This window comes from Scatophagus argus, chromosome 13, assembly GCF_020382885.2.
Source record: "Scatophagus argus isolate fScaArg1 chromosome 13, fScaArg1.pri, whole genome shotgun sequence".
In the NCBI taxonomy this organism is placed as follows: Eukaryota; Metazoa; Chordata; class Actinopteri; family Scatophagidae; genus Scatophagus; species Scatophagus argus.
Genome location: NC_058505.1, coordinates 10,100,637 through 10,206,114, shown reverse-complemented (window position 1 = coordinate 10,206,114; position 105,478 = coordinate 10,100,637). Strand labels below are relative to the sequence as shown.

Genomic DNA, 105,478 nt, shown 5'->3' with positions numbered 1-105,478 from the left:
GACATGGTCCCAGATGTTGTAGACGAAAGATAAGTGAGTGAGTGATATATATATATATATACATACATAAATAACCTATATGAATACAAAGATTTTGAAACTCACAGTTTGATGAATGGGAGGAGGAGGAAGTAGCTCAGTCCCCGCCCATTACTTTAGCAAACCTTATAAAAAAGCACAGTTCTGCTTTAGATGTCAGCAAAGGTGAAAAGGAAAAAAAAAAAGTTTTTTATATAATTTATTAAAAAAAAGTACAAAATTTCCGATGTGAGCTAAAGTCTGTAACACAGGAGAATTGCTTTGCACTGTGGAGGCAGCATTCAGACAGTGTAGATTTTGACAGGTTAGCCATAGTTTCAGTCTGATTGATTAGAAGAGAGAAAAGTAAATCAGGAGTTTATTTCTTCGTAGTAGCTTTATGTTCTACTCTTTTGGTAGCCATAGGTTCTCTGTTTGGTTGGCTCAAATCCACCATGGAGTGTGGACTGGTAGCTGGAAAGATTCCAGTTCACTTCCTGGGCACTGCAGAGACGTGCGAAAAATAACTACACAGGGAAAATAGTGAGGGATGCCCCTAGAGGGATTGATAAAATATCTTATGAATCTCATTGGGGTTTCGGTCCCGTAAAAATTTTGTTAATAATTTCTAATACAACACACATCGTTGTTAATATCATAACACACTTAATGTGTTTATGTTTTAGTCTTGGTAAAAAAAAGAAATATATCAAATGAGGTTCTTTTATAACAACTGATCAAGTCTGGATCTGTAAATGTTAAGTAGTTGCTGATAAATTGATTTTGTGCCAGATGATCTTCATGATGATTCTTTTCTGTCTCTGGTTTCACTAAACACTGAGTGGTCGCTAATGACCCGGAAACCACAATCCTTTCCCTATTAATGGGTCGTTGCTCATTGCATATATAAAGCACTAATAAATTGTTTCTCACTTATCAATAAAGCCACAACTTAAAAACCTTTTTCTACAGCAGCTCCTGTTAGAACGTGGGTCTGTTCTTGTACGTGTCCATCACATGATGTGTCACACATTTTAATCAATCAAGTCAATTTGTTGAGTATCACATAATATTGATTGAATATTTTACAAACTTTAGCTTACAGATGACTGAAATTGCACAACCTGCTTTTAAGACAAACAATTATCATTAATGTATTTTTGTGAATATCACGAAAGGCATAAGGTCCCAAAGGTTTTTACTCATAAGGATAGTCAAGCATGATTTTTGTTTTGAAAAATGATCACTCACACGTCTTGAATTATAACCATGATTATTTTGTGTTGTAATACACAGTGTCAAGGATTTAAGCGAGAACTGGATGAACCAAGCAATATTTATGGCAACAAAGATTATTGGTCAGGTTTGATTTACCCTCATGGCTTGACAGCCTGTATTTATCTGACCATGTGATTGTAGACTCCCACTTCATCTCCAGCAACATTTTGTTTAGCAATGCTTCACCCTCCTGGACACGATGTGCTAGTGCATGCAATTTAAAGGCGTTGAACAATGCATCATTTAATTGCAAAGACATGTGACTTTCGTTTCTTGTTTTTTTTTTTTTTTTTTTAAATAATTACACCCACAGCTCCCAGGGACTAATGCATGTATAGCAAGCGTGACGGACCCCAAGAAGCACCAGGATTGATGACTGAGGGCCCCTGAATGCTCGCTGCAGCGGTTTGTTGTGTGTTCTTGCACACTGATGACCCCTGCAGGCAGACTGGGGTAACAGCACTGCTTTCTTGTCATTACATTATGAGTTGCCTTTCTTTTCATCTGGTAATGGATGTTGGTGAGATATTAGATGCAGTGGTGTAGTGGTTTTCTTTGACTGTTTAAAGCAGGTTTAAAAATCACACAGAATGAATGACAGGAAATGTATAAAATGATGTCGTAAAATGTAAATAATTTACCATCGAGAGCCCTGTGCAATGTTTAATGAATGGATTATGAATGCCTTTTGTGAAATGAAAAGATCTTCATCATCTGAAAGGTAACAGTAAAAAAGCCAGACATATTTTTTTCTATATCCTTTACAAATCACCAGACACCCAGACAATAAGTTTTGTTGCTGTGTGTGCAGAATTTATCTCATGGCTAAGTGCCAACAGAAACCAGCCAACCGTTGTACCATCATACTATCTCACCGTGCTATTTGTTAGTACAAAAAAAAATGCTTATTACCCTCCCTAGCAACTAATTCAGGTGTGTCAAGGAACCGCCCCAAGCATTGGTGTGAGTCAGAGTGTGTGTTCAAGTTGTCTGTGTGAGTATCATGAACTAGCTGGTTACACATGAGGTGTAAAACAGAATTAAAATCCAGAGGTGTGTCTGAGCTTTCACTCTGCAGTGAGTAATTCAAGACTGTTGTGCTGTGAGAACACATACACTTTTCCTTTTCACAGTCAGATAATAGTGTATGTGTGTCTGTTTTAACAATACCAGTCATTATTCAGCAGGTTAACATCTTTAGACTGGAACATAAAGTATTGTGATAAATGAAAACAATGATACATCTTTCTAAGAAACCTCAATGTTAACATGTAACGGTTGTAAATGTAGTTTTAGGGCACTTTGGTTTCAAAGTCCAAGAAATATAGTGCAGTGTTATGTAATGTATTGTTCTGCAGATAATGTCACCTTAGATAGACCGAGAAAACAGTAAATTCATGAGCAGTGTACATAGTGCATTGACTGTGCAAGACCGTCAAAGAGACAAACACTCACACACAGGCAGTATAAAAAGCCATGATTTAATCTTCTGGCAGATAAGAAAATACTGAGGAAAGGCAGACAAAACAAAAGTTTTTCTTTTAAATAGCTCATATTCACTGTAAAACCGCCTCTGATTTTTTTTCCCAGTTGAGAAAGATCATGTTTTCCGTAACTTCTTGTAATCTCTGTTTATTCTGTGGAACTTTGGAGGGTTCACTGACTTAAGGAGTTTAGTCTTGGCATGAAAATATCAGGCCGAGTTAACGGACATAAAATAAAGGCATTTCTGGGGGGTGATTTCAGTATTTCTAAAATCCTAGCTACTTGCATCCTCTTTTTATTTTTTTAAATCAAACTTATTTTTACTTAATTGATGACAACACCTTTGTTTGACGTGTGCTTAAGTGAATATACGAATCATCGGTGGTCCTGTAAAGTAGCACTGAAGAAACGTCTTGTTTTTAGTTCTACAAAGCAGTGGAAACTATGAGGAACCACCTGTGTGTTTGCATGCTGCTGGGGAAACTCAGATCAGGACGTTACGTTAATAAGTGCGACAATGTTAATTGTGTCAGACGCTCTGCTATTCCATAAACCAGCTGCCGCTCACCGCTTACTCGGTGAATGATGTCAGCGCCAGTGTCTGGAAACGACATCATAAGTGTGTCTACAAGTGTCAGCAGGTCTTTCTGTTACTGTGAATCACCAGACATGATCGGAGAGAGTTAACCTGGTGCTGCCCTTGCATTGTTTTTGATTAATCACATAGGCGTCTTAGTGTGTGTCATTCTAAGCTTTAGATTTATATGCCAGATGTCACGTTGAGGTGGGTAACATATTCACCTTTCAGACTTGCTAAAAAATAAATAAATAAATCCCCTGTTTGCAACCAGAAGATGCAGCAGTGACCCACACTGGATTACAGAATAGAAAGCAAACATGAAGTTAAACATTTACTCCCCAGCTGAAGAGACAGTCAGCAAAGCTTTCACTTTTCTCAACAAGGTGGCCTGTGTACATCTGAATGAACAATGCAGACAGAAGAGAGACATAAACTCGTGAGACTTTCGGATAAAGGAGGATAAGCCAGAGGGTGGCTCCAGTGAATGACAGATCACTAAATCTAAAGATCACTAAATCAGTATTTGCCACACCTTACAGTGACTGCCCTGAAACTTAAATCTTCCAAAAAGGTGCATATCTTGCCAAAAACCAAAAAAAAAAGTACACATGAAAATGCCAGTGGACCGTAGAGAAGAACACACTGTACAATCCCCAAAAATAACTTCTAAGTCTTCTAATACAGCAAAACCCTCTCTGTTAGAAAGCTTATAATTAATGTCCTGGTTCCAATTCATCCTCACTATCTCACTGCACAAGACAGCGAGGTTCGCTGTCCTGCTGTTCAGTCTGTCTCTCTTGGCATGTGAGCTGTTATTAGACTGATGTTTGGAAATATTTACATGCTCGGTCTTGCAGTGTCTTTTGTATGAAAACAAAGTAAATACAGAAAAGAAAACCCACCTGAGCCTAGTGGGAAAGAAATGCAAGGCGTTGTCTTTTGGGTGGGTGTGTTTAGCATGTGGCTGGTCTTTCAAGAAATCATCATTATAATAGATGAGACTGCCATCATACATTTGAAAGTTTCTGTATTAGGCTCTCTGCAATATTTAGCACGGGCAAGTCATGTCAAGTTTTTCGAAACACCTGCATTCAAAAAGTTTCAATTTAAAAAAAAAGAGAAGGATAACACTTAAATGGTTGGAAGATTCCAGTTTAGGGCGTTGGTCCATGAAGTCGTCAGTTCAGTTCAGCCTCCCTCGACTCTGCTGTCTCTCTTTTTGTCCTGTCCTCATGCTAATATGTGATGTAGTGTAGTAGTTATGTGTGTGTGGCTGTAGCACATTGTGAAAAACCCTGTCAGAAAAGTCATAAAGGCTGCACAACTTTTAAAAAATTATTATTATGAGCTAATTCATAAATAGAAAGCATTTCTGTGGCCATATCTTTTCCATTGACCCTCTAGCAATGTGTGACCCTCCCTACTCCTGTCTCCCTGTCAATCTCAGACACGCCTGCCTGTGGAGTGCTGTGTGTGTGTGTGTGTGTGTGTGTGTGTGTGTGTGTGTGTGTGTGTGACAGAAGTGTAAAGACAGAGCGAGGGAAAGAAAATAGAAGCAATCAGTGTGAAAAGAAAACTTGGTGAACTTGCTTCAAGCAGCTACGCATAACACTAAACTAAGTCTCAAATGGGCTCCTTCTGACCTCAAGTATGTTGAACCAGGGACGACAAATTCTTTGCGCAACCACTATCTCTGCTCATTCCACAGGGGATGAAATGTGTTGGCTGCCGTGTTCCTCAACTCTTGTCAGCTGGATATATGGCAGACTTTAAATGACACCACATTATGACAGAGTTGCAAAATGAGCGAGCAAATGTGCCAGCAACACAAATCTAAATTAACTAGAGAATAAATAAATCACATCATGTATCACTACCATGTAAATGTGATTCGGTGGGCCATACAGATCCATATAACTAAAGCAACATTAGTATTTACTGTGCCATGTGTTAAATTAGCTATTAAAATCACAGTAAATCAAAATAATGTAAACTCATCAGTTTACCCCAATTGCAGATTTACAAGTTATGAGGTAGACCTTACAGTATAACCAAACCAATAACACAGCCGGTGTCCAATTTACCACCACATAGATTATTTAATCTCTCTGACAATCTAAACTATCTGTCTAAACCTCTAGGACATGTTTTGAAGATTTGTAACAAGACTGGCTACTTGTTTATAGACAACAATATAAAATCTAAACAAGTTGTAAGCCTCCTCCTCCCAACTTCATGTCTATCTCACATGTAGCCTCGATGATCATTCAGCTGAGTCTCGAAGTTGTTATTGCAACACAAGTTCTTCATGGTTTCTGCAGGATGAAATGACAACCCCTGTGACTGACCTTCCCACACAGCACAGGCAAGTGAGTGCAGGAGTGTTTCATAAACACACTAAGGTGTGGTCTCTCTCCAAAAGCGTCCGGCTTCCGTCTATTCACAGCAGACCATTATCTGCGCAACAGGAGACGGGGAGGGGAGAGGTCTGCCCTCGGTGCGGACAGCAGAGAGGACGATCGGCTTAAAAAATTTAACACAACTCCGCAAAGATGAGCTTGTACGGCTCCAACCCCAGACTGGCCTCCATGGGCCCGAGAAGTAATTCGCGACCGGATTTGTCGAGTTTTAGAAACGACGTGTTCGTCGGTGGAAACGGCTTCCAGGGGGATTACCAGCTAGGGGACGGCGGAGGATACACCTACAGCTCCAGCTTCTCCAGGACCTCCGTGCACGGCGGGGGCCTCGGAGGACAGAAAGTTCAAGTTAGCACGGTTGGAGGCGGAGGCGGTGGAATGAGGTAAAAACTTTGAGGATACCTGTCGCTTTTGCGCGAGCGTAAATTAGCCGTTAAATGTACCTGTGCGGTGTGTCACGTAGAAAACTTAGGAAGTCAAGTCGGAAAACATTATGACTTCACTAAAATTCTGTCAAAAAACACAGATGTGTTAAGATATTTGAGGAATATATTGTATTATTGTATCCAAGCAATGTCATAGGAATCCATTTGTTGATGTTTAAGATTGTTAAGTTGTTCTTATTTACACCATAAACGAGAAAAATGTCATCAAGCAGGATCCAGGGAGGCTAAGTTAGCTCACCGTTGCACCGCAGCACAGGCAGGTAAAGTGTTTCGGTTTTGTAGGTACGAAACTGTACCTGTAGCTGGACAACATAAAGCTGTTATTTCATCACCCCAACACACCGAAGCCCTTCGCCCGTTTGTTAAAAACGTCATGGTCTCATGAGTTTGAATAACTTGTGTGTTTTTTTTAAGAAATCCACAGTTGTTTCATCTGTTGCCTCATCGCGTGAACTACAATGGAGATATTCGCACACACCTCTTGAATGTCCTCCCACTTGTATCGTTCATCATGATGTCAGTGTCCAATGTTGCAATAGTGATGTCGGTGTCTGTGCCAGAGCTTTTCAAACTATTTACTCATTTCATTTTTTCTTTATAAATGCTTAACTCACGGTGTACAAAGGTTAAAGTACAGACGCGGGATGTTATTTAAGTAAACCTGTTTGGAGTTGTAGCTAGCCCTTTGAAGAGAAAGTTAGGATTTTTGTATTGTTGACCCCTTTTTTATTATGCCTTTCACATTGATAGTATTTAAAGCTGCATTAAAAGAATATCAAAAACTCTTTCTCGTTTTCTTTATTCGTAGTGCACAGGCTGTTCAGCAGAAAGCTGCGTTCCTGTCAAGTCAGTGTCAAGAATACCTGCAGCGTGTTAAGATGATTCTCCAAACTGTAAGTGAAGCGAGTGTCACTGATCTCAAGTTTTGGTTTTCACTTCTAGTGATAAACAATAAGTAGACCAAAAGTAAAATTGGCTGACAAATTTGGCCTTGAAGAGGTTTTATTATAAATACATTAGTTCAAGGTTGCCGTTTGGTTGACTTTATCACCAAGTTTCCTGTTTGCAGGCTTTAACATGATTATGATGCTCTATCATATATGTGGCCGAATACGACTCAGAGAACAGATATCATTAGTGAAGTATAGTTTGTCAGGAGACAAGAGTTCAGTGTTTGTATTGTATGATTTTTGTAGGGGGGTCCATCCATGGATGCAGAAAAGCTGTTGATCATGGCTGGAGAAACCATGGAGCAGTTGAGGCTTTGTGGCAGAGACCTGCAGCAAATGCGTATACCTAATGATGTCATCAGAAAGTAAGCCATTGTGCTTGTGTGCTTGTGTGTGTGTGCCTTTGCACAGTGCATTCATGTGGACTTGTGTGCTGTGTTTGCATGTTGCCTTTTGCATGTGTTCACTCATGACTGTGTGTACACTACAGCTGAACATAGAAAGATGGCGTTAAATGGGTAAAATATGCTATCATTTGAACACCATCTGAAATTCATTTTATAGCTTAACCAAGCCTCCTACAGAGAAACAGTTAAATGTCTTCTGAACATTCTCCTTATTCAGCTGTATTTGCCAAGCTGAGCTCTTTGAAGATGAGGGATAAGTGTGCCCCTGGAAGAGTTACAAAGTATTTTCCTTTTTTCGTGCAACTCTACAGTATTGAGCAGTTCCAGCACATGCATGCCGCCCTGCAGCAGCAGTTAGTTGGTGGTATGACCACAAGAAGGAACAGAGGCAGCGCAGGCTCCATTGACGGGGGAAGGCTGTTTAATGATGCCATAGCTTGGATTTCCCAACAGAAGGTGAGCTCTTCATAAAGATTCATTTATTCTACATGTTTATACAAAATCAATCTCCCTCATTCATCACCTAAGGCCCCTTACAAGTCTGTAGTGTGTCTGTATGTGCTGAGAACCTATATGTTTTTTTTATTTTATTATTATTTTGCATTTGGACTGTATCTTGGCATCAGGAACTGTGGTGAAAGACAGTTGATTGTTGAGCCTCATTCCCAGGTTGTCATCAAATACGAATACTTTGATTTGGTGACTTGCCAAACCAAATTGTCGTTATTTGACGACTTGGAAACGACACTCAGATCTTTTTTCAGAGTTGCTGGCGGCACTTTTGAGTGGTGAGTTTACTAAGAGCAACCAACAACTCCTGCATGGTATATCTGTAAGGATGGAATACAAAAAACACAAAAATATGGTTATATGGTTCAAACCAATATTAGAATCTTTTTCTTCAATGAGACACATTAAAATATGCTAAATATGTTTAGAGACAGATAAAACAGTCAAATCTATGTTTAATTCTGTGACCTGTGTTCTGTTGTCGTAGGCTCTTTACACCCGTAAAAACAAAACATTTAATTATGAATTTTGCAATTTATTTGTAGTTACTGATTTTCATGCAATTTTAACATTCACATCCGCAAATATCTTGGTAAAACTCTGCGCTCAATAGTTGGTTTTTTGTTTTGTTTTGTTTGACTTACTTGAGGAATGTCAGTAGTCGAATCTGCATGTCTTTGCATGCTTCTAATGGTGCATTACTGTGCACCATTTTTTATAAGGGGGGTGGGGGGGCAGGCACTTACCCTATCACTTATTCTGACCTCCTGTAACTGAAACCATCTGGACATGCTGCCAAAACTTGATCTGTGAGTGAATGAGGCCAAGAGAGGTGCAGAATGATTGGAACAAAGAAGAGGAAAGAGCTCTGCCATTTGAGAAGGAAGACAGTTAGTGAGAAAGGTAGAACGATAGAGATAGATGGAGCAGCAGAGAGAGAGAGGGAGATAAAGATGTGGAAGCAGAAAAAAAAGTAAAGGAGTGTGAAATCTGACACTCTCCACTTAGTCAGTGGTTGCGGGACATGGCAGCTCAGCAGATCGCTGACATGCTCATGGGAAAACAGCCTTCTTCTCTCAACCTTCCACCCAACCTTAAACCACACCCTGTCATTCAGTCACCACCTCAAGCCTCACCCTTTATATAACATCATTCATGTTCCCCTTGTCATCAGACACAGATATACTTCTTCATATATTTTTATGTTTCAACCTTTGTTCTTTAAGTATTGGCTCATAAAATGTCTGATAGCACCTAGTGACCTACTGTTTCCATTTTTACCAATCTCAATGCGCTGCTGGTTGTGCTTTCAGCCATTGTACCTAAAGTCCAACAGAGCGCAACATTCTTGTGCTCTTGACGCTAGCTGCCCCGTGGACAGTTTCTCAAAAGCCATTTTTGTGTGTAGCTTCAGCCCAGTAACCATGAAGGAAAAGGGAGTGGTGAGAGAACAAAAGCCTTGAGAGGGGAAAAAAAATGCGAGCAAAGAGCAGGGACTGGCTGAAGTCGGTTTACTGCAGAGCTCTTATCAAAGCGAACAAGGGGGGGAGATAGTTGGGATAGTTTCCTGCTTAACCGTGCACTCAGTGATTATATGCTGACATCTAGAGGACAAACAGGGGAAGGACATAGATTTAAGGAAATAATAACAATTAGAGAAAATTGTATCTGTGAGATTTATCAATTTGTGGCCTTAAAGAATAAGGATGCTCATTGTTGTTCTTATTGTCAAAAAACCCATGAAAAATCAAAAAAATCAAAACAATGAGTTCTCACTAAGGGGTTTTGTCTTTGTATATAAAGCTTATTCCTCTCTTCCTCTAAGCTTTCACTGTTGTCCCAGAACTTAAAACCTAATTAAAAACATATCACTCTTTACAATGAACAGAATGAATTAAACAGTTTATTTTATGTTGTCCTGTTGTTGTAAATACTCACTAGAGCCACCAAATGTATATTTGAATTTTATTTTCATCATTTGCAACTCAAAATAGTCTCCACAAAATGCACAGCGGACTCCAGTTTCAGCATTTGCTGAAAACTATAGTGCCTTAATGTTTCAGTAAATTATTGAGCTTTTTTTAGAAAAAAGAAAAAGAAAAAAAAACAATTATATATTCTTGACCTGTTTTTAAAAAATAATGTCTCCAGTGAGAATGGGCCCAGCCCAAAGTGCCAGAAAGAGGGTATGGAGGTCAGAAAACACTGAGAGACAGGTTATGTCATATTTCCTTGTAGGCCAGATTTCTTTGTTAGGATTAGTTTTTCTTTTTCCTTCATAAACCTACATACACAATGTCCACAATCAATGTGTAATAAAATAAAATGTTATTTTCTCTTTGATCGAGGTTGATTTTGAAATTCTGATTGTGTGTAGAAGATAATAAACTGTGATTCTGCATCTTGTAGCGTATGATTGAGACAGCTCCATTTGGAGATGACGTCACCACCATTGAAAAGCAAATCATGAGCCACAGCAAACACCACAGCTCTCTCCAGAGGAGCCAGGAAGTAGACCGTGCCAGAGATGATCTGGTAAGTGGTCTAGGAGCTCCTCTTAGTTACTTAGTTACTGTATTTTGAAATCTTTTTGCTTTATTTTTTATTCTTTGTTAGTGTATTTGTGTTTGTAGTTTTTGATTAAAAACACAATCTCTTTTTTAGAACTCAAAGGGTGACAGGTACAACCTCCTCATCCTGGAGCAAGAATGGGACAGTCTGCAGGTAAGAAGTCTTTCACAAAAAATGTTCACGAGTTTGTAAAAATCATGCAGCGTCATGTATTTTCACTTGTTAACCTTGTATCAAATTTGTAAATTTACCTTGTCTCTGTCTCAGAAAATGTCCCACAACCGTGTGAGTCAGCTGCGTGAGCTTCAGAGCATCATTGAGGAGATCTCCCGAGGCATCATGTGGGTGAATGAGAGAGAGGAGGAGGAGCTTGTGTTTGACTGGGGAGACAAGAACATCGATCAGTATATCCCCAAGAAGCAAGAGAGCTACTCTGTCAGTAAACTTTTGTCTTCTTCTGGTTGAATGTTTCTGTCTCAGTTTATGTATTTTTTTATTTCTTTTCCTATAAGAATTCTTAGTTGCATATTTTGCCTCTCAGAGTCCAGAGTCTAAACTTTTTGGGTCCTTTACATTCTGTTCTGCCTCCAGGGGTTGATGAGAGACCTGGAGGAGAAAGAGAAGGAGCTGAACAAGCTGAAGGTGAAAGCAGATGGACTCATGAACAACAACCACCCTGCTTCAGATAAGATTCAAGTAAGGTGTTTTTCTGGGTGTTAACCTGTTCTAAATAACAAACTATGCTGTGATTTTGTACTAATGACTTAATGTGCTTCCACAGGCCTACATGGACACCTTGCAGACACAATGGAGTTGGCTCCTCCAGATCACCAAGTGTATCCATGTTCATCTGAAGGAGAATGCTGCCTACAGCCAGGTAAGTCCTGCTCCTGCTCTCATGGAAACAGAGCCTTGTATGTTTTCACTTGAGCATTGTTCATAATTTTTGTCTGCCATTTTTAGTTTTTCAAGGAGGCCAATGAGACATATGCAAAGCTGCAGAGGGAGCATGAGACTATCCGAAGCAAGTTCACCTGTGACAAGAACACCTCACTGGAAAACCTCACTGAACTCCTGAGAAACCTAGAGGTATCATTATACATTGTTAAGTCCATGACATAAGTATTCCCCTGCAGGTGTGAAACACAAAACAAAGAATTTGCTTCGTTGAGTGACACATATGTACACTTAACATGTCTGGTGAACTGACCAGGGAAGTTTTAAAGAGGCTAAATGGAATGATTGTGGTGCTTTTTTCTGCATGTTCACAGAGAGAGAAGGAGCGAATCCTGGAGAATAAGAGGCAGGTTCAAAGTCTGGTCAGCAAATCTAAGACCATCGTCAGGCTGAAACCTCGTAACCCTGAGGAGAAGAGCAGCAGCCCCATCATGGTCCAGGCCTTATGTGACTTTAAACAAGACCAGGTTGGGTCTACGCTTTCTTTTTGTCAAACAGGCACACACATAGAAACACCCACAGAGAGTTTGAAGTGAAATATTACAGTTATTAAATTAGTGTCTCCTCTGTTGGTATGTTATATTATGTGCTTCAGAAAGGAATTTTAAAAGGGAACGAGGGAATCCTGAAGGATAACTCGCAGCGCAGCAATTGGCTCGTGACGGGACCTGGAGGTCTGGACATGTTGATTCCCTCTGTGTGTCTGTTGATTCCCCCACCAAACCCACACAGCATCGGCCTCGCCAGCAAGTAAGAAACACTGATTAACAGCCTTCCTCTTGTCTAGTTAGCATAGTTTTTTAAAGCCTCAGAGGTAAGATAAACATTGCCACAGAATATGTAACATACAGACAAAGAGAAATGTAGTTACACCTGGAGTGATAAATTGCTTATGCTGTTCCCTAGGAATGAGCAGTATTATGAAGCGATCATGAGCATCTGGAACCAGCTCTACATCAACATCAAGAGTCTCATCTCATGGCAGTATTGCCTGAAAGACATCAATTACATCAATTCCCTCACTTTGAGCATGGTAACATATCACAGAGAATACAGTTAACTTCTTTGTTTTACTGTTTTCACATCAAGCAAAGCTGAGTAGCAGTTGGTGTCTGATCCTAAACACTGCCTGCATGAGTCTGTGTCTTTTGGCTTAACTTGACCCTTCTCCACTGTCTTGTAGCTGTCTAACATGCGTCCTGAGGAGTACCGCAGTATCATCAAGAGGCTGGAAACTCACTACCAAGAGTTTATGCGTAACAGCCAAGGTTCTGAGCTGTTTGGGGAAGAGGATAAGAAAACCATCCAGGGTCACTACGACCAAGCTCAGAATCACTATGACACACTGATTATCCAACTGCCTGCTTACCGTGAGTGTTAAATCCCTATATTTTCAATCCAATTGCAAAAGACTTCTGTTTTCCCACCATAAATTGATGTTCTTGAAATTTCCCGCCAACCATTAAAGGGCATGAAGGGGTGAAGACTGAACCCATAAAAAAGGAGCCTGTCAAGCCTGCGCCTAGCAAGACCAGTTCTACCCTCAGCCTTACACTGCTCAGTAGTCTGCGAGAACTTCGACACAGGCTGGAGGTCGCCGAGTCTGGTCTCACCAATCATCTCCACGTTCCCTTGGGTGACAACAGTGTGCATGAGTGCTCAGTGCATATCCAGAAACTGCAGGTTTATACCTTTTAATTAAATGTTCCATGTAATTAAAAGTGAGGTTCTTTGCTATGAAGGCAATTCAAAATTGAGACACAATACATTTACTAAAGGTAACTTTTCTTTGCATATTTATATCTAGACATTGCACCAAGATTTGGACTCCATTTATGATGAGTACCTGCAAATAAGAGAAAAGATAATAAAACAGCTGGAAGAGATGCCTCCAGGCTCTGAGGAAGCCAAGTTCCTCCAGTCTGAACTGGAAATCATCAACCAAAAACTGGGAGGATTGCAGGGTCTCTACTCAGCCTACCATCAAAGGTATGTTCATTTTTTTCCTGTCACATCACCCTTTTTTTTATTCCACAACAGATGAGTAAATACTGCACATCAGAAACAAAGTATTGGCACGGGAACCTATGGCAACATATACTTTTACAGATTATAAAGAAAAATCAATTTCTTCTTACTGAATGTATCGAAAGTCATTTGCAGGTGCATTTAACATAATGCCTGTTTGTCTTTAACAGACTGTCAGCTCTTAAGGCCTTGCTCCAGAGCCTTCTCCAGGCTGAAGATATCATTAAAGTCCACGAGGCCCGACTGACAGAGAAGGAGACCAGCTCTCTTGATGTTCGAGAGGTGGAAAACTATCGGAACACACTCAAGGTTTGGTACATTTTCCATTCTTAGTTTGAACGGCAGTCTCTTGTTTTCCATTTTCAAGGAAACTGGGACTCACTGGGCTTTACAGAATACAACTGAATGCATTTACACGAGTACTGTACTAGAGTACAACTTTAAGATACTTTCGTTCTTCTAGTTCACTACGATGCAGAAGAAAATATTGTCCTTTTTGCTTCACTAATCCAGTATGTAGTAGCAAAACCCTCAAATGGGGCAATTTTTTCTGCATTGTGACTACTTCTATTAATAATACTAGTTAGACTTACTAATAATTACTTGCTAGTGCGTAACATTTTCAATGGAGCATTTTAATATTGCAGTATTGCTATTTTTACTTAAGCAAAGGATTTGCAAAAGTACTGTTTTTGGATTACCTGCTTGATAAGTTAGGGTGTGTTTTTGTACAATGATGCTGGAAATCACTATCACCTCTACATGTAAATACAGTAAGTCTTAAACAGGAAGTATGGTTATAATGACTTTTCTATTTTGTTACTGTCAATTACAGCAAATGAAGAGTGACCTTGACCTAAAAAGAGACCTGCTGACAGCTTTGGAGTCTAACTTGGCTAAAGCGTTGCATTGGAACAGTCAAATCTTTGAGCCCTTCCACAAGTGCGACACTGACTTGGCCAAGTACTCAGAGCTGGTGAGCCAGATGTCTGACCGCTGGCGCCGTATCCAAACCCAGATTGATAGCAGGTAGGATTGTCTGTACATGTACACACGTGTCTTCAGTACCTGTTAATATTTCCCCATATCGTCCATTCGTCATTGCTGGTAACAAGACTAAAAATAATCCTTTCATCCCTTCCTCTTTCTCCCACTCTTTCCTCTTCAGAGTGTGGGACTTGGAGAAGCAGGAGAAACAGCTGAAACATTATCAGCAGATCAGCACTTCGCTGCAACAGTGGATAGACAATGCCAGGAAGCGTCAGGACACCCTTCAGACGGCTAAGCTCAGTGACATCCAGACTCTAATGGATCACCTCAACCAACAGAAGGCACGTCTTATTGCATTTATATATACAATTTAACAGATTTTATACATTTAACAGTATTGATAATTAAGATTTTTGTTTAATGAAATGATATATATCTTAGAAGAAGCACAGCCCTGGCAATCTGATGCCATACTCAGTTGCTGAATTTAATTCCCCCCCCCGTTTTGGTTACTGCACAGGCACTTCACACTGAAATTAAAGGAAAGAAGGAGAAAGTTGAGGATGTGCAGAAAAATGCAGACACCTGTGCTGCCTCCATAAAGGTAGGTAGCCAGTTAATGTGCACTGTTTTCTTTCATTTTAGAATATTTTTGCACAAGTTGATGAGCTTGAGCAAGCAATGATGTGACATATTGGTATGTGTGTTTTCAGGACTATGAGCTGCAGCTGGCTTCCTACAGTTCAGGCCTGGAAACTCTGCTTAACATTCCTTTAAAGAGAACAATGCTTCAGTCCCCTGCTTCTGAGATCAGACAAGAGGTAGGACTACTGTTTCTCTATTAAGTAACACTAAACCAATTTCAACAGTACATTATTAATACACATTAGTTATTATGTAGTCAAGTCATAATTATCTCCTGTTTGATCACTATTAATTTAAGTAAGTTCATTTTCTGTTCCTGTTTCATATTATGAGCTCATGTAATACAGCTAATTTGAAGGTTAATGTCTTAATTTCTTTTGTTATTTAAATACCTCATTAACATATGAACATTTGACATTAGTCTTTATCTGATCATTTCTACTCCCTCAGGCGGCTAACCTCCAGTCTCAGTACATAGAACTGCTTACCCGCTCTAGTGACTACTACAAGTTCTTAGGGGAGCTTCTGAAGAACATGGAAGAGGTGAAGGTAGGTATTGGATTTGTGTGATGCCATCATTGTTGTTAACAATATTGTGTTATTAAAGGACTGTATGACAGATGAAAAGATAAATCAACAAATAGGTTTGTTTAATGATATGAGATAACTGAGGCTTTTTCTGTTTTGTCATTGCAATCCTCAGATCAGGAACACCAAGATTGAGATGTTGGAGGAGGAAATGAGGCTTCTGAAGGAGAACATCCAGGATCGTAACCAGAAAATCAAGTCCCTGGAAGATGCTTTGTCTCGCTACAAACTGGAGCTCTCTCAATCAAAAGAGCAGCTAATTTCTCTGGAGGAAGTGAAAAGAACCTCAGTAATGCAAGTTAATGCTACCAAGGAAAGCCTGGACTCCACACACAACCAGCTTCAAGATCTTAATGACCAGCTGACCCGCCTTAAATACCAGCTGGATGAGGAAAAGAGGAAAAGAAGGTTGGCAGAGGAACGTTACAGTAGCCAGCAAGAAGAGTATGAGGGGGCTGTTCGCCGCAGACAGAAAGAACTGGAAGAACTCAACTGGACCAAGATTGACTTGGAAAAGGCTGTAAAGGACAAGGAACGTGAACTGGAGAGGATGAAGATACTACTGGAGGAGGAAGCGACACGTCGACGAAACGCTGAGTCAGATATCTCAAAGGTAAGAACACAGTGCACCCAGGAGATTAATCAACTTAAACAGACTTATGAAACAGAGATCCACGTTACCAAGACCACAATCCTGAAAGCCTCACAACAGAAAGAAGAAGACACGGCAGAACTGAGACTGCAAATTGACAGACTCACTGCAGAAAAGAGAGATCAAGAGGAGGAGCTGAGGAGACTGAGGCAGTCCATTGTTCAAACAGAAGATCGGAGAAGCAGAGCAGAGCAGGAGGCCAGCCAGCAGAGGGCCTCAGTGACACAAGAGACAAGGATCCGCAGTGAGTTGGAGGTTCAGCTGAGAGCACTTGTGCAGCAGAAAGGAGATGATGAGCTCAAACTAAAGGAGGCTACCAGAAAGAATCAGGAAATGTCGAGGCAGATCAGCATGTTAACACTTAACCTGGAGGAGGAAGGGAAAAAGAGGGGAGCTCTGGAATTGGAAATCAGCCACCTGAAGCAGGTTGAGGCAGAGCTGAAGTCAAAGAACACTTCCTATCTGGAGACAATTAACAAGCTTAAATTATCCGAGCAGGAAATCCGCATCACCCGAGTAGAGCTGGAGAAACAGACCTGTGAGAAAACCAAGGCTGAGCAGAGTTCTGCCAGACTGCAGAGCCGCATCCGCGAACTCCAGTCCTTACTGGATGGGATGGAAGCTGAGTTAGAGAAGCAAAAGAAAGCAACCCAGGAGGAGTTCACACGTAGAAAGAGAATAGAGGCAGAGTTGGAGAGGATGACTCATACTTGCAGAGAGCACACCACTACAATTAACACTCTGAAATCTATCCAGGTAGAGGTTTCCAGCACTGAAAGGAAGTATGAGCAGGACCTCAGTGCCCTCCAAGAGGCTCTGGAGAAGAGCCTTAGGGAACATAAAGTCACCAAGCAGGAACTGGCAGCTGTCACAGCAGAGCTGAGGACACTTAAACAGAAGATCCAGCAGGAACAGGCTCGAATTTTTGAGCTCAATCAACGCAATGAGAGCCTGTATAGAACCATTGAGGAGAAGAGCCGCCAACTTAATGAATACACCACAGAAATTGAAAAACTGAAGACTCTGACACAAAACCTGACCAAGGAGAGACTGAGGTTGGAGGAGGAGCTGAGGGCACTCAGACAGGAGAAAGATAATCTGAAGCTTAGCAAAGACACAATTAATGAAGAAAGTGCCACTCAGATCTCAGCCTTGCATGTCCAGCTTCAGAATAGTACCAAGAGGACAACGGAGCTCCAGGCTCTCATCAATGACCTGACCAAGGAAAGAGAAAAGCTTAAACTGGAAGTAGAAAAAATCCAAAAGCAATCCATTGAGGTATTTTTGATTGCACTGAAGGATCATCTCCAAATAATTAAACTAATTTTTTTATCCTTTTGCATGAATGGTTATCAGTGCCTTGACTGATTTCTAACTAGCCCTGTTATATTAGTGTCCAATGAGCTGTTTTAGTAGTTTTGCATGAAATTTATCGACTTCTAAAAACCTTTTCTTAGATATGCATGTTGTTAACCCTTTTACTTTGCACACTTTGTGACTGAACTTAAATCATATGATAATAACAATCACTATATACTAACTGATTTAATAATATAATGTACTCTTAACATATGTGCCTTGTCAATTGTTTCGAGTATTGGGTACTAATTGACATTTCTGAAGGACGCTCAATTGATCTACAACCTCACAAATTAAATAGATACTGAAGGAACATTTTATATGTTGATAAGCTCTTGCAACATGCTGCTAAGGAAAGCCACAAGCGGTTCTTTGTTCTGTGCATCAATTAATGACATAGACATCAATTAATAGACATAGTAATGTGTTTTTTATCTCTCCCCAGACATCCATGATGGCGCATGAGTCCCAAAGCCAGTACAGTGAGCTGCGGCTGGAGAGGGACACTTTGCTTTCTAAGCTTAAATTGCTGGAGCAGGACAAGACCCGTTATCAGCGCCTAGAGGAGGAGCTTACTCGCATCAAGCTCACACTAGAGACTGAGCTCCGCCACAAACAACGGCTGCAGGATGAAAAGGATGCCATCCACAAGGATTTCAACTACATGAAGAGCCAGTATGAGCAGCGAGAAGGCCAGATTAGACAGTGTGAAACAGACAGAGACAAGGTTGATCGAGAGAGGCTGTCCCTAAAGAATGAGATTGAGAGGCTCATGAGGGAGCTAAAGAGTGTAGAGGAGAGGTACAAGAGCCGTTTGTTGATCTCCGAAAAGGAGGCATCAGACTTGGCAATCAAGAAAGATGCCCTTGAGAGAGAGATACAGAGGCTGCAGCGGAGACCCTGCTCTCTGAGCAAGCAGACCCAGACAGATGAGAAGATCCCAACAATTGATCCATCCAAGCTGATATTTGATGGGGTGCGCCGCAAAGTCACAGCCCACCAGCTTTGTGACTGTGGAATAATCAGTAAAGCTACTCTGGACCTGCTTCTTAAGGGGAAAAAAACGGTGGATGAAGTAGCTGTGGACATCCAGCTTAGTCTAAAGGGTACTGGCATCATTGCTGGCATGATGACAGGTTCTCAAGGGAAAATGTCATTCACTGAAGCAAAAAACAAGAAGCTCCTCAGCGGAGAGAGCGCCCTCATGCTCCTCGAAGCTCAAGCAGCAACAGGGTACGTAGTGGACCCCACTTTTAATGAGAAAATGCCTGTGGATACTGCCTGTTCAAGAGGGATTGTAGACACAGAAGATCGAGACATCTTGGTGACAGCTGAAGCAGCTAGCATAGGCTTCAAAGATCCATACACTGGCAAAGTGTTATCTGTGGGTCAGGCTTGCAAACAGGGCCACTTAGACAAAGACACAGCTATCCGCTTGCTCCAGGCTCAGGAGTCTGTTGGAGGCATACTGGATCCTGTTCTGAGTGTCTTCCTTCCAAAAGATCTGGCCTTGGATCGCAATCTCATTGATGAGGAGCTCTACAGGGCTTTGAACAAAAAACCTACCTGTTACCTGGATCCATTGACAAATGAGAAGATAAGCTATACTGACCTGAGGAAGAAGTGTACAGTGGATCCAATTGCTGGCTTTCTTCTGCTCCACGGTCCAGAAGGGACCGAGACAGTGAAGGGTCTCCGTAAAGAAGTCTCTATTACAGAGCTCGTCAAGGCTGGACTGCTGAATGAAAATGATGCAAAGAAGCTCAGAGAGGGCAAGCTCACCAAAAAGGAAATTGAAGACAAGCTTAAGTCCTATCTCTATGGCTCTACCTGCATTGCAGGGATCTATGATGAGGCCAATGATCGAATACTGCCTTTCTATCAGGCAATGAAGGAAGGTCTAATCATGAGAGGAACCACCCTGGAGCTTCTTGAGGCCCAAGCTGCTTCTGGCTTCATTGTTGATCCAGTCAACAATGTCTTCTTGACAGTAGAAGAGGCCACAAAGAGAGGCCTGGTAGGAAAAGAGTTTAAGAATAAGCTGTTGTCTGCAGAGAAGGCAGTAACTGGATACACAGACCCAGCCACCGGAAAGACAGTCTCCCTCTTCCAGGCTATTGAGAAAGAGCTTATTGAGAAAGGTCATGGAATCCGTCTTCTTGAGGCCCAAATTGCCAGCGGTGGGATTATTGACCCGAAAGAGAGCCACCGCATTGATGTTGCAGTTGCCTATAGGAGGGGATATTTTGATGAGGAGATGAATGAGATCCTAACTTATGAAGGAGATGACACAAAAGGATTCTTTGACCCAAATACCAAGGATAACCTGACATATATTCAGCTGAAGGAGAGGTGCATCACAGATGGCAAAACAGGCCTCATACTCCTGCCCCTCAAAGACAAGAGCAAGCCCCAAAAGTCACAGGAAAGCCGTACCAATGTCCTTCGCAAGAGGCGAGTTGTGATTGTTGATCCTGACACTGGGCTGGAGATGTCAGTAAGGGAGGCCTATCACCGGGAGCTAATTGACTATGACACTTTCCTGGACTTGTCAGAGCAAGAGTGTGAGTGGGAGGAAATAACCATAAAGGGTTCTGATGGCTCTGCACGTTTGGTGATAGTGGATAGGAAAACAGGAACCCAGTATGACATCAAGGACTGCCTGGAACGTGGTATCATTAACCAAAAGTCTTTGGATCAGTATCGTGCTGGAACGCTAACCCTGACCCAGTTTGCTGATGAAATTACCAACAGAACCAGCAGTACTGAGATGACCATTGCAGCCAGTAATGTTGAAGACATGGTCACTTGCAGCAGTCCCACCCAGGTCTCACCGTCTTCTCCTACTGTCCGTAAACGTTTCAGCAGTATTTCTATTACTGTTTCTCCTCCTGAGATGTTTGACGATCATAGCCCTGTGGCAGCTATATTTGACACAGAGACCTTGGAGAAAATAACTATTCCTGAAGCACTCCGAAGGGGCATAGTTGACACCCTTACGGCACAAAGGCTACTAGAGGCCCAGGCATGCACAGGTGGTATCATCAACCCTGCCACTGGTGAGAGATTGTCATTGCAGGATGCTGTCCATCAGAGCCTCATTGATGACAGCATGGCCAGTAAGCTGAAACCTGCCCAGAAAGCCTTTACTGGTTTTGAGGATGTGAAGACTAAAAGAAAAATGTCTGCAGCAGAGGCGGTGAAGGAGACATGGCTGCCCTATGAAGCTGGCCATAGATTTTTGGAGTTTCAGTACCTAACAGGAGGCCTGATAGAGCCTGGCACTGGACGTCGCATCACCATTGAAGAGGCTATCCGCAGGAGTTGGCTAGATGGTCAGGGGGCTCAGAAGCTCCAGGATACTCGGAACTACCAGAAGAATCTGACCTGTCCCAAGACAAAATTGAAGATATCCTACAAGGAAGCCATGGACAGCTGCATGGTGGAGGAAAGCAATGGCATGAAGATGCTGCAGGCTTCTTCGATATCCTCCAAGGGGATCAGCAGCCCTTACAATGTCTCTAACCCCGGATCTCGCTCTGGGTCCAGGGCAGGTTCCCTCGCTGGATCCAGGAGTGGATCTCGTAGAGGCAGTGTGGATTACTCCTCTTCCTACAGCTACAGCTTCTCCTCAAGCAATACCACCTATAGCTCCAACATTCACTCTTAATACACAGCATAGAAAAATAATGAAACTAGGGTAGTTATTACCAGCAGTTGCTAAGCAGTTTGCTTTTCTAAATGTGTGGGTTTTATGTTTTTTGTTTTTTTTTTTTTTTTTGCTACCTATGAGATTTTGGGAGGTTTGTTTAAATACTAAATCAGAATTTTAATGATTTGTTTTTGGTGATTTTGTGCTTCATTATTCAACTTCATGCAGAGTATATATAATACTCTTATTCTAATGCATAAAAGTTAAACATTTTTTGCAGCTCATTTTAATGTAAGGCTTTTTTAGAATTTCACAGATATGCTCATTGACCTCAGCATGCAGTCAAAATTAATTTTGCTATTTTTTTACTCTTAGTTTTTTGCAGCTTGACTTGTCTCCTATTTTTTAGAAAAAAACATATATTTGCAAGTGTTGAGGTTTTGCTGGAAATATTGAGTTGACAAAGTAATGATTAGTTATGAAAATCACTGCAGTGTTATTTTCAAATGATTAAAAATAAAGTTGTCACAACAGTTTTGATTAATTAATTCGCTCATTCTTTCATGTATTACCTGGTTATAATTGGTTGTGCACTAAAAAACAGAAATGTTCATTGTGTTAGAAGATGCCGATGAAGATTCTTGTATTAAAAGCATCGAGTGTTACCTACAGATGGCGCTAATCGTCGTGTTTAAACTGTTGCATGCCCGCAGGCCTGTTTTCCTGCTTTTCAATGGCACTATATTTTACAAGAAAGGTGGGGAATAAAATTGTACTCTGAAGTTATTATATTAGTAGGCATGATGTGTTAGAGAATAAAAAATATTCATGGACTGAGAATTTATCCAGCAATTCATGAGCTGGTATATTTGAAATTTTATTATCCCGAACCTCATAAACCTGCAAATGTATATATCACGATACATAACTTATTAATTAATAAAGCAAAGTTATTTTGTGACTTAAGATAAAAAAGATTTGACTGTCCACACTACAGGGACTGGGACATTTTAGGCGGCTACAATAGATCAGTTTTATGATAATGAAATGAGTAAATTATTTGAACAGAAAAAGGAACTTAGGGCATATTTTTGGATAGTTCATTTGGTTGAATTTGTATTTGCATTGTACCACAGAAGACAGAAGAAATAATTTTATATTTAAAGACAGTTTTGAACTTAAATATAAATACCAGGACATAAAGAGCATCAAAGCACTTAAAGAGAAATGCATAATATCACAGTTAAATTAATTATTTCGTTTGAGGTGACAGGACAGGTGCAACCACAAATAACTGCGCCTGCGTAATAATCATGCTACCGGCATGTTCAAGTCGAAGAATCATACTTTGTTGTTAAATGTCTTACAGTAGTGTAGTCTAAAGTGGGACCATACGTGCAGAAAAAAGCTACTGCTACCTATTTCATTGCCCCACATGTGAAGGTTTTTGTTGAGGGTGGGGCTCCACTGGGGGTGGCTGGAAGATGTCTGCGAGGGGTAAGGGTAAGAACAAATGGAGAGAGGCAGAGGGAGGAGGCCACAGAATGGGGAGGTAGAGTGGAAGGGGGAGGGAACATGGGAGACAGCCCTAGCGGCGCAGTGGGAGGACTAACCCATGCCAGGACTTGTGGCGGCTGCAGGGGCAGCCTGGACTAGAGGAAGTGTGCTGAGGGGACTGAACAGTTACAGCAGAAGCAGCAGCAGTTTCTAGATCCGAGCAAAGGCTTCCATTTTTATCACCGACAGCCAGAGAAAAGGCCGAGGGGACGACACTGGGTCCAGTTGGGACAACGTGAGCTCGGCTGCGATCGACCTGAGAGCAGATTCCAGCAGAGGAAAATGAGCCTCTCGGTTGCATTAAGCCTGTATGACGGGCTGAGGGCTCTTTGATCAGGACATCTTTTCTTTTTTCTCTTTCAGCGGCTTTGACCGAAAGGAAACAGAAGAGGCAAAAAAGAAAAAAGAAGAATCAAAGTACTCGCTTTCAGTTTAAAAAAGGTAAGGCACGGTGTCTGAACTTTTCCACGGTCAATCATTAGTAGGGATGGTCAGTTCTTTGAACGCAGGATTAGACTTCCACACGTTGCAGAACCTCTCAACTTTCTTTTTTTCATTCTCTTTGGCCCTTTGCTCAGTCACATTTCATTGAGTGTGCTCATTTATTCACAGGGCAAAACAGGGCCCTGCTCTCTGTGTTTGCTTTGGCTCTGAGTTCTTCTAAAACCAGGGCTGTGTGTGTGTGTGTGTGTGTGTGTGTGTGTGTGCTCCAGCTCTTCCAGCAGGACTGTGAAGACAGAGAAAGGAGCCATTCAAACCCTGAAAGTTTAAAAGCGCTGATCTTACACACACGTGTGTGTAAGATCAGTGCTTTTAAATATATATATAGATATATATATATGTAGAGAGAGGGAGAACTGAAATTCCTCAAGCTTGACTTGACCTTTTTTGAATTTTCTAGCTTTTGAGTTTTCCTCAATGAATTCTGTTGTGCTGTGAGTATAGTTTACTTTATGTTGTGGACCATGGTGTACTAGAGGCCTTTTTATAATGTGAAGCATATGTGGCCAGACGTGTACCTGGTAGTCCTTTGTTGCCTGTTTGGACTCCTCTCCTGGTGGATAAACGATGGACAAAATCAGAACTGGAGTTTGTCTTTTTCTTTTCTTTGAGCTACAGCTGCTGCATGGTATTTGCGGCCTCGGGGCTGTGTTTCTCTGGCAGCCATTGTTGATGACATGTACAGGCGTCCTTACATCACAGCACCTCTTCACCTGAATATCAGTCCCTCCCTTTCCCTGCTTGGAAATCAGACACACACCTGCATTTACTCCCTGCACACCTCTTTTTTTTTTCCCCCGAGCAACATAAACCATGCAGGTTGTTCTGAACATTTTGCTGCCTAAACTCTTTCAAGATTAGCTTTAATTACAGACCCCGTGAGACAGGAGAAATATTTTTGAACTTGCAATTACAGCTTTTGTTGGTAGTTCTATTTTAAGGTCAGAGACATATGAACAATAACGGCCCCTCACAGCTAGAAAAATGTGCATCAGAAACCATAAGTGTCAGTTTTTTTTCCTACTGATAAAAGGCGGCAATTACAAAGGGCTGGCAGAGCGACTGATGAATGGGGATCATCGTATTGTGGCTTGGACAGGTGGGTTGGGATTGTGTACTGTAAGCAGAACACTGATCTAACCCTGAGAGGAACAGCATGGGACCGGGGCATTTCACTTTGTCACAGCAGTACCATGGCCACTTCGCTCACATGTGTAAGCCATTAAACAGGGAAGGAGACCTGGGGATGGAAGGAAAATGAAGGCAATAAAGGGAAAGAAAGAGGCGAAAGAAAAAGATTGGAGTTGGAGGGAACGAGAGAGTGAGAGCAGGAACGTAATCTATTTTGGAACGCATTCCACTATGACCTTGGCATAGAAAAACTGTAATTAGGGAGTACTTTTAGGAGCCTTAAGGGCTTTTTAAGATTTGCTCAGAGCTAGGGCTGTCATTTTTATTCCCTTCAAAATATCTCATGAAAAACGTGGGACAAATACACGTTAGAATTTCAGGGTTACTAAATAAACTTCCTAAAAATACCCCCCTTCAGTGGCTTTTTTTTCCCAATAGTTCTCATGCTTTTGTTTATTTCAGTTCTTCGGCAGTGAAAGGGTGTCAAAGCCACAGCACAAACATATAGAGCCCCTGACAGGAAAAGGCCAGAACAAACTGTGGCCTTGTCCCTCTCTCCGGGCCAGCCTGTTAGGTCACCATGGACATGTTATCCCTCATGAGAACCACGTTTGTGCCAAATATGAATAAAAAGCGGTTTGGAGCAGAGAAGCTGATGGTATCAGAGTTATTAGGTGGCTATTAGATGTGAATGCTAAATACCAACTGGCAGTTACAGCCAGAGGACAAGGGCATAAAAACAAGAAACAAATCTGTTCTGGTTGTACAACTCCTGTCATCTGATGGAGCTGTAAACAGGCATGAATTGATCTTTTCATGAGCTGGAGAACAGCACGAAAAAAAATAAAGTTAATAGGAGAAAATAAAGCTAAATGCTGTAAAACTGTGTTAAAAATAAACAAACAAAACTTTTCACTCCAGCAGCCAGACTTCCTGAAGGGTTTATGGCACTTTAGGTTTTACTACGGATTGCAGACGAACAGCTTAGAAGATCATCAATCTGTCCAGAGTCTCCCAAAGATATAATGTATGTAGCTGCTTTTTCCATAAGTACAAAACAGACCCAGCTCTTTATCACCCCACTTTGAATTTGAGCTCTACCCAAAGCTGAAGCAGCACTGCGGTCTGTGCCAGGTAAAGTCTGAGTTGATGTGTAACAAGGGTTTGGTGCTTCGTTGCAGAAGTGTTTTATTTCCTCTCATTAGTGAGGAATATCATTGCACCCATGTTTCATTTCATTTCGTCTCATCATTTCAGTTGAAAGGACCTATAATAATATTTAAGCTGTTACAAAATGGAGGTTGTTGCCACAACACGTCAATCATAAACTAGAAGCTGGAGCCAACAGAAGCAATTCAGCTTGCTTTCAGAGCATGGATGGGGGGAAGGGGCAACTTGATTGCTTTCATGTGTGCAGCCATAATGTTTGTGAATGTTTTAGTTTTTCTTTGATTTCAGAACACTTTGCATCTCTTATCTAACCTATGCATTTAAATATCGATTAGGTAGATTTCAGTCTATTTTGGTAAAGCTAAAGTTTGAAGGGACTTTGATGTTACTTATGGTACATTTTACAGACTTAACACTAAAAAAAAAAGAATTGATGCACTGATTGATAACAGAATTAAAAGCTGCAGCCCAAAGTGTAATGAAAGTTTACCTTTTCTTTGATGGTCATTGCCACAGCGCTCATATCCCCATATGACTGACTCTGTCTTGTACCTTCTAAACTTCTTCTTCTGGTGTTCTGTACATGTTACCACAATCACTAATGCAAAATGCAGTCAGGGAGTTTGACGCGTAGCAACAAACTCGCATAAATAGATCCGGTTGCTGTGGCTCAGCCCCAGGATCACCAGACAACCATGCAACATTTTTGCCAACCATTCAACACAACCGTCACCACAGTGGATTCAAAAATGAAACCAGTTATGAGGTAACTGTTCAAGTGATTATGCCATGATTCACCTTTAGGGTCTGACTAACTGATGTCTGGATTTAGAGACGGTTCACTTAGCAGTTTATGTCCTAACACACGATGCCGTCTTCTTTCATCTCGTGGTTCACCTGCTCGTACAAAATGGAAGATTCCATAGTACGGGCCAGGTGGAGGGTGTGGCATCCCAGTGCTTTAATATGCCTTCCCACTTTGTCTTGCCTGCGTTTCTTTTTCTCATAAATGGAATGTTTTGGTTTTTTTCTCTTCTAAATTTATTTTCAGCCTTATTCCGGGTAATTGAAAGAAAAGCATTTGGATTTTATCCCAAGTGATGTCCATGCATGTGTGAACGTGGCTGACAGCACCCACGCAGCCTAATCAAGCTCTTACCTGCAGGGGCTGGAGCTGGGGAGTCAGACACACCCTAATCCCCCAACATCCTGACCTTCAGAAACCTGTTGCAGCTTGCCCACAGTAGACCTGGCCACCTGTTTTCTCCAATCTCTCCTCGTCTACCCACTCCTCTACCAGCCTTGCTCTCACAGTGCCATGGGTGGGCTCAGGATTTGAGTTCCTTGGCATTGCTTATTCTGCCTTTGTGAGCTAATGCTGCGTCTCAAACCAGGAACAAAAGCAGTCAGTGCAAATTAAAGACCAATTATCTTTTTAGTGCATGCTGGGGCAAGTTGCTCATGTTAGCTTGAATGATGAGTGGGAGAAGCGAGAGGTCTAGCAGAAAAGGATGTTGGTTGCTATTGCATTGGACATGCATGATCCATATGAAATCAAGTTGATATTTCGAAGTTTTCTGATTTAGTTATTAATGTGATATATACGTTAACAACCTTTATGCATATTTATTTCTCTTTGTTTTTTTACGATGAAATTATTTATTTAATTAGTTAATTCGTCGACTTTTCAGTACATACGTGCCCATTAAATCTGCTGGTTAGCTTAATTTAGCTTAGCATAAAGACAGAACAGCTGCCCTTGCTTCAACTGAAGGTAACAAATTCAGCCTACCAGCACGACAACACCTCCAAATACTATAAATGTTGTGTGCTGGGTTTGTATGTGTAAATGTAATGAGCTTTAGATGTGCTTGTATGGAAATTTTGATTGTCCTTTGAAACAGCTTCTTAAACTTGCAGCACCAAATTAATTAGGCTAAGTAATATGTTTTCATACTTTAAGGTCACATGGAGGTTAAGTTTTGGTGAGATACCCTTCCCATCTCCAGTTAGCGTAGTACTTTGACACTTCCAAAACATTACTAAGCCTTCCTCTCATGCCCCTGCCCTGGAGATACACAGAGCCTAAGTACTGGTTGACCTGTTCATTAATTTCCCATTAGTAAACAGTTTTCCTTCAGAGTCTCAAGGGAAATAGACTAACCCTGCCATTATTTCCAACTATCCCTGAGGACCTCCACCCCTCTGCTCCCACCTTCTCCACTAACACACACACACACACACACTCACAAAACACCCAGCCCCATTTCCCCGAGGGATGACCTCTTCATACACACATGGCCTCTTTCATTCCGCTCTGAGGGTTGGTTTAAGCTGTGGCTACACTGTCGCTGGTTTATTGCTGTCTCTCTGACCCCCTTCAAAGTGCTGTAGCCTGCAGTCATTGCAAACTTAATTGATGGACACATTCTTTGCTATGGATCATTTTAATCACAACAAACAATAGGAGTCATTCAAGAAGGGCGATGATATCTTTGGCAGCTTTTAGGAATGCGTCTCTGTTTGTGAGTGTGTGTGTGTGCTTGTGTTTGTGTGAAATCTGAAACATTTATCAGGCTCAATGGATTATCTCTCACAGATGCATTAATCAGTTATTTTTTGAATCATTGACCTACAGTCTAAATTAGCCGTAGTTAAAATGTGGGATTTGGTTTGGTAAACTAATGAATAATACTAACTAATACATTTCTGACCATTGTTCAGACGGCAAAGCAATCTGTAGACCTGACTTTGGGCTTTGTAATGGACATTTTTCATTATTTCCTAATCTTTTTACCAATCAAAGAATCCATTGTTAAATCGAGAAAAATAATCAGCATATTATTCACTAATGAAGATAATAATTGTTGAACAAGATGGAGACAAACATTCATTGTCTGACAAGAAATATGAGAAAATAAGAACTGAAAACTAGAAAGCTGACAAACAAACAAAACAGTGAGGCAAAGTGTCATAGCCACCCAAAAACTAAATAAAATCACAAAAGACAACAGTTGTATTTTATTCCGTTCTACCGCCATAGACAAACAAGTCTTTCAAATTCAATCAATTTAGACTTGAGTCTAAGAAAATTCAAATTTGCCATACTGGCTCTGGTGTTAAGACCGTCAGCCATCCCCACTGACATTGACATGGCCATGATAGTAAGCAATAAGAATGAAGTACAGATAAACAACACCGGAACATAAAACATAACCCAAGATGATGATTTTAAATTGTTTGTTGATTTTAAACTGTCAAAAAACATATTTTTTCTTTTTCTCTAATCTGGAAACAGCAAATGTTACCATTCAAAGCAATTAGTTGTCAGTTGTCTAATAGTGACAGCACGGGTGATAACAGGCGACACGTTGCTATTCTCTGGCTGACCGCCAGCAGAGCATACAGAGATGACGAGATAAGAGAATAAGGGATGTGTCTGTGGATGTGGTGGTGTGAGACAGGCTCTCTCCAGAGCACCACTGCAGAAAGCGCTTGGCCATGAGGTCACAGGAACACGCCATCATTCAGGGATTTACAGCAACTGGTTTCAACCAGAGTTCTTTGAATGTTTTGTTGTTTTTTGGGGGTTTTTTTTGTCTTTTCACTGTTGCTCCGGCTGACTGACTGACAGTGGACACTTGATTGCTGGTGTACAATCTTATGATACCACACTGAACCATATCTCTTTTTACAGCAGAGATAAGTTACAATCATCTCTCACATGTTCAAAGGCCTTTGATGCATTGTTTCTTCTCAACCAGTACAGTATTTGTGACGCACACTGTTGACCGTTTCTGTGCAAACAAGACGCCCTCTGTCATGCAATCTGGAATTGAGGTCATTCCCTAAAGATATCTGCGGGAAACTTTGACACAATGACTAAAGCCGAGGACTTTGACTGTCAAATATTGACTCGAGCAAAGTCAACTGCTTAAAATGGGAAATGGTGTGAGGTAACTGAAGGGTCTGATCCACCTGTGTCTTTGCTTTGTCGTTTATAACAGGAAGTCCCAAGATTCAGGATGGAGGAGGGATATGAACTCGACCTCACATATATCACAGAACGTATCATCGCTGTGTCCTTCCCCCGGGGCTCCTCAGAGGAGAACTACTCTCACAATCTGAAGGATGTCACACGAATGCTCAAGTCCAAGCATGCGGATAATTACCTGGTCAGTGCTGTGTGTGCATGTGTGTGTGTGTGCGCTCACACATGCTGCTCGCTGTCTCACCTTGAAGTCAAGTGTCAAAGTGCAAACAGTATTGATGTCAGGACTGATGGGCTTTCATGGGATATTGACATGAGAGTATTGATCTCAGAGTGCACAGTTCATCTTTCTCTCATGCTGATGTGAGAAGTGGTGTTAAAGCAGAAATGAATAATTTCTTGTATGTTCTCTTTAGATTATCAACCTGTCAGAGAAAAGACATGATCTCTCTAAAATGAACCCCAAGGTAGGTTTGACAATAAATGTTTCAATGGCAAAATAGATCTCTGTTCAGCCTCTTTGTCTAAAGTTTAGTTCAGCTGTGTCTAACCAGCTGCAGAAGACAGTATGATATTGATTGGTAATGCATAGGGAGTTGCTGACAGCGAGTGATGTGTTTTCAGACCCTGGATACAGGCTGGCCTGACATGCATGCTCCACCTCTGGATAAGATCTGCACCATCTGTAAGGCCATGGAGAGCTGGCTCAATGCTGACCCTCTTCACGTAGTGGTGATACACTGCAGGGTGAGCATCTATGGGCTGTGCTGTAGGAGCTGTTAGGGATTGATAATTTGGCAATAAATCCAGTTTAACATTTCTTGTCCTTTGTTGTTTAAAGCTCTGACAACTTGGCTTCTTAAAGTTATTTCCACAATCTTCAGTATTCATGAGCAGCCATGTAAAGTTAAAGAAAATAGAGAGCAAACAACCCACAGTATTGAGATTCAAAAGTTTCTAAATCCTTATATGTGACACCACCTTTTTCTAAATTAGCTATGGCCACTTAAAACCTGTGAGAAGAGTATCGAGAAAAAGAAATAAATAACGTGTCTTGGGAAATAAGCAATGTTGTTTTAAATTTGGCAAAAAACATAATTAATTTTCACTTATAGTGGGAAGGTGATTGAGAAGAAAAGTATTTGTGGCCTTCAAACAGAGTAAAACAACAAGTGCTAGTGAATCCCCTCCTGTCCTCTCTTGTTTCTTCAGGGTGGCAAAGGTCGAATTGGGGTCGTCATTTCATCATTTGTGCATTTCACCGACATATCAGCCAGGTAACCACTATTAATGTGTCACATTGTGTTTTCAAGTTGTCCTTCCGTCTGTCTATACTTCTATTCAGTATTTCTGGAAACCTTTGAGGGAATTTCTTCATATTTGGCACAAGGACGAACTGCTTTTATTTTGGTGGTCAAGCACCAGCAGCACATCTTTTTGTGGCAACAACATGTGCATTGATAGGCATTGATGTAAACTGCGATTTGACTGGTTCACAGAGGCACTAGTTCCTGTAATGATACTTAAATGCTTCCTCTGAAGTCATGATTCATCATGATACAAGTGCACCCACTCTTTGCTGGCAGTGAACAGTGTCAACAAGAACCCACAACAGTTGATGAAGAATCATTCCGTATACCACATGCAGTGTCATTACCTAACCGTGGCAGATTTATTTACCTCCTTTATTGTAGGGTCAAGGTGATTCAGATAGTGACTCAAAGAAAAAGTCACATCTTTCAAATTCAAAGGAAAACCGCACAATTTAAGCGATGAATCACCCTGTATTGAATTGCATGAATCAACTGTGAAAGATGTAAGTTACTGTAATAGCTCCTGGCCACAGTGTCAGTTTCATGAAATCTGTTCATCATGAAGCTAACCGAATTTTCCAACCATTGTTCGATAGCCATACAAATTCAGAGTGGCTGGTGCCCTGAAGCCCTAAAGTAAAGAAACACGCAGCAAACAGGAGAGGCAGCCTGTTTTTATGCCACTATGTAGATCCTTTCTGCACACAGCCCTCGTGTTGGCATGAGCACACATACTCCTTCGATTTAGCGTCCCTTAGTGTTTGTGTCCTGCTGAGGAAGGCCGGGTCGGTAAGGCGAATGTGAAAGACAGAGGCTGGAAGAGATAGAGAAACAATGAGGCAAATTTACAATGGGAGGGTGGGGGGCACACAGAGGGAGAGGGCTGGCGAGAGAGAAACGGAGCTGTGGTGAAAAGGCTCCAGCGCCTGTTGGTTTTAGGTCTGTCTGAATAGCAGAGCTGTGCACACACTCTGGCCTCTCTGTCCTCCTCTTCCCCCCTCCGTGTTTACTTAAGGCTGGCATTCTCTTCCTCTCTGCTGGAATCCCCTGTCTCTCTGGTTACTTTCACTCATGTCCATTATGCATGTGTATGCATGTCTGTTTGTGTGTGTGTGTGTGTGTGTGTGTGTTGTCCTAATTTAAGTTAAGATTAACACAGTTCAATTATAGCGATAGCACAGTGTAATTTCTCTCTGGAGTCATAATTACTTTAAGTGTTTAATGTGTCTCTCTGCCTCCCTCAAAGTGCTGATCAGGCGTTGGACCGTTTCGCCATGAGGAAATACCATGATGATAAGGTCTCAGCTCTGATGACACCTTCGCAGAAACGGTAAGACCCAAAGCTCAAATACACCTTTCTGTCTAGCAACATGCATCTGTCCATGTGTTGTTGGGCTGGTGCTTTGTTGACCAGCATCAGTCGACACATCCCTGCCCCAGAACCACCTGATTCAATATAAAACTTTGCATGTTCAGGTGTTGTTTGTCTGTTTATTTTTCACAGAAAAGCCCATCAGTGTTGGTCACTGTAATGAGAATAGGACCCCATGGCGACCTTGTGTAATCCTAAACTCTGTAGTTGCACTTTTTCCAACCTTTGTTGTCCCCACGTTTATGTGAGATAAACATTTAGCAAATACAGCAGGGACAGATGAGCCTGTGTTAGTGTAACTGGGTATACTTTGAAATGTTTTGATGTTAATGGTTACCAAATTAAGATGGTGAGATTTTGTGATGCTTTATTATCAGGAATATAAATGTTTTGGGCTTTTTTTTCTGCAAAAAAAGCCCAAAGTTTCCAATATTAAATGTTGTTATAAAAAGTTTGACATTTCAGGAAATATGTTGGAAACTTCAGTTTAAAAGGCTAGGAAATTTCCCGGGCAGGCACAGTCTAACAAGAAAATGTCTTCACTTAGTGTTTGTGAAGCATCTCTGATTTCGATCATAAAATACAGCCTAAAATTTGTTAGGGCACCAAAAATATTATTTTAAAAAGTGAACTAGGCAGTTGTGTACATGTACAGTACCAGTACTGGTTGTACTGTAGACGTGCATATTACTTACATTATTTACTGCATATTATTTACACCCAGCTCTGTGTTTTCACATCAGGTATGTTTGGATACTCAACAGTCTTTTAAGTGGATCCATGAAGATCAACGCCTCACCCTTGTTCCTGCACTGCGTCATCCTTCATGGGATACCAAACTTCGACGCCGCAGGAGGTTAAACTCATATTGTTTACTACTATACACAGCTGCGACTCCTGATGAAACTAGAGCTGTTGCTGCCATGACAGTATAAAAGAACCCAGACACAACCACATCAGAGTTGGGGTAGTAAACAAGATGGAGACTTATCTGTGTTTTATATCGTTCTCTTTTTCCAACACACATGCATGTTCAGACAGATAGAAGCACTTACGTAAACAGAACTGAAGTGGGGAACTTCTTTACGGGTTCTCTGTAAATCCATGGGAATTCACACCCATGTTTGCATGTAAATTGCTGTTTTCGCTAATTTCATTGAAGTCTTCGTCACAGCGCGGAGCTGAAATCTCTTTCTCACAACAACAGCTTATCACACTTAAACTGTGAGCAAAACAATGTGAGAAGTGACTCATGCATGTCTTACCCAACAGGCTTCTTAAACCAAAGTGATAAGTTCATTATCAATGAACCTGTGACTATTATTTATTTGGGAATTAATTTATTTTTTATTTCTTTTCAGTATGTCGTCCGTACATCAAGGTTTACCAGGGTATGCAAGCAGTGTATTCATCTGGGATCTAGTAAGTACCTTACACATGTGAATTAATGTAAATTAGCAGTATTGTTTACTGCAAAGACTGTTGGAGCATATCAAAGCAGTTTTAATCATTGTATTTAATATCTGTAAATATCTGTGATTTCTTCTAAACTCTGGCTCACTTTGACTGACCTCACTGTTGTCTTTGTTTCAGTCACATTGGTCCAGGCCACAGGGACCGCATATGCATCACCCTGGAGCCTGCCCAACTTCTAAAAGGAGACATCATGGTAGGAAAATAAAAAGAAGCCTTTTTGAAGTTTCTGCCATTGGCATTGATTGGAGTAATCATGATATTTGCGTGTGTTCTTTTATAGATTAAATGCTATCACAAGAGTGACTTAACTTCGGAACGTGAAGTTATTTTCCGGCTGCAGTTCCACACGGGAGCAGTGCAGGGCTACAACCTGATGTTTGAAAAGGAGGACTTGGAAGTTGCCAACAAAGGTAGACCAGAAAAAGCCCTGAGAGCAGGTCTCAACGTGCCGACGCTAGTTTACAGCAGCTCCTCTGCTCCAAACTGCTGGGCTGGGTCTGGACTTAATTTAGACTTGGCGCTTTGAGACCAATAATCTTGTTTTCCCAAACATGTTACGTGTACTAAGAGAATCTTATTCGCAGACAACACCATTCATCTTTCCGTTTCTGAGTAGCCACCGTAACGACATTCCTGTGTGCTTGCATTCCAGATCCCAGATTTGCAGATTACGGTAAAGTGGAGCTGGTGTTCTCCGAGGGACCCGAGAAGATCCCAGGTAGATTCCTAACTCTTGTTTGGAAAAGCAGTCGGAAAAGCAGAGTTGTTGTTTCTCCATTTTCCCTCGGTGCCGTCCTGTGTTGTGTTCCTCCCCCTCTGCCCCCTGCTGAGGAGGGATGCGGAATGCTGCAGAGTGGAAATGTAGTGTGAAGTGTGTGCTGACAGAAACGTAAAGAAGCACAGCGTGTGCTGCCCCAGAACCCCACAAGAGTGAGACCGAGTTGTGCGGGTCTGTGTGCGTGTGTCCCATGTTTTATAGATGGTTGTTTGAGTGTTTATTGAACACCAGCCCTGGAGCATAGTTGCAATAGTTTGGGCAGGGTGAGACAAAATTCAGTTTTTCAGGCACGCAATGGTCTTTTGATCAAATTGCGATATCGCCAGCTGTTGTTGTCCTCCAGCAACAGGATGTAGATATGATTTCAATCCACAGCATGAGGGGTGAAAGTAAAATTTGTTTGGATTTTATTTGTTGTAATTGTCAGTGATGTAACAGCCATAACATTGATATGCATTGAAATGCACTTATTTGCTTTCTTGACAAAAACCCATGTGTACTGCCCCTCCTGAAGCTCATTCCCTAGCATGTTGTGTGTGATTTGTTTAATCTCTAAAAAAAACGAAAAATCTTCTTTTGATTGAGGAGTAGGCAAACTAACTGTTTCCAGTCTAAGCTCAGCTAAGCTCACTTTAATTGTATTCTGTTTGAGTAGACAGATTTGTTTAAAATAAATATCCTGAGGCCTGGTTGATATCAATTGAACACAAATGATAAAATCACAGTGATCCCACCGAAAGCTGACAATATCAAAGCATTGCCCAACCCTAAATATCTACACAAAAATATCCTGCTAAGTCAAATCCTTCTCTCTACTCCCTCGAGGCATGTATTTTGTATTTTACAATAGCGTAATGACGAATAGTATTTTCTGCTCTTTCCTGCGGTTTATAGAAACAAAACACATAGATACAACATCTACAGTCATGTTATTTTTTCTTTTTTTTGATGCAGGTGCAGACAGGTGGCAAAACGGGGCGGATGTTATTGTGGACTACAACACAGCAGATCCTCTAATCCGCTGGGACTCCTACCAGAACATCTGTGATGGTGAAGGTACTGTTAGTACGCTGCCTTAGTCACCACATGACTCACTAGACAGTGCCGGTGTCTGCCTAATGAATCAGACTGTCAGAATGAAAATATCAGTGGCTGTTTTATGAATGAAAGACATATTCTAGTTGCTCCCCTTTATCTTTCTGTTGCTTTGATTTGTTCTTTCTGTTTTTCACCTGCACACTCACACACACACACACACACACACACACACAAAGGGAATTAACACAGCGTGAAAGTTCCTGTGCTCCACGTTGTTGAGGGGCTGCAGTGTGATTGCATTAATATGCGCACACAGTCACTGCGGGAGTTATTGCTCATGAGTGGCAAGTCGCAGGCAGACCCCATGGAAACAGGTCTTCTGTTCTGGAAAGGAAAGCTAAAATCTTTCTGTATCTTATATGTTTCAGTGTGTGAAGGACAGGGAGCAGAGTTGTCGTAGGAGGGAAGGCTCAGTTCAGAGGAAGAGCAGTCGGTTCTCAAGAGATTTCTATTTTGTTGTTTCATCAAATGAATAGGCAAGCTTTAACCATCCCACACACACACACACACACACACATATTTCGCCTGCACAAACACACATAGACTCACACTTAGAGCCACCCTGTCGGGGCGTCCTGTTCTAGTTGCGGTTGTTGCTCTCCACTCAACCACAGAATTCACAACAACCTCCCAGAATAGAGCGACGTGGTGGTAGCATTAAAACACAGATCCACCCTTTCCCAGTATTCACTGAGTGTTTTTATAAGCTAAGTTCAGCTTGATGAAAATGAACAGCCTTTTTTTTTTATTTTCTTTTAAAATACCTCAACACAGCCATGCAGAATTTTACTAACAGCTCTGGGAATGCAATGAAAGAGCAAAACGCTCAAATTTAAGAATTCATCAAAGCAAAGCCAAGACATAAACAAAGGAGCAATTTTTTTTCTCTCTTGCCTCGATTCCAAATCATTCGTGTGGGATATTTACAGCCTTGTTTTCTCATGTAAACACTACATCTGAGAGGGAAAACTGGGAGCCTTGTTGGAATTCTACATCTACTTATCAGCAGTCCTCCGGCAGGCTCAGTTTGCCTCCGAGAGGCTGTCAGTCAGGGGTTGGTCAGGAGGAGGAGGAAGTCTAAAAACCCTTTGCCACTGTAGTGCTAAGGTTGTGAAAAGAAAACCTCATTTACTTCAATGGAATTTCACTGAGAGTGTGTGTTTATCACCACATGTGAATTCAGAGTTGAATTTTAACTGATTGTTTTTCCGGAAAGGTTGTTTACTTAAGTTTAGAGTCAGGTTAGTTTGTTGTGTTTTGTGTTACTCTTTAAGGGCAAGTTCAGCCAAATTACAAAAAAGAAATATAAACTTTCTGCTTAGCTGTAGTGATGCATAGCCATGCAGATAGTTCTGCGATATGTTTCTCTCAGATTTCTCAGTGTGGAGGAATGGGATTTTATTTGTGGGGCTCACAACATTTATAAAATTAAATTTAAGAGGTTTCTGGAAAAAATGCTAATTATACTCTGGGCAGCATTCATGGGGACTGTCCATCTGCTAGACTGTGCTTCTACTGGAAACTGTTCACAGAAACAATATCTAATATCCAATCTGATATCTCAATCATAGAATCACAGAAATCACAGAATACAAAGCCTCTAAAATTACAGACATTATCAAAAGGAAAAGGGAGAGTTAATCTGGCCTGGATATAACTGAGGAAGGGTGGTGTAATATGTAGAAGTCCAGACAAAACCACCATTTCACAACACAGATCTGTTGGAAGAACATAATGTGATATTTTGGTACTCCGAAGTTGAAATTTAAAAAAAAAAAAAACAAGGTCACTCCGGGCCAAAGACAATGCTGGAGGCAGTTTGTTAAAAAGAGCTGATGGCTCATGTTCATATTTATTTTTCTCAATTGGCGGTCATTAAAGTTGCAAAATGAAAGAAAATTGCTCACTGCAAAGTTTACGGATCAACTGAAATGTTGTTTCTGGAATGAATGTTGCTCTTTATTTATTTTTATTTTATGTTTTTTTTTTTTTTGTAATCTAGTTTTTCAATGTTTTGAGCACCACTAACAAAATATTATTCTCCTTCATGGTAATAAAGTAGAGGCAGTGATGGATATCTCAGAACCAAGGCAAATAAAACCGCCTGCATGACACGATACCGCCGGGGGTGTGCGAGAAAATGCTTTTACACAGTTTAACTCTTTCACGGTGGACCCCTCACCTCGACGGTTTGTTCCTCTCTGCCTTTTCTGTATGTGCAGCATGTCCTGTATGAAACGTACACAGAACATCTACACATTGGAGGCACATGCAGCAGCTTGGGCGGAAGAAAACGAGGATGATCATCATCATTATGCTTTCAACTCACGGGTTTGGCATTCAGGAGGTGTGGGATGGTAGTAACTGAGAAGGAATGGAAATGTTTTGTAATTGCATAGCCAAACACAGCCAGACCCCCCCCTCCACATCCTCCTGCGATATCACAGCAACTGGAGGAACAGTTCTGGTTTCGCCAATTGCTGCACTGTAATTGGTGGATTATTCAGGGACTGACCATACCACAACAACCAACGTGATGAATGCTCAATATAAAAGATTTGACTACTTTTCTTAAGCTAAGAACACACTTGGTTAACCAGTCACGGGTTTGTTAATGTCAGTGTAATCCTGATAGGTAACATAGTTTTTCAAACAATTCTGGAACCCCATAATTGAGTTTAGGGCACATCTGTTTCTTGCCAGTATTATACATGAGGACGGCAGGCGTGCAATTTCAGGACACACAAGAGTGAGAGAAAAACAACTGCAGCTTTTCATGAAAATTGCCCAGAGCTCCAAGTAGAAGGCGAGGATTGCTTTAATTAAAAAGTGTCTTTTTACAGAGTGAAAAAATCTGGAGCTGCAGGAATGTTGTTTTCATTCACTGATCCTCTCTGGGCCGCCCTCTCTCTTCCCCCCCTCCTCCCAGTGGGGTAGTCCCCTAACGTGGGGCAAGAGGTCAGGTTACTGCTTTCCTCCGTCCCGCCTTCATCCCTAAGCCCCACCTCACTTGTTTACATTCCTCTGCCCTTATTTGGAGATCTCAAGGTCCCCCCTTGTGTGGAGTGCAAACACTCTCACCTTCTCAGCAGAGAAAGAAAGCAGGGCCAACTTATTCGAACTCTCTCGATTTGACCCTGACCATTATCTGCTGTTGAAAGCCATGTCCGCTCTCGTGTGTCGGCAGTGCTTCTTGTCCTCTTCAGGTTTTGTTTTATTGGAGGCTGGGATTGTTTTGTGTGCTTATCTGACAGTGGTTGCAAAGGTAAGAGATTTATTTATTTTTTTTTAACTTAACTTTTTAACTTGGGGGGGGGGCAATAAAGAAACGAGAGGTGTGACGGTTACAGGGGTGACAAAGACAAGATGGAAAGGGAAGGAAAGGGAAACCTGCTTGCACCTTGCCAGAAGGAATGTTACAAGAGGGATTTGTTGAGAAAATTCCCAGAAGAGCTGACCTGCACGGAGGCCTGAGCCGAGGCAGCACAAGGCCGGATGCGGGTTCAATTAGCGTTTTTGTGTGAGCGGCCGGGGGGGGGGGGGGGGCAAAGCCTTACATACAGGAGCTTTTGGAGAGGAGGAGGTGGAGGAGGAGAAGGAGCTTTTATCATGCATGTCTGGTATTTAGATCCTCCAGTCATGGTTTGACTGAAAGGCAAGCACTTAAGGCGGTAGACTGAGGGAGAAGCGTAGGAGTCATATTCCAGCTCTCTTTTGTCGAGGAAGAAGGAGGGTTACAGTGAAACAGTGCGCTTTACTTACTTGGTCAACATTGCTCACATGCACTTTTTCTTCAGACCTCACTTGGCGTAAGTCTAGCAATGCTTAATGTGACCTTTAGCGTTTTCTGCTGTGATGGATTTGACTCTGCCTTGCAAAATGACTGACTTCTGTGATTTTACTTTCCAAGGATTAAGAGGGTTGTTTGGACATATGCTTTGGGTCAAGGGGCAAGCGAGAGGGAGCGGGGTGGCTTAATCACATCAGGGTGAGGAATGCAGGGGTCAGACTTGGAAGATCTATGACTCTTGTAGCGGCGTTCAGATGACTTGACATCTCTTATATGACCTAAGTACATGGCATACACCCACCTTGGCATTTCACTAGATGTCCTGTTGGGAATTAACAGCTGTTGGAATATCTTGTCTTGAAATAAGCTTGGATTAGACTATCAAAATGAGGAGATTTAAATCATTTGGAGATTCTACCAGGTATAAGTTTTATTTGACACATTCAGTAACATGATTCACATATTTTAACCTGTCAGTATGTTGATGTTGTGGCTTGATGTTTGCTCTGTATTGTCTGGAATATTGTCTTTATCAGGTGAGGTGTGATTGTTAAGTGTTGAGCTTTGTCAGTAACAGATTCTGAATGATGGAGTTTGTGGGACGACGTGACTGTGCATGTTGTCAGAGTCTTGTTTTGTCTGTGGTTTTGTGTCTTTTGTGTTCGTCTGTGCGCATCTTTGCTGTTTGTGTGTCTCTGTGTGTATGTGTTCCCTTACCAGCTGACTGTATGAAGCGCTGCATCTCTTCTATTTTGCAGCACCGCGCTCTCAAGGCCTAACCCAGGACAAAGCATCTAAGAGGACCCCCAGCGGAGGAGAGGCCACACTGGGCCGAGGGGCCCGCACGACCTCCGCCACCTCCAGCCCCGACCACAGTGACCACGCCCTCTCTGTCAGCAGTGACTCAGGCCTGTCTAGCACTTCTCTGTGGGCAGACAGACCCACACCTGTCGTCACTGCAACCGCCACCACCATCACCACCATCAAGCCTAACCAGGGCCCCAGCCAACAGGAAAAGGTCCAGCTGAAGCGCCTTTTAAGTGGCTTTGGTCTTGAGGATCCCTCAGTGGAGGAGATGGATGATCAAGGCCCCGGAGTGGGCATCCAGCAGATAGTCCCAGCCCAAGTGCACATCAACGGAGATCCCAGACCACGAGAGAGGGAAACAGACATCCTGGATGATGAGGTCAATACAGGTCACGATCTGCACAGCGTGGACAGTTTAGGGACCTTGTCGTCCTCGTGCCACAAGAGCAGCCAGAACTCACTTCTCTCTGATGGCTTTGGGAGTCCCGGAGGAGAGGATCAGCAAATCCAAAGCCAGCACCACCTCCACCATCCTGCACCCCCTCCCATGGAGGAATATGAGAGGGTCTATACTGAGGCTAGAAGGGGCTGTCTAAGCTCCAGGAGCAACTCTGTGGCCTCTTCTAATCCCAGCAATGCTTCGGTGCCCAAGCAGCATGTCTACAGACAGGGAAGCTATTCCACACAGTCCTGGGTTCGCCAGCAACAGATGGTGGCTGCACAACAGTTTATCTACATGCCTGAGGATGGAAGCGATACAGAAAGATACCCAGGGAACAAGCAAGGGAGCGGTTTACCCAAAGCAGGTCTGTCCACTGAACCACAGGGCCCTGCTAGGGAAATGACAACAGATGTTCTGAGAAATACAGCGCCACACAAGGAGCAGGCAATGCTAAACAATAACAACAACAACAAACGCGATGAGGAGTTCAAATCTCTCACCATGGACATTGACAACTCCATTGACCAGCTCAACCAGCTGATCATGGACCTGGACCCCACATTTGTGCCGGTGTCTAACCGCAGCAGCTCCGTGAAAAGGAACGGTGGGACACATGTGAACGGCTCAGGTCCCAAATGCTCAAACGGCACCAGTCTTACCTTCAGTGATAATAATGCAGTGACCCTGAAAAACGCACAGCAGACAGGTAAGATAGTAAGACAGTCTGGGTGTGGTGGTGGTGGTGTGTGGTGTTATGGTGTTTTCTGGAAGTGTGGTCGCGAAAAGAAATGTTTGACAGCCATTATGAAACCAGAGAAGCTGTTTTGCTGTACATGTCTAATAAACATGGCAAAGATGCGAGTAATAGAACAACTTTAATTAAAGTGCTAAGATTATTTTGAAAGTAGATCCTCTGCAGCACCGTTAGCTTTTCTTCTTCTTCACTACAGAGTTAACAAAGCGCACCTTCTCTCCCTCTCCCACCTGGCGTGTTTTAGTGGCAGAAATAGCAGGGTTGTTGCCAGGTTTTCAGATGTTTTCAGTATGTTTCTGTGGAAAGAGCGCCGTCCAGACTTGTCAGTATAGCTATCTGAGTGGAGGATCAGTACGGTACAAGAAGAGAGGGGGAGCAGCTGTCACTGACCCTTCTGAGCATTGCCGTCTCTGTGTTTGATTATAGAGTTTGCGTACTGAGGAATACAAAAATCCGTCCCACAAACTGACTGCTTCTTGTTGCGTGTAGAAGAAGTGTTAAACGTTATATAAAACACACACACCATTTCTTTTGTTTAACTCCATTTCTAATATGTATTCTCTTTGCCACTAAGATTTTATTAGTTCCTGCAGTTTCAAACAGAACAGTGATGTCATTTCCAGGCGTGATTATACAGCACTTCACAACTCATATGAAGCTTTTCCCAGTCGCTTAACCATATAGCAGAAGGAACGTAGATGGCATTTTAAACAGGTAAAGGATAAAGAGAGAGAAGACCACCAAGCATGTTCTTTATTCCAACAAATTATCCACTTTTTCCACCTTGCAAAGTCATTTTTCAGTGTCAGTCGGAAGGTCAGTCTTTTCCATCTCTTGGGTCTCTTTGATGATTTAACGTCAGTAGGTGGATCAGTGCGTAACCTTTTACGAGTGATTGATTTCTGTCAGTATTTTCCTCATTGCAGTCTCAGTTTCATCGCACTTTCATGTGGCCAGACTCGTTTCTTTTGAGTTCTTATCAGTCACATGCTGTTACACTCTTAAAATGTCTCCTTTTATTGTTGTTGTTTGGTATTTTTGTGCAAACAGAGCTTATGCAACGTAATGACTGTTGTATCGACGATAGATATCTACCCAAGTTGTTTCCACTTTGTGCAAGTTGAAACTGATCCCAGGACCACATTCAGGTCTATAATCTCCAAATGCTGCACAAGACGTTGGTCTACAATGTGTAGAATATCAATATATTTTTGATATATATATATACATATATATATATCTCAAAAATTGCAAGATTATCAAATTCCTCTTCCTATCTCAGGGTTGTTTCCGCCTGCCACCACACAGCATGAACACAACTAACAGATAAATGTTGATGCCTATCTCTCTCTCTCTCTCCCATAATGCTAAGACTTGATCTTTTTCCACACCAGATTTGGCTTACCCTTACTGCTTATCAAGTTAGGCACAACTGACTTAATAAAACTCATGCGAGGTGCAATGGCACTCGATGGATTTCGTTAGCTGAAAACCAGTCAGGCGGAGAAGATGCAGCAAGCAGTCAGTGTTAGCAGTGCGTGAATCACACTCTGGCATGTTCGTGTGGTTGCAGGGGGGCACAAGATGGGGAGGCCTGAGGAATTTCCAAGGGAAGAACAAGTGAGCCTGGAGGCAATGTTTTTTCCATTTGATTCCAAAAGCATACCTGTCTGTGCATATCAACTACACAGAGGAGTCATTCCAAGAAATGTGTTCTGAAGGCTGTAACTTTGCTAATTTCCAAATAATCCGTAGGAAGTATTGGATTGTTGTTTTTTTTTATAACATAGGCTCTTATTAGTTTTCGGTGGCAACAGGAGGCTCTGAGTCATTCTACCCAGCTGTGAAAGTGGGAGCAAACATTATTTGCAATGAAGGAGTTGATTTTATCCATATAACTATACCAATGCTGCTTTTCCTGTTTGTGCTCATCACATCATTAGCTTCCATGCTTTTATTTTTTTGTTTTTACTAACTTTTCACTTCTTCGAGTCAGTTCATTTTAACACCAATAGCTGTATTAGGGAGGTGAAGAAAAAGGGAAGAGGGAGGTTACAGTATTTGCGTTGTGGCTGATATACAGCAACTGGAGCGCATTTTATAAAATAACATTATGACACATGAACCACAAATACAATTCATTTGTGAAATGCACCTGCACAAAGCACCATATGTCAATATTAGTGATCACTTGGGGAGCCGGGAGCAATAGGTAGGGTATAAAAAAAATATATGAAATGAGAAGTTGAGAAATATAAGCTAAGTAAAAATAGAATATATAGGCTAAGAGACAAATACAATATAAAAAAACTAAAACTAAACATTCTGAGGAAAAGAAATAAATAAATAAGAAGCCATTTATCATCATTTTGCTCAACTCTCATGTGCGTATTAGATTGCAGAAATGATGGCACTGAAAATAAGTCACTGCATAGAATGCATACATGACACAGACGGTGTCATCAGGACTCGCCCCAGACAAAATGACTAATGATCCCCGGCATTAACACTCCTGCATCATTAGCATTCTTCAGGGCTGAGAGGTCGCAGCTCGCTGGGAGGGCTCGAATTAACACCCTCGTGCTGAGTGGCGGCACTCTAAAGAGTAGTCACAACATTGAACCCCCTCCAACCCCACTCACACTTCACACCTTCCAGCCCACCAGCCCACCAGCCAGACCCCTTGGCGTTCCTCAGCTGTCCTCTGAAAACATGGCTGAAGGCAGCACCTTGGGGTTTGCCAGGTGACGCTTGCGCGTTGCGGACTGACTAAACGATAATGTCATCAATACCAAACTTTTTACAGGGAGGAGTGCTGAAAGTAGCTACGCCTGCGTCGACGTGTGGATTGAAATTAGTGTGGAGTGTAATAAATGAGAATTCCAGTTAAATGAATTCAGCTTATTATTATGATGCAAATTGAGTGATTCTGGGCTTGCTGTGATTGAAAACAAACAAATTGCACATATTAAACATGTAGCGGTGGACCGCTTTAATGTTCCTTGAACATCAGTTTGATGTCTTCACATGTGACTTTGAATAAAGTTGTCATCATGATACACTGATATCAGAAAATAACTTTATCAATGTTAGGACATTTTTTTCACCCATATTTTCCAACCCCAGTGTCCTTAATTTCAGTGCAGACAGACATAGTGGCTTGTTTAGAAGAATAAAAAAACATTTTGTGGAATACCAAAGTTAACTCTCCTTTTTCCTCTGTGTGTATTTTTTTTAAGTACTTTACTTCCTCTGAGTCAGTGAAGCCTGTATATCAGTGACCATTTAATGATTTGCTCGCCACTGTCTGCCTGTGTGTATTCAGCTGTCCCGACCAGCGAGGGGCGGGCGGATGTCACGCGGAGTCTGGGTCGCCAAGGAAGTGATGTCATGGATCATCCAGGCTTCTGTAACTCAGTGTGGGGTGGGACGGAGGATTACAGGGGCCAGCGGACATACTCCTCCTGTGTGCCAGAGTCCCAGGTAAATACAACATGTGTGTGAAGTGTTTGTATGGCTTCCCCCCCCCCCACTTTCTTTATCTTTGGTTACATATCTGTCTGTGCTGTTTGTTACAGCATCACATGTTGTACAGGAGTGACAGTGCTGACTACAGGGCCCAGGGCCCAGACATGGACAGCGGAGTCGAGGCTAGGAGTGATATGACTCCACCCACTCCTGCCTTCCCCATCACTCCGCCAACACCTTATGGTCAGTACTGAATGTTTCCTGTCTCACTGTAAATAGATTACTTTTATCTGAGCATGTGATCATGCATTTATTTGTGACCAGCTTCGTTTGTTAGGTCTAATGAAATGTTCTCATCTGTCTGAAATGTTTCCTATGTGTTTTCAGTGAAAAATATGTCGGAATTGACCCACTTCAGGCAAACACTGTCTCCTAGCATGCCATCTTATGGGGGCTACAGAACAGATCATGGTGGGTTCAAATCTCTTGAACGCATCACATGAAGTCGTTAACTTTCAGCCATTTAGAATACAGAAAAGTCATTCCGTTGTGAACTGAAAATATGGAGTGTTTTCTCTGTTTTCCCCAAAGCTTCAATTATTATTCTGTTTTTCCCTCTCAACCAATTAAATACAACGAGTGAGAAAAAAGATAATGGGAGGTAAATGTAAGAGACTTCTTTCATGTCTGCCCTGTGATTGCCACTTTAGATCTCGTTCAGGTCCCCCTTGCTTTACCTGATAATGGTGACATTGTTGTTTGTGGAATTTGAGCACTTTTTTAGTCAGAGGCCCGAAAACAAAGACGTCTCATGAATGCAGAACCAGGGAGATTCCTAACCGGTGTCTGCCCTTCGTGTTTGGTTTTTGGAAATATTTTGCATGGTCACGGCCTGAAGAGAACTTTTCCTAAGACAGAACAGTGTTATTGTTTTTTTAGATTGAAACTATGCCTCTTTTGTTTCTTTTTGCATGGTTGTTTTGGTTGTTTTTTTTCTTCTGCGGTGTTTATCTGAGGTGGAACACACCCTGACTGTAAGATTCTCAGGAATGGAAAGAGTTGCGCATTTGTAGCATTTTGTAGTGGGATTTGATGTCAGCTCAAAAACCCTTTCATGTTTTTATTGTTTACTGGATTTATACATTTTGTTGGGCGCCTCTCTGCTCATGTATATGTTGCGCCCCAAGCTATTTAAATCAAGTTAGCTGTATTTTTATGAGGCATGTTTTTGTCTGAACAAGACTGTACATGTCACAAGCTACCCACACAGAGAGATGGGTTATATTTCTACGAACCTGACATTTACTTTCATTTTCATTCTACTTTCACCTCACATCGACTTGTCTGCACTACTTGTGTCTTACTGCCTCAGACGAGAATCACCGCATTCAGTCCTACCACATATCCCTAATTACTGTGGGTCAGGAAGCATGACACAAAAAACTTTTCTCCTCCCACACAGAAGAGGGGAAATAGGAAGAAACCAACAATTCTTTCAGCTTCACGCATCAGCTGAAAAGCGGGCTAAAATGCCAGAGTTGGAGTATGAGCTTTTAGAGTAGAGGGCTGTGACTGATTAAAATAAAGCTTTTGGGTAATTGTGGCAGAGGGCTTTTAATTTCTAGCTGCAATGGAGTCTGATTTGTTGACTCTGTTAGTGCAGCAGGGGTAACTGGTGATTGGGTTTATATAGATTGATCTCAAGGTTCAAAGATGTGTGGCCAGTTTTCATTTCATTTCAACTCCAGTATTGATTGTTTCTTACTGGAAAGAACCCAGAACCATTTCCCAAGGGATTTTTTTTCCGCACTGCATGGCCATTTGTTTTCCATATCACTTGTTACAGCAGAGTAACAACAGAGTTTTACTTATTTTAATTTTTCAAAGTTTTTTTTGTGCAGATTTTCTCCCAGGAAAGATTTAAGGTGTTTGTATTTATTTTCATTTTAATTCTATGCTTTAAACAAAAACAGCACGTGATCAGTAAATACACTTGAATTATTTTCTTTTCTTTTGTTGCTTTCACACAGAACCCCGAGGATACTCAGAGATGATCAGTCATGTTGGAGTTGACGGGTTGCCAGAGTCCTCCATCAACTGCCACAGGACGCTAAGTGCCACACACTCTGCCTCTATTGTTGGGACTCTTCAGCAGACAGACAGGTACAGATCTGTCCTGTCCAGAACCTTAAAGCAGCACTGATCATTTTGTTAATGCTAGAGGGGCAAAAACTTCATGCTAGGATATTGATTTTGAATTTGATTGACAGGACGAGCAAGAGTTTTGTTTTGCAATTTTTTTTACCCAAAATGACAGCAGATGAAATCATCAGAGCTGTGTGGACTCAACAGGAGACTGTAACATTCCTCTAATTACTACATGAAAAATAAGAATTGCAGTTTTTCAATGTTTGAGATTGGACTACTGCTCTTTTCATTTTGCCTTCTTCTTTTGCTGCTGTGGTTTAATGGCAAGCCCGACACCTAAAGTTATTACAGTGGTGGATGGAAACATACATTCACTTGCTTTTTCTTTGGCTGACGACTAGTGTTTATTTACTAAACATTTATGATCTTTATTTTTTCTTAAGTTCATCCATGAGCCAGTCTTGGCCAGAACATCCCGTCCTGAGTCGCCAGTGCTCTCTGAGCAGCTACACCTCTTCCAGACAACCACTGCAGCATTCCATGTCACTGGACTATGGCCACCACTCTCCTCCCCTGCACCATCCCCACATCCACCCTGCCCCCAACGCCCACAGCTCTCCTCGAAGCAGCCAACGAAGCCGCTTGGCTCGATACGCTCTCAGCCGCAGTCCCGCACCAAGCTTTGACGAGCAGGATGACTCGGGTCTCAGCTATGGCACGGACTGCCCAAACTCAAATGGGGGCATGGACAGGGAACTTTTGACCACCATAGACAGGCAAAATCAGTCACAGCTGCCACAGATGCAGCCTCCACTTCTGCCTGAGAAGAAGAGGGCATCAGATGGGGAGCATTCACTGGGAACAACATCTCCACCCCTTAGTGGCTTCTCAAGTCCCCACAGTGGGAGCTCCCTGAGTATTCCGTTCCCCAACATTTTGCCTGACCTCTCGGCTCAGATGCCAGGCACGGCCTCACCTCTGCCAGGTGAGCTACAGTCCCCTAGTGGAGCTAACAGCCTTATTGGTGTCACATGGCTTGATAACTGTACATAAATGAATACTGTACTCTGTTTTCCAGATGTACTGGCCAGCAAGCAGGTTACTGTAAAATTTGTGCAGGACACATCAAAATTCTGGTACAAGCCAGATATCTCAAGGGATCAAGGTAGGCTTCCAATGTCCGCTTTTGTTCAAGAGTAATAAAACCAAAAAGCTTTTCTCTGTCATAAAGGGACACCTTACAAATTATGTTTCTCTTCATGTAGCCATTTCAGTCCTGAAGGACAAGGAGCCTGGTTGCTTCATCGTGCGGGACAGCCATTCCTTCAGAGGGGCTTATGGACTGGCAATGAAGGTGGCTACTCCCCCACCCTCAGTTCTCCAACAGACTAAGAAAGGTACTGTACTTGTCAACAACAGATGTTTTGTTTTAAGTGGTTGGTTTATACCAGTTTGTTTTAAACTTCAGCAGTTTCACAGAAGCCTTATTGTTTGCATATCTTAGCAGAAATTTCTGACTTTTCTCTTTGAATTAATTGAAGAACAGTAAATTACTAGCTTTTCATGCAACTTGCCTTAAACAAGAAGTTGTTTTTAAACATAGCAACACTAGCTTCACCCCCCTCCCACACACACACACTTCTAGTCTTCATGCTAAGCTAGGATAAAAACCTCCTGACTCCAGCTCTGTATTTCATGCACTGACATGAAATCAGTATCAACTTGCTCATCTTAATAGGGGAAAGAAAGTAAATTAGTGTATTTCATGAAAAGTTAAATTATGCTTTCAGTCATCACAGTGAAGATATCCTGGGAATCCTGCATCCCATGATTACACACAAAGCCGTCTACAGTTTCAGCCCACTGTACTCACCTGCCTGCTGGAACATGAGAGTCCCTCTCTCTGTTTGTTTGTGAGAGCGCTTCACTCTGTGTTTCTCTCCTGGGCATCATCGCGATGAAGCCAAACAGACTCCCTTTTGCTTCATAGCCTTAGATGTATAGCTAATGTTTCAAGCCTTAACAAAGGATGTGCTGGGTCCATAAGCCTGCTCTGATCCCAGGGCCTTCTCCTGGGAAGCTTCCTGCCCCACTTAACTCTCTCTGATAACGATGTAGCATCTCATGACTGGGGTCAAAGTGGGCTGCTTTGGTTATTTACTCCCTAGGGTGTTTGTTTGGCATATTTGGGAATTACAGGGAGGGATTTTTTCTCTTTTTTCTCTTCTTTTTTTTTTTTCTTGGAGAGAAAACAAAGTCTCTAGAGGAATGTGGCCAAACATTCTCTGGCCATGTTTCAACATGAAAACAAAGACAGATTGAGTGATGATAGAGATTTAATTTTTCTTATTCAAGAAAGGGCCAGGGGGACCTTAAATCACACGCAATGTCTGTCACAAGAAAGTTTGTCTATGTACAAGGTATATTTTCTGTCAAAAGCAACACAACGAGGTTTCAAAGTAGGCCCTTATGCCACCACAGTGATCAACCATTTAATCCCCATCTCACACCTGTCCTTTTGTTTGCCTTCACCCCTCTGCAGTCCAACGACACCTGTGGTGACATCATGACACGGTCCTACTCTGCTCTTTCAGCTTAGGGCATTGTGGCTTCTTATAAGTGTGAAACCCAACCCACCTTAAGGAGCGGGCCTTTCTCCAAGCCTTTGTGTCAAGACATTCCTCACATAGACTCCTCCTGCCCCCTCAGAGGAGCTTCTGTTGAATCATAATCCTATTAATCTCTTGAGAGATTGAATTTAGCGATTGAATATGTTTTATGTAACTTTTCAAGGCTGGAAAATTACATGCTGTACTGAGATAAATGCTTGGGAGTTATAATTTAGGTCAGAATAAATCTAGAATTTCAAACACAGGACAGTTTTGCTTAAACAGATCACAAACTATTATGAGGAATTTATTAACTCTCCTATCTCTTCCTGTATCTTTAATGTCCTTTTTTCTAACAGGAGGCGATCTATCCAATGAATTAGTTCGCCACTTCCTGATTGAGTGTACTCAGAAAGGAGTGCGATTGAAGGGTTGCCCCAATGAGCCTTATTTTGGTGAGTTCCCGCTTTGTTTAAGCCTCTCTATTCACAGCTGGTTGACAAGAGTGACACTTCCTGGCTGTTTGGCTAAACTGCACCATAGTGAAAGACTTCATGCGCCATACTGCCCCCCATCGCTCTGTGGTGCAAACTACCAGTCACCAGCCAGTGGGGCTGGTAATGTACTATAGTTTCATCTGCAGACACTTAGCACCCACACCTGACAGTTTATCCATAGTCTGCTGTTTCATGTGGCTTGTTTGTATCTTATCTTTTACCTTTAAACCAGAAGTGTGGTATTTGCTTAGTACAACAATTTCTGCGTTGTTGCCGTTGTGCCTGTGCGAATAAACGAATAAGATAATAAATCAGCAAGAGGGTCATTCCATTTGTTGTTGCAAAAAATATGCTTCGTCAACATCGTCAGAAGTCTTGTGTAAAGTATTAAAATGAGATAGTTATGTGGAAATAAAACATCAGTTCTCACCATATTATTCATTTGATATCTATATTATTTTACAGGAAGCTTAACTGCACTGGTCTGCCAACATTCAATCACTCCCTTGGCCTTGCCCTGCAAACTCATCATACCTGACAGAGGTAAACGCTCAAGACACAGTCACAGACTTAATTTCATGAAGAAGGATTATGGTCAGAAAAGCAAATAAACATCATTTAGGCTTTGTGGCTACCCATATCCACCAGTCTGTCTGCTTGGCTGTCTGGCCTTTTAGGTGCTGATGTAACTGTTTTTCCCTTAATACTCTTACTGATGTTTTTGCTGTTCTTGTTCGCAGATCCTCTTGAAGATGTTGTGGAGACTACCTCACAGTCAGTCACCAACTCTGCTGCTGAGCTGCTAAAACAGGGCGCAGGTAATCAGACATCATAAGATCACCTGCTTTGAATAGACATTATGACAAAGCAACAATGGCACTGACACTGTCATAAACACTGACAGTTCTGTGACATTCTTAGACATGAGTGCATTCACACTCATCCACCCATTTATTTCCTTGTCTTGTTATTACGGACTGTGGGACTGAGTCACTGAGTACATTTGCCTCACTGTTATTTGCACTCAACGGTTTGGATACGAGTGTAATCTGAATCTCTGTGCTCCTGCAGCGTGTAATGTGTGGTACCTTTGCTCCGTGGAGATGGAGTCGCTAACAGGAGTCCAGGCGGTGCAGAAAGCAACTAGTATCACTCTGAGCTCAAACCCTCCACCATCCTCCACGGTAGTCCACTTCAAGGTGTCCTCCCAGGGAATCACCCTCACTGACAACCAGAGGAAGTGAGTACCACAGAGGATATTCACACCAGACATGCATGCAGAGAGACCGATTTGCTTTCTCACCACATCTGCTTCCTGTCTCCTTTTAGGCTCTTCTTCAGGAGGCACTACAATGTCAACACGGTCATATTTTGTGCATTGGACCCTCAAGATAGAAAGTGAGTATTCCTGATTTGAATGTGCAGATGGAAACTGAGATTCAGTGTAACAGACTAGTGACATTGTTATCTTCTTGTCTCTGGTGACAGGTGGAAAAAAGATGGCTGCCCTTCAGCAAAGTGAGTAAATAATTATTGTTGTTACATTGCTACAAACAGAGCAGCATTAAATCAGTTATTTTTAAAGTGACGTGAGGCAGATGACGGCGCTGCTATTAAGTATTTTGCTCCACCTTTTGCAGGATCTTTGGCTTTGTGGCAAGGAAAACTGGCACTTCCACGGACAACGTATGTCACCTGTTTGCAGAGCATGACCCCGAGCAGCCAGCAAGCGCCATCGTCAACTTCGTTTCCAAGGTGATGATTGGCTCGCAGAAGAGTAAGTAGGACAGCCTCGGACTGAGCTGATCACCTGGACAGGCTTTCACAGAGAGTAGAATAAAAGGAAGAAAGACTGAAAGGTTGAACGGATGGCAAAATATAAGGACTGAAGGTGATACTGACTTTTGATATTAACTGGATGTTACATACATAATGACCACTTAGGACTTTGAATAACCATTTTTAATATTAAAAAAAATCTAAATCTCCTTCAGTTATGTTGTTTTTCTTTTCTGTAAAATGAACTGTAAAGTAGCCAGTAAGAAATCAACAAAATAATGAGAAATGTGTAATCTCTTTTTACTGGTTGACAACTGTAACGTCTTACACAGTTAAATAACATATTTTTAAGTTACATAACACAAAGGCTGTTTTTCTTAGTCCTGCAGTTCTCTGGACGAATCAAGAAAACTTTACTTTGTTGCATGTCATTTTTTTTCTAATATTTAACCAAAACAAACTTCATTAAAGCTATTAAAAGTCTATAAAGGTTGTAGCACATATAGAAGCACATCTGGGCTGCATCTGTCCATGAAGCATGCAGTATTTTGGAGTTAAAATGTTGAAAAGCAGTGCAGAAAATGTGTATAATTTGGACTGGAAGACAGGAAATGTCACGTACAGGATTACCTTATTTTATCTATGCAATGTAAAGTTTTATTTTTTTAAACCACAGCCTTCTGTACATGTGCAGCATGTATGTGGCTCCTCGGAATTTGTTCAGTTCTTAAGGTGTATGTGTATATGACCACTCTTAAAGCTGCCTGCAACATTTTTGATGAACGTGTGCGAGTGTGTGTGTTGAAATGAGAGATGCCATAGAAAATAATTTAATTAAACCCTAATATATTGACTTGCTATGGTTAAAAACACAGTACTTTGAGTAAATAATACAAGTGGCATACTACTCAGCTGCCAATTTTTTTACTTTATTTCTTCCTCTTTTGTGGGGAGGGGGGGGGGCTCGTGGCCACAAACAGCACTGCAGTGTTTCAGTATCAAAAATGCATCAGTATCCTCGATTTTGTATATGAATTTAAAAGAAAATGTTAAAGGCTGCTATATGGAGAGATCAAATGCTGTCAGAACAGCGTTGCTCTTTTACCAGTTCTTACTAGGAAGAAAATCACTCAGAGTTGGAATTGCACAAATAAATCTTGGTTATGACATATCATCCCGTTAGTCATCTGTCAGTTACATAATACAATGTTACCTGCTCTGCGACAAACATAAAGCTGTTTTATTACCCCAGTTGAGTGCTTGTTGGCATCGTGTGTGACATGATGTCGGTAAATCTTCAACTTTTTGTTTTGTGCAGCCATTTTATCCAGAGAGGGACCTTCCACCACAGTACAGCTCTGTTGATATTCTTACACTGACTATGTACACGTGTTACCTTATTATGACCTATTATCTGTACCTCATATCTTATACTGTGCCTCTGTGTATGACATGCTATGTGTGAACAGTTTATTTGTATATTGATATGGCATTGTTTGATGTGTTCTGTAAATAAACAGACTGAAACATTTATTTCATCTTGGTGGTCTGTTTAAAGTGCTGTATAGCCAGAACGGTGGGGCGAGACACCAGAAAGGATCCTGACCAACAACCGTTTGGTAGCGTTTTACACCTCGTTGAACAGATTAAACAAAAGAGAAACAGTGTATTAATTAGCGAGGTGCTGGTAGTTGATTACATTTGAACAGAGCCAGTCAAGCTGTGTCACCCTGTTTCCTGTCTTTTACTGAGCCAAGGTATCAGTTTCATACTTCGTTACCAAACACTCATTAGAGGTGGAACAACCTTCATATCCAGCTACTTCTGCAAGAAAATCAGTAAGTGTGTCCCAACATGTCTAACATTTCTGTTAACATATTGTGTGCTATACTTTTGTTTGCTGTTCAGTTTCCTTTCTGGTCGTTCCATTCACTCTGGAAGAATTACATACATATTCTACATGAGTTTTCTTCCAGCACACTGAGTTCACTGCAGAACTTAAGACAGCATGCACACATCTTGCCTGGATCCAAGTCTAAACCATGACTGGAGTATCAGTCACAAGTTTCTAGCTTTAGTGTCTTCCTAAATACCCAATTAAAAAGTATTCTTATTCTGATAACCGCTAATCCAAGTACAAAGAAGGATTTGAAAATTAAGCAGATCATGACACTGTTTTCCAGGGGTCAGTAAATGAGGAAACTCTGCTTTAAAGTATTGTTGTAAAGAAACAAATAGCTTCAGTTCAACTTACAGCCAGCAGAGGACACTAGCAACACAACACTTATGATCCTGCACATGAGTGGAGTGGTTCTGTTATATGGCTTATAACTTGCTGTAGCTCAAAGGTGAAATGGTTAATGGTGACAGCGATAAGTGGACCACCACCACACCTCTCAATAAGGCTCTTTGTCAGTGCATCTGCACAGATCCAAAACACACGTGTCCACTGTCTCATTTGTAAAATGCAGTAAAAGAGGATTTTTACCTGCACTCAAGCCCGGACAGGTCGCTCTAATGGTGCTGAGAGGGAATAAAAATTGCAGAGCCTAGCCAAGGAGGGAGGAAATGTGTAATGGGGGTAGACCCTCCCTCCTCCTTCTTCACTGCTGTCCCTCTGCAGGTGGTGAAAGTGAAGAATTCCCGGGGAGGGCAGGAAGGAAGTGAAGGCCCAGGTGTGGTGGCTGCAGAGATCCCAGAGCTCGTCTTCCTCTGTTATTTAGTATGGAGTGGTCTTGAAATAAAAAAGCTGGGGAAAGTCCAGAAAGCAATATTATTAGACTGCAGGAATCCTTCAGATCAGACAATATTCCACACAGATAACGACAGTGTGCGTGAGCGTGAAGAGAGCTGTGCTACAGACAAGAAATTACCTGAGAGTAGGAATAGACTTCTTTTCCAACCCTTAACCTACACATGAGTCTCTGCAATATAATCGCTGCTATTGTGTTGACACGCCTGACCTGAGCAAGGACCCGTAACAGACACTGATTAAGCCTGTCATACACACTATGCCTGTCTCAGCAAATAACAGCTTTCCAATAAATTTCACAGATTTACACCAGTCCTTTCTTGCAGACTGAAGCCAGTAGAGTTTCCCTTTGCATATGATGTGGACGTGAAAGGCCCTGTTTATCAGGTTGACCAAACACATTCCCATTTGTCCAGCACCCCAGTTCTACAGCATTTTTACAGCCACTTAATTAGAGGGTCAGCTCTCTTCCTCTGAGGACGAATAAAGGAAGCATAAATAGAAAGTGCTTTCTGGGATGGCTGCACAATTTGAGGCCCCTGTTTGGTTTTCAACAGACGCTGAAACCTCATAACACGCTGCTAGATTAATTGCGGGCTTTCACGGTGGGGCATGTCAATGGTTAGGTCAGATCATGTTGATGCCCATCAGTGCATCATTAGCAGTTTGGACTATTATTTTGTCATTTAAAAATGCATGTGAAAGTGTCAAAGCTGCCAATATGTGGGACATTCGCGGAGAAACCCAAACAGCTTGTGATGTATTTCTGTCTGAAAGGCGACCCAATAACTAGGTTAAGGTAGTAAGTTGCAGAGCTCACGGGTGCCCGTTGTACTCGCTGACTGAAGCTGTTTAGGGGTCTCAGCAGGCCATGATCAACAAGCAGTGAGGTCAGGTGTTGCCTTAGGGGTGGTATTTTGTGTTTACATCAGAGGAAAGGTGTTGTGAAAAACCACCAGTGGCATTAAAAATTACACACCTCACCAATTTATTACATCTTATGAATAGTTTCCACTGGCTGATCTCTATTCACTATAACATGGACCAGCAAAATAAACTGCACCAAAAAATAAGCTACACATTAACAATTACATATTGACTGGCGTCCAGTTCAGGGTGAACCTCGCCTCTCGCCCGTAGTCAGCTGGGATAGGGTCCAGTCCCCGCGCAACCCTGACGTATAGAAAATGAATGAATGAATTAACAATTACATATAACTGAATAAAATACATTAAAGGTGCAGTATGTAGTAGTATGTAGTAGTATGTATATTGGCATCTGGTGGTGAGGTCGCAGATTGCAACCAAATGAATGCCTCTCCCCTCATCCTCATCAGACAGTTAGGAGAACCTACGGTGGTCGTTGAAAACGTGAAAGGCCCTCTCTGGAGCCAGTGTTTGGTTTGTCCATTCTAGGCTACGGTATAAATATGACGTTGTAACAGGAAAGCGGACCCACTGACTCAGTAGGCGTTATGGGCTCATTCTGAGGCAATAGAAACACAAGACTAATTAGAACAAAATTATGATTACATTCCATTTCTGCTAATAGAACACAATGGACCTTTAAATAGCAAAAGGAAAATGAACAGAAATGATATGGGAAATGTCTAAAATAAATAAAACAAAAAAGGAAAAACAATAAAACTAAATCTGACTTGCATACTGATACTATAGAAAGTGAATTAGATTAGCTGGGTGAACCTGTCAGAGACAGCTTTTCATACCATGAAAACTCTTTGTCTTTGTTCTTCATTTCAGCATCTGACCACATGTTGCAACCACAGACCACCATCACTTATAAAATAAATGGAGCATCTGCAAGGGACATTCCCTCCTCCACCAACTGTAATTTTGCCTTTGTTTACAATGAGTTATGGTGTGTTGTTGTCAGTGAGAAAATGACACATGGCCGTACAAGAATAGATTATATGCAGTTGTCCATTTCATTTGTATTTAAAACATTTCCTTGTGGGTTGCAAACACTCCAAGCGAGAAATCATAATTGAAGCATGAATGAAAAAGCACTTTGTACTCAATTAGAAACAGTTCTAAGGGCAGTATGTTTACATAAAAATCATGCTTTCCACATGATTCACGTAACATAGTTCTTGAAAAATAAGGCTCAGAGACAGGGAGGCTGAAAGAGATCGTGAGAATCAGTATGTTTTGCACATGTGAACAAATGCACATACATGTGTGAATACATGTTCAAAAGTCCTACCCATAAGAGAGGAGAAAGACAGACATAGGAAGTAATACGGTCTGGGGGGGGGGGGGGTCCGTCCATGAAGTGAGTGGCGCCACTCTCAGCCCACTTCCGAGCACTCTGCAATCCGTCAGGCTGAGTGCTGAGAGTTCCTCTTTCTCCGTCCTCCACTTCGCTCAGGCCTAATTACAGCCTTTGACTGCCTCGGGGGCCAAGCCTCCAGAAATGGGGACCACGACAGCTCCATGAACAGACAACTCCAAAAAAATAATTAACCGAACCTGGAATCGGATGAAAGGTGCCGTTTTGCCCTTTTGGCTCTTTTATTTTGTTCACCATCCAAACCACATCTAATAATCAGCAAAATGTAGAAGCTCTGAGTGGGTGCCAGCCAGAGCACAATCAAAGGGAAACGATGATCATATTAATCATGGAGACCTTTACGTCCAATTCATTTGTGATGTGAGCCTGCTCAAAAAAGACCTCAGAAGGAGGCAATTATATGAGAGACGGTCACGAGACTACAGGAGGAAAAAAGAATAACATTGACCATACCAGACTTGTCATGTGATCTGTGGCAGCCTCATTCCTGAACAGTCTCACCATTCCTCCCTGATTCCAACACACCTACATACACTACGTATCCACACATTCCCCCTGTAGACACACCAGACCCCCACTGCCATCCCAAATTCCATGTGAGAATGAGGAAAGAGTTGGTTGATGTTTGAGAGTGGGGGGCACACACACACACACACACACACACACACACATCTTTCTTTTGCTTTAACCCAGACATGTTCTGCAGACCTCCAGCTGATTAAACTATGTGCTTTTCAAATCAGTGAGCTTTGGCCCTCGCTGCAGATTCTTGTGCTTTTCCTCGTCACCACAGTAACGCCATCCTCTCTATCTCTTAAATGAAAGGAATTCCGATATTCACGTCCTGCCTGCGACTGAACTGAAGGAAAGTAGAACATATCTTTGTGAAAGGAACGTCACATCGCCCTAAATGTATTTTTGTTTTATTTGTAATGAGACCCTGTACAAAAACACATAAAACACACCTTTGCAATTGTACCCAGAGTTATCACACGCAGCTGTAGTTGCAAATGTTCATGTCTGAAATCTTTGAAATGATATTTTTCAACACTATGAAGATCTTTTTTGTTGAAAAGCCAAATCTATGTACCACTACAGGTGAGATTTTTTTGTGTTCTAATTTGAATGGCTTTAATAAATAATGTTATGATGTTGTTATAATACTAAATACAGGCATGGGGAAAGCACACATGAGAATACCTGTGAAATCCCAAGGCAGACATTCAGTAGCTGGAATATTTAGCCTATTGTAAGCTACAGCACAACTGCTGGGGCCAATGCGGATCTCTCTCACAGGTTCGAGCAAGTGCATCTGATTTGTCCAAATCATCTTAAAACAGTGGAAAATTGTTCCGGATTAGCAATGGACAAGCCTTTGACAGGAGGTTATGTTTAACACATGTACAGTAATATCCTGTGTGTGCAAAAGCAAATTCTTCACACTCCCTCTTTATTGAGTGGCTGCTCTGCGGGACGACATTCCTCCGGTACATTACTCCCTGTGCCCGACGCTCTCCTCTGCTATGCTGAATATGCACAGGTGGCTGAGAGACCCCCTTCCGAAGAACTCTGAGCGGAGGAGAGGGAGGAAAATCAGCAGGCTTTTTTTTTTTCAGCTTATGAAACAAATGTTTGGCATTCCACTGAGCACCGCTCTGCTGTAGGCCTGTCTATTAACAGGCCGCAGTACGCCAGGGCTTGTTGGCAACTTATTTGACGTTGGCTTCCAAGAAAATTCAAAAGCAAAAAAAAAAAAAAAAGGAACTGTACACCTCACCTCTCCTGCTGTTATTCCTTTGAGGTATTTTGGACATTTTTTCTGTGTGCGTATTCCCTCTCTCATCTGTAACCAATTAATAGTGGAGCTAAAAATGCTACAGATGTAATTACTCAGGAATTTTCTCACTTACATGTGTGGTATGTGTCCTTATTTTAAGGTCTGCTTTGTAGCACTGACAAATTACCAGAACAGTACCAACTATGTCACACGCCCTAACAACAAGTTCAGGGACCACTGCTTTACTGTATGTGTGAAGAACAGGTACATGAGGAGCATTATGTGCACACCCTGAATGCCATATGGGCAGGTCACCTTGAATTATGTTCGGCTGGTGGATTTTCTTCATAAAAAACTGATTGTGTAGACTGATAGCGGCAGCTCCTGTGGCTGAATTATATTTTGACTTTCATCTGGCCCACATGAAAACTGCTTACTGTAAAATCTCATCGCTTGGATCACCTTTGTCCCACTTACAGAGCTCAGGCCTATAGTGTTACTTCTTTACAAGCTTTTGATGCCACATTTCTGCAGAATGACTTGCAAATGCCGAGATTTGAAGTAAATAAAGAGATGAACATCATATAATCTGCACATGGGGGGAGTAAAATGTACAGAGAAGTTTCAAAAGTAAATTAATCATTATGCAGATGGACCCCTTTTGTTTCATCTATTAAAATACATAATATTTAACAAGATAGGTATTCTTTTTGTAGTTAAAGTATTATAGCTACTGCAATAAATATAGCTGTGAAAACAAAACAAATATTTGCTGTACTGAAGTATGAAGAGTAAATGTGCTTATGTGTCAGTTCTTTAATATATCATCTGCGCCGCAGCTAATACAGCATCAACGCTTGAAATAATCATCTTACGCACATATCGTGCGCTTAAACGCACACGGGTCGCGCAGGGTCATGTGCCGCAGCTTCTTGAGCCGCAGATTAGTGGACATACACACATTCAAACACACACACAGGCGTGCGCAGGAACAGTAAACACACACACACACACACACACACACACCAAAGGGGGGTGGGCACACAGAGTATAGCAGATGAGGCCATTTAAGTCTTTTAAATTCACAGCAAGTGTCACTGATTAATTGAAAAATTAGAGTTGCATTAAGACTGACAAAGCTGTAAATGGCTCTCTCTGTCTCTCTCTCACACACACGCACGCACACACACACACACACACACATCACACACACACACACATCACAAGCACACACCATTGGCGCCCCCTATGAACGAATCTGCGCATTGCAGATGCTAGGACCTTCTCCTGCGTGTGGGCTCCTCAAACTGAAAGTTGATACACGTTGAAAAATATTTCTGTGTATTTTCATCTGCAGTATTTCCTCGAATGTGTGTAACAGCCTGACGTCTAACTGCATTATATATTGAAATGTGTTCAGAACATTCAGACACAATGTAAATAAATCCCTCAGGAAAGGTTAAAAAAAATAGATAATTAAAGATTTATTTTCATTTTACTCCAAATAAATAAATCTTAAGAAGATATACCGTAAATCTTGTTCTACTGCTCTGCAGAAACTTTGACGCTCGGATGGTTTTAAGGGAATAACGGATTTGAAGCAATTCATCAGAAGACCACAAGCCATTCGGGGGTGTGACTACACTCACTGGGGTCTATATATTGAGATGTTTTGTCCGGTGGCTTTATGTGAATGAGAGGGAAGCTGCCCAGAGAAAAGTCACCGCAGTGCGCTTCCTCACTTTGACACCATATGCTCTCCGACGCCACAATGGATTCCTGTTTTCGCGCACTTTGCATGACTTTTGTCCTGGCATCGTTCAGCCGGAGGTCAGGTGCGGTCGGACCGGTTATCAAATGCGAGCCATGTGATGTGGGAGCGCGGCTTTTGTGCAAACCTTTACCCAAGGACTGCGCCGAGAAAGTCCGCGAACCGGGCTGCGGCTGCTGCATGACTTGCGCGTTGAGCTTCGGCCAGCCGTGCGGCGTGTACACCGGGAGATGTGGATCCGGACTGACTTGTCAGCATCAGCCCGGTGAGACGAAACCTCTGCAGGCTCTGCTGGAGGGACGGGGGATTTGTGCAAACGCTACTAATAAACGACTTGCCGCCAGACCAATACCTCCTGTCAATGAACTGCCAGGTAATTCTTTTTACTTAGTGGTGACATTTATTAGGTCAGTTTTGGCAAGATGTTTCTGCTATAATATGCACGGTCTGTTTACAGGTGATACTTGACTTTAATAATCCAACTGAAAAAGGATGAGGCAAGTTTAAGCTTAGAGATTTATGTGCCTGAAAAGAGAGGTGCAGGGTTAGGGTTAGGGTTGATAAAGGTGTTCAGCTCTAGATGCATTACCAAAGACTGAATGTTGATGATTTTAAACTATTCAGCAGGGTTGTGTTTGTGTTGTCTGATGGTGGTAAAATATGTGACAACACAGCAGTGCACAAATGTTGCTCTGCAGATGTAAGAAAATCTGTTTGTTTGGTGCAAAACCCTGATGTTTTTAATCAGTGAAAGTGAAAATGAAAATCGTAGTGCAAAGATGCTCATTCCCGCTAGTGATGATTCATATTTCAGTCATAACATAATCACAATATTATTTTTTTTTCATAGTATTGTGCAGACCGAGTGGTGGTGGTCTTGCATGTTTCTATTCATTTTCTGCCAAAACTGACAGATGCATATCATCCCAGGAAATGCTTCTGAAAAATGGATCACCTGACCTCCAAGTTGCAGTTTTTGTGAATTGACACATGTTGTTCTCAAACTTTAGCAGAGAATATTGAGACTCAGGACGAGGAGAGGAATTCCACCGGCTCAGGTCTCCAAACCTCATACAGCACCCACAGACCCAAGGGACCCCTGAGACCTCTGCTTCACCCCTTTTTCCCCTCTGCCAAGTCGGACGCCCTCAGATGGGAGCAGCAGAAGAGAACCCAGAGGTTTAAAATGGAGGAGCTCCCGGGACCACTCATCACAGACCAACAAAACTTCTCTCTAGAGACCAAACAGGAGCCTGATTATGTAAGTACCACAACCAATATTTTTCTCTCTTCAGAGCATACCGGAGGAATGTTTTTCTCCTCTTCCTCTGTGTTTTGGTGTTTTTCCTCTCCCTGCGGGTGATGAAATGTTTTGGGTAGTGGTGCTGATGGTTGGCAGACATCGTGAGCAGTAGAATGGCATTGCAGCGAGCGGGTATGATGGCCCTGCGGCTGACCTGGGTCAGGCGGTTGTTTGGCCACAAGGCGTCCGCGTGCCGGCTGTACTGGGAGCCAACGAATGATGGATTGGCCTATGTGAGTGCCTATTGGGAAGCCCTGCTGCTATTTTGATCTTCTCTTTGGCCAGAGAAGTGAGCACACACTAGTAATGGGCTTTGACTGGTTGCTTTGATTAGTGACTGGAGTACTTGGACTTGAGGACAAGCCTTTTGGCCCCTTCTTTGAGCTCTTTGAATTCACTTTATCCCCCCATCCTTTGTGTAAAGTGTAAGAGTTCTAAGCAGCTTTGGCAAACCGCTAAGCCGCTACAAATCAGAGAGATGAATTAATTTCTCATCCGTCACCTCTTTCATATTGCAGCCACCGTTGTTGAATCGTTGCAGCAGGGCAGTGTGTGATGCAGTGTGAGTCAGCTTTGTTAACATCTTCATTAAAAGTAAAACCAAGAGAGTTTATGTCAAAATTGCACTGCTAAATAAGATAACATGCGTGAATGGCGTCAGCTGCTCTATCCGGTTTCTTGAAGTTGGGATATGTTTGGGTATTGGAGAAAGTACAATAACTGCTTATGTGTTCTCTCATCTGTAGGGTCCCTGTCGGAGGGAGATTGAGAGCATACTCAGCAACCTCAAGATTACAGACATTCTCAACCCCAGAGGTTTCCGCATACCAAACTGTGACAAGAAGGGCTTCTATAAGAAAAAGCAGGTAAAAAAAGAGCGCTTTCTAAGAACCATCATTTGATCCTCACCGTATGCTGAAATACAAATTCACACATCAACTTAAAGAGAGGCCACACATTCTTTAAAAGTCTACTTGATAAAAATTTGTTTACAACTTTGAAAGGCTGCAAAAGGAAACCCACATTTCCTTCCTTACATGCTGCATTAATAAAGATTCGGTGCAAAAGTTAAGTGACTCAAACTTTAGGTCTCCTGCTGCCCAATTACAGATTTGTAGCTGTCCTTCTGTATTCATTGGTAGTTATTAGAGCCTCATCATTACACCACCACACCAGTGAGGTAGACCCTAGCCATTGGCTCTGGAGACAGAAACCACAGGGGCCAAATCCCAGCGGGGTTGACGGCTGGGACGATGGCCGTTTAACGGGAACCCTCCCAGGGAGACAGACGTCAAGGTGGCCACCGGCACCCGATGCACTCCCCCCATAATTGCTGGACTTTTGAGAAGCATGCACAGAAATAGAGCTGCAGCCATCCCCACGCTCACATGGTTCACCCACGATCGGGTTGTAATAAATGAGTGGTTCTGACGCATTCATATGGAGGCACTTAGGGCTCCCGCGCCACTGCATCATCGAGGCAGCTTTTCCTTATAACATAGCAGTCCCTCCTGCTTAATGGAAGCGTTCTCCTTGACCTGCAATCATCTCATAACCCGCCTCACAACTCAGGCTCATTGTCTTTGTTTATGTAGAATGGGCCCACTGTACTGTGCTGAGCCCTGAGGCGCAAAAAGGAGTGGCAGACATTTCACTTTGGTCTGTTTAGTTTGAACATTTGCTTGATTTTAAGCAAAAACATGTCATTTTATTACAGCTCTTAATAACAGTAAATATCTTTATGGAGAAAAATAGTTAATACTGAAACCAGAAACACGTTTGTGCTTAAAATTTCTGTTACTAGTAGTGTGAGTTTTTCCTGCTTAATATCTTGCAACTAAATCGAACACACAACGTGATCTACTTCCCTATACTGCCTTTATAACCTTGGTCTGACAAGAGACCTTCATCTCAGATCAGCCTCTCAGTCAAACGTCACTGAAATATTGAACTAAATAAGGACGCCTTCCTTCCTGATCAGCTCTGACTCTTATGTGGAGCATAGTTGCTTTAGCCCTTGAAATGAATGGCTGCATGTTTTACTAGAGTGGAGACTGACCTTTAGTAAAATTGGCAGTAAAATAACAGCCCTTGGGTAGCTCCACAGACTCTGTAAGTCATTTGTAGTACCCATAATTTGGAGCTGTGGGGTATAATCAGCAACAGATGATTCGTACTGGCCACCAGCTTCTGAAAATAGATCTTGGTTCTCAGTTGTTCACAAACGGGACTAAGCAAATATTTTACCAGGTTTCTGTTTACCTTAAAGGTCTCTATATGTGTGTAACAGGAGGTAGACCATAAAAGCAGCTCAAAATACCACAGCGTGTTGGATAGCCAAGGCTGCGTCGACTCAGCACAATCTGACCATTAATGCCTCTTAACTATTGCTGTTCTACTTCATTGAGTAAAGTGGCTTGTTACCCATAATGCTGTATATTCATCTGGATTTGCACATTTAGCACACACACACATGCACTCACACCGTATTTCTCTTCCCTCCCTTCACTTTGTGCGTTCCTTCGCTTTCAGTGCCGTCCATCCAAAGGCAGAAAGCGAGGCTTCTGTTGGTGTGTGGACAAATACGGGCAGCCTCTGCCAGGTTTTGATGGGAAGGAGCGAGGAGACGCCCAGTACTACAACTCCGAGAGCCAATAGGAGCAGAGCAGGACAGAGGGAGGGAGGGTGGTAGTAAGCGCAAGAAGAATTGTAAACAAATGGAGACACTGAGGATATTGGGAGAGAGGTCAAGAGATGGCTCAGCCGATATATGGATGTTTGCTATTTCTATCTGTTGCCCGTGGGACCTTTTCTGAGGCAGAGCGAAGGGAACAGAGGAAGAGTACCAGGAGGACAAAAGGCTCCTGATTCAGTCTGAACCTTTCTGTGATGGATTCTTCATGAGCTGTTTGTCTACGACAAGACGACGCCTGAGAAGAGGATACACCCGAAGAGCTGATGTCAGAAGCCTTCTGCTGATCTGTACTCGTCACAAACATCGACGAGAGCGTTCTTCTTTTACGCACAACTTACGAGGCATTGCACACGTGTACATGCTTGTGATGTGTAATCTTAATTTGTATGCTTGTGATTTGTTCTAAAGACATTGCGTGTGGTCATGACAACTATAAAATGTATGTATGTACGTCTGTATGTATGAAAATGTCTTTCACAGTAAGCATGTGGTGCCTTACTAAGAAATCCTGTTCCTATGCATTCCGTTTTTCCTGGTTGCTTCCTGCTCCTCAGGGAGTTGGACTGCTGAACTGTGCAGCTCAAACACTACAGTGCATCTAAAGTTTTTTGAAGCTTGGTCTCAAGCCGCAGAAAGAGTGACATTTCCTTTAAATTGTGTTGTGGTTGTTACTGTTTTGTCGTCACTTTGCATAAGCTGAATTTTTGGGATAAAGGCCACAAACCAATATCTCTGATCTCTGTATAGCTGGTGATAATTTTCACCACTCGTCTTGGTTTAAGTAAATATGCTGTTTGCATGTACAATGCAACCCTTAGAGGTTTATTTTTACTTAATAAAGGCAATATAAAATTAGTCACATGTTGCATTTTTGTTTCCTACTCTTTATCTTGCCTTCTCATGATTTGAGCGTATATGAAACTGTGGAAAAACACATTTAAACATGACTCCATCATAGTGAAATAACATTTTAATTGGATGCACGTCCACGGAATTGGCACATGTACATTCTTTCAACATAAACAAATAACGGAATAGCAGCATTCCTGATACAGAGCATTCACAAGCAATTAGGTTCACCGCACGAGTTCAGAAGCTAACAAAAGCTCGAACACGAGTGAGTCATAATAAATACGCGAATATATGCAAGGATCGGTCAAAAGAAAGACAAATAAAAGTCCCTAATGTGAGAAAAGTGACATTGAGAAGAGCTCTCAGCAATCCTCTGCTAAACCTGTGGATCTGCAGAGACCAGTAGAGGTAGACAAATGCAGAACAACCCATCCCAAACCTCACTGTGGCTTGGATGAGTTCTGATATGTTTGTGCTTGGCCACCGTGCACATACTTGTGGCACTTTAAGTATTTCCCCCAATACCCATTGAGGAAACGCGAATGGAGATACATTCAGACAATGTCAACATGTTGAATGAATGAGCGGCTGTGTCGTTTCGTGCCGTGCGCAGCTCCAGTTTTGAATGAATTAAAAGAAAAAAGAAAAAAAAACGGATCCTGAAGAGGGCTTGGCAGAGCTGTGAACTTGTGGTTTTGAGCAAAGGAGTTATTTAGTCAGAAACACAAATGTATACAGTGTTGCCGTATTTACAATCGCAAAACATAGGCAAACATATAAAAAATCTAAAAATGACAAATGGTTATTGCTCTAAGAATATACAACTCTGAATAAATAAGTTGATAGATACACACATCATGTAAATAAAATGAGAGGAAATTTCCCCCTCTAAGACAGGATGTCTCATTATTGTCTCACACTACTTTCTCATTTTAAGTTAGAAAATAAATTTGCTTCTCTCTCTCTCTCTCTCTCTCTCTCTCTCTCTCTGTGTAAGAGTTTTAATGAGTCAGTTCATCCTTCAGTGAGTGACTTCTTGATGACATTCTGAGTCACCAAGCAGGTCGCTTGAACCTGGGATCTTCTTCCCATTCCAGGAAGAGACACACCAGCAGCGGGCAGGCGGTCCAACCAAGGATGACTCACACTGAGAAACAGAGAAACCACACGAATAAGTCAGCCACTAGTTTGGAAGTGAATCTCTTGAATTTTCTTCTGCGAAATGCTAAACATTCCCACCTGCTTGGCCTTGTAGAAGCCGTGCTTGTCACAGTTGGGGAGGTAGAAAGTCGTGAACTTCTCTCCCAGTTTCTGTTGAGAGCTGGTTATCGTGTCCAGTGCTGCACGCAGTTCGATGTGACAGGGACCCTGTGAAAAAAATAAAGACAAATAGTGAGGACTATGCCCACATGCAAGCAAACATTAAATCAATCCCATTTATCTCGCTCAAAAATTCACTGCTTATCAAATCCAAGTGCTCCCTCTAGTGGAAGGAAGGTAAATAATTCTGTTTTTTTTCCCTCACCTGTTGTACCAGTTTGTTGCGGATGGCATTGAGCTTGGCCTTGATACTCTCCTGGCCCTCACCAGTGTCTTGGTGGTCAGCAGGTATGTTGAGGTACAGATGCAGGGAGCCATAGTCGGTCAACCCATCAACTTCCTCTGTGCAGGTTCCAGAAAAAGAGTAATGAAAACGACAATAAAAATAATTATTTTTTTGATCAGAGGTTTGGTGTTTTTTTTTTTTTTTTTTTAAGATTACATAGTGAGCATAGATAGTGAACATACCTTGGCTCAGATCTTCAGTGCAGACCCCCTGTCCTCTGGTCAAAGCATGGAGCGGTCTGGCCTCGCCGGGCCTGGGAGTGCAGCGGAGACCCTCTCCGCAGTGGGCTGTGTGAACCCCACAGGATGCTCCTTTCTCCAGAGCGCAGGCCATGCAGCAGCCGCAGCCGGGCTCCCTTAGCACCTGCTGACAGTCTGCTGGGATGGAAGGACAGTTGCTCAGTTTCTCCTGCGTGCAGGGGGCACATCGGATGGGTTCCGGTCCCACCACTGGGGATGACCTCACCAAGGCCAGATACCCTGCTGCCACCAGTATCAGCTTCTCATACAATCCAGTCATCTCCTTTCTTCAGGCGAATATGCTCTTCTTTTTGGACTTGATTCTGCAATGACTGTACTTTTCCTTCTAAACTGAATTCTCTGAACCGGCGGTATTTATGAAGAGACCTGGCCTCCACAGGGGTTAATGATTGACACACGGACCACAGTTATAAAATATTTTTGACAAAGCCGCTGTAAACCGTGGATGACCCTGTTTGACGTGTGTAGATCCAGGTTCACAAGGTCTGCTGTCAATATTGACTTTGGAACATAAAAGGTTGCACATCAAAACAAGCCTGTTTTTGGACGACCAAATTACCGATCTGGGCCTTTTACCTTTGAGGTTATGACAACAGTGACATGAATACTGCTTTTTGAAGAAGTGCACCAATCAAGTAGTAATGAATAACATACACAGTGAGGAATGCTTCATAATCCAATGGGTTACAGGCTGTAAGATAATGACGATGATTTTAAAAACAACAAAGCGCCATTGTTGTAGACCAACACTTATTTAGTGAAGTAATGCTGACAGATTTTTTGCTTTGACACTTTTTCACACTAAAACCCTATTTGTCCCTCTAGTCTCTTTGGTGAAGGTTCCTCTTATCGGGCAGATAAACAAGAACATTCCCCTTTAGCATATTGCATAACCTGAAGATTATGGATTGCGCTGCTGGAATCACAACATGTTTGTCTGAAGAATGAGGCTAGTAATTGGTTGTTTCTTTGGTGTAGTATTTGTCATAACAATATGTAAGGCAAATGTCACACGCCTCATCTTAGTCCATGTGTGATGTACACACCAACAACACTTGCTGTTTACTTGATATGTGACCCTAAGATTTTCAATTTTTGAGATTTTTTTTTTTTTTAACAGAACTGATGTAACACTACCCACTAACTCAGTGCAATGAGAAACACAAGCGATTAGCATATGGGTTGCATGTACTTGATGGTTGTTAGAGGTATTAATTGGCTTTATTTAAATAGGAGAAAGTTTAGGAATATTTAGGAACAAGTACAGAAATACAGAAAGTACACAGAAAGTAAACCCAACTTGTGCTTCACTTGACGGCTTTTATTTTATGCTTTTTACTTGAGAAGCACGTAGTGTGCTTTTTACTTCACTTCATTTGATTTATTGCAAGCTATTTTGCAGAATAACATTTCATACACAATATAAGGAGTGACAGAATTAAACGAATCATACTGCTGCCTGTAGCCTATTTGTAAGGTCTGAAGTAATATTGCAATGTAGTATTTGTTTTGCTGCTTGGTTTAAAATTGTGTTTTGCTATTTACACGATGCTGTACACAAGAAAGTGTCTGAAATATTCTAATAGCACGAGAGGCTGATATCAAATCAGATAATAAACTCAAAAAACGATTCCTTTGTATGGGTTAGAATACCCAGCAGTATATAAAGAGGACAGAACAGTGTTTTCCTCAGTTAAAATTCTGTACTCACAGGGACCAATACTTTAACTTCTGATATGAAGACTGATTTTTCATATATTTTGTGTATTCTTTCTTTTATTTAAGTAATACTTGGGTATGAACAGTTTCTCATTGGGTATGAACAGTCAGATAAAGAGCTACCTGTCTGAAATCTTTGCTTTTACATGTTTATAGTTATTTTTACATATTTAGTATTTACAAGGTTTAACATATTAGTAATATAGTATTACTCTTTCTCATTTTCATCCTTCCAGTATTACAGTCTTATTTATTTATTTATTTATTTAATTAATTGGAAATCCTGTTCTAAAAAAATCACAATCAAATCAAACTGTCAACCAACAAGCTAAGATTTCAGCTCCCTGTTGCTTTTGTAAAGTTAAACCAGCACCCATTTTGTGTATGTGAGACACTTTGAATATGCGAGTGCTTAAAGAGAGCTTTGGCCTATTGTACACTGACATTCAAACCAAAGACTACCGACTCGACCAAAGGTAAAAGGGTTCAGAGCTGCAGGGGCTGGAGTTTGCATTAATAGGCCTAATAATTAATAATAATTAATAGGCTAAAAGGCAAACAAGAATATTCTGATTAAATAGCTACATGTATTTGTGATGGATTAGAAGGTCAGCAGAGAAGACACAAATGACAAACATTAAAATAAATCAATATAATATAAAAAAGAGCGTATGACAGAAATGTAATGATACTGACAGCACAAATGATCCACCATCCAGTGAATGCCTTATTTTTGTACCTTCTTATATTTTTCTCTTTGTTCACACTGATAATGACAAAAAAGAAGCCGTGACTTGCACATTAGGCCACATATGGACTTTACTCTGCAGGTGGTGCTAACCCTTAACATGGCCTGGGTCGACTTTGTTCTACATTTGGGGTTCATCGTTGAGGTCACAGCCTGACGTGCCCGACATGTTTCACATTTGCCTCATGAAGACTGTTACTCAACCACCAGTTGGTGAGTTGTTGCCTCTTCGATGTTGACCATCAGGTTCACCAGCCACTCAGGAAACGGCTCCTCCTTGGAAATACATTTGAGGAAAACGGGGAAAAAGAGACACATTTTAATCTGTTTTGTGTTTTTTTTTTTTTTTCTTAAAGTTAATACATGTTTGCCTAAAATGAAAACTCACAACCGGAGACTCCTTCCTCTGACTTTTCTTCTTTGTTTTCCTCATCACTGGCGATTTAGCCACTGGGTCTTTTTGCCATTTGATCTTGGAGATCTTAAAACAATAGAGCATCAGCTCCTTTCCCATTTCAGGTGTCAGATATTTACCTGAATGTAAACTGCACCAAAACACTCACCTTTACTCTCAGCTCACCACTACTGGAGCTTTTCTCATTTCCAGACCTTGCCTGTTTAGTTGGTTTAGCTCCATCACTTAAGTGCACTGACTGTGAGCTCTGATCTGACTCTGGGAAATTCTCTCTTTCCCCCTGTTCACTGTTGGTAGATTGCATTCGGGGAAAACTCTTTTGCCTGAGGGAACGGGATGCTCGCCTTGGTCTCAGGACCCTCAGCAGAGCAGAGTCATCTTCATCTTCATCTTCTTCACTCCCATCCTCTGCCCTCACCTCCTTTGTCTCCACAGCTACTTGAATTTGAAAGTCCCCTTTCTCGCTTTCTTCGATTTCATCTTTCTGCTCTGACTCTTCCTGTATGGTCTCCAGATATGGCCTCTGTTGTATCATTTACATTCATGTTATTTTCAACTTACAAAGTAGAATTAACATAAGAGGTGCATTTAATGATGAATTTAAGAATTTTTGAACTCTGACTTGTTTCACAACTGAAAACAGAAGAAAAAAATTCATTAAAACTTACATTTTGCTGCTGAATGTCCATTTTGCTTGTTGACTGTGCAAAGATCCTGCAGTTTCATTAGCTGATTATTCAAATCAGGTGTGGGAGCTTAACTGCAGACAAGTGACAGATGGACCTCACTGACACACAAAGTGAGGAAAGCAATTTGAGCCCAAGCAGCCATAAAATCAAATCAGTGTGTGTAATGAATATCTATGAAATTGTTTTATAGTGAAAAGCATGATAAAACTTTATTTTGAAGAGACAATTTACCAATGTTAGTTTGGTTTACTCCTCAGAAGTTGTCGTATTTTGCCAGTGAAAACAGTATTATATGATTTCTGGCTTTGGAGGGAGAAAATGATTACATTTCTTAATCATTTTAATATGCTTGCTGTGCAGTGAGGGAGCACTGCAAGCTCACAAACATGGATGGAAATATTCAATTGCATCAAAAAATTGGTTTTGCAAATTTTTGTGAGGCTGGAAATGCATTTGACACATTTGTTAGACCTCGTAGATGAGCACACTGTTTGTTTTGTTTGTTTGTTTTAGGTGCCCTGATTTTACATTTTAGCTTATGTTTGTTTACATATTTCTGCTAATAGGTGAATAATGAATGAATATGAACTTGAGTTCACACTGTTTGAAGGAAATTCCTCTGGATATCAACAACTGCAAATAAACTTATCACAACTAACAAAAATAATTTTGTTTTCCAAAAATTATCTCCAAATGACATATTTCTTTCCAGGAGACTCCACTGGACATAACTATAAAATCACAGATCCAGAAAATAAAGTATTATATAAGTCTTAGTTTGCTTTCTTGGATGTTGAAATTTAACCTAATCAAATGTAATCATTAATGAAAGTCACAACCTAATTCATTCATTTTGACCCCATTTAGCCCTGATAGCAAGAGGGGGAGTTTTGTTTGTGAACCATCATTTACCTTAAATTCCCCTCATTGCTTAATGTCAACCTGGAGTCAGGGAACCTGATCATGAACTTTTTTAGCCTTTTTCTTTAAAGTTAAGAACTCCTTCAAGATACAACAACACTGCAATTCATCTAAAACTATCAGTAATTGAATTTTTTATTATCATTATTATTATTTCAAAAGTGAAAATAATTCCAAAACTGTGCTCCACTGAAAATGGTGGAGCAAGCCAAGCGGTTGTTGACTTTACTGTTACACTGAGTGAACCCCAGACAAATTCTACATCAAGCTGGGAAAACATCTTTGGCGCCCACTCAGTGTTTGGGACACAGTAACATTCATCTGGCTGTGGGCTGTGGAAGGACGCTGATTGGCATAATAAATCTGTCAGTGTCTGCCATATTTTGCTGTTTTGAGTGAAAGCTGTTATTTCAAGATCCATAAACTATAGGTGTGAGAAATGAAATTTTATGGAGTGAAACTAACAGGGAAAAACTGCCCATAAAAAGTTATATTTGTTACCCGATGATCCTTTGCTGTGCTGCATGCTGCGCTTGAGGTTTTGGGGGACAAAGTGTAAATATTGTCTTTCAGATGGAAAAGTCACATATGGCCCTTGTCTAAAAAAGATCAACAAAAATATAGCCAAGCATACTCCATACTCATTTAATGTTTTATACACCAATATTGTCTTTATTACAAAATATTCAATAACCCAACTTTACTCTGTACAAGATACAACATAGTTTACAGCTTTTGGCTATTTACAAAAAGTATGATCTGCATATCAAAGTGAATATATCTAAAAAGGCAGATTGCAATCACTGTAAGCTTATTGAATAAGGCAAAAAACATGATGTATTTACACTTTTGCAGATCAAGTGAAAGTTCTATGTCGATAAAGATATAGGCTAGAAAGATATCTGAAGTGCCTCATGTGTCTGAGACTGTGTCTGAGAGATGTGCTAAAGCGCTTTTTTTTTTTTTTTTTTTTTTTTTGAGGAAAACTCAAAATGTAGCTTAAATATATAAGAAGCAGAGTACAGCAATGTACGCCTGAAGGACGACAGGAGGCAGACACACAAGTTTCTGTGGCCTTGAGGAAATGTGTCAATGTTACATGGAGATTTGAAAGAGTTAGCCTAAAGGACTAAGTCGTGCATTTGTAAAAGTCGTGTGCTTATTGTATGTGCTTCTTTAATGCATGTGCTCTCTTCTGTGTGGGTGGATGCCTTCATGGATGTCTACATGTATGTTTGCACCTTACATAATGGAGTACCGCTTCTCTATAGTTTGTGACTGGCCCAGTTTTGGCATTAACTAGTTTCCATTGCTCTTTAGGTCCACGCGCCTTCATTGCCTCGTCAGTGTGAAAGCCACCACAGTCTTTGTGCAGACTTATCACATGCCACATTACATTAAGCTGTTGTGATTCACAGCAGTGTAAGAAGGTATTCGGGGACCTTTATTTTGTCTCTCCGGAGTGAAAATAAAACCACACACTTTTTAAGTCTGCTGATGACATCTGTACGAGTCCCACGTGCCAAATATGTGTAATCTTCTGCAACAGTTTTCTCTTGTGTGCTGAGGCATTGTAAGCAGTAAAAGCAAAGATCTGCAGAAAGCTCAATACTTTGGTTTTCTTTAAAACAGGAGTACCGTTACTATGGCTGTCAACTCTTAAAAAGTCATGCACTATTAACTGTAATTATGAGTCAAAAAAAAAGCCTATTTTGTCTAGTGAGCATCGAGTATAAAAAAAGTGTTTTGTGCTGTTTCGTTACAATTCAGAATTAACCACACATGCATACACACACTCACAAGTACACACATGCATGCTTACATACACTGAAAGAAACAACCAAACAAACAAAACAAAACAAACAAACAAACAAAAAAAAAAAGAACCAAAACACCATTTTACACTGTAAATAATGCAATGTATCCTTGGCATAATAAGAAAGACAGTGCAAAAGCAATAGCATGATGAGTCTTTTTCTGGATATCAATGCACATATCCCTTGTACATGGAACATGTACAACATTTAAAACAAAGATGCACATTATACCTGGATCTGAGGGAACCCAGGAACACCACAAACCTAATCACCTTGTAAGGAGATATTAAAAGAGGATTTGAGATTCCGGGTTTCTTTCTTCTTTCAGTCCATATTTCTTCCAAGAGTGGCAAGCAGTTAAAAATCCCTAAAAGCGAGTATGATTGTCTGTATCACCATGTCTTTTCTCTGGATGTTCATATCCTGAATGAGCATATTCTGGGTTGTGCCAGTAGCTCAGGATTTATAGGAAACACCTGGACAGCCCTGTCTTCGTCAGGACACCATCCAGGGTTTTCTTTCCTGTTTTCTTCAAGTTTAACTTTGTAGTCTTTCACCCTACACTGCTACATCTGCAACAGCTGCCGCAGCCTCGATCTCGATCTCTGTCACGTCCACGTCCTCCTCATCCTCCTCGCCTACTGCAGGCACGCAGGGTGAGGGCAGACATGTGGCTTGGCTGTTGCTGCTGTTCCCGGTGTTCATCTGCATGTTGCTGCCCATGGCAAAACCAGTCAGGCTGGCGGTGGAGGAGACGCTGCCCAGATTGGTTGGGACACTTGTCTTGCCACAGGAGTGGATCCGGCGTGCCAGGCTGGCGGAACGCACCACGGAGGAAGTGGTCACGGTGCCCACGCCCTGAACTTTCCCCTCCAGGAAGTAGGTCAACATCTCACCTTTACCTTTAACACTGACTTTGCCACGGCACACCAGGTCATAGTTACTGTTCAGAAGGCGATAGACTTCTTCAGTCACCTGTATTATGTAAACAGGGGAACATGTAAATCTCTTCACATAAATTAATGTAGGAAAACACTCAGCTCAGTTCTGGGGTTGAACATAGAGATCACAAGCTGCCCATTTCTGTAAAATAGCAATAAATATATAGCAGGAGAGGAGATTGTCAAATGGAAAGCCACATTAAGCCTCTTATTTTTAAGTTAAATTATGCAATATTTTATTCTTGAAAAAGAAGAGGTATTTTGCATGAGAACTTCACTAATAATAATAACAATATTTGTGTTTTTTATTCTTAACTGTATCGTCTTTAAAACTTCCTTCATCATAAAATGATTTTTGGATAAATACTGTAACCTAAGGTGCGTCGGGTACCTGTATCTTTCCCGGTACTCCGGTGCTGTCCATCCTGCTCGCCACATTGACTGTGTTCCCCCAGATGTCATACTGAGGTCGCCGCGCCCCAATCACCCCTGCAACCACTGGACCCACATTTATACCTGCTCAAACATAACACAAATAAAAAACAGTGTTGAACTTTTCATAGTCACATTGTGATTTACTGTGTGGATGCACTGACAATTTAACACAGGGGTCAACTTACCCACTCTCAAGACAAACTCATTGTATGACTGATAGTTGATTTCATCCAAAACATCAAACATCTCAATGGCGTAGTCCGCTATTGTGCTCAGATGGTCGTAAACAGATTTTTTGGCCTAAGAGGGGAAGCACACCGAGCAGTTAATATCTATGCATGAAAGTGCCTTCGTTATAACGTGCTACATCTATGTATACACGTGCAGACAGAGGCATAAAATGACATGTCACCTTGGTACCAATGGTTGGGACGAGGCCGACAGCTGCCATGTACGTACTGCCGATGGTTTTGATTTTCTCTATGTCTTTGTAGCACTCCTTATCCATGAGCTGCGAAACACACATTCAGATAAACACACAAAGCAACACAGGAGAAATCTCTCAGAGGTCTGTAGAGAAAACCTCACAGTCCCACCTCGTCAAAGTCGGCGATGATCTCATTCAGCAGTCTTAGGCACTCCACTCCCATGTTGTTGCCATCCAGCTCGATGTAGAAATCATTAAAGTTTGGGATTGAGGCAAATAGGACCCCAACTTGTGCGTAGGACTGATAGTATAGATCCTGAGGAAAAACGGTATAAAAGTATAAAATACATCTCACTGATGGGTTCTGATGTTCCTCACTTTTGTCTTTTGTCTGTTTATCTACCTGTTTGTCTGTCTGCCTGCCTGACTGTCTATTAGCGAGGCTCACCATGTTCCTGGGGTTCGACATTAGGAAGTGCTGAGCCACGTGTGCGGGCAGAAGATTAAAAAGAATCCTCCTGTTGTCCAGCTTGACTTTCTCCATGCCATCCCTTTCCTCTTCCGCCTGACAGCAAATATACACATACATTTTCACCACAAGGGGTCAGTATAAAACCTTACCGGCCTGTAAACATGGACTGCACGCCTCATGGTTGGATTAGTAAGTCATATGACTAATGCCGCTAGTTAAATGGTTAAATAGCTTAAAATTTTGCCTCAACTCTTCAATCCCCCCCTAAGCACAATAGGCCTTTCTTTACACTCCTGGCACCATACATGACCCAATAGTTCACATATATCAAAGCTGAAATTGTGTCGTTTTTACAGTGTACTTCTATTCAAACTTATGTTATGATAATGAGATTTATCATAACATAACATTCATCCAGAATCCTCTTTCATATGCATGACACACACACACACACACACACTTAATGACCTGCACAGCCCATAGGAAGTCCAAGCGTAGTTTGAGGTCGAGTTGCCTGGAGTGGAGGGCCAGGGCACTGACAAAGAGCAACAGAGACAGGATGGGCTCGTAGCCCCTGATGTGGAAGGACCCCCCACTGTGGAAGAGACCACCATACAAGTCAGCACTAGACTGGACCACACAGAAAACTACACATGAGGGCTGAATGGACCCCCCACAGCGTGGAGAGCAATTATGATTAAAGTTTTCACTAAAGAAATAATGAAAACAATTATTATTTTTTCTTTTTTTGAAAACAAAACATTCAATTAAGGAAAACCCATAAATGAAAGAGCTTAAATGTGCCCAAAATTTTGGACCATAAAATATCACATTATTTACAAAAGCATGACTGTATTTAAACAAAATGAGTTTTTCAAAAGAGATTTTTATCTTAATAAGCTTAACAAATTCAATGTAATCACTTTTTAGGCGCACGTTTCTGATCTGAGCTCCAATGAAATTGGCCCAGCCCCTTGGTACTCAGTTGAAACAGCTAACGCGCTCCCATCATCCAGCCCACATTGTCCTTTCAGGCTTCTGATTTGGAACTAATGAGCACATGTGCCGCATCAAAGGGTGGTAAATGAAAGAGTGTGTGGGCTGCAGACAAGCAAAGACTCGTCCACACACACATCTCAGCACATGTACTGTAAATGTTCTTCTAAACTCCTGGTTATCCGTTCCTTATCTGCATCAAACAAATATTCATTCACAGCCAGTTTTTGCCTCTGGTACTCGAGTGACGCACCATCATAACTTAGATGAGGGGGCTCTCACTTTAAGCTCTAATGGGATGTGTGTGTTGTTTACACGCTGTGCCGTGAACCTCACCCGGTCTTGCGAAAGCCACTGAGCTCCAACACGGTCACATACAGCACCCCCAGAAGGAGCATTAACGCCAACTTTGGCAGCCAGGAGACCCGCAGGAAAAGCGCCAGAGTGAGTGTGCCCACCACACAGGATAGAAAGGCGTAACGGGCACCGTCACAAGGAAGCTCCGCCATGGTGTGGTTGGCGCCGCTGTCTACATCGATGATGACGATGGAGCTGTTGGCGTTGGCACTACCCCACAACCAGGGCATACAGCCCACCTGACAGAGGCGCAGAGAAGAGGTCAGTGGTCGCCTGCTTCAACGGTCTGCCTTGTGCACTTTTCCCAAAACTATAAGCTGTTTTATGTCCCTCACATATAAATTGGACAGAGTCCTATGGTTCAGACTTAATGTGTTTATACCTGTGTGTAATCATTACTTTTTTGTTCGCTAGTTTATTGTGCCATTATATAAAGCACAGATAATGGACAATTTATATAAGCCGTTACAATAAGTAAGTCTAGCATCCAAGCACACTCTTTTCAAACTTGTTTATTTCATGTTTTTGTGGTGACATATTACTGTTGTCTTTCCCACTTACCACACAGGCCTGGGCCACAGCGTAGATTAAGAGCACTATGAGAATACAGAGAGCAGTGCGGATCTGTATGGTCAGGCACCCTGGAAAACACTGAGAGACAAATACTATGAACAGTCAGGTGAAGGAAAGAGTCTGGGGAACATTATATGATAGGATAAATAAAAAAACAAAGAAACATGTTTATATCGTCCATATATAATACAAAATTTGCTGATTCCTGGCAAGATTATAATAAAGTTAGTAGCTGTAAGAACACTACAAGGAAGACAATCTTGAAATCAAAGTGTTGTGTGCACAGAGACTGTAGGCAGCAGGAGGTAAATAAAGTGAATAAAGAACTAAAAGAGACGTGACAAGGGGCATGAACCTGTAAAAGCCACAAAGTAAAATATATGCATCTTTAGTCAGCAAAACAGGTCAGCAAAAAAAAAAAATAATGAAGAAAGTTAAAGTTGCCAGCTCTCTTTAGGCGCCAGATCAAAGAAAATGAGCACTGAGACATCAGTAGTAAAAGACCATGTATGGTTAAAATGTAAATTAGAAAAATAATACCTTTACTAAGGATGAAAAAAACAGCTCTAATTACCTGCACTTTAGTGATATGCAGGTACATGATACAAGCTACTAGGAAACAGATGCAGAAGACGAGAAGGACTAGTACTGCTGTGCCCCTGAGTGGAAAGAGGAGACAGGAAGACGGTGGGTTTAGTTAAAAAGACAAAGACCTACGTAACTGAAAGAGTCAATTAAAGAGATAAATGTCGAGCGAAACAGCAATGGAGAGAAGAAGAACAGAATCTGCTGCACATACTGTGGTATGATGAGGAGATAGACAAGGCCAAACAAGGCAGCTAGGATCAGTGAGAGGACCACTGCGCTGGTGAAGTACTCATCAGGGACCTGGTGGTACTATGCAATGCCAGAGACCAGATAAGAGTGAGTGACAACATCGATTTAGAGGCTCTACCCTCTACATCTCACTGCACAGGTACAGTATGTGTCTGCTGTGTTTGAATTCCCTCACCCTCCTCTCGCGCTCAGAGCACTTATACATGAGTGTGAGGAAATTGAGGTCTGCCGTGTCTGACTCGGTCTGGCGGGCCTCGATCAGCCGGCCGATGTAGCGGTTGACTCGGGTTCTAGGGCTGCTCTGGATCAGATTAGCCTGGTTTGTGTTGGAACGATTCCTCAGCTTCTGCGGAGCCGTCCGCATGGCCCTCCGCTGGTGGGATAAAAAAGAAACCTTCACTGAAAATGTAGAACTTGGAGAACAACAGCGAGATAAATAGTCTGCACTGCAGCGCCCTGTAATAATCCACACTATTGGAATATTATCATATTGGGAACAAGGGTGAATAAGAGTCAACAATAAACACGGGCAGCTGATTATACTTTCAAATTCGGACATCGCCTTCACACTTAACTTCATTACTGAATGCATCCCGCTGTGTTTGAGAGTCTTCAGCAGCCAAAGTGAGCAGCTTTGCAAAACATTGGGCATTGGAGCAAAGCCAGAGATTTAACATGGCAGAGTGGATGTTTGTGTTGGTGTGTGTGTGTGCGTGTGTGTACATGTAAGTGAGCATACTGGATGAATTGTGTAGCTCAGTAGCACAGTAGGGGAACAAAGGGTGAGCAAGAGTTGTTCATGAGTTCAATACAGGACATGAATATGCACAGCTCAGTGACTTCCTTGAATTCTCCTCCTTTTCTTTCTTTTCTTCCTTCCTTCTATACTTCCCTGCTTCTGTCAATTATACCTTAATTCCTGCTTTCTCCATGCTTGTCTTCTTCCTTACCGACATCCCTGCTTCCATATATTTCTTCCTTCATTCCATGCTTCCATTTATTCATTGTTTTTTCTTTCCTTGCCCACTTCCATATGTTCTTAGTTACTTCTTTACACTGTTTTCCCATATATCCTTCCTTGTTTCTTTCACCCTTCACACTTCAACACTTTCCTCTCTTGCTTCCATATATTCTTGTCACTTCCTTTTCCCCATATATTATGCTTCAGTCCCCTCCTTCCTTCTTTGCTTCCATATATTCTTCCTTCTTGCCTTCCTTACCTGGTACTGTATATTCTTCCTTACTCCCTTCTCTCCTTCCCTGCCTCCATGCGTTCTTCCTTTCTTTCCCACCCCATTTTCATCCCTTATTTATCTGCGCCTCGCTCACACTCTTGTTTTGTTATTTATTAGGCAGTAACGCCTCAAGTTCCGTATTTGGCTCAGCATAGCAGGGCACATCATGCAGCCATGTCTGCTGCACCAGAAATCCTATTCATTCATCCCTTGTCCCTCATATACCTCCCCTTCGTGCCTTGAATGCATATGTCACACAATTCAAGTGTGTGTGGTCTGAATGTGAAATCACCATTCAGTAGCAGGTGCATGTATGACTTCACCTGTCACCACTTGTGCCTTTTCCATTTGTCTGTTTTATACTAATCTGCCTTCTATCCACAGCGTCAGGATGTTGCCATTACTGGTAATGTAGACTTGTAGTGTGAGGTCAAAATCTACTCGATGCACTGGATTATAAATGTAGGAAGATGATGCTTAGTCAGACTTTCATACAAAAGGTTTAAAGATCTAGGAGGACATTGTTTGGACATAAATGAATTTCCTGGATGTTTGTCCTGACTTTAACTTTAACTGCTTATAGGGACTATTTTTTGAGGAAAGTGAGTGCTCACATATGACGGTGTGATCACTTGTTTGTCCTCAAAATGAGAAAAGAAACGCACACACACACACACACAATCAGACACCTGAAAATCTGGATTAAAACAGCTGGTGAAAAAATTGTACAGCTGCCAGGCCACAGGATTTCTCTTCAGGCACACCAGGTCAAATAAGCTCTTTGACATTTGGTCAGATTGCCAGTGTCACTGACAGTATATGCAAGGGGAAATGGTATGCTGGTGTCTGGCAGGAACAATACGCCGAGGTCATTGTAACTGACAGGATCACCACCTACCATCACTCCCTATCTTCTGTATACATCCTCTGAAAGCCACATATTCGTTCACTGACTGAGATGAACAGTTGCAACATCAAGTTTGTTAAGCCTTTTGAATAACTTGAAATCCTTAAGTACTTTTTCGCAAACTGTAGTTTGTTTCTCTGTTTCTCCTGCTTGATAAACACTCATCATTGTCACCAACAGCGTCAACTGTCAAAGTCTATGATTCAGAGTAAGGCTATAACTAATGAATGAGTCATTTGATGTATAAAATGTTCAGAAAATAGTGGCATTCACAATTTCCAAAAGCCCAGTGTATTTGTTAGGCCAACCTACAGACCAAAGCTCAAATATACGCAGTCAACTTTGACATAAAACAAGAAAAAGGCTCACAAGGGACGCAACCAATCACTACTTGGCATGTTTTTTAAAGAATAACCTTAACCTTGATTTTCATAACATTTGAGAGTGAATTTTCAACTGATCGATTAAATGTTTCATCTCTAATTCAGAATTTACAAGAAATGTTACTAGATGAGATCTTGAGCATCTTAGAACAGCACTGTTGGACTTTAAACAACATCACTGCAGTGGTGCATTTTGCAACGTTCAGTGAGGTGACAAATAACGTTAGTGTAACAGCTATGGATACAGAAGCATATTTTGCACATGCTAATATGTACTGTATGTCCAAGAGTTCACGTTAAGAAAAAACCCTGTACAAATTATGTTTTGGATCAGCCAAGTCCTTATGTTAAGCACACTGAAATGATGCCGTGTGACCTGAAGAATCTTCTTATTTTTCTTTTTTTTTTTACATTTCTTTTACTACACACCCAGGAATATAAATGAAATATTTAATGTAAAAAAAGAAGAGGTTTAAATGCTTCTTAATGGCTGTACAATTACACAGAAAACATTTGCCTTAAAATTATTGTTGCTGAAGTGGTGTTAACTTATACAGTAATGGTTAAATAATGTCACGAATAAAGACAATAAAGATTTACGTTATGTTCCAAATGAAGGGATCGGGCAACATTTAGGGATATTTAGAAGTCCAGGTAATTCAAACAAGAGTTTACTAAACATTTTTCACTATTGTAGAAAACTCTATACATTCAGATCTTTTTGTCTCTATTTAAGGAAATCACAGCACGAACAGACACAGAAACGTCAATACAGACACTGAGAGTTTATACCTTATCACCGTCCTCGCAGTTCATGACATTGGAGAAGGGAATCTCAGCCTTGAACATCTTCCTGCAGTGCATAAGCTGCACTAGTAAGTAGCACACAGTTTTGAACTTCATCTTTTTGGCGGGCTTTATATCCGAAAGAATCAATCCTGGGAATATCTGTCACCAGATAAGAAACGGGAACAAGGATTTAGTCATGATACCCCACACAGTAATATATATTATGTAAGGGTCTAGAAATCATGCACATGCACAGGCTCGGGAATTTAACTAAAAAGTGGTTATAATAGGGTCAATCCCTTAGGTGATTTTAATAGTTTTAGGACTTTGCTGCCCTCATTTTTCTTTCGTCGAGCTATTTTTAGAGAGAGTGATGAAGATTAAGCATAAAGAGTTTGAGGAAATGTCTGAGTGTCTTTTGTAATAAAAAAAACATACATGAATAGCAGCCTATACAAGACAGTTTAGTCAGGGCACATCTTTCTCTGAGCCATGTCTTTGATGAACCCAACCATCAGCTCTATTAAGAGGATTAGCAAGGACTCCCGCATATCAAAGAAAAATACACGCAACTGGGATGTCACAGGTTCACATAAGGACCCATGTAACCTATGTGCAAGCCTTATCTTGCATAACATGAAACCTGCTGCAAGAAATAACGAGGAAAGGACATTTACAAGGGAGGAGAGGAGAGGAGAGGAGAGGAGAGGAGAGGAGAGGAGAGGAGAGGAGAGGAGAGGTCTGATGGAGTAAAACTGAGACAAGACTGAAATTCCCTCTCCAGCTGCTTGTGGCACATCTGCTGGAGATGTGCGTGTTAATGTGTGTGCACTGAAACACACACACACACATCTCTGTAAATTTGTCAGACTGTGCAGATTTCAGATGATAGATGCCACTGGCTGTTTTGTTATTCTTTTTAGCAACAGTCCAATCCATTACAGGCTGGAAGTGAAATCAGCTCAGCTACAAATGTGTGAGATCTCCATCATATGATGCTTTAGTCAACACTATATCTCCCTTTGAAGGATGGTTTTATTATCTTGGAACAGAAGTAAAGACTGGTCAAGATAAGCCTACTTGTGCAACCTAGCCTACTCTGACTTAACATGTGCACTAGTTCAGATTAATATGGATTAGCATGCATCCTGCAGAAGCTTTGCTAATGTGTTCATTACAGTGTAAAAGGTTCAGCTAAGGCCAGTGTCTGATAGGAAGTGTAATCTGAAGATACAACTGATGCTATCGTCTCAACTTTCCTCGGTTTTCAGTTTTCATTAGAAACATGCAGTGCGTTGCATACACATTCCCCAGCACGGAAATGCGATACCTTCCGTCGGTGAGATGGCACTATAAAGAAGGTTTCAATTTTATGTTTTTGGAGGAAGGCGTTCCTTTCATGTCCATTTCCAGGCTCCACCTCATAATCTCCATTTAGGCACTCCAGCGTAGATCTGGTAATGTGGACTTTACTGTGGAACATAAGACAAGATACACAAGTTGTCTCACAGCCGCTGCAGCTGCAGCAATTAGGTGCACTTGGCACAAACAGCTGACAGCAGGTCATGTGCAGAAGAGTGTTATAGGAGACTGTTAAAATCCGGTCTGACATCCTACTCCTGCAGGCATTTTGCAAAAATGAAGAGATGACAACACTTACTTTACCAAAATGCTGCAAAATTTTCTAATTTTGCTTACAAAAAAGTGCTTTAAATTCTTTAAATAAGGTTTCAAGGGTCAATTCTAGATCACACAATCAGGCAAGATATTCTTCCAAAGCAACAAACAGTAAAATAAAACTGGCGTCCATGAGGCTGGTGAGCATGTAAAATGTCCGGTACTGACCCAGGTAGCCCACCAGCCTCCATCACATTGGCCAGGGTCACATCATTGGACCACACATCATACTGCCATTTCCTGAGGCCCAGGACTCCACACAGCACCCGACCTGTATGCAAGCCCACACGCATGTTTAGGTTGACTTCTGTGGCCTCTGCTACTGACCTGCAGGGACAGAACACATGGAGAGTCGGAGTGAGGTCGAAAGATCAAATCTATATCTCTCTCTATACTTATGAGAGCCTAGAAAGGCAGCACAGAGGAGGATACACAAAATAAAACACAACATAATATTAACAACTCATTACAGTGTGCATTACCGTACACGAGCACTGCACTGTTATTTGATGAGACTTGTTAAATAAATATATCTGACAACAAATCGTGGGAACGCTGTCTTACATAAGCTGAAATTTGTACATACAATACTGAAAAGTTCTCAAGCAGCCTGCAATCCGACCTTATGTGTTTTACAGGTGATCCATCACAGGTAAGATCGCTATTTTTACCACTTATGTTTATGCACAAATCTTAAAGAAACTAACATAATGCCATAATATCAGAATATTTATTCTTAAAAGCAATCTTTATGAAGAACAATCCTATAATCCTAAATTCAGAAAAATCTAAAATCTGTCACTGCAAGCTTTCCTTGTAAATGATGTATGACTATGTATGAGTCTGTCAAGAACAAACATTGTTCAAAAACGCTCTACTTTGCTCTAACATACCAAAATAGACCAAAAAACAAACAGACTGCTAAGATGAGCATTGCTATTTAATCAGTGTTTAATCAGGAAAAAGTCTAATCTTAATTAACAGGCTTCCAGTCAAGTCATAAAAGATTTAATCTTGTGCTGCATCTCAGTCCCCTCCTCCCGTTTCCAAACTTTGCAGAGAAAATAATCTCAAAAAAATAGCTTATTTTCTTCTCTCAGCCAACTGTGGTTCTGCTCATTCCCATGTGCGCTGTTAGAATCCACTCACAGCACACATGGCTAATCAGGCTTCAGCCTCTCAACACAGACTTGGTTAAACTTCGTTGTACATGATGTAACACTGCAAAATAAGAGGCTCAAACAAATATGAACACTCACGTTATGGTGTCAATCATGTCCAGACCCATCTCCACACAGCAGTGGGCGTGGTCAGTCTTGGGTTGGGTCAGTCCGGACACACAGTAGTAACAATCCCCCAGGATCTTAATCCTGCGACAGTGATTCTCCTGTCAGTTAAAAAAAGAAAGAGATCTTGATTCCAGTAGATCACTTTGACCCCTAAATTTCATCCAAAATAAGTAGTAATATGGCATCTATGGCCATTCATAGGATCAAAATGAACTTTTAAGAACCTTTCAAAATTGTGACACTTAATTATATTTTATTCATTACCCTGACGAAGATCCATAAGTGTAATTTGTAAGTATTGCCTCAAAATATCCACTGCTACAAGTTCTGAGCTCGACTGAGTTTATGGTGCAGGAGATAGATATAGATAGATATGCAACTAGATATTTTGTAATGATAGCCATATCAGGTGACAAAGTGGACAGGTAGTCATAACCATATACACTATACAGACATACGTAAATACATTCATATGGAGTTGGTCCCTCCTTTGCAGCTGTAATAGCTTCCACCCTTCTGTGAAGGCCTTTCACAACCCTTCAGAGTGTTTCTGTGGCAATTTTTTGCACATTCATGCAGTAGAGTATTTGTGAGTTGAGGCACTGATGTTGGATGAAAAAGCCTGGCTCACAATCTCCGTTCCAGTTCATCTTAAAGGTGTTTGATGGGGTTGAGGTCAGGGCTCTGTGCGAGCCACACCAAACTCATCCAACCATGTCTTCATGGACTTTGCTTTGTGCACTGGGGCACAGTCATGCTGGAATTGAAAAGGGCATTCCTCAAACTGCCGCCACAAAGTTGGAAGCATAGCATTGTCTAAAATGTCTTGGTATGCTGAAGAATTAAGATATCCCTTCACTGGAAATAAGGGACCCAGTCCAACTCCTGAAAAACAGCCCCGTCCCAATACTTTTGTCTATATAGTGTAGTTAAAATATCAAGTCAGGGACTTCATTCATTACAATGGCCTCCACAATTATTTTCCAGTGCACGTCTGTTATCAAATATGGATTCTCCCTAAGTTGACTCCTCTTACATTTACTGACATCACAAGTGCTGTGTTTTATTTATTATAAGACTATATGTCATTTTCTAGCTGCATAAAACATGTTTCTGTGTGAGCATCAGTGCAAAGGAAAGGAGAGGAGGATGGAGTTAAAGAAGATAGAGATAGAGAGCAGGTGGAACCAGGACAGAAAGACCACAGCATGAAGTCAAGACTGTTGTAGTAGCAACACCAAAACCGTTCATTGAGAAGAAAACAAAAAACAAATAAAAAATTCATTCACAAAAGAATTTTACATGTATGGGAGCTTCTGGAAACAGCTAGCTTAGCATTGTTGCCTTTACGTTGGGCAGTGCTCAAGACTGTTTCTTTGCCCGGAGCGTCAACTTGAACTTCCTGCAAGTTGCCTGACTCAAAGTGATGACAAGACTCCAGGAAGTCTTTACTTCTTGCTAATAAATATTCCAGCACATAAAGCCTTGCAAAACCCCAACCCCCAAACTTCCCATTTTATCTTACCAGAGACTCCAAAGACAAACATTGTCAAATAAACTATCAAGCAAAATCAGAGTGACAGAAGCTGCCGATACACTAAATAAGATAATAAAATAAGTTGGAATACAGCACATATGATGGTGCTGTGAGTCTCCACAGCACAGGACTGATATTTGTATCACACGCTAATTAACCCATGCAACCTCTTTGAGACATTGAACTTACACCAACACCGAAATGGTTCCCATAATGCAACACTAAATCAACAGATCGGTCTCACTTTCAGGAATAAGGTGAGTCACTCTCTCACTCTTTAGGGACAATAAGCGGTGGCATGAAAAGGCGCCTTATAAATATATAATCCATTATTAGAGGACATGAGCAACAGATGTTCATTTTACCGGGTAGACCAGGTTTTACTGTGGGCGCCTTCATGTAACCCTTTATTGTTTCCATGGAGGTAATGGGATCACTGGCCATGCGTGTGAAGAGCCCGAAGACTCATAATTATGCACAATGGTGGGCACAAGACAAAACGGGTGCTCTATTTTTAACATGCGATCCATGTGAATTTCAGAATTTCAGTGAGAAATAGCTCGGCCTTGTTAGCAGAAACTGCTTGTCCCGTGGAGTTTGAAAGACCACAGAAAGCTGTTGCCATGCTTTCTGGGTTCTCAGTGGCATGCAGGCACACATACTGTTCACGTAAAAAAGATATTGTTGGACACAATGGCACAAAATAAAAAGCACTCAACAGCAGCATGTTGGAGACTGCTGGGCAGCTCTCTGTAGTTTTGCCGACTGTTTTTGCGTTTTCTGTTCATATACTGTCCTGAATGTTGAACTCAAAGTGGAAATAATAACTACTCATCTCAAAGGAGGATTCAAATGACATTCACACATTAATATCATCATTTTCACACCACGTTACTCATGCAAAACTATATATATTTATGCAATATATGTCTTTGTTTCATATTTATTTTGTAGGAAATTGCACTACACAGACATTTATGCATGCTGATATCTTGTTGTATAATGCGTTCCCAACTAAATAGTGGTAAATATATTATTATTTGCATGCAGTTCATTATTGTGCCTTTATCTCGTTCTTATTGAGCTCTCTGGTTTGTTACTTGCTTTAATTCTGTAGTTCTTTCCTGGGTTTCTTAATTTATCTATTCTCGAAATACAAAATGTAAAAGTATGGTCAATGGAGTGAGCTCAGTGCTAAAATTAACAACAAAATATCTTAGCTGTCATTGATTCTTTTTGAATTTTGCTTCTTCAAGAGTTACTTCCCCCCCCACGTCATACTTAAGTTGAGGCTCTTTTTGCTGTTCACTCTATAAAAAATAAAATCTGATATCCTGTGAACTGGATCTTAACTCATTCTTTGTCTTGACACTTAAACGTTAACCTTTCCAGGTCTTTCACATCTTCTTTGGATAATAAAAACCTTTTGTTATTATTATTATTGTTGTTGTTATAACAGAGCCAATAAAGTCTTTTTGGGGTAACTCAGGTCATAGTGGAGCAGTAGCAGATGGCTCTATAGCGAGCCATGGCTGAAGCTACAGGAACCAGGGAAAGCCCTGGTGCTTACAAAGTCTCCTACTCTGTACTTTTCCTGTGCTAATCTGCAGTGTGAGGGCTTAGGAGGTGATTCAGTCACAAGCTGGATTACCACTGTCATGTGACTGAGGCATTGTGGGCAATCTAGGTGGTCATCAGCGCAGACGAAAGATACAGTGAGTTTTGTGTTTTAGAAGCAGGTGGAGCTCAGACCTATTCACAGCATATTTAAGATGACTTTTCCTATATGTTGTGTTGTCGGTGAAGCCACTATATACTGAGAGCAGACACCTTGCATACAGTATACTCATGTGCTGCTACTATGCAGAGGTGCAAATTAGCAAACACTTGAGAATGCACACACAAAGAGATGGAGACGAAAGGGGACACACAGACAGGAGAGGGGAACATTCGGTAAACGATTATAAAGGAAAAGATGAGCCAGCTGAGAGCAGCGGCAGTTCATTTCCTACAAGTCCCCAAAGGAGAGAGCAGCACACGCTGTGCTTTGTCTTTCATACAAAGACAAAGATCAGTCCTGTGTACACATTATTGATGAGACCAGAGATTAGGGTTTCCACTGCTGTACCTCGGGGGGTTGAGAAGACACAAGGTTACAGAAGGTGGATTTGCTGCTGTCCCTCTCCAGTTGTTTGTCCGTGTGGATTTATAGCAATTATTAACACTTTTCTATCTTCTATCTTAAGCTTAGTCTGTTGAATTATTTCATGCCATGTCATTTCATCAATGCATCCAGACAGTAGGTCGTTGCAGTTTTTAAGAATGCTGCAGATGTTCTATCATTTCCCTTCGTTCACTTATTCGTGTTTTTGACTTGAATTCATATACAATCATTTATGCACAACAACAAATGAACAACATATCAACACTTCCTCCTCCCACCACAACCTGGTGGGTTGGAGCGAGCGGGTGTTTGAGATCTGCGAAGTAAACCAATGTAGATATATTTAACAGATATGACGGATATGACAAATAACAAATGTTCAGTGTTCCAAGATGGCACTCCATACAAGGAGCATTGTTTTCTTGGAATAAATTAGCCAACAGTATATATGTGAGAAATACTGCAAACACTCACATCGTGATCAGTGCTGAATAGATGGGTCGCAAAAGATATGACAATGTATCATTAAGCAAAATTAAAGTTAATAATAAACAGTAAACAGAATCTGTGCTGCTTAGAAATATAAATAATATCTCTGTCTGTGGGGCTAAACTGAGAAATGTGTAAATAAGCAAATATTTTTATTCCTATTCTGTCAGTCTGTTCAGCTTTATCTGAGATTCGGGATAACAGTGAAAAGAATAAACAGGGATTTTTATTCTTTGTCAGTTTTTCTCTCGTGCAGCAGCATTAAAAAACACCTCAAGAACACTGTGATCACCGTGAGCACCGTGGACACTGAAATCAGCATTCAACTGAGCAATGTTTAAGAAACTAACAAGCCAGTAATAATTTAACATTTCAGTAACATTTTATTCCATTAGGACAAATAGACAATATTCAAATTATTACCAAATAAGAATTTAAAGGGGCATATAGGGTATAACAGTCGTTTAATGTCTATTGTTGGTCTGGCAAGCTTTGGTAAGCCCGAAAAATGACAAAAATGGGTTATCTCTGTGTGGGATATTAATGTTTTCCAAAAAAAGTCAGCATTATGAACTGTTTAAAAGACGGAGAGTTTACTAGGTTCAACAAAAAAATCCTTGACACGCATGAAATGAGGATCCAGAATATCTCCACCTCTGCTGCTTCACTTCAGACCACTGAACCTCCCTCGTGTGAGTCCTCTGACTTATGGAAGTTGCTATACGGTCACTGCACTGGCAACCATCGTCATTATTTTTCTTTTTCTTGAAAGAGAAGCATTTTCTCTCTTGGTCCTCCATCGAGAACTCAAGCTGGCTTGTTTGGTTTGGGTTTTGCTTCAGTCCACAGTTCCTCACACGCAGGCGTCTGAGGGAAACTGCAGGACTTGACAGTGATCCTTGCACCTGCTCATGAGAGGAAACCCAAACAGGGTTATTTGAGTTGTGTTTACACCCGGGCTTCGGTTTCCGACAGGCAGCTGTCAGAGTGTGGGCAGCGAACAGTCCTTGTGCTTAATTTAAGAATATTACAGTTTTTTATTAGCATCCTAACCAGTTGCATTTGTTAGATTTTTCTTGGCATAGGATTTTGTATTATATAAACCAACAGATGTACAAATGATCGGTGTTCGGAACCAGTTTTTTAAAGTTAACTTTTTGCACGTTCTTTGCGAATCAGATTTTTTGGAAGTTCAATTTCTTCCACAGTCTTTGCAAAAATTTGTTTCTTCACAATCAGGTCAGAGATCACAACTGAAACTGCACCATCTCAGGTTAGTCATGACTAGATGAGTCTTTGCTTTGTCAGTGCCTCCAGTTAATGTAAGTACTCACAGGATAATGCTTAAATAAAGAGATAAAAGCTCCAACAGTTGAATGTCAGATATGCTCCTTGGATGTAGTGTTATTCTCTTAAAATTAGTGATGGGGGGGGATTGACTCATACATGCAAATATGGCAATGAAGTATGTAAACTGTTCATTTTGTGTTCAAATTCATGTGCTCCATGTTTGATGCAGGTTATTTTGTGAGCTTTCAAAAGTATATACATACATGTGAATGAAGAGGCAACTCTGACTTGTTGAGGAAGTAAGAGGCACTAGATAGATACATCATTGAGCCCTCCTAAAAATGGAAACACGAGAGAGGGAGAGAGTGCAGAGAACCACGGGGCATAAAAGACACAGTTGAGGGAAGTAGGCTGCTGCATGTCAATCAAGAAGCTGAGAAACAAGGAGCGGAGGAGTCTTAGAGCTGTGATGCAGGGAGGTGTTGCGAGAGGAGAGAAAAGAATGAGAAGCTTTGTGAAACTCTGCCATGGAAACAGCAACGACACGTGCGCGCGTACGCACACAAGCACAGACAAAAAGGCACATCCAGTCCAGAGCTATTAATGTTATATAGCATCACAACAACCATAAATTAATCACAGAGTCCCTCTCACAACAGAAACTGTTGTTTCGGGTGCTGGACAAGGCTGCTGGAAACTCGGCCAGGGAGAGGAAGTGTTTATCGAGTGAGATGGGGGACCAGTTGGTGTGTTAATTTACATTCTTGTTATCACTCTTGATAAATCTCCCTCTCTTACTTTCGCCAAAAACAAAACAAACATTGCCATTATTACTGTGAATGTTATGCAAATCTTTAATATTACCTATATTTAAACTAGCACAGAGACCCTACTGATAGGGAGGTCTGGTTCAGGCCATTTCAACAGCACAGCCTTCTGTCACTTCAGCCATGTAGACCATGTTTGGTAGTGATAAGGTTTCCGAGATGAGTTTCCTGAGATGTTTGCGTCCCTTGTCTTGGATCTCAGCAGTAGTCGGCAGATTCTCAGCCCGCTGGTGAAGAGTTATAATTACTCCCAGCTTGTGTTCTTGTGGGTGGTGGGAATCAAACAGCAAACACTGATCAGTGTGAGTGGCTTTCCTGTAAACTTCAATTCTAAAGCTACCCCCCTACTTAACATGGAACAGTCTGTGAGGGAAAGACTATTGTTTTTATGTTTCCTAATGCAAATTTGATGCAGTCCACTCAGAGAAGGCACACGTTCCTAAATATCTTATCAGGTGTTGCAAACTTGTTTATTTAAACCAACTGGACCTAAAATTGAGACCCAAATCTGGCCCTGACCTGGGTCTTTGAATTATTGGTCCAACCAGTTTTAAAATGCAAACCTGAATCAAGACCACACTTTTTGCTTTTCTTTGTTTTCCATTACTATGTTTTTTCTTCAATGACTTTCCCTGGGTGCATTGAATATTTACTTAGAACAAGTGACACACAAAGGCATAGACTACTGGCACAGTCAGAGAGAGATAAAAAGAATTTCTTAAAGGAGCACAGTTTCAATATTTTCATTTTAACTATGGGTCAAATTACTACATCTAAAAAATAAAATGGAAGTCTTTGACACGGGATGGCTGAACAGAAATAGTACATTCCTTTTGTGAGCATTAACAATGTCCGATGTGGAGATAATGCTAAAAAGTGGCAAAATGTTCCTAAATGCTCAAACACAAAAAATATTTCGTTCAGTGTTATAGTAAGTGATTATTTGTGAAGTTCAGAAACTGGCTTGAGCTTGTTAGTCAGCTGGGTTAGTTAGGTTAAACGAAGACAAGACTGTAGTCAGACTGAATAAGTGGAAGCTCTCTGAGAAAGCTTAGTGCTGCCTCAACTTCATTTATGTTAAATTTTGCTGGATGTCTTGAGAAGAGGAGAGGAGAGGAGAGGAGAGGAGAGGAAAGGAGAGGAGAGGAGAGGAAAGGAGACTTGGTCACCTACATCAACAGCACTTTAGGAGAACACTGCGTTCCTGGCCCATTTCCCATGCAGCTTGACAAGTCCAAAGAGTGGACAGGTGGTGTGGGGATGGTGCTGGAATGGTATTATGAGATGATGCCCAGTGGCCATGTGGCATCGCCTGCTCTTCGTATGGAACGAGAAGAGTCTGAGTGCCCACAGTGACCACAGCTATGAGTCAGTGGCACTGCCACTTCCTGCCAAAGTGGATCAGAATGAGTAGGGCTTTGGGTCAGGGTAAAGCTAGAACATTTGATGACAAGTTTCATGACTGGGGACAGCCTTTCAGTGTAACATGAGGCAGCCAAGCAAAGAGCAGACCAATCTATTCGGTTGTAACCAAAAGAATGAGACAGTTCCAATCACAACAGCAAGAAAATTGACAGGGTAGGATTTCTTCTGGCCAAACTTCTTGTGAAAATGTGTCTTTTGAAGCTAAATTCTTTTCAGCATGTTGAAGGGGAAGAAAAAGATTTGACAAGACTTATAAATAAGTGTGTGTGTGTGAGAGTGCATTGTGATGCATGGAATCTTGTTTTGGCTAATGGCATCTCAGGGTAAAAGTCAACTTTCCATAGGATAAGACATACAAAACAGCAAGAGTCAGGTAAAGCAACTAAATGGAGACATTCTGGAAAACTTAATGAAAATTATATGATAGAAAAGTCAAATGAGAGGCACTCTCTTTTTAGTAAGCTCTAATTTTGCGCCTGTAAACAAACATGTTAAAAATAGAAGCTCTCCACACAGTGAAGTAAAACCTTCTATGAAAGCAAAAAAGGGTTAGTTGTAATCCTGTGGATTAATGGATTTGACAAGGGCATGTGCCTAGTGTAAGTAATAGAGGCCAGATTATGTGTAGATAAGGCTGTGGAGGGTGATCTGCAGGGGCTCAGGGGCTCAACCTTCTCACCAAACAAAGATACTGTATGTGTCAGCCAAACTGGCAGCGTTGGAGAAGGAGGTGCCTTTTCTGCTGATCTGCTTTGATTCAGATGTAACTTGAGGTAAAAGCACGCCAAGGTACCTATGGTGTTCTGATTAAAAGATTTTGTAACACCACCAAAGACAGCATCGCGACTAGATTAAACACAGCATTCAAATTCACGGCAAAAGTTGAGCGGATTTTCAGCACCAAAATCGCAAAGAGTGAAATATTGACAGATGGGAGAGCTGAAATCTTTTCCACATGCGAACTGACAGAGATCGGGACAAGTACATCTAGCAGCCCCTTCATTCAGTTCATTCACACAAACAGAGTGGAGGCGAGGTTTAGCCCTGGGTAAATCTGGCCTGGATTAAAAAGGTCTGTCAACTCTTCCTCAAATGAAGCACTGGATAATCATATTAAGCATCATATGGGCTTCCAGTATTCACTGTGACATCACGCTAAGCTGCTACAATAGTGGCATGTGCCAGCAGCCTGTGGCCAAAGCAGTAAACACACACACACACAGACGTCATTGCTGTGTCAAAGTTTGGACAAAGTGTACACACAGAGAAGAAGAGCTGCTTTTTATGCCAACAGTGACTGTAATTGGGAGATATGTGTTCAAGGGAGGGAAACAGACTCACCGTGGCAAGCTCATCAAACTTCCCAAACAGCTCATTTAGCAGTTTAACCAGCTCCTGGGCTGTGCACTGGGAGGCCAGGCTGGTGAAACCAACTATATCTGCAAAGAGGATGCTGCAACAGAGAGAAAAGAAACATTAGAGTCAATGCAGCATATTCTGCTATAATCATGAGACAACATTACTGGATGCCTGATCCGATCAGCTCCCAGGAATTTGTTTAACATGGCACGCCTTGGAAGCCTTAGCCCGAGTCAATTTGAACATTCCCTTTGGATAATGTGTTTACGGCAAACTAATCAAACATTTAAATTAATGACCTCCAGCAGCAAAAAAATATGAAGTTAGACAGAGAGGAGAGAGAGAACCTGCTCCATTCTCTAACTGACTGGCAGCGCAGTCAAGCAGAGAGACTCAAAATAGAAGCGGGAGAATTCTCATGGGGATCAAGGTGGAGACATGTCCTGTTAGGAGCTGTTCTAGGATATAATGCAACCATCAAGGCACTTTCACTGTCTTCAGGTGCACTTGTTTTCCCTTTTGACACTTGATATAGCAATGAGAGTGCATGAGGTTTGAAGTTGGACTGAAATTAAAATTCTTCAGTATACATATCTGTATGTTTTTTTTTTAATTTGTCTGCTGATGTGCTCAGAAATATTATATTCAGTATACAACCCCATAGGCGTGTAAGGGCTGTCCACTGTCTGAGTGGAGGATAGTTAGCCTAGTCTGTTAGCTTCTACTGTCCTAGTGAAATACAAACTTAATAGCACAGTGGCTTAAATGTCTTAAATCACTAACAGCACATTCATATACAGACTGCAGGGCCCTCACATGTCAGTTCAACACTGCAATGGGATCCACCACCTCCAGACTGAAACTTCCCACAAACACATCCGAAAACATTTTAATCCTCTTTTGAAAAAATGGAGAAGTAACATGATTTTACATTGCACGAACAGTGTAGAGAATTCAAATTTCAGGTTGACAGTCTATAAACCCTACACTTTTTTTCCCAGTGCTATGCGATCTTATTTGTCTCACTCCAACTTGACCACAGGCCACTGACAAAAGGCCACTTGTGTCTACAACTTGCCCCTAAGAGACAACTCATTATCAATCTGCATCAGAGCGGGAACTTTTACCGTGAAGGATTTGCCCTGATTGCTGGGTGGTAATGGAGGGTGTGAAGGGGAATTAGTCATCAAAATCTGACTGTCCTGAACAACTTGCACGTCTGCGGTTCTCTTACTGATTTCAGGCTGCTGTCTGCATGTGGGCTGGAGTTTTCACAACGTGACAGAGTGCTGGATCTCTAAGGAGGAGCTGCTAAATGTCATTTTGTTGTCTCGCAGATGTCACCGTAATGAGGGGCAATGGATTCAGTTTGTGTGAATGTTTCAATTGGCAACCATCTGTGGCTGAAACGTTAAATAGACAACTTCAATTCGCTAAAATTCTGAAAAGAACTGAACTAACGCTGTAATGCATTTCATATAATAGTATAATATAATACCTAATAGTGCACAGATGCGGTCAATTACCCAACAAAAGAGTGAAGAGCTGGGTAAAAACCAAATTAATTTGAGCGATCAGCCAACAGAACACACGGCCAATTATTTAATCCCTGAAACTAACACAACAAATACTGTTTCATGTCTGCTCCAGACTCCGAGCCCAAACACTCTTCTTGCAAATTGTCTTGAATAATCCATCTTAGAAGTTAAACTGCTGATTATAACGTCTCCAGCCATCTTTATCTTCATAGGACCGAAATACAAACTCAGACAAGCTGACTGTAAAATGAATCATTACCTCACAGTCCCACCTGCAGTAAGCATTTAACAGTTGGATGTGTTTTAAACAGGGAGATGCTTGATGTCATAGCTTTGTGCCGTACCAATTAAGCCATAGTAGCATATAATGCACTAAACAGGCGAGACGGTTGCCTTCCACACACGTTTTAGGAGAGATCTTGCGTGGGCTCGCTAACAGACTCCTGGAAAGTGACGTATGTCTCAGTTCATGTCTGGTTCCTCATTTCTGCGTGGCTACTGGACAGCTTCCACCTGTCCAGTAGCAGACTGCGGCGTTTCTTCGATTCTCATCGTGAGCGCACGCCTTGAATTCAAGAATGATTGTATTAATTGTCTGTGCATATTATCTAACACTTTTGCGTTCCAATGGCCCTCATTTGCACAGCCAATACAGGACTAGTAGCTGATAAATTTGTTATGTAACACAAGCGGAATCAGCATACTTGGGGCCAAACTACAGCCTGTGACTGGTTTCCCACAGCAAGTAGTGTGGTTGTGTTTTTGTATGGAGCTTGTGGGGTTTTATAGGCTGAGATTTTCATACAGGCAAAGATCCCATTGATTGAATGGTCCCACTGTCTCATTACCTCATGTGAACTTCGCCACACGGTTATTTTTGGCCTTGTTTAAACCACATGCACGCCATTGTCCCTGATTGCACGTAAAGTATGCGCAGAGCACAAGACCTGTGTTCCAAGTTCACGTCACTGGAGATGTGTGCTTTGTTGGAAAAAATTCAACAGAAGAGCTCATTAAATGAGAGCGCTCAGCAGAAAGCTTAACACTCAGTCCATTTCTCAGTCGCTTGTTTACAAAGAGAGAGAAGTCTAATGTTGTGTCTTAATGGTGGCATAGTCTGTAGAGATTCAAATATAAACATTCGAAATAAGCCACCACTGTTTCTGTAACTGCAGCTCATAAAAAGGCTTGTGATTAAGTACGCTATCCACATGAGCAGCATGTTCTGCTTACCACACCATAAAGGCACAGAAATCCAGTCATGTACCAAAACATTATGGGTAACTATCCTATGTGTATGCTGAGCATGCAGTTAATGCCACAAATTATTTTTTAACTAACTAACTAATATATTGCATGTAAGCATAACATAACCTTAGTTCTCACACTTTCAGTGCAGAATGAGAAGAATAAGCTTCATTGTCATTATACTACAAGTACTCTACGGGTACAATGAAGTTCAATGATCACATATCAACTTCAAGGGTTAAGTTGCATTTACTGTCACTCAAACTTAACATAAACTAACAGGCTCACTGCACTTTGATATTCGACTATGATCTTCCATATGCAACTTTTGGATTTTCTTTTTATTTTATTTTTATTTAAATCCAACAAAACAAACACACTCAAGCTCCAGCTATTGGCTACCACCAAACCTACTGTACAATTCAGGTTCCTGACTCAGTAAACTATCATGTACAGCAGGCAAAGCACTACAGTTCAAATAAATAAGCCACCTAAAAGAAACATGATTTTTCCCGTGGCCTGGAACTTGTCTAATGTAATATCTAATATCGTCTAATTTAAACTCCCTCACACCCTCATCCATTATTTCCCCTCCAATGGCACATATTCAAGGGAAGTTATTCCTCCAATTATGCTAATCTCCCATTTCCCTTTATGGCAGGCATTACTGTAGCTATTTTGGCTGATGTGATGTGAATTTAATCACTTGGCGGAAGACATGAGCCCTTTGCCAACTCAAGGGTTAACTCTGAACGGGCCCCTCCGGAGTTACAGTATGTGGGCAGCGTATGTGCTGACGTCGGGCCAATAAAGGGACTAGCACAGAAGAGTATGCAAGGTGCTTACCACACAATTTAGAGGGATAAACTGTAACTTGTTGGCAATAGTGTGAGTGAACAGCTACAAACACTAGAAAACCTCCTGTCAGTGACCCAAGTAGGTCATTTCAGAAACAGAGTGATCAAACGTTCCCCCAATTCACTTTCTAAAAAACAAAGTCTTTAAAAGCTTCCTTTTAGCTGAGCAACATTTCATTTATGTTGTCAAGTGAGTGACTACTGTATGTGCGAAGGTGGAACAAAATGTTAGAAACAAACATAGTGGCAATGCTTGTAAATGAAAAAAACAAAACAAACAAAAAAAAACAACAAGCACAGAATGGTGAAGATGCGTGCAGTATTAAAGCGTATGCTAAATTATAAAGTGATGATAAATCGGATAGCTCTTTTATTAAAAGACTGATGTGATATTTAACTGTGAATGCTGATAATTTATCACTATTTTCGCATTTTTAATCATGTAAATAATAAAAGTGCAATTTATTAGAGGTGACTTGATAAATTAGGAAACCATTTAGAACGAATTACTGGTGGTTTAAAAATGTCCTTTCCTTTGATTTTCAGCTCAAAGCTGTTTTAATATATAAGTTACTATATCACAACCCCTAAAATAATTAAAGTCTATGTCAATATGGGGTTATAACATCCCACATATCTTGTTCAATAAACTTAACACTTTGGAGTCATAATCTTTTTATCTATTTTTCTTTCTTTTTTTTTTTCTTGAGTGATTACTACAGTATTCCCCTGGCTGGATTTTAATCAGATCCAAAACTGCCCACAGTCTCAGAACATAATGAAGAAGACTCTGAGCGCATTGTACTGCACACTGTTTACTTTCTAATTACAGTCCACCCAAATCACATAAATCATGTCTGCATCCAGTCTAGATCACTCTCAAAGGATGGCGCTATCTGAAGGCGTTCAAGGCACAAAAGCAATCAGCAGAGCTCCACTGGGATGTGTCCATACTTAACCACCGTGCGCACACACACACACACACACACACGTACAGACAACGTTATGCAACAAGAATTTAGTCTCCATTGCATTTAATCCCCTGTAGCAACTTAATCCTGGGGCTAAGCAAACTCTCCTCCTCAAGCCTCCCTCCTGCTCTGGGAACACAGAGGAAAGGAGGAAGAGGAGAAGATAAAGAAAGAAAAGAAGGAAATGTTGGAGGGTGAGGAAACGTAACAATGCAGTGAGAAACGCTGATTAAAGTATGTGACGAAAAGGAGGATTGAGAAAATCTGACGTGCGGAAAATGCAGAGTAGTGAACGTCATGTCTAAAACATATTGTTTACATCTTAGGTACTGGTGAAAGGTTAAAAGGTCAGGTCAGGTGTGCAGGATAGATATGAGGATTTACATAGCTGGACTGTAAGTGCATTTACCTACAGGTATTTGACTTAAGTATGATTAGGAGGTACTTGCACTTTGCTTGAGTATATATCACACAGGGTTTACATACAAAACATATGATCACTTGTGATTGGTTGCTTTATGTTAAACTACCCAATAGTACATAAAGTATCTGCATCTCGACTGTCTTCAACATTAAAATGCTTCTTATATTTTAATACAAATGTAATAATAATACATAAAAAATGTAACTAAAGAAATGTAAATATAACAGCTGCATAATAAGTATTTTTATCTTTGATACATTTTGCTGATGATACTGGTCTTTATGATATTTTGAACCTTAGAGCATTTTTACAACGTGGTACTGCAACTTTTCTTGAGAATCTAAATACTTCGTCCTTCCACTTCTTCTGTGACTGTGCAATAGCAGCACAATGAAGACCAAAGCAAGCAGCAATCTAAAGACACTGAACGTGCCACAAACATCAAATAAAACTGACTAACAGCTGGCTTGTTTGCTGGGAGGAAAGGAAGATGATGAAAGGAAGCCTAGAAGTTCATCACGATTTTCTTCAACAAGCAAATTATGTCGGCTTTATTTTTGATACAGTCTGTCTTTTCAAAAAGCAATTACTATAACTTCTCAAAGAGAGAATCTGGATTGGGGGGAAATTATACGCACAAACTACCTTTACAGCTAGAGATTATGCAGTGTAAGATAATTTACATGCTGTAATCATCAACCTGCAGCAAAAACTAATGCTCTTAAGAAGGAATGCACACTCCTAAGATGTTTGAAGCCTAGCAACTGTGCAGGACACTGCAAAGTGCCAGAGGAATCTCCTTCTCACTAAGCATTGCTTAATCTGCCCCCCCATTAGGATCCCTAATTCAAAAAGCCTTGTTTCCCCTGGGGGCTACTGAGATATGACAGCCCAGAACTGGGCATATGCAACTCTGGCATAAAAGCCTTTGAGCAGCAAAAATATGACCATTTTCAAAAATTTGCTACCCTTATTAAACCACTAGAAAGTGGAGCTGGGACGGATAATTAAGAGGTAAGTTAGGGTCCAACCCTTGATATTAAAGAATTAAATATTTCAGTTTTTGCAGCCTGGGGTGCTGTCAGTGTTTTAGGACACTGTTGGGTCAGATCACACCACATTGTGTAGCCCTCAGTGTTCTTTCCAAAGGACATGTTTGGTCAAGTTATTCTGCTCCTATTTAACATGCAGCATAATGCATCCAGACAGTGTTTATGCCACTTTTTCAGCAGGAAATCCACCCATGAGGAGAATGTACTATGTACAAAATACCATGGTCTTAGTTAAGTCCATTCACAGCTAAGAAGGGTTTAAATACCACTGGGATTGGTCTGCAGTTGTGCTGATGTGAGGATCCTACCTGACATTGTCATGGCGCTGGATGTAGATTTTGTGAAAGATCCTTTCTGGGGGCTTCAGGAAATCCTCTTTCATCTCCATAGCTACGTTCCTGGGCAACAGACTCATTAGCAGGCGCTCCTGAGTGTGTGTGTGTGTGTGTGTGTGTGTGTGTGAAAGGAAAGAAAAAAGAGAAAATACAAAGCAAGTTTAAATATACATTTATAAAGTCAAAGTTATCATAAGACAAAGTGTTAGTAGCGATAAGAAATGTGCTAGACGCAAAGGCAAGAAATCTAACAGAAATGAATAATGTGTCAAAATGACTCACAGCAAGAGGGAGAGAGAAAGAGAAGTGTGTGTGTGTGTGTGTGTGTGCATGTGTGTTGGGGGAGTGGGGGGACATAGACACCCATCTAATTTTGCCAATAGTTGCAGTAGTGCACAGGTGCCTGTACCTGTTTCTCGTTCTCGTCCTCCATGCGAAGTCTTTCTTCAATGCAGTTGCGAGCCTGCAGGAAGGCCTTCCTCTGGGCTCGTTCTGTCAGGATGCGCACAAACAGCCCTGACAGGTTGACACTGGTGAACAGCACTGTGTTGGCAACCAACTGCAAACAGAATGAAATAGAAAATAATAATAATAATAATAACAAACAAACATAAGCACTGGTAAAGACACACACATTGTTAGGATATCATTCGGAGCTGTTGTTAAAGCCCTGACTGTCAAACAGTTTGCATGTTTGTACTTGTGTCACTCTTTTTCATGTGCTCCACTTTACACACATGTATTTCTTATAATGACAAATGAAACTGAATTTTCATGTATGTACCCTCACGAAGCTGATCTTAAATATGTAATTTGATGAATATTCTGTCTTCGTATGCTTGCATGCTATGAACTCAACAGCGGTAAACGTCCTCATGCATGTGAAATGGGTGAGGAGGTGTTGGGGTCCAATATTTCTCTATTTTGGGGTCTGTGATATCAAAACGTTTGTGAATCTGAGCTCATCCATCACAGCAGTTGCACAGCAGCATGACTTCTTCAACCTTGTGCAGGGCATAAACAGAAAAGAGAATTTTTTTTTTCTACTTGGCTGAGGTCGGCTGGCTATGACTTTGTACACAAACAAGGTCCTACATTCACCTCTGGAGTGCACACTAGCAAGCTGCCACCCTGGGTAATGATTATATATTTGTAAGAATAAAAGAATTCATTCTGTTCATATCTTAGGTCATTCATCAAGAGTGTTTTCTACTGCTGGAGTCAATGATGGAGAGCATTTGACCTCAAGGAAAGCTATTACAAATTATATTACGCTTCACTTGTAAAATATATGGTGTGATTTCAGGGCATTTGTGTTTCGGTGAGCATCATAAATACACTGTCAACGCGTCATATGATATACACAAATCTTCTCAAATTGAACATACTTCTGTCACCGCAGACAGGCATGTTTCCCAGTCCAATGAATAATGGATTGGCTTGAAAAGACTGTTTTGGCAGCAGCAGTCTGTCTTTGTGCTTGGCAGCAGTGCTGGCGAGCGTGAACGCTGTTCAAACAATGCTCAAAGTTACTTTACAGCCTTGAGTAAGTAAATGTGGACATCTGAGCTGAGATGTGTTTAAAAAAAAAAAAAAGTAGCTTCTCGGCTTATCTGTGGATATAACACACAAAATTTCCAAAAATCTTTTTGCATTTATGTAAAATAATTGATTTCAGTGAGTGTTAAAAATAAAGGGCTTTCATTTCCTGTTATCACTGTTATACTTAATGTTAACGGGCAGCAAAATAAAAGACTCCCAGGGCCTGCTTATATTGTTTATGGTAGTCTTTATTGTTACATTGAGTGAACGTGTTTTGGATTTGGACCTGACATAATAGTTGTTCAGTGTTGTTATTTTCTGTTTGTCAAGACAGACACGCGAGGTTGTAAAGTAATGCCGCATAGCTCCAAACTATTTGATGTATCAATAAAATGTGGCGCTAAAAAGAACGGACTTTATCTTCTCGACAGACAACATTGAAATGAACTGACTTATATAGTGCTTTTCTACTCTTCCTGACCGCTCAAAGGGCTTTACAGCATGAGCCAGCCATTCACCCATTCACACACACACACACACACGCATTCATACACTGGTGGTGGTGAATGATACCATGCTCATCAGCTTACAGTACATGACAACAAGATTCACAGCCGATGTCAAGGGAGTTGGAAATAACCTGTTTGTAGTTGTATTCTCCACAACACTCACTTCTGTAATAAGAAATTTCAGGTGGACGGAGCCATGAAAGCAGACAGGTTGAGTGCCCGGGAACCTCGGTGGGTGGTTGGAGCAAGCCTGGGCTGTGCGGGGTCATGCCACACAGCTCATCTCTAAGCTTAATGGATTAGCTATCTCTGTTAGTCCAGCTAACACTGTCCTTCACATGGCTACGCAGGTACCTCATAGCCTACATAGAGGAAAACAATCTCCTCGTCAAATACGCTGTCATCATCCGAGGGCGTGATGAACTCATCACGTCTCAATTTTCCTTACCAAGAAATGCACAATCTTCATGTCATATGCTGCACAGAGGCAGAAATGTTCCATTACCCCTGGAGGGTTTGACTGATGTGGCATATCTTCTTTCCTCACACCTGATGACAGTCAGAAATGTGTGTGTGTGTGTGTGTGTTTCACTGTGACAGAAAAAGGTGCAAAGATATAAATGTACAGACAGTGGTGTACCAATTTCTATTTCAGCTCTGCAAATGGCATGCATGACTTTGCCCTCTTTTCATGACTGAAGCATACAATGTGGTGTGTGTGTGTGTGTGTTTGCCCTACTTCTGGTGCAAGCAGGATGTTGCTCTGGTTCTTCATTCCAGCCAGCACCTTTGGGGCTGAATCGCATCCCCAAGGAAGCACCCATGAGCATATACAGACTGCTTTGCAACTCCCCCCCCCCCCCCCCCTGTTTGTTTGTCTTTTTAGGGGCCTACAGGTATGAACCACCACCAGCTGTGCAGCACTCCACTGTTACCCCACCCAATGAAATGTGGCGAATCAATCACAGCTGTGATTTTTCAGCATTTAGGCGGGGTGAGAAAAGCACAAATTCACGCTTGTGTTTGTCCACCACATGCCAGCAGAAGTTGAGGGTCGATCCTCTCATCTTCAGTTTGTTATCATGACTGACATGAGCTGGTCTTTCACTGTAACCAAAACAGGTCGTGGCAGAAATACACTTTTGTCAAATTTGCCTAAAACCAAAGCAAATCTCATCAAGCCTAACCCCGGGGAGCTGTCCCCGGTACTGAACACAATGTGGCCCACTGGATGGGCCTATGTTACATGTTATTATACTCAATGTGCATTTAAATTAAGCCAGGATGATGATTATTACGGGCATATTTATGGTTAAAAAAACAAACAAATAACAACATAAAAAAACCACTAATAACGTGGAAGCGTGGACTCACCGTTCTCCAGAGTTTCTGTGTTTTCACTGTGACAGAAGTGGCGGTCACAATCAAATGGGAGATTGAGACCATTATTCCCAACACAACAGCCAAGAGAGTCCGCACTGGCAGGAGCGCATAGGCGACGAAGGTGACCAGGATGAGCTGCCACATGCCTTGCTCCGGGGACGTCGGGGGCTCCATCCCCATCGCGCCCAGCGAGAAGGGGCAGCAGAGGAACGAGAAAGTGAAGCCGAAGAGCAGCGTCAGGTTGACAATCTGTTGGAGCTGAGTCACTTGGAGGTACTTGACATTAGTTACGATGAACAGGGAGACGAAGATGACACAGTGGACCGGATGGGACCCCTTGGAGATGGTGAGACTGGGGCCGGACAACAACTCCACCACGGCCAGCGTAGCAGACATGAAGATGAGCACGGCCAGGGCTTTGAGAGTGGACGTCTGCTCCAGCTTCAGGTTGTAGTTCTGGAAGAGGGATTCGAGCTCCTTGCAGTCGAACTCGTCCTCACACACGATGGTGGTCAAAGGGACACCCGGTGGACAGTGACTTCTCTTCCGCCTGGTTTTGACTTTCTGAAACGGTATTTCCTCCATGTCAGTGCCATTCATAAACTGAATACCTGCTCACGGCTTAGGTCAAACCGGACACCGGATCCCACGCCGACACAGACCGGAGCCAACGGTAAAAGACGCGCACAAGCAGTCTGGACGGAGGCACAGCGTCCCAGATAGCCGAGACTGGCCGGTGACCACAAGACGCGCTCTACACTATCCACAGGTTGAAGTGTGCTGTTCGGAGAGATCAGCTGTCACAGACATCTTCATGCTCCGGCTTTATTTGCATACGATTTGCAAAATAAATAAATAAATAAATAAATCTATCTCTCAGTTTTTTTCGTTTGAGCGCCACATGACGAGCTGCGCGCACGACGTCTAGTTCAGATGGTAAAGCTTTTTTTTTTTTTTTTTTTTTTTTGCTGGGCTCAGATAGGATCACGCCTGCGCATTATGAGGTGAAGATAAGACAGGTTTCAGCTACTCAACACACACAGTCAAGACGATTTGACTGGCGCGGCTGCAGCGCTCCCCTTACTAATCTCACAGAACAGTGCATACATCATCCATAATGTCCGTTTCTGTTCCACCTACGCACGACATGTTTCCGTCATTAAAGCCTGCGCAATCTATTTCTTTTACATATATTGATCCACTTACGCTCTTGCCTTGTCCTGTCTCCTTCACGTGTATTAACACAGAGAGGGAGAATTAATAAATTAATAAATGCACTGTATATCGAAGCTTTCAGACCATGATTCATGAAATCCCTCACTGGAGACTGTCCTTAAACTGGCAGCTACTGCTTTTGCTTG

At 41.5% G+C, this 105,478-nt stretch overlaps 6 protein-coding genes across 9 annotated transcripts; 3 read left to right on the top strand and 3 right to left on the bottom strand.

Annotated features, from left to right (window-relative positions):
• The first annotated feature begins 5,690 nt into the window (after positions 1-5,690).
• Positions 5,691-22,077, top strand: LOC124069870 (desmoplakin-like). 2 transcript variants are annotated; one of them, XM_046409361.1, is made up of 24 exons: positions 5,691-6,161; positions 7,033-7,117; positions 7,421-7,539; positions 7,893-8,037; positions 10,501-10,626; positions 10,756-10,815; positions 10,930-11,097; positions 11,254-11,358; positions 11,444-11,539; positions 11,626-11,751; positions 11,934-12,086; positions 12,215-12,369; positions 12,526-12,652; positions 12,803-12,989; positions 13,088-13,302; positions 13,427-13,608; positions 13,818-13,956; positions 14,483-14,676; positions 14,816-14,978; positions 15,158-15,241; positions 15,351-15,458; positions 15,733-15,831; positions 15,986-17,800; positions 18,327-22,077. In XM_046409361.1, the coding sequence occupies exons 1-24, from the start codon at positions 5,914-5,916 to the stop codon at positions 21,549-21,551; spliced, it is 8,124 nt and encodes a 2,707-aa protein (XP_046265317.1). In that variant the 5' UTR covers positions 5,691-5,913; the 3' UTR covers positions 21,552-22,077. The 2 variants fall into 2 exon arrangements, with proteins under 2 accessions (XP_046265317.1, XP_046265318.1); XM_046409362.1 differs by having other exon boundaries at positions 5,705-6,161; positions 15,986-16,483.
• A 1,011-nt stretch (positions 22,078-23,088) lies between these two features.
• Positions 23,089-53,747, top strand: LOC124069871 (tensin-3-like). 2 transcript variants are annotated; one of them, XM_046409363.1, is made up of 27 exons: positions 23,089-23,531; positions 29,900-30,067; positions 30,300-30,350; positions 30,508-30,630; positions 31,096-31,160; positions 32,443-32,526; positions 33,312-33,424; positions 33,930-33,990; positions 34,162-34,237; positions 34,325-34,454; positions 34,697-34,762; positions 35,777-35,878; positions 40,469-41,665; positions 45,039-45,196; positions 45,292-45,424; positions 45,569-45,652; positions 47,212-47,344; positions 47,773-48,314; positions 48,408-48,494; positions 48,595-48,726; positions 50,298-50,393; positions 50,901-50,978; positions 51,176-51,253; positions 51,507-51,675; positions 51,765-51,833; positions 51,924-51,953; positions 52,076-53,747. In XM_046409363.1, the coding sequence occupies exons 2-27, from the start codon at positions 29,918-29,920 to the stop codon at positions 52,218-52,220; spliced, it is 4,152 nt and encodes a 1,383-aa protein (XP_046265319.1). In that variant the 5' UTR covers positions 23,089-23,531; positions 29,900-29,917; the 3' UTR covers positions 52,221-53,747. The 2 variants fall into 2 exon arrangements, with proteins under 2 accessions (XP_046265319.1, XP_046265320.1); XM_046409364.1 differs by lacking the exon at positions 40,469-41,665 and having other exon boundaries at positions 23,090-23,531.
• A 6,855-nt stretch (positions 53,748-60,602) lies between these two features.
• LOC124069923 (insulin-like growth factor-binding protein 3) lies at positions 60,603-65,691 on the top strand. The gene is made up of 4 exons (XM_046409443.1): positions 60,603-61,197; positions 61,835-62,085; positions 62,874-62,993; positions 64,660-65,691. Exons 1-4 carry the CDS (start codon positions 60,807-60,809, stop codon positions 64,783-64,785), a joined length of 888 nt encoding a protein of 295 aa, XP_046265399.1. The 5' UTR covers positions 60,603-60,806; the 3' UTR covers positions 64,786-65,691.
• Positions 65,692-65,771: 80 nt separating this feature from the next.
• On the bottom strand, positions 65,772-67,877 carry LOC124069924 (insulin-like growth factor-binding protein 1). Its single transcript, XM_046409444.1, has 4 exons — positions 67,463-67,877; positions 67,200-67,336; positions 66,914-67,042; positions 65,772-66,821 (listed from the first exon to the last, which is right to left on the bottom strand). The coding sequence occupies exons 1-4, from the start codon at positions 67,797-67,799 to the stop codon at positions 66,696-66,698; spliced, it is 729 nt and encodes a 242-aa protein (XP_046265400.1). The 5' UTR covers positions 67,800-67,877; the 3' UTR covers positions 65,772-66,695.
• A 2,019-nt stretch (positions 67,878-69,896) lies between these two features.
• LOC124070048 (neurofilament medium polypeptide-like) lies at positions 69,897-71,251 on the bottom strand. The gene is made up of 4 exons (XM_046409675.1): positions 71,091-71,251; positions 70,571-70,945; positions 70,396-70,488; positions 69,897-70,283 (listed from the first exon to the last, which is right to left on the bottom strand). Exons 1-4 carry the CDS (start codon positions 71,109-71,111, stop codon positions 70,203-70,205), a joined length of 570 nt encoding a protein of 189 aa, XP_046265631.1. The 5' UTR covers positions 71,112-71,251; the 3' UTR covers positions 69,897-70,202.
• Positions 71,252-73,009: 1,758 nt separating this feature from the next.
• Positions 73,010-105,058, bottom strand: LOC124069957 (adenylate cyclase type 1-like). Of its 2 annotated transcripts, none has more exons than XM_046409502.1 (20): positions 104,109-105,058; positions 101,093-101,242; positions 100,657-100,775; positions 94,241-94,352; positions 85,138-85,265; positions 84,047-84,205; positions 83,532-83,673; positions 82,205-82,360; positions 79,063-79,260; positions 78,850-78,947; positions 78,625-78,709; positions 78,039-78,128; positions 77,457-77,716; positions 76,593-76,719; positions 76,056-76,217; positions 75,822-75,968; positions 75,638-75,736; positions 75,411-75,525; positions 75,182-75,306; positions 73,010-74,824 (listed from the first exon to the last, which is right to left on the bottom strand). In XM_046409502.1, exons 1-20 carry the CDS (start codon positions 104,715-104,717, stop codon positions 74,408-74,410), a joined length of 3,498 nt encoding a protein of 1,165 aa, XP_046265458.1. In that variant the 5' UTR covers positions 104,718-105,058; the 3' UTR covers positions 73,010-74,407. The 2 variants fall into 2 exon arrangements, with proteins under 2 accessions (XP_046265458.1, XP_046265460.1); XM_046409504.1 differs by having other exon boundaries at positions 76,101-76,217.
• Between the last annotated feature and the right edge of the window lie 420 nt (positions 105,059-105,478).

Excerpts from the sequence above, each read along its gene's own strand:
- LOC124069957 (XM_046409502.1), bottom strand. The coding sequence starts at position 104,717 with ATGAATGGCACTGACATGGAGGAAATACCGTTTCAGAAAGTCAAAACC. Across the intron at positions 84,206-85,137 it reads GACATGATTGACACCATAAC|GTCAGTAGCAGAGGCCACAG; the intron begins GTGAGTGTTCAT and ends CTGTCCCTGCAG. Across the intron at positions 79,261-82,204 it reads ACTGCGAGGACGGTGATAAG|CGGAGGGCCATGCGGACGGC; the intron begins GTATAAACTCTC and ends TTATCCCACCAG.
- LOC124069923 (XM_046409443.1), top strand. The coding sequence starts at position 60,807 with ATGCTCTCCGACGCCACAATGGATTCCTGTTTTCGCGCACTTTGCATG. Across the intron at positions 62,086-62,873 it reads CCAAACAGGAGCCTGATTAT|GGTCCCTGTCGGAGGGAGAT; the intron begins GTAAGTACCACA and ends TCTCATCTGTAG. Across the intron at positions 62,994-64,659 it reads GCTTCTATAAGAAAAAGCAG|TGCCGTCCATCCAAAGGCAG; the intron begins GTAAAAAAAGAG and ends CTTCGCTTTCAG.
- LOC124069924 (XM_046409444.1), bottom strand. The coding sequence starts at position 67,799 with ATGACTGGATTGTATGAGAAGCTGATACTGGTGGCAGCAGGGTATCTG. Across the intron at positions 67,337-67,462 it reads CACTGAAGATCTGAGCCAAG|AGGAAGTTGATGGGTTGACC; the intron begins GTATGTTCACTA and ends GAACCTGCACAG. Across the intron at positions 67,043-67,199 it reads GCAACAAACTGGTACAACAG|GGTCCCTGTCACATCGAACT; the intron begins GTGAGGGAAAAA and ends TTTTTTTCACAG.
- LOC124069870 (XM_046409361.1), top strand. The coding sequence starts at position 5,914 with ATGAGCTTGTACGGCTCCAACCCCAGACTGGCCTCCATGGGCCCGAGA. Across the intron at positions 12,087-12,214 it reads GTGACTTTAAACAAGACCAG|AAAGGAATTTTAAAAGGGAA; the intron begins GTTGGGTCTACG and ends TATGTGCTTCAG. Across the intron at positions 12,990-13,087 it reads TATCCAACTGCCTGCTTACC|GGCATGAAGGGGTGAAGACT; the intron begins GTGAGTGTTAAA and ends CAACCATTAAAG.
- LOC124070048 (XM_046409675.1), bottom strand. The coding sequence starts at position 71,111 with ATGGACATTCAGCAGCAAAAT. Across the intron at positions 70,946-71,090 it reads TGGACATTCAGCAGCAAAAT|AGGCCATATCTGGAGACCAT; the intron begins GTAAGTTTTAAT and ends ATGATACAACAG. Across the intron at positions 70,284-70,395 it reads AGAGGAAGGAGTCTCCGGTT|GAGGAGCCGTTTCCTGAGTG; the intron begins GTGAGTTTTCAT and ends TGTATTTCCAAG.
- LOC124069871 (XM_046409363.1), top strand. The coding sequence starts at position 29,918 with ATGGAGGAGGGATATGAACTCGACCTCACATATATCACAGAACGTATC. Across the intron at positions 32,527-33,311 it reads ATGACACCTTCGCAGAAACG|GTATGTTTGGATACTCAACA; the intron begins GTAAGACCCAAA and ends TTTTCACATCAG. Across the intron at positions 33,991-34,161 it reads GTGTATTCATCTGGGATCTA|TCACATTGGTCCAGGCCACA; the intron begins GTAAGTACCTTA and ends TCTTTGTTTCAG.